General features: G+C 40.4%; 3 protein-coding genes across 9 annotated transcripts in view; all 3 read left to right on the top strand.

Moving 5' to 3' along the window:
- The first annotated feature begins 17,681 nt into the window (after positions 1–17,681).
- ddhd1a (DDHD domain containing 1a) lies at positions 17,682–37,089 on the top strand. 2 transcript variants are annotated; one of them, XM_058090959.1, is made up of 14 exons: positions 17,682–18,840; positions 22,030–22,206; positions 24,046–24,147; positions 25,806–25,934; positions 26,013–26,160; positions 30,072–30,181; positions 30,280–30,386; positions 30,459–30,721; positions 31,418–31,493; positions 31,596–31,745; positions 32,609–32,673; positions 32,765–32,937; positions 34,095–34,292; positions 34,383–37,089. In XM_058090959.1, the coding sequence occupies exons 1-14, from the start codon at positions 18,084–18,086 to the stop codon at positions 34,571–34,573; spliced, it is 2,646 nt and encodes an 881-aa protein (XP_057946942.1). In that variant the 5' UTR covers positions 17,682–18,083; the 3' UTR covers positions 34,574–37,089. The 2 variants fall into 2 exon arrangements, with proteins under 2 accessions (XP_057946942.1, XP_057946943.1); XM_058090960.1 differs by lacking the exon at positions 24,046–24,147 and having other exon boundaries at positions 34,383–37,088.
- Positions 37,090–45,279: 8,190 nt separating this feature from the next.
- Positions 45,280–94,968, top strand: fermt2 (FERM domain containing kindlin 2). Of its 5 annotated transcripts, none has more exons than XM_058090357.1 (17): positions 45,280–45,456; positions 46,530–46,687; positions 65,424–65,657; positions 75,778–75,906; positions 79,087–79,119; positions 81,420–81,645; positions 81,724–81,826; positions 83,260–83,367; positions 85,487–85,621; positions 85,946–85,995; positions 87,038–87,162; positions 87,229–87,335; positions 87,409–87,627; positions 90,475–90,495; positions 91,813–91,937; positions 92,012–92,153; positions 94,078–94,968. In XM_058090357.1, exons 2-17 carry the CDS (start codon positions 46,531–46,533, stop codon positions 94,249–94,251), a joined length of 2,088 nt encoding a protein of 695 aa, XP_057946340.1. In that variant the 5' UTR covers positions 45,280–45,456; position 46,530; the 3' UTR covers positions 94,252–94,968. The 5 variants fall into 5 exon arrangements, with proteins under 5 accessions (XP_057946340.1, XP_057946339.1, XP_057946341.1 ...); XM_058090356.1 differs by having other exon boundaries at positions 45,282–45,586; XM_058090358.1 differs by lacking the exon at positions 90,475–90,495 and having other exon boundaries at positions 45,287–45,586.
- An 11,522-nt stretch (positions 94,969–106,490) lies between these two features.
- stxbp6 (syntaxin binding protein 6 (amisyn)) overlaps positions 106,491–144,179 on the top strand; it is a 65,381-nt gene continuing 27,692 nt past the window's right edge. Inside the window, exons 1-2 of one of the 2 annotated variants that reach the window (XM_058090332.1) lie at positions 106,491–106,736; positions 117,388–117,599. In XM_058090332.1, coding sequence (XP_057946315.1) covers positions 117,446–117,599 — 154 coding nt within the window. In that variant the 5' untranslated portion in view covers positions 106,491–106,736; positions 117,388–117,445. The remainder of the gene's footprint in view (positions 106,737–117,387; positions 117,600–144,179) is intronic. The other variant, XM_058090331.1, reaches the window with a different exon arrangement.

The raw sequence follows: 144,179 nt of genomic DNA on the forward strand, positions 1-144,179 counted from the left end.
TTCACACACATCTGACGTCCATTAAGGATTAGCGAGGGGACTTGCGGTCCCATCTCTCAGTGCCTGTCCTATAAAAGAAAGGAAGGAAAAGGAGAAGATGAAAGAAAATGGACAAGAGTTGTTTTGACAACTAGAAATTTGGTTCACACGTTGGGTGTGATACATCCCCTTCCAGATGGGCAACCCCACGACATCTTACATTCACAACATGGGAATAAATCTGAAACAAGGCCAATTTACATTATGGGAATACAGTTCATCCCCATACATTTGGGATTCAGGGCCCCAAAATTCACAGATTTATAGTCAAAAAAGGCCCCTTTTTTTGCAAGAAACACATATCATTCACGCTAGCTAATACATATCAAATGTACAGCATACATACCAGTGTTTTGGTTTGGTTTTTTAAAGCCCACAAATTGTACATATTTATGTCTTTAAGGTTTTTTCATCAAGCATTGAGATTTTGCACTTTGTTTGACTGTCATTGAACACACCATAGTTGCCGTGACTCTGAGTTCATCTGTTCATTTTACATTATCGTTCATTCGTGGGGAGTATTTACACATTTTAGACTTTCCGATGCGTTTAATAAGTAGGTGAGGCTAATAGCGTAATCTATCGTTAATTGCAGTTAATTAACAACCAGGCGGCACGGTGGTCGAGTGGTTAGTGCGCAGACCTCACAGCTAGGAGACCAGGGTTCAATTCCACCCTCGGCCATCTCTGTGTGGAGTTTGCATGTTCTCCCCATGCATGCGTGGGTTTTCTCCGGGTACTCCGGTTTCCTCCCACATTCCAAAAACATGCTAGGTTAATTGGCCACTCCAAATTGTCCATAGGTATGAATGTGAGTGTGAATGGTTGTTTGTCTATATGTGCCCTGTGATTGGCTGGCCACCAGTCCAGGGTGTACCCCGCCTCTCGCCCGAAGACAGCTGGGATAGGCTCCAGCTGTTTATACATTACATGTACATGTACATGTACATGTACATTACTTCCTACGTTGGCCACATATGACAGTATACAGTATAGTATATACAGTAAGTATAAGTATATACAGTATAGTTCCGAATAGTCCAGTTCATAGATATAGTGACATCAGGACATCAGTCTTGGGATCATCATCAGCCAAAGCGAGGCTGTCCGTGGCAGGACCTCCTCAGATCTTGTCTGATTCTGTCAGAGCGAGTTCCAAACAGCGGCGACAACTGCTGGCCATTTCTAAAGCATCGGGACTCCAACAAACCACAGTGAGAGCTTTTGTCCACAAATGATGAATACCTTCCCAGGATTGGCCAACCAAAATAACATCCAAGAGGTCATAAAAGACCCCACAACAACATCCAAAGAACTGCAGGCCTCACTTGCCTCAGTTAAGGTCAGTGTTTAGGACAGGGGTCTCAAACTCAATTTACCTGGGGGCTACTGGAGCTAGGGTCTGGGCAAGACTGGGCCGCATCAGGTTTTCCAAAAAAAACAAACGCATTTATTAAAAACAGAAAAATATACAAACTTTTTCTACAATAAAAGCTCTGATAAAACATTCCACTGTTCTCAAATATCTTAATTTTTATTTTTCTACACAAAATAAGATGAAAAATAAATAAACAAATCAAGAATAAAGAAAATCATTTTCATTTCAAAATTATTATTTTTCAGATTAAAATGAACAAAGCATTATTAGAGCCCTGTAGACATGACAAAACACGACTATAGTCACATTTATACTCTTTTTATTTACAACATATTGCACAACTGCAGGGTCTTGAGACACATGCTAACTCGCAAACTAGAGAGCTAGCAACCTAAACGGTAGCCTTCAAGTTATTTCCTTTAAACTTAAATAGCCAAAAACTTACCACTTCCACACGGATAGGGAGGATAACTATTAACAGTTATTTAACCTTTAACATGAACATGAATCAAACGTAATAATTTTTTCTGGGTACATGATACCATACAGCATCCATATCAAACTTGCGCGGGCCGCACTAACATTAAACTTTCATATCAAGGCGGGGGCCTCAAATTAGTGTCCTGCGGGCCACATTTGGCCTGCGGGCCGCGGGTTTGAGACCCCTGGTTTAGGATACCATAAGAAAGACAACGGGCAAAAATGACACTTCTGAACAAAAAAGGCATTAAAGGGGAACTGCATTTTGGGGGGGGAATTTTGCCCATCATTATTTCTTTTTTCTTATCTGTGCATTATAGCACAAGAAAATTAATCAATTTGAGCTAGCTTACAATGTTGTCATTGGGGTACAACTATTTCAACACTTTTTGTCAACTGTTGCCTAGTAAACTTAGCTGCCATTACAGCCTCACAATAGCGTTTTATTCAGTGCCATTAAGTCTTCAATAATCGTTGAATTCATCGTCAACTGAAGTGTGATTGTGTTGATGGAATGAGGCGTTTGTCTAAACAGGCTAACACAGGCTAAAAGTGAGAGGAACATCAGCCTGCTGTCTTCACTACTTGTTTACTTGAGCATGTTAGCCCATTCGGACACCAACCCCTTCACACACACACAAACAGAGGGATAAGAGAAGACGGGTGGTGTGAACGAGTGGAAAGACACACCTCATTAATCTACGTGGCACTTAGCACTCCACAACTGCCTGCTTTCGTTTACTTTTAAGGCGAAAGTGAGTGTGACGCTCATTAAAGCGTGCAACGTCAGCCACAAGTCATCTTTCATGCCGCTTTGGACCTGAACCAATTGTCGTTTAACGTTTTCCCAGCAATGTCACATGTTTCACTGCGCTCTGGGCTCGACTAGTATATGACTTGCCCAAAGAAGAACAGGCTCTTGAAGGGCACGTGAACTTGGGCGGTGAGAAGACGAATTCAGGTAGTGACCGATGTAGAAAAGGTCAAGGCGTTTTTTCTTCATTATATTCATTCATTCATTCATTCATTTTCTACCGCTATTTCCTCACGAGGGTCGCGGGGGGTGCTGGAGCCTATCCCAGCTGCCTTCGGGCGAGAGCGGGGTACACCCTGGACTGGTCGTTTTCTCCGGGTACTCCGGTTTCCTCCCACATTCCAAAAACATGCTAGGTTAATTAGCGACTCCAAATTGTCCATAGGTATGAATGTGAGTGTGAATGGTTGTTTGTCTATATGTGCCCTGTGATTGGCTGGCCACCAGTCCAGGGTGTACACCGCCTCTCGCCCAAAGACAGCTGGGATAGGCTCCAGCACCCCCGCAACCCTCGTGAGGAAAAAGCGGTAGAAAATGAATGAATAAATGATATCTATATAATTTTTGTATATTAGATGATAGATATACATTTTGTTTGTTATGATAATAATAATAATAATGATAATATTAGAATAATTATAATAAAACATAAAAATATATAATATTAATATAATAATAAAAAGTCAATTTATAAAAATAAAAATAATCAATTATGATAAAATATTATTAATAAATATTATTAATAATACAAATGTAATTACAATAATTTTATAATAATATAAAGTATTATTAATAGTAATAATTTGTCATTAATTAGTAATTAATCATTATAATAATAGTATATTATATTATTATTATTATTAACAATAATAATAATGAAAAAGCGGTAGAAAATGAATGAATGAATGAATCTCCCTAGCCACAATTTTCATTTGGGCTTAATTGCTCAAAATGCCTCGGACTCGTTATATGACATACAGGTCTCAGTTTTGGGCCAAAATTTGTACTGGAAACCAAAATGGCCAATTTCCTGTTAGTTTTACAACACGGATACTTGAGATGTCGCCACCAAATTTGGTGATGTTGTGTGAAACTGGTGGCACCGGCTAATTTTTTCACGATTTCAAATGGGCACCACCAGGGGAGTTTTGGTTGTTCGTGTTCGGGAACACTGAAATATCACATTTTTTTCAAATTTTGGTGAGTTTTCGTGAATGTATTGTCACCAATATACTAGAAATACCATAAAGGCCAATTTTCGTTATGGAAAGGGACAATTTCCTGTTAGTTTTAGAACACCAATTCTTGAGACGTCGCCACCAAATTTGGTGATGTTGTGTGAAACTGGTGGCACTGGCTAATTTTTTCACAATTTCAAATGGCCGCTACCAGGGGAGTTTTGGTTGTTCGTTTTGGGGAACACTGAAATATCACATTTTTTTCAAATTTTTGAGTTTTTGTGAATGTACTGTCGCCAATATACGAGAAATACCATAACGACCAATTTCCTGTTAGTTTTACAACACAGGTTCTTGAGATGTTGCCACCAAATTTGATGATGTTGTGTGAAACTGGTGGCACTGGCTAATTTTTTCACAATGTCAAATGGGCGCTACCAGGGGAGTTTTGGTTGTTCGTGTTCGGGAACACTGAAATATCAAATCTTTTTCAAATTTTGGTGAATTTTCGTGAATGTACTGTCGCCAATATACTAGAAATACCATAACGGCCAATTTCCATTATGGAAACGGACAATTTCCTGTTAGTTTTAGAACACGGATACTTGAGATGTCGCCACCAAATTTGGTGATGTTGTGTGAAACTGGTGGCACGGGATAATTTTTTCACAATTTCAAATGGGCGCCACCAAGGGAGTTTTGGTTGTTTGTGTTCGGGAACACTGAAATATCCATTTTTTTTCAACCTTTGGTGAGTTTTCGTGAATGTACTGTTGTCAAAATACTAGAAATACCATAACGACCAATTTCCTGTTAGTTTTACAACACAGGTTCTTGAGATGTCGCCACCAAATTTGGTGATGTTGTGTGAAACTGGTGGCACTGGCAAATTTTTTCACAATGTCAAATGGGCGCTACCAGGGGAGTTTTGGTTTCTCGTGTTCGAGAACACTGAAATATCCCATTTTTTCGAATTTTGGTGAGTTTTTGTGAATGTACTGTCGCCAATATAGTAGAAATACGATAACAATGAAGCAATATCAACAAAATCAAAAAATCGATTCCCTTTTATTAAATTTAATTGCAAATTCAACACAGCAAAATATCTAAACAAAAGCTACTCTTGTTTGAATCCTTTCCCTGACTTTGGAAACAATATAACATCATATACCGTATTTTCTGGACTATAAGTTGCTCCGGAGTATAAGTCGCACAAGGCCAAAAATGCATAACTAGAAAAAATATATACATATTTTTTCGCACTGGAGTATAAGTCGCATTTTTTGCGGACAATTTATTTTACAAACTACTTGACAAAAACAGACATTACATCCTCTTGGAAGACAAGTTGTAACTATAAAATAATAAAGAACAGGCTGAATCGATGTAAGATATGCTAACACAATGCTTATTCAGCTACACAAAAAATAAACAAGAACAGAAAAGGTGTCCAGTGTTTATGTAAATAAAGAGTTATATATATAGACTTATAGTCCGGAAAATACAGTAATATCAATTATGTATCAATGTTACAAAATAAACATACAAAACAACAGAAACATATTGATGTCATCACACTAGTATCGATGCTATCCCATCCTTGGTATCGAATTCATCGATATTCTGATCAATCTGCCCACTCCTAATTCTAAAACACAAACAACCCACCCTCGACCAGGCTCCGGTCTGGTGGGCAGGGTGGGAGGGTCTGATGTGGGACTCTTGAATGACAATGGGTCTCCTAGCCCTGGAGGAGGTCGTTAACGGGGCGAACGGGACCTGACAACCGGCCGCACTGGCACCTGAGTACCAGACAACCCGGGGAGGGAAGTGGAGACGAGTGCCCCCCCCCCACCACAACCCCACCCACCTCCACTACGACTGCAGGGATACATGGAGGGACATCAAGCCAGACGGAGGTTGTGGGGTGGCTCCTGCACCCGGCCCCCCCACCTAGGCCATCTGCAATATGGATGATGGGTGGAGGTGGCTCTTTTTTTTGGGAGGGGGGGGTGTCGAAAAACACACATTACATCATGTATTTACTTATCCAGTGACAAGAAGGAGAGGGGGGTGAAAGGTGAAGGATTCAGGAGTAAATGAGTCATGACCAAAACCAAAGGGCTTGGAGGTGGGGGCGGGGCAAGGTTGCTTGAACACACACATCCAAAAAAAAAAAAAAAAACTCCACACATGTTACAAAGTAAAAGTCATCCAAAATTTCACTTGATTGTTACAAATTCCCAAGCTAATCGACTGAGATTTCCCAGACGCCTTGAACATAACACCCTAATGGTTCCCAGAATAGCCAGTAAGCACTTTACCATTATTTGCCATTAATGAAAACAATTAGAGGCTTTTTTTCATTGGTAGGCTGCCAACTACTGTTTGAAAGTATTTTCTTTCTCTGGGAATTGCTTCCTTTCGGTAACAATGCAGCAAACAAGACATCTGCCCAAAGTCTACGTCAGGGGTCTCAAACTCAATTTACCTGGGGGCCACTGGCGCTAGGGTCTGGGCAAGGCTGGGCCGCATCAGGTTTTCCAAAAAAAAAAAAAAACGCATTTATTAAAAACAGAAAAATATACAAACTTTTTCAGTGCTTTGGTTCCGATATTCTACAATAAAAGCTCTGATAAAACATTCCACTGTTCTCAAATATCATCATTTTTGTTTTTCTACACAAAATAAGATGAAAAATTAAGAATAAAGAAAATCAATCAATCAGCAATAAATAAATATAATAATAATAATAATAAAACGGCAAATAATACTTAAGAAACCACATATAGTTGGTGGGTAGACAAATTATTTTCAGATTAAAATGAACAAAGCATTATTAGAGCCCTGTAGACATGACAAAACACGACTATAGCCACATTTATACTCTTTTTATTTACAACATATTGCGCAACTGCAGGGTCTTGAGACACATGCTAACTCGCAAACTAGAGCGCTAGCGACCTAAACGGTAGCCTTCAAGTTATTTCCTTTAAACTTAAATAGCCAAAAACTTACCACTTCCACACGGATAGGGAGGACAACTGTTAACAGTTATTTAACCTTTAACATGAACATTAATCAAACGTAATAATTTTTTCTGGGTACATGATACCATACAGCATCCATAATATCAAACTTTCATATCAAGGCGGGGGCCTCAAACTAGTGTCCTGTGGGCCACATTTGGCCGCATCCGCATGTTTGAGACCCCTGGTCTACGTAATCATCGTGCTTTGAAACGTGCGCAAAGCGTCCCACCATAGAGGCGGAACCACAATTTGGCTACAAGATTGGCTGGATGTGGATACTTCGTGGGATTTTTGAGAGAAAAGTGAAGAAAATGAGAACAGTCACGATCAGCACAGCACTGTTTGTACTTGTAGTGCACTGTAGTGTTTGCTTTAGAAAGCTGCATTTCCATCTATTGGCCTGGCATGTGTATTACAGCATGTTCACTCATTGTATACAGGTACATTTGTGCAGAAAACATAAGACACAACTTGTGTCTTTGGAGGTTTTTGAAAACAACAGCATGAGAGACATTGGTGCACATTGGTCTTCTCTGTTTATTCACAAAGTTGTATCGCCAACCACTGGCCTGGCATGCATATTGCAGTTTTTGCGGGGTCTTCTTTTTGTTAAAGGCCCTTTATATTGAGTTGTGGACTCCTATTGGCCAGCTACACACAATAACCCGTTAACAGCTTTCCGGATCCTTCAGAATCGGCACCTATTCAAGCTTTATTTCCTTGGATTTCCAAAACGGGCCCACTCCGCTGTGACTCGTCACATTCCCAAGTGTTCCTGAAGACTTCCGGACTACTGCCGAACCTCATTTTTTTATTTTTCCGGTATAGGAGTTGATAATGAATGAATGAATCATCGGTCGTGGAAATGTGGTCACTACACATTTTTTATGGGACTAGCTGTGTTCCAGACATCGGTGAGCTTGTAATTTATTATTTATTATTATACATCTATGTATCTATCTATCTATCTATCTATCTATCTATCTATCTATCTATCTATCTATCTATCTATCTATCTATCTATCTATCTATCTATCTATCTATCTATCTATCTATCTAGCTAGCTATCCATCCATCCATCCATCCATCCATCTATCTATCTAATTTGCATGCATGCAGGTAAGATGCTCCCTGTATGCCCACTCTATAATCCTACACAGACAACGGCTTACTTAAACAAAATAAACACAGTGCTAAAATAGTGAAGTCTTTCAAAAGCGTGCAGCAGAGCGGGGAGGTCAAGTGTAAAAAAAAAGGAAGTGCCCAAAAAAGGAAGTGCCCAAAAAAGGAAGTCCGGCTCCCTGTGACATCAAGCTACATCAAGTAACAATTTCTTGTTTATTTTGTGTACCTAATCAGACTAAATTAGCACGGCAGCTGTCCGGAATTCCTCGGGAGCACTTAGGAAGCAGGAAGTCAATGGAAACTTTGCAAAAAGAGGTGCAGAGTCTGGAAAATCTGGAAAGTTTTCTGTGCGGGTTATCATGTGTCACTGCTCTATAGGAGTCCACATCGGCCTGACATGCCAAATACTGCGTTTTCGGTCACTTTACACAGATGTATTTCTACGTAAACGTGCAAAAGAAACAAGCTCATGGTTCAGTTATGTTTCAGAAAGATTTGAAAGGGAAGCGCAAAATTTCAGACCTCTCTATGTTTCTTTACAAAGTTATATCGCCAACAACTGGCCTGGCATGCATATTGCAGTCATTTCTTTTGTTATGGTCTGTTGTTGTTCTGTTAGATCAGGGGTGTCCAAACATGTTGAACATGTTTTTTCAACTTTATGCCTCTAGAATTCTAAAATTATATTTATTTAATTTAATAAATATAATTTTAATTTAATTTAATTTAATTTAATTTAATTTAATTTAATTTAATTTAATTTAATTTAATTTAATTTAATAAAATTATATTATGACTTTTCTACAGTTATTCTTCTCTTAATATTGGGACTTTAAAGGGGAACTGCACTATTTTTGTGCATTATAAGACGAGAATACAAGTTAATATGAGCAAGCTTACAATGCTGTCACTTAGACTATGGAGCCCTCTAAAAATTTTGCATGGTTTGATGTACACACTGATGATAACGTAATACGTAGTTGCAGTATCTTGCCGTATTTTGATGATTTAAAACACTACCGAAACTTCTTTCCTAGGGCGCATTGATACACATACTTATGCTAGTTCTGCCAACAACGACAGCATTATACTAGATACAGCGACAACACTTACGATGTCTGTTCTCCTTGGGATGACTGTGTCTTCCAGCACAAGACGTGTGCTCCAGTCCTCAGATGAAAAAATGCTAACGGCAAACGAGCATCTTGTTGAGCGTTTGTAGCGAAATCTGTGAATGAGGCTGAGAGACTAGCTGAATAGCTATGAGACTAGCGATTACAGATGTGTCGTGTTCGTCCGCGAGATAAAAATAGTTTTTCCTGTTAGCTGCTACAATAATGATAGTGCTGTAGCTTGGTTAATATACAAGTCAGTTATGTAAATGGAACACTGTTAGTGTTTTCTTTAGATTTTTTTGTGAGGGCTTTAGTGTCAAAATAGCTATTACCCGTGACGGCCGCTGCTAGCTAGTTCATATTAACTTGTTTTCTGGTGATAAAATGCACAGAAAAGGTATGTGTGCATGTTTCACATAAGGATTACTGTTTCTTCCCCATTTTTGCGGTTTTATTTAGTTCATTCATTCATTCATTTTCTACCGCATTTTCCTCACAAGGGGGTGCTGGAGCCTATCCCAGCTGTCTCCGGGCGAGAGGCGAATTGGAGTGGCCAATTAACCTAGCATGTTTTCGGAATGTGTGAGGAAACCGGAGTACCCGGAGAAAACCCACGCATGCACGGGGAGAACATGCAAACTCCACACAGAGATGGCCGAGGGTGGAATTGAACCCTGGTCTCCTAGCTGTGAGGTCTGCGGGCTAACCACTAGACCGCCGTCCCGCCCGTTTTATTTAGTTGTCTTGTTTATATATATATATATATATAATTTATATATTTTTTTGATGTATGTATTTTTTCAAATGTGCTGAAGGCCTATTTTTAAAAATGCCACTTTTCTTCATTTTTGCTTTTGCTTTGCATTATCTTTTATTTATCAATATTAATTAATCCATTATATAGATTTTTTTGGTACGTGCTAAGGGCTAAAAAAAAAAACAAACAGCACCATGAGCCACAAATGACACCTTGGCCGCAGTTTGGACACCCTGAAAAACATTTTACAACATTATGACTATTTTTCATGTAAGATTACATACATATTAAGTTCCTAAAGCCACCAAATTGGTTTGATTTGAACACAATTTTGAGGGCTTTTTGAGCGAAAGCAAGGATTCCTAGTGTCCTGTGTCTACTGGAGCAGCAGTAGTGTTCCCGAGCGGAGACATCAAGCACATTCCAAGAGTCCAAGGCCCAATTACGGGCAGATGAAGGGCAAGTTCTCCTTTGTTTAAGAACAAAGCCAAGAAGTGACAAAACTGGTCTTTAAAGGGGGGCTCTTCCAGCCTTGCTAGGCCTATAAGAACAGGACAGGACAGGACAGGAGGAGAGGAGGTGGGGTTAGAGGTGACCAGCTGGTTATAAATATCTATTGGTGGGTCACTTACTGGAAGGAAAATGTGGAGTTTGTTTGTCGTCCAATCATGCAGGTGGCGGGTCTGCTGCTTGCAAAACATTACAGTAGACAGGGGAGGAACCTGCTGTAGGGACTGTTTACATGAGGCTACTAAAAACACATCAAAACTGTGTATCATTTTGCAGGTGGAAAATGCATACTTGGGAAAAGTGACTCAAAGTGGAACTTCCTGTTCCTGTCTAAATATTACAAATAATGTGTATTACTGTGCCTTCTGTCATTTGTCACGTTCAATGTAGCCTAAAACCATCAAACCAACTAACAAAACAGATTAAAACTGTGATTTTTAGACAATTAGGTTGGGGAAAATGTGAAGATATTTGCTCAATTTTGCTAGCTAAAGATAAAAGCAAACACATATAGTCTCATAAATACAGACAAAAGATACTTATACACGCACCCACACAAAAAAGGGACTAATGTGACAACTGAACAGTAAAGGTGGAAGGAAAAGCAGAATGTTCCAGACGCCTTGATGCCCCTACAAAGGAAAGATGCCTTGATACCCCAGCGAACAAACGAAAGGAGAAACACCATGATAGCGGTTCAAGCAAGGGCAGTGGCGAAAGCTGATTGGTCCAGGACTCCAGCCTCAGGACTCCAGGAAGGGTGGTTTTTTTGCAGCTGCGCTGTAATAAGACCCGCTTACTTGTAGGCATACAGGGACTGCAGATAAGCCTGGATGTCTGTATTAGGTATTGTTGTGGTATCAGGAATAAACAATCTGGTTCTCATTCTATAATTTGGTTCTTTAAGACTCCCTTACCCTTGTTACGAGAATAAAGTCAAAATATTACAGCAATTAAGTCATGAAATTATGAGAAAACAAATTCAGAAAGGATAGATGAGATATACGGAAAATTTTAAAAATAGCAAAAATCGTGAAGAAGACTGAAGTTCATACTAATAATACACCTTTTCAATACACCTTTTCACCTACTTTTTTTTCTTGAAATATAACTTCTTAGCATATTATTTGAAATGTTTTTAAATTCAATGTTTTTAAACATTTTTAAATTATTTAAAATGTCCCTTGCCCCCTTTCATTTTTCACTACGCTGGAAAATGTTTGGACATTGCTCTAGTAAAGATTTGTATGTATACAAAGTAGGGCTTTCAAATAATTAAAATCTTTTATCTAATTAATCACAGTTGTCTAATTAATCGTGATTAATCCATCCATTCATTTTTTTGTTCAGCTAATAAAGGTCGAGGCCATCCTGGAGCCTATCCCAGCTGTCTTTGGCCATTTATAATTATATGTGAAATATGCCCAATTTTACTGTATTTTATCAATAAAATGATAACGGAACAAAATGATGTATGACAGGACGGGGTTGTTTGAACTGAAAATTTAACTCAAGATAAAAGATGCCTGAAAATGTATTAGTCTAACCCAGGGGTGCTCACACTTTTTCAGCATGCGAGCTACTTTTAAAATGACCGAGTCAAAATGATCTACCCACTACAAAAATGCAAAACATCTATTTATTTTCAAATGTATTGAGGATTATTTGTACGTACAATGTATGTTGATGTACCTTACATAACCAAATGAGCCAATATTGCAAAACACACATAATTAACTATTAACATTTTTTGTAATTACCTGAGTTTACTTTGATGACTTGCACTGAATTGAACCAGCCAGGGATGCATAGTCCGGACAGTAGCTGCTGATAGCCAGCCTCAAGCACACTTCCAAATGTTTATCAGTCATGGATAATATCCGTATCATAATATCCGTATAATATTCCATATCCGTATGGAAGTGATATGTTTTTGCCTTTTTACTTGGTCCAGCTCCTTCACTCATTTTAGTGACCATAAACTTTAGCGAGGGCTTAAAATCTGACGCAATTCGCCGACTAGCTTAGCACTTTGCATCGTTGTTTACGCATGAGCGGTGACCTAAAGGTCAAAATTCAGTTGTCATCTGACTGGTTGTCCTGTATGTCAATCAAGTAACGGGGATGGATGATAGGCTGACATCGTAAGTTCTGCTGCACTTAGAGACGTTGTTTGATTTGATTGGTCGCCCGAAGGGCAACATTCAGTTGTCATCTGACTGGTTGTCCTGTATGTCAATCAAGTAACGGGGATGGATGATAGGCTGACATCGTAAGTTCTGCTGCACTTAGAGACGTTGTTTGATTTGATTGGTCGCCCGAAGGGCAACATTCAGTTGTCATCTGAATGGCTGCCCTGTATATCAATCAAGTGACGGCATTGATGCTGGGATGATATTTTTTAATGTCACGCCGCGATCGACCAGTACCACCTCCGCGATCGACCGGTAGCTCGCGATCGACTTAATGAGCACCCCTGGTCTAACCTGAATCCCTTTAATAGTAGCCCCACATTTAAATCACACTGTGTTATTACATATCATGAAGAGTTGTGTTCAAAGACACAGAGTCATTTATGATGAATTTCTGGGATTTCCGAGCCGCTTATCCTCACTAGGGTCGTGTGGGTATGCTGGAGCCAATCCCAGCGGTCCTAGAGCAAGTACACCCTGGACTGGTGGCCAGCCAATCACAGGGCACATATAGACAAACAACCATTCACACTCACATTCATACCTATGGACAATTTGGAGTCGCAAATTGACCTAACATGTTTTTGGAGTACCGCAGTACCCGGAGAAAACCCACACACGTAGCTAGCACACAGAGAACATGCAAACTCAGAGATGCCGAAGCAAAGATTCGAACCCAAATCTTTCCGATCTCCTGACTGTGTGGCTGCATGCTAACCACCCGTCCACTGTGCGGCCCTAGAATAAAGTTATAAACCAAAATGAGACTCTGTGGGGACAGTATGTGTCCGTCTGCCGTCATAACAGAAGTGTGGCTTGACATGCATTGATTATGCAAAAAAAATATTATGTAATTGCCAAAGACGTATTTATATGTCTTTTAGGGTTTTTGTTTTCTTTTCAAGACGTGATAATGCAACTTCACGATTGAAAAGAGCAACTTTGGTGCAGTTTTAAGCCAAAAAAAACAGCCAGAAATGCATGCACACACACACACACACAATATTTTCAGCTGCTGGCCTGGTATGCTTATGATAAAGTTAGTCATTTTGATGTTGTTTTTATTGTCAGCAGCATTTTTGTAGCCCAAAAACTGGAGTTTTCGTTCTGTGATGTGCATAAAGCATCAGTTATTAATACAATGAGGATTATACTCACTCAGAGATACACTTTGAGACTAAAAGAAATCATTCAGGACGCAGGGGGTTAGTGATGTGTATTGTGCAAGTGGTGGTCGATGACTGCGGAGGAGGGGGGGGGGGGGGGGTGCCGCGTCTAAAGTTTAATTCCTACTCTGCAGTAAATTAGAACACAGCAGGGTAATGTCTGTTTATTCCAAAGACAGCTGCCTGGGCCCCCCCAGCCCACCCCCTCAACATTAAACACAAACCACCGCATCAAGGCCCCCCACTGGATCACCTGCACATGGAAACACACATGCGCACATATGTATTTGTTTAAAAATATACCTATGCAAGAAATGGGAGCAGAAACTTGTGGCTAAACAGGCCGTCATACTGTCGCTATTTGGTTGTATATGTACATATATATTATATGTATATTTTGTCCATGAGTAAATAGCATTAGTGATAATTGAACTTGGGGATATTATAAACTGCATATTGTTATGATAGTTACTCAAAACCAGTTCAGTGCCATTCTTTGTTTTTTAAAAAGGTATTTGCTGCCATCTGGTGGATGAATGTGTAAACCGGGGTATAGTATTATATATACATATACATACATACATACATATGTATATGTATATATATATATATATATATATATATATATATATATATATATATATATATATATATATATAATATATATATATATATTTTTTTTATTAACTCATTCGCTACCAAAAATTATTTATATGCTATTTTTTCAGCTTAAAGCTGCACCAAACATGATCTCTTCTATTGTGGAACTGTATCCCACCTATTTATGCCTCTGGTGCAAATATCATAAAAGACATATAAATATACATTTGGTTGAAAAATAGCATATAAATAAATTTTGGTAGTGAATGAGTTAATAAAAAAAATATATATATATATATGTATATATTTTTTTTTAAATAAAAAAATTATATATAGCATATAAATAATTTTTGGTAGCGAATGAGTTAAATTAAAAAAATATATGTATATATATATATTTTTTGTGTGTGTTATGTTAAGTACAAAAAATATATATAGCATATAAATAAATTTTGGTAGCGAATGAGTTAATTAAAAATATATATATATATTTTAAATTAATTAGTTAATTAAAAATATTAATTAAATATATTAATTAAATTTTTTTTTTTTTTTAAATTAACTCATTCGCGACCAAAATTTATTTATATGCTATATTTTTTTTTTTTGGTAGCGAATGAGTTAATTAAAATATATATATATATATATTTTTTTTTAATCAACTCATTAAATATATATATATATTTTTTTATTAACTCATTCGCTACCAAAATTTATGTATATGCTATATATATTTTTTTTAATAAAAAAAAGTATATATATTTTTTTTCTTTTTTTTATTAACTCATTCGCTACCAAAATTCATTTATATGCTATTTTTCAACTCAACTGCTCACTCCCAAATATATATTTATATGTCTTTTATGATTTTTGCACCAGAGGCATAAATAGGTGGGATACAGTTCCACAATAAAAGAGATCATGTTTGGTGCAGCTTTAAGCTGAAAAAACGGCAACATGATGGAAGAAGCGCATTTTAATTTTAAGAGCTTGGCATGAATCTTGCCAATAGAAATACATGCTCCGCATCCCGGTCCTCCTCACTGGTGAAGGCCCGACCACTAGGTTCTTGTGTGCTCCGGGATGAGGCCCCGGTATCCCACGTACGGGTGAGGTGCATTCTCTCCTCTTATAAGGTTCTTCCGAATCACTCTTGGTCTTGCCCCTCACCTATAGGACCTGTTTGCCTCGAGAGAACCAGGGGCGTATAGCCCCCTACAACATCGTTCCTAGGATCATTCGGGCATGTTAAGTACATAAGTACACAGTACACAGTATCAAATTTGCATCCTTTGATTTTTCAGTATTCGGTCATTCAAAGCATAATACCCTCTTTCACTGTAAGAACTGATGATATTTACACAGATGTTTGGAAATAATAATACGTTCATTTGCACATTTGTTAAAATTCAACAGTTCAGGGGTTGCCACAGCAAATCAATCTCCTCCATCCAACCCTGTCTTCTGCATCTGTCTCTCTCACACCAACTACTCTCATGTCCTCCTTCAGTACATCCATAAACCTCCTCTGTGGTCTTCCTCTACGCCTCCTACCTGGCAGCATCTCTCCTCTGGACGTGTCCCAACCAAGGCCTCTAACATGTAGTGTCCCTCTGATGTACTCCTTCCTGATCCTATCCATCCTGGTCACTCCCAATGAGAACCTCAGCATCCTCATCTCTGCTACCTCCAGTTCTGCTTCCTGTCTCTAGACCAAACAACATGACTGGTCTCACTACAGTTTTGTATACCTTTCCTTTCATTTTAGCTGAAACTCTTCTATCAAACATCACGCCTGACATTTTTCTCCACCCGTTCCATCCTGCCTGCACACGCTTCTTCACCTCCTTTTCACAATCTCTGTTGTTCTGAACTGTTGACCCCAAGTACTTAAAATTCTCCACCTTCTGTATCTTTTCTCCCTGTAACCTCACTCTTCCACTTGGGTCCCTCTCATTCTCACACATATACTTGTACACATACTATACATATATACGTCTTGCTGCGGTTATTCTTCATTCCTCTCCTTTCCATGGCAAACCTCTTCTAGCATCTCCTCCCCCTGTTCCCTACTCTCCCATAATTTAACTTTTCCCAAACGAAATTTTCCAAACATTTTATCATTGTATTTTTACACTTTTTTGTCAAGGGATCATCGCCAAAGACAGGGCCCCAAAAACCATATCCACACAAGAGAAAAATATATTTACTCATTACTGGCCTGAGCGTACATGAAGAGGAAAAACTACATTCCTTCTCACTGGGGCTGCTGAAAAAACTTGCCAGTGACCCTTATGGGGAGAAAAAACAAGCAAAATTTTTCACAGCAGCTACTTTCATTCATTCATTCATTCATTCATTTTCTACTTAAAAAGGATTTATCACTTCCTGGCATGCTAATGCAGCCAGCCCTTTGAACCTTGTGTGCAGGGAAAGGTTTGTTGTTGTTCAGTCATTTTGAATTGAAGTTAAAAGGTACAATCCGGAACTTTGAACAATGCCATTGAAATTGCTGTTTCCACTGCCAAGACAATGGATGAAGTCAGAGGTTTGAGAGAAATGTGGCAGTTCATGCTTGAAAAGCTTTGATGGATGTTGAAATGTTTTTTTATATACTATAAAAAACATGTAGTGGCTATTTGTCCTTCAAAAAATAAACGTAACTGACACTATAATCAAAAGGCCACTGATGCACCACGGGTTTTGTTTTACGCAGGCAAAAGAGTCATTGTCCAAACAATCTTGTTTCTTGTTTCTTCTTATTTCCTTTTATTACCAAACAAGCAAACAAACAAAAAAGGAACAAGGGCCTTTTCCTGTTGCCTCTCTTGCGCTGGTACAAAAACCATAGGCCCACCCCGGTGCATGCTGGTCCTGTGAGCACTGCCTACCCAAATGTATTGCAAGTGCCCGGGGTGTTATCCAATGAAATAAACCCACAAATTAACTACTAATTAACCCCAACAAAATATGATAAATAAACAAATAAATAACTAACAAGAAAATATTATCAAGTAATCCAAACAAAACAACAACAACAAAAAATAAATCAACAGATATTAGAAACCTAGGAACACACTAATAAATAGCTCCTACAAAACATATACTGCACTATAGCTTGTGACTTGAGAAATGATACTAACTGGAACTTATTGGAAAATGTATTAATGGATGTGGTACCAGTGCTGTACTAGTGCATTTTGTTTACAATTGGTGGGTGTTTGTCGCTACCTACCGGATAAATGATGCCTTCAGGCGTGTGCCTTCTACGTGCGCGCTATCGCGGCACGAGCGTGTCAACGTCAGCTGTCACAAGCCGTGAACGCGTGCACTCGTATCCACTTCTCTCGAGCTGCCTGTGTCGCTATGGAAGTACTGGATTTATCTCAAGAAACTCCTCAATGATACTTAAGAGTAACACAATTTACGACATATTTGGTATAAGCGACTTTTAAAATGTGTTCATGAAGGGTAATGGCGTTGGAGTTTCAAAAAGGGGTGCGAATGTGTTGTCCGGCTAGCCTTGGACTTCTACCGGCTTGGTTAGCATTGGGAAGCTAGCTAGCTAGCTAGCTGCTAGACTTTTCTAGAACACTTAATGGGACAACCGTGTATTAATTACAGAATGTAATGGCGTATTGTGGCACCCTTTTAATGGTTAAAGCAAACGGGCGCGGAGGGTAGGGCGCCAACAGATATGAGCAACATTAGCTCCACGTTTAGCCAGACTTTACACAGAGATGCTAATAACTGCCCCCAAGTGGGGGTGACAACGGCTGACAACAACAACATAAAGTGGGACTTGAGTGGCTGCGAGTACTGTCACGACATGAGCCCCATGGACGATGCCGTGCAGCCCGGGGTGTCGTCGGTCCAACCCGGACTGGAAGCACCCCACCTGGAACTGGAACTCAACGAGGACGGGATCCTGCTGGACTTCCCCCCAGCATCCTACATCGACGGCGGTGGCGGCGGCGGCGGCGGTGGTGGTGACACCGTGGAGTGCGGCGAAGGCGACGCGGCGGTGGTGGGCCCGCTGTTCGACAGGAGGAAGCGGTCTCGGTCGAACAGCTCCAAGCACCACTTCAGCGACGTGGTGGTGGAGCTCGGTCCGGAGGAAGTGCGGTGGTTCTACAAGGAGGACAAGAAAACATGGAAACCCTTTGTGGGACATGACTCTCTTAACATTGAGCTAATGTTTCGGAAATACTGGGAGCAGAACCCCGGTGCAGCGAGCACCCAGGCGTCGGATAGCGGTGATGCCCCGGTGGAAGAGAATGGAGTATCACCGGTGGAGACGAGGACCAGGAGCGTCTCTTTGGAGACATCCACCAACAGCATGGACCAGAGGGACTCTGACAGCATTGACATCAACGTGGAGCCTGTTTGTGTGCGGGGAGGACTTTATGAGGTGGATGTCAGAGAGCGGGAATGCTACCCTGTTTACTGGATGCGTAAGTATCCCCCAAAATTTGAGCTGTTATGCCTCATAAAGTATATTTCTATGCTCCCTTTACATGCCCAGTGAGGTAGTATACCTTAAAAGTGCAACAAATCAACACATTTTGCTATTCTGATCCTCTAACATGTCTTGTGACATAGAAAGTGTTAATTAATTTCTGTTAAAATACAAACAGTAGTAGTTAAAATATGCAGCAAGTAGGCCTTATAAAGTACCAAAAACATTGTGGCGCTTTCTAGACTTTTCCATTTCCAGTGATGTACGTAGAAAGTGTACACGTTTGTTTTAAGCTGCATAGTAGGCCTTATAAAGGCTCCAAAACATCACCATTGTGGCAATTTAATTCCATGTCCATTGACATAGAAGGTCATCACATTCGTGTTATAATAGTGATCCCTCATTTATCGTTGTTAACTGGTTCCAGACACAATCACGATCAGTGAATTTCCATAAAATATAATTCCTAAGATATGAATTTGCAGTTAGAGCACAGAGAACCCTGTTTATCACCTTATAAATACAGTTTTTAACATCATTTGAGTCCTCTATGCATGAAATAACAGCCCTATAGTCACCTTTGCACTCCTATTATCCAATATAGTAGCCTTAACAAAAGAAAGACCGATTGAAAGAAACATTTAAGATTACTACTCCTTGTGTGTGTTACCTAGGGGAATTTGAGTGGCGGGACAGATACGAAGTGAAACAACATGATTTATTATCACTGTAAAATTTGACCCCCACATTTAAGTATTTTTTTAAATGGCAAGAATATTGTGACCTTCAAACTCTCCATTTCAATTCAAAAAACAAATGAGTCAACCAATTATGTATTACTATTTTAGTGCTAATTTCCTCTGTCTTGTTCCATTTCATCATACTTTTTCTATACCCCAGAGCTGGTACCCTTTTGTGGTGGCATCACATAAATATTAAAAAAAAAAAACACCTCACAAGGTTCACTGCAAGTTTTGTTATATGTTTGAGGCATTTTTTTTTCACATATTCCTTCCAGTGTCCATTCAGAAGTTTACCGACAGACATGAGATGGCAATGTATACAAAATCTCATTGTTCTGATAGAGGTCTGTTAAGTGAAAGAGCAGTTGGATACACACAGTTATCTAATCTAACCATAATGGACCACCTTAACAAGCACTACTCCTGCATCTGTCGGTGCTGTGTTGTTACTGTCAACGCAAGCGTGTTTGTGGTTTTGTCCAAATAAGCTCTCCTGCCTCAAAAAGATGACGAAATGAGATGAGATTGAAAATGACGAAATAATGTATACATGCATTAATAATACCCTGCTCATTAATCACAGTAACCCACTAATTAATCTGTAAAAGTACTCACAGCTGGCCTCGCTCCATAATCCACCGAGACTTGGCCCTCCTGGATTTGTCTTGACTTCAACTTAGAATTGCAATCAGCCGCATACCGTATTTACTGCTGTTGTAGCTGGAGAGATTTAGTTACTCAACTGCAGAGAGTACCAGTCTATCAGCGGTACAGATAGACATTGTAGTCATGGATAATTTGATAACTTGACTGTTCTGAATCTGGTTGATTGTGTGAAATCGATCAGATTCATCCTGTTTTGAAGCAAAACTGAGCCACAATGGAGTACACTACTTGGCCACCGCCAGCAGAGGTGCTGTTGAATCACTCAACTAGATGACTGTTTTGCAAAGTCAAAGTTGTGAATATCTTATCCCTAAAACACAAGGTAATTGGTAGGCCTGTCACGAAACGATTAATCGAACGATAGACAAAAAAAAAGAGGTTGATCATTTTGATTAATAGACATGTGCGACATGTACGTGTGCCTGTTCCATTTCCTTGTCTTGCACAAGCAGGGTTCACCTTGTGTTTGCGTGCGTTGGTTATATATAGTCAAATGAAGGGAAAGAGTGAGCCTCCTGTCAGCTATTTAGCCTCTTACATGGAGGCACGGACGAGCTATGTATTCAAACGCTAATATGAAATAAAGCACAAAATTGATAGTACCTTAGCCGAATGCCACAGTTCCAGTGTGGATGTGCTGTGGGGCATTCGTCCCAGACGTTGGCGCTTGCTGGGGCGTTTGACCGGCAAAGTGAATGTACAGTGGCGGGCGGCACGTGCTTACAGATCGCGTCACTCGCTGCATTGCAGGGGGCAGGCGGTGCGAGTTTCCGGGCAGCGGTTCCTGAGCCAAGTGGAGGACGTGTGGAAGGACAAATAGCAACATTTTACGCTGCCACTCAGATGTGATTCAGCTCAAATACGACCCCTTATATTTGTTAACAGTACATAACTGTGCGGGTATAGATTTTTTTGGAGTGTTATTTTATTTTTTAATGTAGAGTCACTAGGAACACTTCCTGTTTCCTAGTGTGCTTTGCTGTACAGTGTTTGTAAATGTAAAAGCTGTTATTATTCTGTATTATACGTTGGTATTGTGTCTGTTTTTATCCACGTATAGCGTTGTTGTGTGTAATTCTTTTGATGCCATGAGTAGGGTTTGTATGTGCTGTGGTGACCTGTGATTCCTGAGCGTTAAAGTAGTCAATTTCTATGACTCACACAGGTACCCTACATTTGAGTACCATTTATTGGTTCAAATGGGACATGATACAAGAAACATTTATTGATAACCTTGAAAAAATGTCTCATTGGAGCTAGCGAGTGACCCTGGGGACACAGGTCATCGTTAGGATTGCAGGGTTTATTGTGTGTCTTTCTGTGTAAATATTCCATGTTACAATATGGGTACCTGTGGCCTATATACGTATGTAAAAGAATATACATAATATATATAATTAATGTAATCTTTATTATATAATTGTACATTACAAACACATAGTATAACACTAGTTCTTTGTAATGGTTGTGTGGTAATGTTAAGCAGTTTTACCCCCGAATGGTCTTTCTGTCAATTTCAGCTTTACAGATTCCAGGTCAGTTCTGCAGGCGTTATGTGCGGCGGTAACAACATTTACCCTCGTGCATGGCAATGTAATTGGCACTATTTGAGCTGTGGTGTTGCCTATTCCAGTAGAAGACACACACTGTTTAAAGAGGGGACGGTGTCCGTAAGAGCGGAGGCCACTTGTATAGGAAATTATAGACCCTGAAGTCCACATGTGGCATGTTAAATCAACTCATTTAACCCCGTTTTTGTCATTTGGCCTTAACAGCGCAAGACCGCATACCAGTGATGAGAGGCCAGTGGTTCATCGATGGCACTTGGCTTCCTTTGGAAGAGGACGAGAGCGACCTCATCGAACGCGAGCACCTGAGCCACTTCCGCGGGCAGCAGACACAAGACACCTTCGAGACCGATTTGGTTGTCCGTACCGTCGACAGCAAAGATGGTGAGCTTATTGCTTGAACAATAATGAAGTGTGTGCCTGTTTTAGAGAAATCCTTTTGTGTCGATACACTGGGATTGAAAGCAACAGGTGCTTCCATTCATTCTTGAGCATGCAGGTTTCGTTTCGCCATTGCCACAGTGTGAAGCAGGTGCCAGGCGTACATTGAGGCACGTCCCCCCTTAAATGGCCGCCCCTTGATGGCCAATAAGAAAGAGTGTCTTTGATTTAACACTCTCCTCCAAGGCTGCCTGTGTGGGAGTGTGAAGGATAGTTGCTAAGAAAAGGATTTCAAACAAAAAAAAAATGTGTGTGTGTGAAAAGACATACAACTGAAAGAGATTGCATTATGCTCCCAAGGCCAGAATAAACAAAATAGTACTGCACTACTAAATTCCTATAAGTTGGAAGTGTTTAATGTAGAAAGTAGCTTAATTTTACAAATGTATTACATAAAAAAGGGCAGTATTTGTGCTCATATTGCCACTCCTGTTCTGCAAGTGTCAGATTACATGCACGCACACGCACACGCACACAGAATGCTCACCCGCCTGTAAACACCCACACACAACATAGTGATCATAGTTTGATTATCTCCCTCTCCAAGCACGTGAAATGCAAGCACAAATTTTATGTTTTAAATATGCATTAATATTAACCAGTCCTTGAAGTGATTCAGTATTCTCAAGCACGAGGGTGTGTTACGGATGATAAATTGAATCATAAAGCCCGGAGATTGGATGTGGCAGCGCTGCAGCATTCATCACTTCTTACTATCTTCTCTTCATTCTCCTTTAGAAATGGTGGATGCAGAAGCAATCGATACAGGCATGATCACATAATATATCCAGGATACGTAGTAAACCCTTGTGCTTTTCATTTTTGTGACAACAAATTCACTAGCAATTCTTTGTTTGTGTGTATATATCCAGTGGGATCTCCTCTAAGGTGGAGCACTGTCTGCTACATGTTCCGATTTCAAAACATTTTTCCCCATGGGAACTAATGACAATAGAAATAATCTGTTCCATGGTGAAACTGTGGTCATCAATGAAGATATAAAACGCAGTGATTAGCCTTCGTTTGCGGTTCTTCCCATTGCATACCCTTGTCATACACATAAAGCCCTTACAGCCTTTAAAGCTAAATGGACTCCTGATGGCTTGTACGGTGAAATAACTTCCTGTGCACTCAGCAGGTCTACACCCTGTCAGGCTTTTTTCCCCTCCTACTTTTTAGCTGAGGGAGACACTGCTGACATTTACAAATCTAGTGGTCAGTGTTTTCGCATGGACGCCATCATCTAGTCACGTTTGATATTTGAAGTCTGCTAATTTGGCTAACAAATTGACTGGCCTTTTTAAATGTCACGTCCAGATATCTTTATGTGCCTCATTACAATTTAGCTGATGTTGAAAGTATCAGTAAATACAGGTACAACTTTAATGAGGAATGTGTAGCTGTGCTCATTTACATACTATATAACTGTTTTAATTTGTGTCCCTCTTAAACGCTTTACTACATATGAAGTGACTCTGTACTGAAACAATGTGAAGAATGGTGTGAAGCTAAATGCTATGAGAAGAATGAACCTTCTAGAAGTCTGTACATAAGAGTCACTACCCCTGTCATCATTAGGCACGTGTCAAGTAGTGCTGCACGTCAGACTGTCGACTTGGCAATGAGCAACATCTCAGTACTCATGAGATGCACGTGGGCGCTCAAGGGTTTGGACCTTGGCACATCAATCTCAAAGCGCCGCTACTTGACAGATGTGCCCGTTGAAGAGTGATGACCGGGGTAGCCTGTATGGCCCATTACTCACTTTTTCTTGGTTGTTAGTTCTCTCCCACCTGCCCCCTTTCTACCTCCCCTTTCTGTTCAAATGGAGTGGATATCAGACGAGTGCTAAAGCAACATGTCACAAGCGCAAACGCTGCCAAGGTACTGTAAAAGACTAGTTTTCTCTTTACCTGAACCCGCTAGCTTTTATCCTCTCTTATCTACCTGTAGATCCTTGGTCTCTGTGGGACTAGATTTCCCTTTCTTTTAAGGATTCAGACCTTTAAAAATGACTTAGTGCTAGAACTAGGCTCAGTTATCAGCTGTTGCTTTAACTGGGCTTAGTTGCTAGAACCTCCCCCTTTTGTGCTGTGATCTAGACTTTGGTGCTATTGCTGTTCTTTTGCTGCTCACTGGCTTAAGTCTAAAGTGACATCCCTTGCAGTATTAATGATGCACTGTCAGCATGAACAAAGCTCTTGGTTGCCATCGAACACAAAAGAATATCTGAATAGATGGGCCATTATGCCGTCTCGGAAATTCATCAGTGGCCTGCTTCTGGACGTACTGACCCTCATTAAATATGCTGAATAGCGAGGTCTCTGGGTTATGCCGTCACAATAGAGTAACTCTTCTTGTATAACTTGTACTTGTATAACCCTAGTACTTATACTACATTTTACTTAGGGTTCATCCCAGACTAAGACAAGACTATGAATTCTGTACAGACCTGTTTGAAAGCAAGTTAGATCAGTAGACATCTAGTAGACTCTTTCTCACAGCTTTCATCCCCCGTCTCTGTAGCCGATCATTGTGACTGTGGGCTACGATCCAACCAAAGAGACGTCCTTGTTAGCATGTCCTCTGATTCATTGTCCTGCAGTGTGACCAATGCTGCATTGCTTCATCGTGCTCGGAGAATGTGATTATTAGTTGTACAGACTTTGATTCATATCAGTCAACAGATACCTTCCTCCCTTGTGTTGCATGTGTTGGTGAATCTTCAAAGACGATAACCAAGCGCTAATAGTTTTTTTTTTTAACAGATGAACTTTAATGGTTCATGGTTGATTGCCACCCCTTCAACACTCCTTCCACAATGCATTGCCTTTCAGTGTGAAACCGTGAAGTCACTTGTATGCCTCCAATTGACATCTGACCAAGGAACTTGCATATATTTTTCATTGGCACTTTCTCCCGGTTTCCAATGCTGCAGGGCTGCATTGTGTCTTGTATCTCAATGGTATGTCTTGCTTTATGAATGCATGATTTATAGTAAAAAAAAGGAAGCTGCTGAAGGGTAATCCATTTCCTCAAGAGTGGTGTTTATGATTGTTGTTATTTCTTCTGCTAGTGAAAAGGTTATGAAAAGGTAGTATTGTTAAGACTTTGACATTTTCTGCAAGTCATCAGCATTTCCCCAAGTCCTTTCGCCTGTTCTTAAAGCATTTTAATCCTCAGATCGGTTCAGAGCTGTACAAAAGAGCCATAACTGCACATTGAACCAAGTCTTCCATCAATCTCATCTGGATAATGATCCCAAATGATCGTAATATCTAAGAGATGTATAGTGCAGGCACAGTTACAGCGCTTTGTTCTTGTCACTGCATTGCACATAAATATTAGTTAACTCATGTAAGCAGGACAACAAGCAAGAGCTTTAACCTTTTTCAAAACAAGTACTGTTTTGTGTTAACCTGTCCATCTTAAATAACTCTGATGTTGCCTGTATTCTCTCACAACTTCTCTTATGTTTTTTTTCCCGACTCTTTGTCGATGCATTACGTTTTCTCACTCTTGCTTTCCTCCCAATCCTGCAGCCATCCACAGCCTGAAGCTGACTCGGACACATGTGGACTGGCACAGCGTGGATGAAGTCTACCTCTACAGTGACGCTACCACCTCCAAAATCGCTCGCACTGTGACACAGAAACTTGGTTTCTCCAAAGGTCTGGGGGAAGAGGATGAGGATGTCTTTACTTCTTGAAAAGCTTGAAAAATAGTTTAAAATTCTCCGTTCTTCTTAGCCTCCAGTAGCGGAACTCGGCTTCATAGAGGTTACGTTGAGGAGGCCTCTCCAGAGGACAGACCCCCTCAGACGACACACATTGTCTTCGTGGTCCATGGCATCGGACAGAAGATGGACCAGGGGCGCATTATCAAAAATACTGGAATGTAAGTTTTGAGAGTTTACATTTTGTAGGAGTTTGCACATCATTTTGTGACATAGTCTGTCATAGACAATTGAATACATTTTATACGACGATGGAACTTACGTTCCAACTTTCTGGATTCCTGAAGTATAACACCTCATTGTGTACCAAACACATTTTGCTGCATCCAAAACATGTACTTTGACTAAATGTTCCACCTCATTAAACCTAAGCAGCATAGTCCACCCATCATGTTGCTAAAAGTGAATCAAAAAGGTAAATATGCAGGTGAGCTGACATCTGCATTGACACATTTTGATTTTAAAAGCTCTCGACATTCCATAATTACAATATTAAATAATTTGGAGAAATTAAAGTTTGTTCCTTTTGATACAATGTACTTGCATTACATGAATGGAAAAGGGCAGCATGGTGGTCGATTGGTTAGCGTGCAGACCTCACAGCTAGGAGACCAGGGTTCAATTCCACCCTCGGCCATCTCTGTGTGGAGTTTGCATGTTCTCCCCGTGCATGCGTTGGTTTTCTCCGGGTACTCCGGTTTCCTCCCACATTCCAAAAACATGCTAGGTTAATTGGCCACTCCAAATTGTCCATAGGTATGAATGTGAGTGTGAATGGTTGTTTGTCTATATGTGCCCTGTGATTGGCTGGCCACCAATCCAGGGTGTACCTGGATTGCCCAAAGACAGCTGGGATAGGCTCCAGCGACCCTCGTGAGGAAAAGCGGTAGAAAATGAATGAATGAATGGAAAAATGGAAAAATGGTCTCAAAATAACAAAAATATTGTTTATCGGCAATTTACAAGACAATTATTGTCCAGCTAAATTTCTTAATGTGACAGGCGTACAAAATCTGTTAGAGAATATGATATGATAAATTATATGTTTGATTCCAGCCATTTGTTTTTGCAGGTCGGGGCTTATCATAGTGACACACGGTTTACGTTTTGTTTCACTCCTTGGTTGTTGCTTGCAAAGGAAAGTGTGTCCAATCAAGACTGAAAACCGTTTTAAAGACAATCCATTCAGTCACATTATTATAATGCGAGAGTGAACAGATCGTGCCAAATATAAAATGATAGCGCAAAATCTTTTTGCGGCCGGCCGCCCACTTTTCCTCTTCATGAACGTTCCACAGCAGTGTTGGCAGAGAATTCAGACGAGAGGAGCCATGTGTGTGTCTGTGTCAAAAAGTTAGGGTCAGGCCATTAACAGCGGCTTAGGGTGGCTAAGCAGGTAAAGTAGACCAAGTCAAGCTGTAGAGCGCCTTAAGCTTCGCTAGCTACCTAGGGATTACGACCTACAAACACCCGCCCAGCCAAGAGGAAACATCAGCGTGGCACGTCTAGCCACCTCTTCTTCTGGACTACCTCCAGTATTTTGTATTTGGTGTTACGTCTAGCTCTGAGAGTACAGTTTTAAGTCTGTTTAAGGTTCACATATGTCAAGAATGTCACTTGTCTGCTAAGAACTATTCATGATCAAACATTGTTGTCTTTACAAGATAAGCAGTCCTGCTAACATCTACGTATTTTTCATACTCGGCATGCATACACCCACTACATAGTTGTGTATGTGTTTGTGTTTGGCAGTCTGATGTACAGTGATTGTGTATGGGAGGCATACTACAATACATAGTTGTGTATGTGTTTGTGTGTGGTAGTGTGATGTACATGATGATGTACAATCTTTGTCCCATGCACAGAGAGCAAGAAAATGGGGCATAATGCAATGAAATGAATGTTCAACTGGATGTTATCAAGGCACTATTGGAAGATAATGCTGCCTTAAAAATACCTATGGAAGAACATAGAACGTTATGCAATGATACTAAGGTTCTACAGTATTATATCAAGGCACTATTGGAAGATAATGCTGCCGTTAGAAAAAACTGGAAGAAAGTAGAGCGTGATGCAATGTTGCTAAGGTTCTACAGTATTATATCAAGGCACTATTGGAAGATAATGCTGCCTTAAAGAAACCTATGGAAGAACGTAGAGTGTTATGCAATGATACTAACGTTCTACAGTATTATATCAAGGCACTATTGGAAGATAATGCTGCCTTTAAAAAACCTATGGAAGAAAGCAGAGCGTTATGCAATGATATTGAGGTTCTACAGGATGCTATCTGGGCACTATTGCAAGATAATGCTGCCTTAAATAACCTATGGAAGAAAATAGAGCATTATGCAATGATATTGAGGTTCTACAGGATGCTACCTAGGCACTATTGCAAGATAATGCTGCCTTTAAAAACCTATGGAAGAAAATAGAGCGTTATGCAATGATACTATGGTTCTACAGTATTATATCAAGGCACTATTGGAAGATAATGCTACCTTTAAAAAAAAACCTATGGAAGAACATAGAGCGTTATGCAATGATACTATGGTTCTACAGTATTATATCAAGGCACTATTGGAAGATAATGCTGCCTTAAAAAAACCTATGGAAGAAAGCAGAGCGTTATGCAATGATACTGAGGTTCTGCAGGATGCTATCTGGGCACTATTGCAAGATAATGCTGCCTTAAATAACCTATGGAAGAAAATAGAGCGTTATGCAATGATATTGAGGTTCTACTGGATGCTACCTAGGCACTATTGCAAGATAATGCTGCCTTTAAAAACCTATGGAAGAAAATAGAGCGTTATGCAATGATACTAAGGTTCTACAGTATTATATCAAGGCACTATTGGAAGATAATGCTGCCTTAAAAAAAAACCTATGGAAGAAAGTAGAGTGTTATGCAATGATATTGAGGTTCTACAAGATGCTATCTAGGCACTATTGCAAGATAATGCTGCCTTAAAAAAACCTATGGAAGAAAGTAGAGCGTTATGCAATGATATTGAGGTTCTACAGGATGCTATCTAGACACTATTGCAAGATAATGCTGCCTTAAAAAAACCTATGGAAGAAAATAGAGTGTTATGCAATGATATTGAGGTTCTACAGGATGCTACCTCGGCACTATTGCAAGATAATGCTGCCTTTAAAAACCTATGGAAGAAAATTGAGCGTTATGCAATGATACTAAGGTTCTACAGTATTATATCAAGGCACTATTGGAAGATAATGCTGCCTTTAAAAACCTATGGAAGAAAATAGAGCGTTATGCAATGATACTAAGGTTCTACAGTATTATATCAAGGCACTATTGCAAGATAATGCTGCCTTTAAAAACCTATGGAAGAAAATAGAGCGTTATGCAATGATACTAAGGTTCTACAGTATTATATCAAGGCACTATTGGAAGATAATGCTACCTTAAAAAAAACCTATGGAAGAACGTAGAGCGTTATGCAATGATGCTATGGTTCTACAGTATTATATCAAGGCACTATTGGAAGATAATGCTGCCTTTAAAAACCTATGGAAGAAAATAGAGCGTTATGCAATGATACTAAGGTTCTACAGTATTATATCAAGGCACTATTGGAAGATAATGCTGCCTTAAAAAAAAAAACCTATGGAAGAAAGTAGAGCGTTATGCAATTATTTTGAGGTTCTACAGGATGCTATCTAGGCACTATTGCAAGATAATGCTGCCTTTAAAACTCTATGGAAGAAAATAGAGCGTTATGCAATGATACTAGGGTTCTACAGTATTATATCAAGGCACTATTGGAAGACAATGGTGCACACCACCCGCGAGGAAGAGAAAGAATCACTGAGCAAATAAATTAAAACTATAACTGATGAGATGGACAAGGGTGCACAAATGAAGCTTGTGACAAAGGAAGCTATCAATCTAAATGGTCAATGAGAGTTCTTGTTGCTTGCATGAATTGATGTCATCTCACACTGTAAGCCCTAACAAAGAGCTATAAAGGCAGGGGTGTCCAAAGTGCAGCCAAAGGGTCCGTGTGTGTACCTTGCCCTCTAAATACCCACTGCTGTTGTTCAGGTTGAGGGAGGGTGTCAGGAAGATGGAGGAGAAGCACTTTTCAGAGCACAACCATGAGCATGTGGAGTTTCTGCCCGTCGAGTGGCGTTCCAAACTGGCCCTGGATGGAGGTTTGAGATGTTCCCTTTTGTGCAGACATTTATTGGTGACAGTCCCTTTGTAGCAGGATAGCCTAAACCATGTACTTTTACTCTTTCTCCATGTGTAGATACGGTAGACTCCATCACACCAGACAAACTGAGAGGCCTGAGAGATCTTCTCAACAGCAGTGCCATGGACATCATGTATTACAACAGCCCGCTTTACCGAGATGAGGTGAGGGTGCTAACAAATACTTTTCTGTTTTTGTTTTTGTCCGAACATCTCACTCATCTTCCCTCAATCTAGATCACCAAGGGACTAACACAAGAGCTGAACAGACTGTACTCTCTCTTCTGCTCCCGCAACCCCGAGTTCGAGGACAGGGGAGGCAAAGTCTCCATCGTGTCCCACTCTCTTGGCTGCGTCATTACCTATGACATCATGACCGGCTGGGACCCGGTACGCTTCTGCCTGCAGGAGCACCACGCCGTGGAGGAGGAGCTGGACCTGCAGTGGATGTCCTACGAGGAGAGACATCTCCTAGAGCAACTGCGCTACACTAGGAATAGGTACGACTTCTTGTCTTTCTATATTTCAATTACGGGAGCAATGGAATGATTTCATTTTATTATGATTTGTTTTCAAAATTATAATTTTGATTCAACATGTTTAAATGTCAAATTAATGTAGTGGTGCTTCATTTGTTTAGTCGATTTATTTCCTAGAGTAACACTGTGAAATATGAATGGTATATTGTACTAATCTATTTTTACAATGGGTGTTAACTAATATACAGTACATGTGTACAAATTACTATTTCAATGTATTAATTCTGTTAAATTTGTGTTAATTTGTGATCAGGTCAACAGGATAATCAAACGATCAGCTTCGGATTTTATAAACATTTTAAACAACTAAACACATCCCGTCTAATAAATGATACTCTACAGTTGAGGCACACCCACATCTACGATTTGAGGAAATGCAGTAATCAAATATGAATCTTCGCAATTACATTGTGGCCTTTTAATGCTGAGTCATGTGGCAGGTTATGTTATTGCATTAGCAAGAAGCTGTATTACATCAGCACCATACACGGTTGCCTGTAGGAGCAGCTCACTTGCACCACCATCTGTCCAGTCTGTGTAATGGCAGTCTCCATTGGAATGAGATGAATACAATACTCAAGAGCCACAAAAGCCCGGTTTGTCTGTTGTGTTGTGGTGTTTTGTGTGTGTGTTTATGTCCCTTTCTGCTTGTGACAGATTACGTGAGCTGGAAAATCAGCTGTTAGCACTGGAAGCCTCTAAACCGTCAGCACCTCCAGCACTCAAATTTAAGGTGTGTGCTACAAAAAATGACTTACGTGTTTATTCTCAGTCTCTACTGAGTGAAAGTACAGTACATTTTAATGAGTTTTAATTCTCTTTTTCCATATTTTAGGTAGAGAACTTCTTCTGCATGGGTTCCCCTCTTGCGGTCTTTTTGGCGCTGAGAGGAATCCGGCCTGGTACCAGCTGCCACCAGGACCACATCCTTCCCACTTCCATCTGCAGCAGGCTCTTCAACGTCTTCCATCCTACAGACCCTGTGGTTAGTCAGCATTGATTTCCTTCATATGGATTTCATTCTGCGCCTACTGTATGCTCAAATCAGGGGTCTCAAACTCGCGGCCCACGGGCCAAATGCGGCCCGCGAGACGCTAGTTTTAGGCCCCCACCTTGATACCAAAGTTTAATGTTGAAATGACAGCTTAAAGCTGTGTGCACACCGGACACAATTAACATGATTTTGCCCCGCCCATACTGTTACCCTACCCTGTTACCCCGCCCTGTTTTGCTTTGGATTAGCAACGAAGCTAAAGGCTTATGACGCTGGGTACAAATAAATGCAGGAAATGATTTGGAATAAAAGGGAAAATACACGTCAAGATAAAGCATCTCATCAAACACGCTGCTCCCAGATGGAACTTGCTAATTGGGTCAAATGATTAAGTTTCATTAATGTTCATGTTAAAGGTTAAATAACTGTTAATACTGTACATTTGAATATGAAAAAAATATTTTCTCTACCAACTGTATATTTGCTGTTTTATTATTATTTTACTCATTTATTACTGATTGATTTTTTGTCTTTATTCTTAATTTGTTTATTATCTTATTTTGTGTATAGAAAAATAAAAATTAAGATATTTGAGAACAGTGGAATGTTTTATCCGATATTTTGGTGTGGAAAACCGGAACCAAAGTACTGAAAAAGTGTAGGGTATAGCAGAAGCAAAAGCATTGAGATATAGTTTTTTTATTGATTTTTTTTCTCCAGTTTTTAATAAATGCGTTTTTGGGTTTTTTTGAAAACCTGATGCGGCCCGGCTTCACCCAGAACCTAGCTCCGGTGACCCCCAGGTAAATTGAGTTTGAGACCCCTGCTCTAAATGATTGTTGCTCTTTTTCCAGGCCTATAGACTGGAACCCCTCATCCTCAAGCATTACAACAATATTGCACCTGTCCAAATACACTGGTAAAACTCACTGACTACATTGTAGTAAAATGTGGTGAATCAGTCATAAGTCATAGATACTAATAAACGTCTTGCATGTGTGCTCCATCAGGTGCAGCGCCACCAACCCTACCCCTTACGATGAGATGCGACTCACTTTCCTAAACCTTGTTAAAGAGCCCACATCTGACACAGAGAGCATCCCGAGCCCAAGCACTTCTCCTGTCCTGCCACGTAGACACTACGGAGAGTCCATCACCAGTTTAGGCAAGGCCAGCATATTAGGTAAGAAGACAGTATTGAGAGTCTCATCATCATCTCACTTTAATCACGCTATTTTTTATTATGATTATATCGACATAAGAGGCAGTTCACAATGTATTTTGTAGTACATGTACTATTTGTAGTATTTCTTGAGATTTGCTCTGAAGATAAAATAAGACCAGCTACTTGTTGGGGGGGGGGGGGTGCAATAATATTCATTCATTTACTACCACTGATCTTCATGAGAGTCGCGACGGTGCTGGAGCCTATCCCAGCTCACGATTACATTTAGTCCATATTTAAGTCATATGTAATCTGAATTAATCGCAGATAGAAGTTTTTATCTGTAACAAGTAGGATGTAAATTTCTTTGTGGTAAACTATTCGATACGCAACTGGATGCATGCGTTAAAATGTTTGTTTTTTTATTGTACTGGTTTAATTTGAATAACTTGAATTGGCTCATTGTTGTGTATTGTTTGAGATCCTTACTCAATGAAATACTGTGGCTTTTGAACGTATTTAAGTGTTTCAAAAATGTCTTTTAAAAACAGAAAGATTCAATACTGTCTACAAGCGATACTATTCGATGTGATTAGACGTTATTTCTATATTACAAAATATAAAAACTGCATTCTTACAGTATTTTCAAACATGTAAAAGAGCACATCATTACACCAACTATGCTGTAAAGTAGGGGTGCTGGAGCCTATCCCAGCTGTCTTCAGGCAAGAGGCGGGGTACACCTTGGACTGGTCTATATATATATATACTTGATAAATAAGCGATCACTATAATACATATATGTGTATATGTTTTGCTGATGTGTTAACCATCTGTCCTGGTGTGTAGTTACCAATGTGCTAATGCTAAAAAAAAAAAAATATATATATATATATATATATATTTTTTTTTTTTATTTATTTATTTATTTTTTTATAAAAATAAATGTTATATAAAATGTATATAAACATCGTCGTTTAGTCATATATTATATACATTTTATATAAATTTATATATAATTTTTTAAATAAAAATACAAATATATATATATATTTTTTTTTAAAGTAATTTTCTTATCATTGGAAGAATCTACGTAAACTCTATCGCCCAATCCTAGTACCAAGGCTCCTTCCCTTATTAACATGTTTTTTCTTGATCTATCTGTCTTGCTGTAGGAGCGGCGAGTATCGGGAAGGGCATCGGCGGCATCCTCTTCTCTCGTTTCTCCCGCTCCAACAGCCAACCCTCCGTCTCCATATCGCTGGAGGGCGGGGCTAACCCTGAAGATGAGGAGCAGAAGCGAACAGAGAGCCAATCGGCGTATGGCCTTTCCACCATGGCCCGGCCCACCTCGCCCACCACTGACACATCACGTGAGTCCTCCACGCAGTTGGGTCTTTTAAAGGCTTTCCCGTTGAGAATATGTCACAATTAACATAACGCAGCAATGTCTCTGTCCTCAGTGGATCTTGAACGCCGTGTCGACTTTGAGCTCCGGGAAGGTCTGGTGGAAAGTCGTTACTGGTCCGCCGTGACCTCGCACACGGGCTACTGGTGCTCACATGACATAGCGCTTTTCCTGTTGACCTTCATATACGGGCAGAGGAAGACGCCCTCTGACCCAGAAGAAGAAGATATCCCAGAGCCTGACTGAAAACCATTTTTGAGAAGATTTAGAAAATGTTATTTTTTATGCACAGATATTTTTCCTATGATCCAACTCTATGAACATTTGGGAATCATGACCTTGTAGTTTCATTCCAGGTTTTGTTAATTTAATGTTGTGTAGTTCAGTGCAGTATCTCACCTAAACTAAGAACCTTTAAACGACAGCAACCGTAGCTAGTATGACTACTAGTCCATTCACCAGAGAGTCTGGAGCCTTCATGACACTGCTGCCTGCTCCGCCATGAGTCCATGTTTGTTTTTGTTTTTTTTGTTTAGTTTAGTTTAGGTTTTATTTGCCTTTTCAAACCAGCCAAACATTGTGATTTAAACATTAGGGCATTTTAAGTACTGTATGAGGAATCTCCCTATGCATCAGACATTAGAAGAGATTGCAGCCTAAAGTTCAGAAGAACACTTTTCAGCATGGCCAGTTAGCAAATCATATACAGCATAGCATACAAACTCCCAGATCCCTTTTTTTTTTTTGTTCAGTATTTCAGCATCTTTGTCTTGAAATTCCACTGTAAGCGTCAGCTTTACAGACGCCACTTGGCAGGTTCTGCTGTTACCTGTTGAAGTGTAACCAACGTCGACTGGAGCAAAGGCCACTATTTAGTCGGGGTGTCCTGATACAGGTTTTTCCACTTCAGATACCGATATCGCAGCTTTAGTGCTATCAATATGTTACAATATCGGCACAAATTTTGCGTACCATATTTTCCAAACCATAAGCTGCATCAGTCAAAAATGTGTCTTACTCGAGTATAGGTTACATTGACCAGTATTAATAATGGAGTCAGCTATTTTGTGTCATGGCACCCTAAGAGAAGACTCTCAGAGGGTGGGGGGCAATAATTATACTCGGTTTATTTTTTCACTTTAATGCCTGGTACGACTAAAGGTACTTTTGTTTTTACAAATATAATGATGAAAACAAAAATAGCACATAAGACAGTCATTTAAAAATGTATATCTAGCCAAAGTTTTCTTGGTAATAACGAAAATCACTTCAAGTTCTTACATTGATAGCTATGACGTTGTACGGTGCTTTTAGGCATTCCATGTTCATTCTTCAGGTAACATACTCGTAATGGTACTTAGTGGACATGCAAATGTATCAAATAGCCATATATTCAATTACAAAACTTCATTTTGGTATTCACAAATGAATCAAAATAGACTGATTGTGTATTTAGTGGGTCGGTGACTGACACTGCAGCTACAATCTCCAAGCTAGACATAATTAGTAATATACCCCACTTCTCAATCCACACAGGTATCATATTTCATATTTAATTGTGGTTGCAATTATAGTTGAGGGGTATTAAAAAGGTACTTGAATTATTAAAAGGTAAACTCGAATTATTGCGACCATTTGGTGTCACCCCCCCCAAAAAATACCACCCCATTTTTTTATATTTTTGATCAGCCAAACCATGACAAAAAAAGTGCCACACAACATTTGGTAATTGGAGTAATTTTGGAGTGTGAAATGTTCGAAAATGAGTGATCATGTGATATTACTCAGAGAACATCACATTCTGTGCCAGAGCGGAGTGTGGAATGGTGATATCTAACATTTATAATGCAGGCCGATTTTTTGCTGATATTACACCGATATTAATATTGGATCAGGACAGCCCACCTATTTAGCATCAACCTCCTTATGCAATAAAACACTTTCAATTTTTAGATTTATGCCTTATCCTTAATATTTGGATAGGTTTTGAAAGATATATCATTTCCCCTGTGATTGTTTTCAGCATTTAATCATTGATTTTCCCTTCAGGAATTCCAATTAGTATTATACCAATGGCCTATATTCATAGTAGTGTCCTTTCACAAACCCATGCATGGGTGCAATGATGCTATTTGTATGTGGAAAAAGAAACCAGTGCCAACATACGCCATATTTGTGTAAATGAAATCCATTCTATCACACTAGCAATGCATGGAGATTAGAAATGACACTGTGCAGATCCTACTTTTTTTTTTTTATTTGATCGGCATGATAACCAAGAGCTGCTTCTTTACAGTGCTGCTTTCTCTTCCGCGCAATCAAGGGCTGATGCGTCCGTGAACAGACTTCATTGTTGTTTATTGGTGTCAAAAGTCACTTACTGTATGTCTTTGTAATGTGTCCTATTGACTGAAACCCACAGACTGCCTTCCAGACAAGCTCAAAAGATGGAAAGAGATCCAAGAAATGAAAGGAAAGGCAAGGGAGTGGCACCTCGCCATTGTTTCTTTTCCCCATTTGTTTTCTTTACATTTGCACAATTTAAATGGAGGCAGTTCAAAATCAAAAGCACAGCTGCATTTGACTTTTTTTTTTTAAAGGAAGATAGTATATTTTTCTTATTAAAGGCACTTTTGTAGGATCCCTTCTTAAACATGACCCAATCAAGTGAATGAGGTGTGCATTCAAGTGTCTACTTGCCTGTAATGGACCCTAACTTCCATCCAAAGCACTCTTACTGTATTTATTTACTTTCATTAAATGCTTTCCTTGTTTTGGACGACTCTGCAAATATTATTTGCATACATTTAAAGCAGCGGTGTCCAAAGTGCAGCCTGGGGGCTGTTTTTTTTTTTTTTTTTCGCGGCACATTCGAAAGCAGGCATGGGCAAACTTTTTGACTCAAGGGGTCAAAATTTAACAAAATTGATTGGGGGCCAGACTAGTGTATATTTTACAGGTAACAGTCCGCCTGGAATTATTGTATCTGTAAAAGTGTCACGCAATCTTGTATATGTGCTTGTGTCCCTTTTTTCAGGAGCACTTTGTAAACAGCAGACCACATAAATAACAAAATTGATAAAACAGCTACTTAAACCATCAAAAGGTTGGCTCAAGCCATGTTGCCAGGTTGTATGTTAAGTTGAAATGAAATACTTTGGAAAGAACGGGCGGGCCTTATTCAAACACTTGGCGGGCCGGATGTGGCCCCCGGGCCGTAGTTTGCCCACACCTGTTCTAAAGTCTAATTTCAATAAGAAAACTTTAAGAAAATGCAAAAATAAAAAAATCAGTCATTTTACAAGAATAACATCGAAGAGAAAACATTCAAGTAATGTCGTTGAAACATTATTTCATTATTGTGAAAGTCTTAATATTATGAGAAAACAATGTATGTTTGTATGAAGGTATAATTACAAGAAACCTTAAGAAGAAAATAGAAAAAAAATAGCACATGGGAAAAGTTGTAATTTTACGAGAATAAAGTCAAAATAAGAAGGAAAAAGTCAAATTCTGAAGAGGAAAATAAAATTACAATATGAGGAAAAATAATACAATTGTATTAGTATATAGTTGAAACATTAAAGAAAAACATTATTCTTTCAATGTCAATGTTTGAAAAAATATTTTTGGGAAAAAATATATTGTGAAAATAAAATTTACAAAGACTATTCAATAAGAAAATTTTAATATTTGGGATTTTTTTAAACTATCAATTAAACCCTTGCATTTTTTCATTTTGATCCTTGGTGGAAAAAAATAATTGTAGATTTTCGTACTCATGGAGCAAGAAACTGGTTCATTAATTTAATTAGAAAGAAATACTTTTACCAATTTCAGCCACACAAGCTTGGTGCATATGTGGCTTAAATTAAAATAAACATTACTTTTGAAATGATACAAGCCATATATATATATACAGCATTAAAGAGGAAATTCAGTGGTATCTTGGATAACGTCCACCCTGGTTAGCGTGGTTTTTGGTTAACATCCGAGATATTTGCCCGACGTGTTTAGCATCCAAAATACCATACTGTTTGTTTACACTGCTATCTTGGATCATGATGCTCCACAGTATCATGTGATACTTGCATGTGATTGCGCAATGCATAGTGATTTATGTCTTTTATATCAACTTTCCGGAGATAAAACAAAATACCTGGACTGCACAAAAGAGAGACGATGGACTGCAGCAAAACAAGGCTTAAAGAGTACACTTGAGAGTACACAGTATACAAGTACACAGTATACTGGTACATGCATGCACATCTCCTGGGGTACAAAGTGATGTTAAATGTTCAGTTGTCCATTTATTTGTCATTTCTAATTATTTTTTGCATCATTCTCTGCATGTCAAACTATATGTATACTATATATATATATATATATATGTATATATATATATACACATATATATACATACATATATATACATATATACATATATATACACACACATATATATACACATATATATATACATATATATGTATACTATATATATATATATTTATATATACATACATACAGTGCATCCGGAAAGTATTCACAGCGCTTCACTTTTTCCATATTTTGTCATGTTACAGCCTCATTCCAAATTGTATTAATTTAATCTCTTACCTCAAAATTCTACACAAAATACTCCATTATGACAATGTGAAAAAGTTTTTTTTTTGACTTTTTTTGAATTTATTAAAAATAGAAAACTAAGAAATCACATTTACACAAGTATTCACAGCCTTTGCCATGAAGCTCAAAATTGAGCTCAGGTGCATCTTTTTTCCACTGATCATCCTTGAGATCTTTCTACAGCTTAATTGGAGTCCACCTGCAGTAACTTCAGTTGATTGGACATGATTTGGAAAGGCACACACCTGTCTATATAAGGTCCCACAGTTGACTGTGCATGTCAGAGCACCAACACCAAGCATGAAGTCAAAAGAACTGTCTGTAGACCTGCGAGACAGGATGGAAGACGTTTGGAACCACCAGGACTCTTCCTAGAGCTGGCCGGCCTTCTAAACTGAGCGATCGGGGAAGAAGGACCTTAGTCAGGGAGGTGACCAAGGCCCCGATGGTCACTCTGTCAGAGCTCCAGCGTTCCTCTGTGGAGAGAGGAGAGCCTTCCAGAAGGACAACCATCTCTGCAGCAATCCACCAATCAGGCCTGTACGGTAGAGTGGCCAGACGAAAGCCACTCCTTAGTAAAAGGAACATGGCAGCCCGTCTGGAATTTGCCAAAAAGCACCTGAATGACTCTCAGACCATGAGAAACCAAATTCTCTGGTCTGATGAGACAAAGATTGAACTCTTTGGTGTGAATGCCAGGCGCCATGTTTGGAGGAAACCAGGCACTGCTCATCACCAGGCCAATACCATCCCTACAGTGAAGCATGGTGGTGGCAGCATCATGCTGTGGGGATGTTCTTCAGCAGCAGGAACTGGCAGACTAGTCAGGATAGAAGGAAAAATGAATGCAGCAATATATAGAGATATCCTGGATGAAAACCTGCTCCAGAGCGCTCTTGACCTCAGACTGGGGCGAAGGTTCATTTTTCAGCAGGACAACGACCCGAAGCACACAGCCAAGATCTCAAAAGATTGGCTTCAGAACCACTCCGTGAATGTCCTGGAGTGGCCCAGCCAGAGTCCAGACTTGAATCCGATGGAACATCTCTGGAGAGATCTGAAAATGGCTGTGCACAGACGTCTCCCATCCAACCTGATGGAGCTTGAGACTTATTGCAAAGAAGAATGGGCAAAACTGCCTAAAGATAGGTGTGCTAAACTTTGGGATCATATTCAAAAAGACTTGAGGCTGTAATTGCTGCCAAAGGTGGATCAACAAAGTATTAAGCAAAGGCTGTGAATACTTATGGAAATGTGATTTTTTTTTGTTTTCTATTTTTAATCAATTCAAAACATGTCAAAAAAACTTTTTTCACATTGTCATAATGGAGTATTTTGTGTAGAATTTTGAGGTAAGAGATTAATTTAATACAGTTTGGAATGAGGCTGTAACATGACAAAATGTAGAAAAAGTGAAGCGCTGTGAATACTTTCCGGATGCACTGTATATATATATGTGTGTGTGTGTATATATATGTATATATATGTATATATATATATATATATATGTATGTATATATGTATATGTATGTATATATGTATATATGTATGTATATATGTATATGTATGTACAGTGCATCCGGAAAGTATTCACAGCGCTTCACTTTTTCTACATTTTGTCATGTTACAGCTTCATTCCAAACTGTATTAAATTAATCTCTTACCTCAAAATTCTACACAAAATACTCCATTATGACAATGTGAAAAAAGGTTTTTTTTGACATGTTTTGAATTTATTAAAAATAGAAAACAAAAAAAAAATCACATTTCCATAAGTATTCACAGCCTTTGCTTAATACTTTGTTGATCCACCTTTGGCAGCAATTACAGCCTCAAGTCTTTTTGAATATGATCCCAAAGTTTAGCACACCTATCTTTAGGCAGTTTTGCCCATTCTTCTTTGCAATAAGTCTCAAGCTCCATCAGGTTGGATGGGAGACGTCTGTGCACAGCCATTTTCAGATCTCTCCAGAGATGTTCCATCGGATTCAAGTCTGGACTCTGGCTGGGCCACTCCAGGACATTCACGGAGTGGTTCTGAAGCCAATCTTTTGAGATCTTGGCTGTGTGCTTCGGGTCGTTGTCCTGCTGAAAAATGAACCTTCACCCCAGCCTGAGGTCAAGAGCGCTCTGGAGCAGGTTTTCATCCAGGATATCTCTATATATTGCTGCATTCATTTTTCCTTCTATCCTGACTAGTCTGCCAGTTCCTGCTGCTGAAGAACATCCCCACAGCATGATGCTGCCACCACCATGCTTCACTGTAGGGATGGTATTGGCCTGGTGATGAGCAGTGCCTGGTTTCCTCCAAACATGGCGCCTGGCATTCACACCAAAGAGTTCAATCTTTGTCTCATCAGACCAGAGAATTTGGTTTCTCATGGTCTGAGAGTCATTCAGGTGCTTTTTGGCAAATTCCAGACGGGCTGCCATGTTCCTTTTACTAAGGAGTGGCTTTCGTCTGGCCACTCTACCGTACAGGCCTGATTGGTGGATTGCTGCAGAGATGGCTGTCCTTCTGGAAGGCTCTCCTCTCTCCACAGAGGAACGCTGGAGCTCTGACAGAGTGACCATCGGGGCCTTGGTCACCTCCCTGACTAAGGTCCTTCTTCCCCGATCGCTCAGTTTAGAAGGCCGGCCAGCTCTAGGAAGAGTCCTGGTGGTTCCAAACGTCTTCCATCCTGTCTCGCAGGTCTACAGACAGTTCTTTTGACTTCATGCTTGGTGTTGGTGCTCTGACATGCACAGTCAACTGTGGGACCTTATATAGACAGGTGTGTGCCTTTCCAAATCATGTCCAATCAACTGAATTTACTGCAGGTGGACTCCAATTAAGCTGTAGAAAGATCTCAAGGATGATCAGTGGAAAAAAGATGCACCTGAGCTCAATTTTGAGCTTCATGGCAAAGGCTGTAAAAAACCAAAATGTGGAAAAAGTGAAGCGCTGTGAATACTTTCCGGATGCACTGTATATATATAGTATACGTATATACTATATAGTATATATACTATATGTATATGGTCTGTAAAATGTGTTTTATGTTAACATTTTACAAAATCTGCTTTGGTTAGAGTCCATTTTGGTTGGAGTCAGACCTTCTGGAATGGATTAATTATGTTAACCAAGGAGACCAGAGTTCAATCCCACTCTCGGCCATCTCTATGTGGAGTTTTCATGTTTTCCACGTGCATGCCTGGGTTTTCTCCGGGTTTCTACGGTTTTCTCCGGTTTCCTCCCACATTCCAAAAACACGCTAGGTTAATTGGCTACTGTGAGTGTGAGTGTGAATGGTTGTTTGTCTATATGTGCCCTGTGATTGGTTGGCGACTCGTCCAGGGTGTACCCCGCCTCTCGCCCAAAGACAGCTGGGATAGGCTCCAGCACCCCCGCGACCCTCGTGAGGAAAAGCGGTAGAAAATGAATGAATGAATGAATGTTAACCAAGGAGACCAGAGTTCAATCCCACTCTCGGCCATCTCTGTGTGGAGTTTTCATGTTCTCCCCGTGCATGCGTGGGTTTTCTCCGGGTTTCTACGGTTTTCTACGGTTTCCTCCCACATTCCAAAGACATGCTAGGTTAATTGGCTACTGTGAGTGTGAGTGTGAATGGTTGTTTGTCTATATGTGCCCTGTGATTGGTTGGCGACTCGTCCAGGGTGTACCCCGCCTCTCGCCCGAAGACAGTTGGGATAGGTTCCAGCACCTCCCGCAACCCTCATGAGGACAAGCGGTAGAAAATGAATGAATGAATGTTAACCAAGGCGCCACTGCAATTTGTGATGGTTATTGATGTTCTTGTTGCACATGTTGATGATTTTACTCGAAAACAATATGCATAAAGTCCAAAACCTGAAAAAAAATGTCTTCAAATACTGCTGGATGTAAGAATGAATGCTTATGCATATGCGTAGGATGGATTCTTTGCTCACTTCCAGCCTGACTTTTGAGGACAAAGGATCCATTTGTGCTCAATTCTGATATATGAGATTGTAAATTCTCCACCCCGCCACCCCCCCACCCATCCATCCCTGATGTGAGCAACAAAGCAGAATTATAGATCATGAATGGGCCTCCTTGTAATCGTGACTTTGAATGTAGTCTACTAACATCTGCAAGGGCCAGCAGGCTCTCCGAGGAGGCCAGCTCATAAAGAATTCATGACACCCTGCTGTTCTCTATTTGGCCAGGAGAGGTCAGTCAACTATAGTTAATAACATGAAAAAAGGGCTGCTGCTACCCCAATCTGTTGAAAGCATGTCCTCTCTCCTGTTTCCATTTACTGCCCCCTCTGCTAACATTGTTGGATCGAGTCAATGGAGACTTTGATTCTGCATCGGACTCCTCCAGGTCTGCTCCCCGTCACTCCCACTCGACTCAGCTTCACATCTGGCTGAGTCAAATGTTTACGCTGCAATTAAAACACGGCCTATAAAAGGCAACAAGGCAGCAGCCAGACACCGAGGAAGATGTTGGGGTAGTGGCGGTAGGGGTGGGGGTGGGGTGGGGGGTTCAGGGCTGCTCATAAATCGCTTTGATGCTGACTGCAGTACCAAAAAGGCCCAGCCAGACAGAGATATTCCGCTTTGGAGATGTTCATGATGCCAGAAAGGCTTGATGATTCATGGCGGCGGGGTGGACGATACAATGCAGCAAAGTAAGTTCTCGGTGTGTACTTGCCAGCAGTTGTACTCACTTTATATAAAGATTTAATACAAATGATGAAATACGGTGCAAGTTTAAACCCTGCACTTACATACACAGTATATAAACCCATTATAATAGGACTTTCTATCAAAGGAGCTTGTGGTTCCAACTTGTCACAGTAGATGTCATCGTAACTCTGCTTCTTATGCACCAGGTCTGACAGAGAATAAGAAGATGTAGCATGAGGGAGTAGCAACTTCTTCTGATCTTATTGGACACTTTTGGAGACAATACCATCAAAAAGAACACAAAAAAACTTAAATTGTATTTGTAAACATATTTACTTTTCATCTCTTTCTCACTTTTGTCTCGCACAGATTCCATAAAAATTACATCCAGGTGTATCATGACCAGTTATGCAAATTAGACGATACTTTGACAAAAATACATTTAAAAGAACTGAAAAATATTATTCTCATCACGCTAATATAGAGTTGATACTGACTTTTCGATATTTTGATTGATCTTACCACTTACGATTACTGTAATAATGTCGTTTAGATGTGATACACCTGTTATTGTGTATTTTGAAGTGTAACTTTATTGTACCGTTTACAATTACATAGATGTAATACAGTGAACACCCACAAATTTGCTGTTTTTTGGTCAAAAATGTATAGTTTCTCTAAGAAAATAGGTTATTGTTCATCATTCACACAAAATCGGTAGTAATTTAGAAATATGAAAAATAATATGTAATTAATAAACAAATAAATAAATACAATAATGCAGATGAAATGTACTGCATACATGTACCACTGCTAATAGGCACTGAAAATAGGCAGATTTTAAAAATCAGAAATTATATCATTCACCCTAAATTGGTAATAATTCATAAAGAACTGATAATACAGGTCAAATGTACAGCATGCATGTACCACTGTTAAAACAAAGCCCACATTTGTTTCTGTCAAGTTTTGAGATTTCGCACTTTGTTGGGTGCATCCTTGAATAATTGCTGTGTGAAGTGAAACTTGTGTTCTACTTCTCATGATAAAAAAATAAATGTGACTTTTTAAACTGTGTTTTATTCATTATCATTCATTAGTTGTTAAACATAAAATAAAAAAGTCACATTTTTATCATGAAATAATTAAATAATTATCAAATAATTTTATTTTGAGATTTTGCACTTTGTTGGGCCATCCTTGAATGCACCGTAATTGCTGTGAGAAGTGAAACTTGTGTTCTACTTCTCATGATAAAAAATAAATGTGACTTTTTAAACTGTGTTTTATTCATTATCATTCATTAGTTGTTAAACATAAAATAAAAAAGTCAAATTTTCATCATGAAATAATTAAATAATTATCAAATAATTTTATTTTGTATTAGTCATCATTCATTCCTGAATACAAATAAAATAAAAACTTAAGCCAAATTTGTATTACTGTTATTATCATTATAATTTTTTTTAAAACCGCTGAATCACATTCGGAATGGGGCAACCACTGTATCTGTTCTAGTGCAGTTTGAATGGAACTTTATTGCACTGCTTACAATACAATCACATGGACTTGAAACACCTGTTAAAGTGTAGTTTGAATGGAACTTTATTGGAATGTTTACGTTCACATACACTAGGTGTGATACACGAAGGGTGACCACCAGTAGGCGACCATGGCTTGGGAAGCTGCCTCCTGTCGGAAAGGGAAAATGGGATTGGAGCAGTGACGTGATTCTGTGCTGGAAAGAGAGAGGGGGAGCGAGGAAGAGGGAGGGAGGAAGAGGGGACGGCTGGACTCCATTAAGACGAAGCCTGCTGCAAAACTGCTTGGGATACTCCACTTCTTCGGCGAGTTGCTCTCTTTTTTTTTTACACCACACCTTCAAAATAAACAGTTTCCTACATGATATAAAGAAGATTTTTGCTTTTATTCGTGTCGTCGAAAGTTTAAGTGGATCTTTTGGTGTCGTTTGTGAAGGTGAGTGTTCGCGTTTATTTGAAAGGAAAACACTTTAAATAAAGTGCTAGCCGTGCTGCTCTCTTAGCAGCTAGCACGGAACTTATACAGTCTTTTTAAAGCCGTTTTGTTTGCTTTTAAAAACATACTTCGATTTTTTTACTTTAAAAGGAGTACGCATGAGGGGCAAGAACTGTGCTTACATAATGAGCCTGGTCTGGTTTGTGTGTCTCTCCCACTCTCTATGTGTGAGAGACCGTTATTTTCCAACAGGTGAAAGTAGACCTCTGCAGGTAACACAGCCCCAAATGTCCCCGCCGAGCTTGTTTTTTTTTTTTACCCGAGACACGACACCCCTTTTCCGGCCATGTTTTTGTCCAGTGAAGCCCGCCGACTCCGGTTCCCCCGGGCATTCTCAACACATACAAAGTGACAGCTTGACACATTTAATACGTTTTTCTTTTTTTTTCGTCGTATTCCTCATATTGTTCCATTTTTGTTGTTTTGTAATTTTTGTTGTTAGTTTTGTTAGTACCAACTTAACATTGAAAATATACTGTATATGGGTGACGTGTTATGCTAATACAGTGCTGTCTGATTGACAGCTTTCATAAACTAAAGTAACTAAATATCCATACTAGGGAGCTATTGCTAGTGTGTCTAGTATACTTTCATTTCATGTATATGGATGTCTGGTACAATGTAGGTCTGGTGTTGTCGGGTTCCACAAGCTGAAATTCCAGACCCAGAATGGGTCGCAGTGCCATATTTTATTGGGGTGCAAATTTCAGACTCTATGACAAGAACTAAAATGCTAGTCAAAGATCTGCTATATGACAGGAACTCTGCTGTTTTATACAGGGGTCAAGGTTCATCTGTGTAACAGGACTGATTTTAGATGGTAACCAAGATGCACTGTAGTGATCAGTCATTAGAGCCGGCATGTGTTTTTTTTTTTTCACAGAATGGCGCTGGATGGGATACGGATGCCCGACGGCTGCTACGCCGACGGGACGTGGGAGCTGAAGATGCACGTCACCGATCTACACAGGGACGTGTCGCTCAGGGTCACCGGGGAGATCCACATAGGCGGTGTCATGCTCAAGCTAGTGGAGAAACTAGGTGAGCATGCATGCCGTAAAAGCTGGCTTTTTTTTTTCTGCGTCAGGATTGGAATACAGGGAAGAACTTGACCCGGCTGTAGAGTTGGTCACAGAGGAAAGAGTATGCCGAGACCTCTCCAAAAGAGCAAGTCACAGTTGTGTGCAGAAAAAAATTTTCTGTGGAAAAAGGCACTACCTGTTTTAGTGGTACGGCTGTGATGTGATTTTTGCGGTTTCTGTGTGGGAAAGGGCATTTTATTTCTCCTAAATGTAAAAATTGAATATGTGGGGGGAAAAAAGGTGGATTAAATGTCAATTTTTAAGAAATAATTATGCGTGGTGGATGGATACACGTATCTCTGGTAGCGTATTGGTGAGGGGGCCGGCTCACATGTGGAAGCGGACCGTGTCCGGCCCCTGGGCCTTAGTTAGAACGTTCTAGTACTAGCATTAGTTCACAAAATGTATTGGTTTACAATAGCCTTTAACCTTGGTTCAATGCCATATATCTGCTGTCTCTACTCATGTCTACTTGCTTTTTATGCATTTTCATTAGTAAAACCAGGTACTAAGAGTATTCTAAGCATCCCGAGATTGATGATGCAATCCACTGCTGGTTACTCAATGGTCGAGCAGATTGTAACATTTAGGAGAGCTGACTAGAATGACACAAATGAATGAGAATGAGGCGTGGAAATATGGGGTAATAACTATAAAAGCAATCTTCTCTCGCTAAATGTACTGCAAAAAAGGTCAGTAAGGATAATTCACAATACCACCTACAGAGAACATACTAACTCCTTATTTCTAAAATCACAAATACTTCAACTTGCTGATATACTTGCTGATCTCAGGGAAGAACTGAATTTGAAACATTTCTATGCTAGGACTACGTTATGCTAGCCATAGCATTTCAGTATGTGGAATCAAACTATGGAATGGATTGAGTAAGGACCTCAAACAATGCACAACGATGAGCCAATTCAAGAAACAATACAAGCAGTTGATGTTTGCTAAATACAAGGATGAAGAGTCTTGAACCAGTCATGATGTGCTATATATATATATCACTATATTGACAGACAAACATTTTTCCTGGGGAAAAGGCACTGACTGTTTTAGTGGTACGTCTGTGATGTGATTTTTGCGGTTTCTGTGTGGGAAAGGGGATTTTATTTCTTTTAAATGTAAAAATTGAATATGTGTGGGGGGGTGGATTAAATGTCAATTTTTAAGAAATAATTATGCGTGGTGGATGGATACGCATATCTCTGGTAGCGTATTGGTGAGGGGGCCGGCTCAAATGTGGAAGCGGACCGGCCCCCGGGCCTTAGTTTGGGGCCCCTGTTTTATGGTTCTATATACATGCTGGAACCATGTACAGGTACAGTTATGATAACCAGAACTACTCACAGGCTGCGGGCAAGAATGTCGTGAAGCTAATGGATAGCCGGCTACGAGCTAGTCGGTGTGTTTTGGCGAAAGATCATGTCTCACATGAGGATTGTGGATGATGGGCAGAATGGTTCACTAAGATCTGTGCACTAAGAAAAGAACCACATTCACTGTTCTGCAACCTGACAAATTTGACCTACAACCCTGCATAAGAGTCCTCTGTTTCAGACACTTGAACACTGCCTTGTTTCACGAGGGCCACAGAGAAAAGATCTATTTTTTTTTTTTTGCTTTTGGGTGGGTGTGGAGTGGAGTGACAGTGCGTCGTGTGTCGATGGCCGCTCGGATGCTCGACATTCCTGCAGCGCTCTGGAACAGTTCCCGTTTTTAGCTCTCCTGTTCGAGCACCTCATAATTGAGGCCTTTGTTTGCTGTGTTCTTTTCTATTGCTGTGGAGCATCTGGGCTCGACAAGTGCAATGTTACATTCAGCGCTCCTCTCCAGACACGTCCTTATCCAGTGAAGGACTTTAGCTTGTGTAGAAAGATGGACCCCTCCAGGTTTCTTAGCATCCAAGCACTTGGTTCAGGTCTCAAGCTTTCATTTGTGACTGAAAGACTGAGTGCTTCCGACTCAGCTAGCAAACAAACTGCTTAATGGTGACTGACAACTACTGTTAAACATGAATTGTGGCATTACCCGTAGCATATATGTGGGTGCAGTAGCCCATAGATCAGGGGTCTCAAACTCGCGGCCCACGGGCCAAATGCGAGACGCTAGTTTGAGGCCCCCACCTTGATACCAAAGTTTAATGTTGAAATGACAGCTTAAAGCTGTGTGCACACCGGACACAATTAACATGATTTTGCCCCGCCCATACTGTTACCCTACCCTGTTACCCCGCCCTGTTTTGCTTTGGATTAGCAATGAAGCTAAAGGCTTATGACGCTGGGTACAAATAAATGCAGGAAATGATTTGGAATAAAAGGGAAAATACACGTCAAGATAAAGCATCTCATCAAACATGTTGTTAAAGTTACCACGCTGCTCCCAGATGGAACGGAGTACGATGCTAACTTGCTAATTGGGTCAAATGATTAAGTTTCATTAATGTTCATGTTAAAGGTTAAATAACTGTTAATACTGTACATTTGAATCTGAAAAAAATAATTTCTCTACCAACTGTATGTGGTTTCTTACATTTTTCTTATTTGCTGTTTTATTATTATTTTACTTATTTATTATTGATTGATTGATTTATTGTCTTTATTCTTAATTTGTTTTTTTTTATCTTATTTTGTGTATAGAACAAAAATATTAAGATATTTGAGAACAGTGGAATGTTTTATCAGATATTTTGGTGTGGAAAACCGGAACCAAAGTACTGAAAAAGTGTAGGGTATAGCAGAAGCAAAAGCATTGAAGATATTTTTTTAAATAAATGCATTTTTTTTTTTTTTTTTGAAAACCTGATGCGGCCCGGCTTCACCCAGAATCTAGCTCCGGTGGCCCCCAGGTAAATTGAGTTTGAGACCCCTGCCATAGATGAAACCTTCATCTTACTGTTTGCATTCTTGGGCCTTCTCCCGAGCAGTAAAATAAGATACAGTATCTCACATGGTTTTTGTTGTGACACAATGTGGTTCGCTTGGATTTGTTTGCTACTCTAGGGCCTAAATTTCAATTTACATTTTCAATTATTTACCTTTTGCATTGATTTTTGGTTGGTGAATAAAATGTCCAATTAAATGCACAAAGCCTTTCATTTATTTATGCAATTTTGGCAAGTATTTCAAAAACAGATGTAGCTCCGACAGCTTTTTTAATAGGAGGATGCCAGCCTCTGCACACATTGCTATAAAATTCTCAACAAATTGTAATACCTGTGTTTGTAGTTCAGTAAGACACGGTCACTGATCACTGAGTCACAATTCCAAATGCAAAGTTGTGAATGTTTGGTGACGGTTAAAATGAGCCGTATGCAAGAATAAATGTGCCTCCCGTGTGACCCAACACAGCACAGAAGTAATAGCATGCTCTGCAAAACTAAGCTAACCCAGTCGACTACCACTCACACTTCGTACGAGGCGACTTTCACAGTTTTCTTGACAACTTTCGCCGGTGTTACAGGGGGGTGTGTTTGACATGTTTACTTTGGGGAGGGCAGGGTTAGTGTTTGTGAGCTGATTCCACTAGGGAAATAATTCTCCACAACCTTTTTCCTCACAATGGCATTATTTCATTCACATTATGTCAATTTCTGCAAGGTTTTGCGTTTAACAGTAATTCAGTTTTTATTGGTCATTTCTGCGACTTTGTTCCACCGAAATCATAGAGCCCTGCGACTGATTCGGACTAGAGTAAGCATCAGATGCAAATTGTCATAATGTCACAAGCCTGTCATGGCCTGACTTGGCAAAGGTGGCAGTGGTATTAAATTGCACTGGTGAAAGTGTCTCATTGTGTCTCTTGTCAAAGAATGTGGGCTCGTTTTATGTCACTGCCACCTCCCTGCTACCCTCGGGCCACAGGTCATTTTGCATTTTAATCATTAACCTGTCCACAACATGGCTTTACCCCCCTCGTGGTCACCTCCTGCCGGCTAATGCTTACCACACAGGGTTTAAAAAAAATAGTAAAGCATCAAAGACTCTGGACTTTTTTTCAGGTCTTGATTAGAACGTTCTAGTACTAGCATTAGTTCACAAAATGTTTTGGTTTACAATAGCATTTAACCTTGGTTTAATGCCATATATCTGCTGTCTCTACTCGACTTACTTTTTATGCATTTTCATTAGTAAAACCAGGTACTAAGAGTATTCTAAGCATCCCGAGATTGATGATGCAATTACCTGCTGGTTACTCGAGCAGATTGTAACATTTGAGGAGAGCTGACTAGAATATAAAAGCAATCTTCACTCACTAAATGTACTGCAAAAAAGGTCAGTAAGGATAATTCATAATGCCGCCTACAGAGAACATGGTACTCACTCTTTATTTCTAAAATCACAAATACTTAAACTTGCTGATATAGTTCGTCTTCAAACAGCTAAAATAATGCATAAGGCTAAAAACAACCAATTAGCTAAAAATGTCATCCAATACTTCTCTACAAGAGAGGAGAAATATGATCTCAGGGAAGAAGTACATTTGAAACACTTCTATGCTAGGACTACGTTATGCTAGCCATAGCATTTCAGTATGTGGAATCAAACTATGGAATGGATTGAGTAAGGACCTCAAACAATGCACAACGATGAGCCAATTCAAGAAACAATACAAGCAGTTGATGTTTGCTAAATACAAGGATGAAGAGTCTTGAACCAGTCATGATGTGCTATATATATCACTATATTGACACGCACTATGGTACCCATTATGGCATTGGATGCTCATATCACCTCCTACTTCGGTACGAGGTGCATTATTAAAAAAAAAAAAAACAAAAAACCTTAAACTGTATTCTTGAAAGCAGGAAGTGAACAAATGTAACAGTTAGTGATTGTAAAAGTACCAGATGGAGGGATAGAATTTAATAAGCTTTGCTTCTTCCTACTCCTTTTGGACATGTGGAACTGTGAACTGATTATGTGATGCACTCAATTGTAATCTGATGCATGTTCAAATGACATAAAACCATTACCATTACAAATAAACACACACGCTATCATTCTCAGCTCTGTATGTTGCAGTATTCTACTCCACAGTCTCCACTTTGTTTCAGCACCCCACTTTCTTGCTGCCCTCTTGGATCATGTTAGTGTCCTTACCATCATTTGCCTCCATTGATGATGTCTGTTTGCTCATTCCTTCCGACTGACAGCCTGTATCCCGCATGTGATCTGAATTGTCGCTTATCATCTGTCACTTAGAATACTTGTACTATGAATATGTAGGATGCGTGACATGGATACCAGATTTCTGGCATCATGTATTTTATTTTTAAACATCATCGCATCACACAACATTTTAAACCATCAGACATGACACCGTGTTTGAATATTGCCCCATGTGTTGGACTGTACATGTTCACAATCTCCACAAGCGGATGTGTTGACAATATCAGCTGTCTTTTGCGTTTGTACTATTCACGCACGTGTGCTTGCACGTGCGCCCACTGATTACATGGCTGCATCCCCTGCGTCTGTCATTCAAATCTTCCTATGGAGCCTCACCATGGCAGACTCAGATGGCCTTCGATAATGGATTAAATAGACAAATGCCAGGAAGGCACTTAGCTATTGATCAACGCTGCTTCCCTCCACCCGCCCCCCTACACCACCCGTGAACCCTTGAGTAGAGGCTTATTTAAAGCCAGTTGATTGACTACCCTCTACTCGCAATGCTTTCATCTGTTCATCACTTTCTATCATTTGGCCCGTTCTTCGGTATTGTTTTCCGAAAGTGCTGCCTCTGCCTGTAAACGCTGCCATTGGGTGGGGAAACAAATGGCAAATATTGCACAAACAACATTTGTGGACAGGAGCCTTATTGGATTTATGGTAGTAACTTACTTGGAGTGGAGTGGACATTTATTGCTACTGTAGTTACAGTGGAGACCTGGGTTCGATTCTTTGCTTGGCATCTCTGTGTGGAGTTTGCATGTTTTCTGTGGGTTTTCTCTAGGTATTCCAAATAAATGCATGTTAGATTAATTGGCTACTCCAAATTGTCCATAGGTATGAATAATACTTTAGCTTGTGGTTTGGTCCGCAGAGGCAAAGATTTCAATCGCTGTTTTCCAAATTCAAAGCTGATGTGTGTGAATCCCGTTTTAGCTAAAGCACGAAGATGGTAGGTCTGCTTTCATGAATGACAAAAGAAAATGTCATTTGAGAAGCTGAAATTAAAAGAAAGAATACCAAAATAGTTGGCGATTAATTGCATAATCAATTAATCATCGATTCATTGTTGCAGCTTTCATGACTACCGCCATGTATTTTGTAGTTTGCTATACTCAGCTGAATTACATGGCATGCTAGTATTATGTAAATAAATCTACTTCTGCTACTGGAACTGCCCTTGGTCATATCAGCTGTGTGTATATTAGCTGCAACCCCAGTCTTACATCGGGTGGGCGATGTAGTGGGACACGTAGTAACAATGGAGGAGGGGTCAGAGAGAGGACGGCACACTGTGCTTACTTTGTGTCCCGTTTGTGACGTGATTCACGCTACTAGAATTCCATAAAAGTCTTTGCATGGAGCAGGAAATGACTTCCAGGGTCTGGCATGTCGTTCGCTTGTCGTTGCCGTCACTGCTGCATTCTCCGCTGCCTGCTTCACCCGCCCCCACCCTATCCTTGGAGTCGATCCTCCCTCCATTACTAGATCATCCTTTCTCTTTTTCCACCTTCTCTGGTATTAAATATTTTGTGGCGTTTGAATGCTTGGACTCTCTCCCCTTGGATAACATGTTATTAGACCTCCCAAAGCATAACCTTCATAAGTGGTGGAACATAGCACTGTAGTCTCGTTTATGCCTGTAGCGTTATGTGCAATGGCACGCATTGTATTACAATGTTTTCATTTGTTTTCCTGGCCAATGGGAAGCCTATTTTGGATGTAGTGGTAGGCGGTCGTGTAGCAATGTTTTGTGTCCGCATCGCCTATCTTGATTTTTAAATTCCATATTGCTATGATACCTAGGCTGTGGTACAGGCTCCATAAATAGAACTTGAGCAAACAAATGCTCTTGTGTGACTGACTGTTCATGCGGTTGTTACCAGAGGTACCAAGGGGGCTTTTAAACCTTTCTGATTTGGTCATGAACACTTTTGGTCATATGAGAGGTATGCATCGACACCCACGTGTGAAAACATTTGGTCCACTGTGTCAGGGACCTAAAAACAGAAAGTAGCTCTTGAATCAGGTTCTGACTGCCCGAAAAGGCAACATACTTGCAAGCTACTCTCGGTCAGGTTCTTCTCAGGGGCTGGAACTGTTTATTTTGTCCATCCACACGCCCTTTTAGTCTTCCTTTTCAGGACTCGCGTAGAGAGACATTTCTGCATTCTGTAGATTCAAGAGTCAACTCTTGAATTGTGTGTCCCTTCAGCAACGCCAAGATGGTGATTTTTCTTTTCTTTTTGGACAATGTGAGTGCAGGTTGTGTAAGGAAACAGATGTAATTTAGCACAGGATGCCAAGCTTCCTCTGGGCTTTTTATATACACACCTTCTCCCTTCTACACTTTGGCAAATCCTGCTCTTGTGTTGCAGTTTTAATTGCTTTATTTGAAAGCCAAGTCTGAAGCCTTTCAAACCTAGCATGAACCACTTTACATCACTAAAACCACAGTCTAGTTTCCCTCGTTTCCGTCCTGCTTGCTGGCTTTATGAATTGAAAAGTGTCTCGGGGATCATCCTGCTCCCTAATCTGCGTGACAGGAAGTAGTTAGCCTAAATAGCGGTCCTGCCCAGTTCAGCGCTTTCCTGTTCCAATTGCAAGGATGCTGCAGTCAGTGATTCTGCCGTTCTCTGCTCAAATGCTGACTATGAACGACTCCAGTTGATTCAAAGTTATTTTTCTGTGATCTTACATATTCCGCATAGAATCTCTTGTGCTGTCCTTTCCTTTGGCGTTTTAGGGTTTGGTGATGAAAGAGATCTCGTATAAGGACATTTTAGAGCCCCACATTGTTCTTGCACACCTGAGTTGCAATGCAGTAAACCGATATGATGTTTATTGTTAAACTTCATTCATTTCTTTCTTATTGCACACAATAAGAATGCCCAAGGCGTAACCTTTCACCGAACTGTGATTTAATAAGCTTCAGTAAGTTTTTTCTCACGGAATGTACACAGTGCATATCATTTCACTATGACTCCTTGCAGTGAATACAAATACAAATTATACAGTCATCCCTCACCACATTGCAGTCTGAACATCGTTATTCTTACCTATTCTTAAGTTTAGAATAAATAAAATGTCTAACTCGTTAGCTCGGTTGATTGCTACTGTTATTGATTATTCGGATAATTTGAATACCTCGATTATCTTTCTTTGTTTACCTGCTTCATTCACACCATTTAGACTTCCTCATACTATACCACCACTTACACGATGCACAATGTCCATTTAAGCAATAGACATTCGCCTTTTGTGGTCGGGGCTCGAACCAATTAACCATGATAAATGAGGGATGGCATGTTTATTTTTTTCACACATGTGTAACAAGGTACATGAAAAAAACATCATGGTCACCATGGCCCAATTTAACATATCTGAAAAGGAGCAGGAAGAAGCAGAGTTTAGAGATTATATTTAATCCTACCCCTTCCCCATGTCTATTACTGATAATTCATTCATTTCCATTTCCATATTTTTCCACTTCCTGTATGAAAAGGATGATGTTCAAATCACGAAGCACACAGTTACAATTTTCCCCTAAGCAAATTCTGGATTTCAAGAATGAGGTAAACTTGAGCGTTTATACTAGTATAGTTGTCCCATGTTTATCGAGGTTAATTGGTTCCAGACCGATAAGTGAATTTCCACACAGTAGGATTCAATATTAATAAACTGGATATTTTCATAGCTGGAGCATAGAAAACCTGTCTTTCTAAATACAGTTTTTACCATTATTTGAGCCCTGGAGACATGAAATAACACCCTTATAATCACTTTTACGCTCCTATTATTCAATTCCAATCTCCTGACTATGTGGCCAACATGCTAACCACTAGGTCACTGTGCAGCTACATATGACTTGTGTTTCAATATTTATCTTTTTACTAATAGGCAAATAATGGTCAAAACAAAACAGCAATCCTTTATTAATTATTTTTTGAAAAACCAGGATAGAGTGAGTGACGTCTGTATGTCTGTAAGCAGGGACATCCATCTTATGAACCATCAGTGGGATGTCCCAGTCGCAACCCCCCTGGGGGACCATCTGGCAGGATGCACTGATGGATAGCAGAGATTAATATTGCATCTCTCCTCCATTGATCTGAGTCCACGGGGTTTCTTGGTAATGTTATCAATTCCACAAGGGTCCTTAATTGTATAAAGCTGTGTCGGGGTGGATGGAAGCACTACCACTGCTTTGCCCTGTTTGGATGATGACACAAATGGACACAAACAATCCGTCTCTAAAGTTTACTGTAATAGCCATCTGGCCGCTAATGCATCAACGCTGTCATGGCTGCACTCGCTGTAAAGTTTTCATTTGGAGGCACTTATTGTCGAGCACTGAGAGCTTGGAATCAAATGTTTTAGGCACAGGCCTCGTATTCAACTGTTACTGGATTGTGTTACACCTTTTCCACTGTGACTGCTTTGGAACTGGTTCAGAATAGGTTTTCAGCGCTTTGGTTTTGGGGTGCTGAGGGTGCTGAGCCGGTGCTGTAGTTTTTGGTTCAAATCCGGCTCCAAAAGCTTGCTGGGCTGAGTCCTAAACCATTGAATCGCATAATGAGGTGAGGGGGAGGTGTTACCCCAAGTAAATACCCACCTGTTACCTCCGATTCAACTTCTTTAACCCATTTTTGGTAAATATGAGAGCCAAGTGTGTTTGTACTGTATACCAGGGGTCTCAAACACGTGGCCCGCGCGGCAAATGTGGCCCGCAGGACACTAGTTTCAGGCCCCCGCCTTGATGTGAAAGTTTAACGTTAGTGCGGCCCGCGCAAGTTTGATATGGATGCTGTATGGTATCATGTACCCAGAAAAAATTATTACGTTTGATTAATGTTCATGTTAAAGGTTAAATAACTGTTAATAGTTATCCTCCCTATCCGTGTGGAAGTGGTTAGTTTTTGGCTATTTAAGTTTAAAGGCAATAACTTGAAGGCTACCGTTTAGGTCGCTAGCTCTCTAGTTTGCGAGTTAGCATGTGTCTCAAGACCCTGCAGTTGCGCAATATGTTGTAAATAAAAAGAGTATAAATGTGACTATAGTCGTGTTTTGTCATGTCTACAGGGCTCTAATAATGCTTTGTTCATTTTAATCTGAAAAAAAATAATTTGTCTACCCACCAACTATATGTGGTTTCTTAAGTTTTTATTATTTGCCGTTTTATTATTATTATTATATTTATTCATTAGTGATTGATTGATTTTCTTTATTCTTGATTTGTTTATTTATTTTTCATCTCATTTTGTGCAGAAAAATAAAAATTAAGATATTTGAGAAAAGTGGAATGTTTTATCAGAGCTTTTATTGTTGAAAATTGGAACCAAAGCACTGAAAAAGTTTGTATATTTTTCTGTTTTTAATAAATGTGTTTTTTTTTTGGAAAACCTGATACGGCCCAGCCTTGCCCAGACCCTAGCTCCAGTGGGCCCCCAGGTTTGAGACCCCTGCTGTATACAAACTACAAAAATCCAACTATCGAAATCACTGTAGTCACTGCTTTATGGTAACATTCAAGAACAAATACTGTAGTCTGACATAACATTTATCCTATAACATAAATATTACACAAAATATAGCTGTATTTTTTTGTTTGTCAAAATCTGACGAAAGATGAGTAATGTCATTGCTTTTCATCCAGACGTTTGACAAAATAAACATTATTTAAATTGCACGACCCACGCTGCTTTTCCTTATGTGATTTCCTGATCAGAGGTGTAGCCCCTGTGATGTAATGACCCGCCTCCCCTGGACAATTGAAAGTGAATCTGGTGTAGAGCCTGTTCACGGCCAACATTGGGTCAGCGCCAGTTCTGAACTAAATCTACACCAGTTTACTGCAGTAGGAAAGGGGTATGCGTGTAGTCACTTTAGACCAGGGGTCTCAAACTCAATTTACCTGGGGGCCACTGGAGCTAGGGTCTGGGAGCTGGGCCGCATCAGGTTTCCCCCCCCCAAAAAACGCATTAAAACAGAAAAATATACAAACTTTTTCAGTGCTTTGGTTCCAATTTTCTACAATAAAAGCTCTGATAAAACATTCCACTGTTCTCAAATATCTTAATTTTTATTTTTCTGCACAAAATAAGATGAAAAATAAATAAACAAATCAAGAATAAAGAAAATCAATCAGTAATAAATAAATATAATAATATAAAATATATATAATATAAATATAGTGCGGGCCGCACTAACATTAAACTTTCATATCAAGGCGGGGGCCTCAAACTAGTGTCCTGTGGGCCACATTTGGCCCGTGGGCCGCGTGTTTGAGACCCCTGCTTTAGAATGACTGACTTACGTCCATGGGGAACCACTAGTAACAATATAATCAATGCTTAATTAACATAATGTCCCTAGGCACTTTCTACTCTAACCATGACCTTCTGAGATCTTACTGACACACATCACAAGCCTAATTAACTTGCTTTTATCGTTTCTGGTTCTATTCCCAATGGAAGCAGCATTTTCTGGCACCCTATAGTTAGTTATACATGGTGCAGGCCGTGAACGGAGATCACTTTGGCTTTAATGGTATTGGGTCTGGAATAAGAAATATGACTCACAACCAGTTTCACTGCTTTCAGCCCAGCTTTCGTATCACTTCCATCAGCCACGCTTATCCTGTCGTGTGTTTGCATTTGTGAAACACAGATACTGTCTTCACCTGAGCTGCTGTATCCATGTTGATGATCTGGTGTTGATCCTATCTTGCAGTGGAGACCTAAAGGCTGTTGACATTAGGTTTTCAATGTGGCCTAACACTGCCGTGTTATGCTGGTTCCTTGTTACGAACTCTATGCCTCAATTAAGCCGACAAACCTGCAGATATGAGTGTCTGTGTTGTGTATGAAAACAAGCCTCCAGTCTCGCACAACTACCACTGTCGCGTCAAGCTAAAGTCACCATAGAAACCACACCCATTGTCAAGGTTTTATCAGCTCAAAATGCTGAAAGTTTGAACTTGGCTTTTATGCTTCACCACCCTCCAAAGCCACTGGATCTTTTTTTAAAAAAAAAAAACAAAAACAAAAAAAACCATAATGTAAATATTATATTGTGTGTGTTTGTTTGTGTGTGCAAGCACTAAGTTGCTGGAAACTTTTGTCTAGTCTTATCTGTCGATGTCACAAGGCCTGTGTTTTGCTTCGGGACTCAGGTGACTGTCAATGAAATAGCGATTACACTGAGTTTGTTTCACTTTCGGCTTTCCCCTGTCAGGGGTCACCACATTGTCATCGCATTAATACTTTTGACCGGATGCCCTTCCTGACGCAACCCTGGCTGAAAATCGAACCCTCTGCTATGATAGACAGAGGCAAAAACAAAACATTCATGTTATAATGATTGGAGGCCACAAGATCTTTCATTGCATACAAATGTAAAGGTGACTATATGGGTGTTATTTCATGTCTAGAAGGCTTGAATAATGATAACATATTCCATTTTATATTGAATCCTACTTTGGGGAAATTAACTTATTGCGCTGGAGTCTGGAACCAATTACTAGTGACGAGCTGGATGCCGGATACGAGTTTGGAATGAGTACATTTCGTCATTATCCGTGTTCATGTTTAAAGAAAATGCTCATTATGTATTCACTTTTCACGCTTTGTGATTGGCCAGCCATTGGCAAGTTAAAAACGGCTTGTGTTGGGTTGGTCACACTGCCGCCATTTTATTAGGTCTTCTTCAGCTCGCCTCTATTGCGGTTTGTATCTAATGTTACTCGGTAAAATTGTCTCGTAACGTACGTGGGCTTGTGTGACGTCAGTCACGTATGCATCAAGGGCAGCATGAGTGCTATTTCCCATCCATCCGTCCATCCATTTTTTTCTGCCACTTATCCTCACCAGGGTCGTGAGGGTATGCTAGAGCCCATCCCAGCTGACTTTGGGCAAGAGGTGGGATGCACACTGAACTGGCACTATTTTCCTTGAAATGTATTTTTGTCTTCTTCCATGAAGTCATCATAAAACAGGTGTAATACTTACAATATAAGAATTGTGTTGTTAACTTTTCAGTTGGAGGTACACAGACAGCGGTAACAGTAGCCGATCGACTGGCCACAACATTAGGTACACCTGTGCAGTGGCTGCATCGAACACTCTGCCTGTATGGCTCTGGTCAAATATCACAGAGGCTGCTTTGTTTGGAATGAGTGTTGGGGGTGGAAAAAGCCAAAGAAAAAGCATTCATTTCCCGAATGACTCGTCTTATTGATCCCCCTCTGTCCGGTTGTCCTCATTTCTCCTTTTTCTCTTTGTCCTTTCCAATATGTTCTTCATTGCCTGTGCCCCTTCCAGCAGTCCATCCTCTTGTCCCCTCCCCCAAGCTTCCACAAACAACAGCATCTTTCAACGTAAACGCCATAGACACTCTGACTTGGATAGAATGCAAAGCGGAACCAAAGGGGCTGGTAATGGGACACCTAAATCAATCCATATCGTTTTAATAATCGGTGCATCTGAGTGAGGTCGCTGTACAAAGCAGAAGAAGCAATCGTGGTTGAGAGCAGCAACAATGGTGATGGTGTTGAATAAAAATAAATCGCTTTACCAGAATTTATGGATTAATTTAGCTTGTTAAAGCGTGTGCACACACACACAAACACACACCTAATGTAGTTAATGGATGAATAAGAACACCAAGCTCTTTAGCAAGTGCTTGCGCATTCAATCTTTGTATCATCTTTCACGTCCTGCAGAGGTCATAAAGCAACGCCTTGCCATTCTGCTTCCCCGTCTCTCGTCTTGTACTAGGTCCTCCTTGTACACACACACACACACACACACACACACTCTCATCACGATGGGATTGCGGGCCCACATTTAATGCACCCAATTACTTAGGCTGCCGCATTACGTCAGGCTTGGCAGGCTGTATTTTTAGCCGGGATATGCCCGCTCTCCCTCCCATTTTGTGTGGATTAAGTTACCTACTCGTTGTCGAAAGAGCCTGTCCAGTAAGGCTTGATGGGAAGGTAGGAGGTAAGAAGGTTTTGTCCAGTTAGCTTTTTGGTGGGTTAGGGGACCAGTCAGAAGTGAGCACATAAAGCAGGGGTCTCAAACACGCGGCCCGCGGGCCAAATGTGGCCCGCAGGACACTAGTTTGAGGCCCACGCCTTGATATGAAAGTTTAATGATAGTGCGGCCCGCGCAAGTTTGATATGGATGCCGTATGGTATCATGTACCCAGAAAAAATTATTACGTTGGATTAATGTTCATGTTAAAGGTTAAATAACTGTTAATAGTTATCCTCCCTATCCGTGTGGAAGTGGTAAGTTTTTGGCTATTTAAGTTGAAAGGAAATAACTTGAAGGCTACCGTTTAGGTCGCTAGCTCTCTAGTTTGCGAGTTAGCATGTGTCTCAAGACCCTGCAGTTGCGCAATATGTTGTAAATAAAAAGAGTATAAATGTGACTATAGTCGTGTTTTGTCATGTCTACAGGGCTCTAATAATGCTTTGTTCATTTTAATCTGAAAATAATAATTTGTCTACCCACCAACTATATTTGGTTTCTTAAGTTTTTATTATTTGCTGTTTTATTATTATTATTGTATTTATTTATTACTGATTGATTTTCTTTATTCTTGTTTATTTATTTTTCATCTTATTTTGTGTAGAAAAATAAAAATTAAGATATTTGAGAACAGTGGAATGTTTTATCAGAGCTTTTATTGTAGAAAATTGGAACCAAAGCAAAGTTTATTAATTTTTCTGTTTTTAATAAATGCGTTTTTTTTTTTTTGGAAAACCTGATGCGGCCTAGTCTTGCCCAGACCCTAGCTCGAGTGGCCCCCAAGTAAATTGAGTTTGAGACCTCTGACATAAAGGATAAGTGAGATGTGCAGCCATGTCTCCACAGTCAGCATTGTGGTTTACGTAGACTTACTATACTTACTATGAGAACATTTCTATAGAATTTGGTCTGTGGTGAGGAGTGAGTGCATGCTCAGATGCCAGAAATCACATAGTTGTTCAAGAAAAAAAAAATGCATGAAAAAATAAGTTTTCCTTCTGACCTCCAGTTATAGTCGTGCTACAAAAGCCGTTTCTCCGATGCTACCTCGCAAGTTGGAGATGTGCACAGCTGAGGAATCAGGAAGTGGCGATGACAGTTAGACCCCATGCCGCTAGAGTAATGCACACAAGGCCCCTTAAAAGAAAGCTTTGGAATGTTTTCACTCTGCTACCAAGTGTTTGCGCCGTAAACTGTGTGGAACCAACAGCTTCACAAATAAGCCCCCCCCCTCCACCCCCGCGCCAAGATCCCCATCAATGCAGTTGACACAGGCGCAAGGGGGCCCCCCCGCAATGACATCCACATTGAAAGGTTGGTGGCCACACTCTTGTTGAACTTTCTTGCCAGTCCTAATCACCGGTGTAATCTCTTCCTCGGCCTGGCATCACAGCGGTCTTGTTTCCTGATCCTGAGCAGAACAATCTGTCGGTTCACCAAGCTCTAATCCCTTTTCATTCATCCTTTAGATGGGATCTCAAGGAGGGTGTCAACAGTTCATATGGATGCCCCCTTTTTTGTAAGGATTTAGGTTACCATGGCACCAAGGAGATCGCCATTGAGTCACTTCCAAGAGGACTTTGTCATATTTTCCTTTCAGAACGAGCAATGAGTCAGTCGTTGCTATTTACCGTGGAAAACAACATGCAGTGCTGTGCAGTGAGGTTTCCCGTTTGTTCTTTTCCTGCAGTCACGTAGATGCAGTGCCACATTTCATCCAATGTGTTCAGCCTTGAATGATAATGAACTACTCTTGTCTGATTCTCATTGGGCTTGAGCTCCATGGAACCATGCATTTAAATAGGGTTCTTGGGGTGCTTCCTGGATGATATTGCAATAAGTGGGACCGTTATGAGATGCAAGAAAACATTTAAGGGTGCTTTCAGACAGATATTCCTGTTGAATGAGTTTGTTTCCCCTCCTGAAGACGGTCAACTCTGTTGCGGACCAAAAATTTCCGAACTAACCCTTTATGTGAGAAAGTGACCTTGATGGCATCAACCTGGCGAATGGTCGAATGTGGTCCCAAAGAATTGCACAAAACTTTTAGTAGGTATGAAGTAGTCTGCTTGATTGCCCATATAATTACTTTTAGGTTTTTAATTTGTTACTTCTGTTTCACTCACTAATACAGTAAGTCTTCCTGTTGTAAGTTTGTTTTGCTTTTGATTCCTTCTGCCATTGCAACACATTTTACCTTCAAGAGCCCTTAAAGCACACTTGCTGGCGCAGCTACAGTATCGCACACAAACTGATTAAAGGATGATTTAATAAACTGATGTCTGAGTCTGAGCAGTGACTCAGTGAGCGAGGAGAAAAACCTGCAGGGATCGGCTGGACAGTGTCTAAAAGAAGACGTGGGTGGAGGAAATGAGACACCACTCTGCCATTAAACAAAACAAAAAAAATGCTGGAGTAATGACATCACAACTAGAAGCAAAGTACATTAAAACTCAAAGCCTTGGTTGACATCTGAAACAGAACTTTAGCGCATCATGCTGCTGGTATCGAAACCAGAGTGAGGTGATTGGCCAAACAGCTGCTTTGAGTTGCCTCCAAATCCCATAGGTACTCGTACAATGAGAGCAGTGCTATGCTGTCATTACAGCCTGGAAGCAATGTGGGGTTTTGGGTGGCTTGTCTCTGCTCTCCAGGGATCAGAGTGTGACTTTGCAACAAAGAGGCAGGTATGAACCCGATAGCCCCTCTGTGTCGCACAAGCTGACACATACCCACTGTTCTCCTCCCTGACACTTTGACTTTACAAATATTCTTCAGAAGACCCCCACATGTGATCTTCTGCCCTGGGGGGACACACATTTGGTTGACATTTTGCACCCTGATGTCTGTAGACTGTAGACCTTAGCATATATCACCATATTTTTGGGATGTATCACAGTATAACAATATAAAATCATATAAAATTTTAATTCGGCTGAGTCTTGTAATGGTAATGGTTTTATTTCATTTGAACATGCATCAGATTACAATTGAGTGCATCCCATAATCAGTTCACAGTTCCACATGTCCAAAAGGAGTAGGAAGAAGCAAAGCTTATTAAATCCTACCCCTCCATCTGGTACTTTTACAACCAGTAACTGTTACATTTGTTCACTTCCTGCTTTCCATAATACAGTTTAGGGTTTTTTTATTTTTATTTTTTTTTTGAATAATGCACCTTGTAATGGGTACCATAGTGCGTGTCAATATAGTGATATATATAGCACATCATGACTGGTTCAAGACTCTTCATCCTTGTATTTAGCAAACATCAACTGCTTGTATTGTTTCTTGAATTGGCTCATCGTTGTGCATTGTTTGAGGTCCTTACTCAATCCATTCCATAGTTTGATTCCACATACTGAAATGCTATGGCTAGCATAACGTAGTCCTAGCATATAAGTGTTTCAAATGTAGTTCTTCCCTGAGATCATATTTCTCCTATCTTGTAGAGAAGTATTGGATGACATTTTTCGGTAATTGGTTATTTTTAGCCTTATGCATTATATTAGCTGTTTGAAGATGATCTATATCAGCAAGTTTAAGTATTTGTGATTTTAGAAATAAGGAGTAAATATGTTCTCTGTAGGCGGCATTTTGAATTATCCTTACTGACCTTTTTTGCAGTACATTTAGCGAGTGAAGATTGCTTTTATAGTTATTAGCCCATATTTCCACACAATAAGTATGATAGGGTAGAACCAGAGAGCAATAATACAGTTTAAGGTTTTTTTTTTTTTAATAATGCACCTCGTACCGAAATACGAGGTGATATGAGCATCCAATGACATAATGGGTACCATAGTAAGTGTCAATATAGTGATATATATAGCACATCATGACTGGTTCAAGACTCTTCATCCTTGTATTTAGCAAACATCAACTGCTTGTATTGTTTCTTGGAGTCACTCTTGTTTTGTGTACACATACAAGGGGCAAACGGCGTTCTTATTTCGCGAAAGTGTGTTCCGTGTGCGTGGAGAACATTTTATTTATCCTAAAAAGGGGTGGTTTCAGAAATAAATTTGCTTCTCGTATTATTTCACTCACAACCTGCACGTCGTCATCTGCCACTGTATTAAAGGACCTGAGTTGCACAACCAAACATGTTTGCAAACCAAGCTAACCCCTGCTAGCTTCTATTCACGCTCTGTAAGAGGAGATTCAGCCAACTTTTGCCGCCGTTTATCGCCATTTCAACCTGTTTAGGTCAGGAGGGGATTATTTTGTGTTTATAATAATTTTGTGCCAGGATTACATCCACACAAACGTTCCTTCTCACGATGAGAATCTTATATAGCTGCCGTGGCCCACAGTCATGCACTCGGCTTGTTTACGTTTATAAGTCATTTTCTTATTATTGGAAGAATATATACCGGTACACGGATATATAAAAAAATATCACTCAACCTTACTTTAAAGGAATTACTCCTGCTGTGATTGCTATGTTCTCATTCTAATATCATGTTCTTATCTCCAGATGTAAAGAAGGACTGGTCGGACCATGCTCTGTGGTGGGAGAAGAAGAAGACATGGCTGCTGAAAACCCACTGGACACTGGACAAGTACGGCATCCAAGCCGACGCCCGCCTCCTCTTCACACCACAGCACAAGCTCCTGCGCCTCCAGCTGCCTAACATGAAGCACATGAAGGTCAAGGTCAACTTCTCTGACCGCGTCTTCAAGGCCGTCTCCGACATCTGCAAGACGTTCAGTAAGTGGAATCATGGTAGAATCCCTCTTCTTAGATCCTTCTCCTTTTTTTAATTTATTGGCAATCCGTTATGTTTACCCAACATCCTTACTCAGCGCCTCCGACTGGTAGTGCACTGTTTTCTCAGGAGTCACGTCCTTGGAACCGGGGCTCCATCTCGTCTTGCTCTCATGTTTAGTAAACACAAACTATCAGTTTGGCTCCGATTTAAAACAAGCAAGTAGAAATCATACAAAAGACACACCATCTATCAAGGTGGACTGACCTGCATGGCAACGCTTCCTGATTTGTGGTTCATTTTCAGTTTACTCACTATTGTGCAGGGAGGTGTAGTATTATTATTATTATTATTATTATTATTATTATTATTATTATTGCTAATATGACATCATACAACATCTATGTTACGTGCTTGTCCTGGTGCATGTCCAATCATACTGTTTGGCTAGAATTTGTAGTTTATGGTGTTTTTTTTTTTTGTTATTTATGTTATTTATGTTAGGTAATAGTGGCTACTATTGGGAGGAAGGATTGCATTAATTATATGACATCTATGTTGCACGTTTGTGCATCAGAAAGCAAAGCGTGGGCTTTGCATTTGCGGTTTACTCGGGAGTTGTTCTAATTATTTAATCTACGCAGAGTTTGCATTAGTAACTGGTGGGAGGAGCAATTGCATTAGAAAGGCCATGGCTGCATTTTGCGTTCGGAATGATCAAAATCAGCAGTACTTCCAAGGGTCATGGGCACAAATTCTATTGATATCCGTCATCCTGAGCACTGCTATCCCTTCTGACGCCTCTGAGTCAAAGTTCACATACCCTTAACCTGCTAACGCCCACTTTTCTTTGGACTCAAGTCACTGTCTCCAGTGGGCTTTTCCCCTTATAAATCTGTCCATCATTCAGGGTCACGACACACCTGTTGTGTCCATGTCATTGGGCCAGGTTCACCAGGCAGGATCATGTGGCAGGCTTTCTATTTTTACTGACCTCTCCAGGTAGCACTCAATTTGGCAAATTGGCAGGACTGGAGCATATTATTTTCTGATAGCATGAAAAGAGACATTTTTGCAGCTATCCAGAGGGGTTGTTTTACGGGAGGCACTGGCAAGGACAGAGGGAGAGAAACGAGCCTGTAGCTTCATTCCCAATCAGTGTGTCTACTTGTTTCAGGAATAGCTCTATTTTAGCTTAGAAATTTCAGACAAATTTCTTTTGGCAGACCTGTTGCATACCAAATTGTTGTGAGATTTGGCTGTGTGTTATTGGTTCAGTGCCAAATTCAGGGGTGAATGTGCCTTTTTTGTTTTTTTTCAGTTGGCACCAAGCTCCTTTTCTACAATGTAAACCAAAAGTAACGTCACTTCCAGCTTTTTTTTTTTATATTCTAGCTATATTATTGTTATCACCAGCCAACGTCTTTTAACAGGACTTCCATTCATGAGAGTAGGAATACGGAAAAAACACTCCCAGTTTTAGAAGAGCTCCCATGTTCATCACAGCCTGTTACTCGCTATGCTTTAATGTGTGAAATTGCTCAGTTCCACCCCTGGTTTGACCTTTTTCCATTTGGTAGCTTTACATCCCATGCTGCATTAGGAAGTGGCCCATGAGTAGCAAGACAATACCACCAGATGAAGCCATCTTTGGAATTTTAAATTCATCCATACTATAACTGTAATGTTTGGTTTAACATGAGTTTCAACAATACAGCTCTCCACATAAACCACAGATCCGTCACTAATTACAATTGTGTCCTCGCCCATTTGTCCATTAAGAGTCATTTAGACGTCAGCTTCTCCTCTCTAGACGTCCTGGACTGACTTCAGTCACTCCACAACGCCAGCCCCCCCGCTCAATACTCAACCCTTTGCCAGCAGGAGGTTGTTTACCTCTTCCTGCGAGTAAGCGACCACACGAAATGTAGTCTTCACAAGTGACTAACACATGACTAGACCTGGGAGCCCAAAAGTGCCACAAAAGGAGACTTTTCCTCCCACAACCCCAACACTTAAGAGTCAACAAGAGTCAGGTTGCTCTACTTAAACACCTCATGCAACAACTTCGCTGTTTGCATTGCCTATAAAAGCTGCCTTTAGTCTGCATTGCTTTTGAAATGGAAGAAGGTCCTCCTATTTCATGTTTTCTGAGGTAGTATCAGAGGCAGAATGTCATGTATGTGTAAGGGTACTTTGTAATACTAGGACCTGGCCTTGGATGTTTAAAACCTGGCGAAATTAATGGTATCGCACGTCATTAGCGCACACACTGCAGCAACTACTCCTGTAAACACACAGAAATGCGTGTGCACCTCACTCTCCAGACGCTTCGTGTTCATATTAACAGGTCGCATTTGTTTGGAAATGTGAAGGACTACATAAGAAATTGTGCATCATACTCCATGTTTGTCAACGTTGCCCTACTGTCGGCGCTGTGTTTGCACAATCACTGTGTCAAAGAGGTCTGACAAGTCGAAGGAATGTACCACTAATGCAGGGGTCCCAAATTTGTGCATTTGGAGCCTGCAGCACCGTTGTGTTGTGGCCCCGTACTTGACATCAGAGTTTAGTCTAAGTGCCACTAACACACCCTGGGAGATGGTCGAAAGCACTGTAGCTTGCTTCAAGGAAGAGGCTGTCATGAGTAGACTCTTGTACTACTCATGAGAACATTAAACAGCAACTACATTTACTGGAGACATGTAACATTATTCATTTTGTAAATAGAATGCTCAAGCACATGTTTAGAGTTAATGTTGAACGAGGGTGAACGAAAATAAATTTCTGGGGATCACAATATATGAAAATATGAGCTGGAAACCTCATATTACAAATATACAACATAAGGTGGCCAGAAATATTTCAGTATTGAACAAAGCAAAATTTGTTTTCAATCAGAAATCACTCCACACTTTTTATTGTTCTCTGGTTCTACCATATTTTACTTATTGTGTGGAAATATGGGCTAATAACTATAAAAGCAATCTTCACTCGCTAAATGTACTGCAAAAAAGGTCAGTAAGGATAATTCATAATGCCGCCTACAGAGAACATACTAACTCCTCATTTCTAAAATCACAAATACTTCAACTTGCTGATATAGCTAACAGCTAAAATAATGCATAGGGCTAAAATAGGCTAAAAACAACCAATTACCTAAAAATGTCATCCAATACTTCTCTACAAGATAGGAGAAATATGATCTCAGGGAAGAACTACATTTGAAACACTTCTATGCTAGGACTACGTTATGCTAGCCATAGCATTTCAGTATGTGGAATCAAACTATGGAATGGATTGAGTAAGGACCTCAAACAATGCACAACGATGAGCCAATTCAAGAAACAATACAAGCAGTTGATGTTTGCTAAATACAAGGATGAAGAGTCTTGAACCAGTCATGATGTGCTATATATATCACTATATTGACACGCACTATGGTACCCATTATGGCATTGGATGCTCATATCACCTCGTACTTCGGTGCAAGGTGCATTATTATAAATAAATAAATAACCCTAACCTGTATTATGGAAAGCAGGAAGTGAACAAATGTAACAGTTACTGATTGTAAAAGTACCAGATGGAGGGGTAGGATTTAATAAGCTTTGCTTCTTCCTACTCCTTTTGGACATGTGGAACTGTGAACTGATTATGTGATGCACTCAATTGTAATCTGATATAAATCCATGAATAAAACCATTACCATTACCAATGTTGTTATCCTCCACGAGTAGTAGTCATCTACCTGTTTCCTTGTGATGGTTATAGCGTTATTTCTTTTACTGTATGACACAGTGAGTCAGACTCATACATTGAGTAACCAATGTGATGTTAAACGATGATATCAGCAGTATAACCACTAGCGTGCTAACTAGTAGGCGGTGATAGCTGTTGACTCCATTGCAAGTGTTTTGGTACAACTTTTGATGCATAATGTATTTCTCCAGACATTGTAACTAGAATCATACAATGTTTGCTTTGGATGTTAGGTAAAAAAATATTGCAATCAAGTATTTCATTGCTTCGGTGGTTTAGCACATTTACGGTCTGCCAAGTGATGTCTTGGCAGACTACTGTTGTCATAACAATGTGCTTTTTCTTTCTCGAGTGCAGTTTTAACAAGCATTATCAGCCTTTTTGCTCGTCCTTTTCACTTCTTTCTTGATGCGGGGGATTCAATGCTTCTTTAAATAACATTTTAAGGACATTCTGTGGCTGTTTGAGGTTTCTTCCTTGGAGGGATTTTTTTATCGCCACTTGTCAACGTGGTGATGCCCTTATGTTTTGGAGGATTTCTATCAGGATGATAGGAGTTTTATTTTATAACTCTCTTGTTGTTTCTTGTGGCTTTTGACCTATCCTCCATAAAAAAAATAGATGTGAGTACCTGTGAGGTACATAAGGAAACTACCATCAGAAGAACTCACCCCTCTTTTTAGTCCGTTTAGGGTCTGTCTGTCTATTTCTTTGTGAATTCAGAATGTGACTGTCTACGCCATTGTTGTGTGCTGCAGTGAACCATGTCTTCCAAAGGAGCACATCATCTTCCAGCACTGCTTTGTTGGCTCTCAGTCAAGCCCTCAGCTCTGCTTATTCCCGCAAGACTCCTGGATGGATGGTTGAGTCTTATTCAGGTGTCACTTCTGCTAATGGACCATATTTTTTTTGTAAGCTACACTCAGGCTCCAAGTATGTGGCAAACTTTTTCTCACCAGATCGTGAAAGATTCTGAGCATATAATTCAAATTCTTGACCAAGTATAACAGCAATGAATGTGCCTGTTATATGATCTGTATCGATCCTGTTCCAGGTATATTGTGGTTTTGTTGGTATTTTGTTTGTCGGTCTGAGTTTTCCTAGATTACACAATTTATTGTCAGACATCGATAGAATATGTGACTTTTCCCCTTTGGTGGACTGCTGATTTGGATTAATCTGAACACAAAATGCACCATGGCCTTTCTAAAGGCATCGTTTCAACAGTGTTAGTGAAGATGTGAATGAAAACTTGTTGTCAGAAAAAGGAGGTAACCCCTATTGATGTTAAAGAGGACCTGTTTTTCTTATAAATACCTATAAATGTATTCTCGTATTAAACGATGTCAAAATTTCAGATAATGAGGTTTGCGCATTTGGCACTGAGCCCTAAAAGAAGTTTGGGATGGTTCAAAACGCAGGTGTTAAAACCGTTCCTTTGCGACGTCATAGAGGGGCAGACTTCCGTATATATAAACTCTCTGTCCTCCCCCAAGCTCTGCTGTTTACTTGCTAACAATGCTAGCACCACATTTGTTTAAAATTTCCAAAAACTCCACCATCAGGCAGTAGTGGTTGGAGGTCCTGATTCCCTACCAGCAAAAGAAATGTGTTTTAATCGGTTAACCGCATTTCACACTTGACTGTTTTGTGTACATGGGCCGCTATGCATCTGGACTAGCTGATAAACTTGCTGAAGCCCTACGCCTTTCCAACATGACTTGGTTGTGTGGAAGACTCGGAAGTCTAAGTAGTAAGTAACAAAGCACTTGTTTGTGTAGCATTACAGCATAGGGGAAGCTAATAGCACTAACCCAGTTTTTTACACACTGGTTGTCCCGCTATAGTTGGAACACACCATCCGGTCACCCTTCTTGAAAAGGGGGACCACCACCCCAGTCTGTCAATCCAAAGGTACTGTTCCTGACTTCCACGCAATGTTGAAGAGATGTGCCAGCCAAGACAGTCCCTCAACATCCAGAGCCTTGAGGAATTCTGGGCGGAACTCGTTTACCCCCGGAGCTTTGCCACTGAGGAGCGTTTTAACCGCCCCAGATACCTCAGCCTTAGTGTCCTCCTGGTGGAGCTGGAGGAGGTGGCCGGGGACCGGGAAGTCTGGGCTTCCCTACTAAGACTGCTGCCCCCGCGACCCGGACACGGATAAGCAGAGGAAAATGGAAAATGGATGGTTGTCCGGCAAAACACATTCCATGTTGTGGAAAACCGCTAAAATGCTAATGCTACCTACCATTGAGAGACGTCTTGAAGTAACCTTTTCTTGAGAAACTTCGGACTGTATAGTCTCCCCTTCCGTATCGGATTCGGGATCCAACGCATAAGGCTGTATGTTAAAACCGGACATTTTTAAAAGATAAATCGCTGTATCAACTCTCATAAAGTTGGGTGCAGAAACCGGAAGTCTTTATATGCACTCGGCAGTGGGTGAAATCACCGTTTATTATCAGCAACAGTTAGCGGCGCAAACCGGATGTGTTTCTGTGCACTCGGCAGTGTAACCAACGACAGCAGAGTGGGCGTGCCTGGAGGCAGGCCATGGGTGAAATTAAAACACATCGGTTTTGCAGGATGCACAAAATCCAAAGAAATTCAGCTGAATATGTGCAGATTCTGGAAGAAGTAGAACACTTTCTGTGCTGGTTGTGGTGTGTAGCTGCTCTATAGTCTACAACTCAATACAAAGGGCTGAAAATGAGCTTAATAGGTCCCCTTTTATAACTAAAAACACTGGATGCACGATTCTGTAGGATATTTATACAACACTGATACGAATCACTTCTTGCTTCTCAAGACCAACAACTAATAAAACCGATAATATTATCTATTTTTAAAATTCATAATTAACTGTAGTTTGTGCACACCTAGAGGTGAGAACGACTCAAAGTAGGATTTGACAAACTGTACCTGTAGATAGATTTTTCCTACCCAATATCATGACTATCACAGTGGAACCTCGGTTAGGGTCTGCCCCGGTTAGCGTGTTTTTCAGTTAATGTAGAAAATTTACACCAAATTGTGTCCTTGTTTACGTACATTTGCATACAAAACAACACTTGTCATGCTACCAATACACTGCACGAGTCCTCCACTGTTCTAAATTCATTTCTATCAGAAAAATGCATTAGCTACTAAAGAAGCTAGCTTGCTACCGAAATGCCAACCGGAAGTGGAAGTCAACCATAGACAATGCCATCAGCCCTCGACTCTCAAAAATGTCAACAAACACGTTTTTATAGTTTTAAATGTCTATAAATTATAATTGAAAAGAATAAACAAACATTTAAAGATTACTTTTACCTTCACTGAAAACTCATTGTTGATGTGAATGTTCCCAAAGACACAATGTGGCAATAAGCTATTTTGTCATGACTTATGCCTCATGCATATTTTTCCACAAAAACAACTTCAGGACCCTCTGATTTGTGATAAAGGAAAATAAGACTGTATGACAATTATTCCTTAATAGTAAATTCATAAATGCCACGTGGCTTACACGCACATAGTCTGTGCAAATGTGTGTGTGTGTGTTTTGGACCCCTAGCTTGGTGGGACAGAAGCTCGGCAGCACGCCTGCAACTGACATGGCTGTATAAGGGCACAGGGATTGTGCTTTAACGCTACAGCGAAGGCAGAATGGAAGGAGGGAGCGAGAGCGAGAGCGAGAGTGAGAGTGAGGGAGCTCCCATCTGGTAGATTTTAATACTCCTGGAATGCTTTTGCTTTAGTTACACAAAGCAAACAAGCCTTCCTACTAACTAAGATGTTCTCTCTCTGCTCATGCTTCCTTAAGCAACTTCTTCAATCACATTACCATAATAGTAAATGAAGGGAGAAAAGTAATTTGCGTGATTCTCAAATGTCAGTTTGGGTCTTAATTCAAGTAGAATTAAATCCATGTGAGCATCCAGATGTGCTTCCCAATTTGCCACATGTACTCTGGTCCCAACACATTCAAAGACCCCCCCCCCCACCTTCGCCCTCACTATCACCATCGCTGCTGCAGAGTGAAAAAAAGAAGCTACTCTGTTTTAGTCATTATATCACATTGTGAACATGACTCTTCTTCAAATACACACACACACACAGTTATGATATGTTTAAAGTTCTACTACTGTTCAGCAGCAACCTAATAGCACTTGTGTGTGTGTGTGTGTGTGTGTGTGTTAGCGGACTGGAGGGGGGGGGGGTTTAGGTTGTGTCTGGCCTGTCTCAGTTGAGGATTACAACTTGAAGCAAGATTTGTGGGTTGCCCGAGAAAGGGGATTTAGGGTTTTTTTTTTTCCACTGCTCATTTGCACAGCTGTCTGCATTTCTTACCTTATCTACGCTCATTGTCACTATTGTATGTACATTAACATTCTTTTCTTCCATTTCTACTGTACAATTTTAATATGATTCCCAGCTAAATGTTTTGAAGACATGTTGCTAATGTTACCAAAAGTGAGTCCATATTTAATGTAACACAGTAGACTTTACACAGATTCCTACAAAACAGAAACAAAGTCCAGGGCCTTGGTAATGCACAACTTCTGTAACATTTACTAGTCCATTCCTAATCGAGATAAGCTTTCTTTTCACCACCTAGTTTCACTAGAAAGTTGGTTACTTCTTGAACATAATTAATAATTCCAAACATTTTGTGTGATATTCTTCTGAAGCATTGTGCTTATTTTGTTAGAAAATACGTAGTCTATACAGGGCTCTACAAAAAACAAAAATGACTTGCCCATGGGGAATCCTTAAGGTGAGAACTACTTGCCCGAACTTGCCCCATGTAAAATGAAAAGACTGCCATAATGATATCATCTAATTTTTGTGGCATCACATGAGAATCTCAAATAAAGATGAAATGATTATCATTTCTTGTGGTTGTTTTCCTACATAGATCATGACGTTGCATGGAAATCTGGATTGTCAAGAGACTTCTAGGCACTTTGCCTTTTAGAAGTTGTGCACCACAATGAAACATTATTGAATAGACACATTTGTGTACTAGTAAAGTGTTTTTAATCCAGAAAAAAATGCTCAATGGTCAAACAATAATTTGTGAAGCAAAGGTGAGAAAAATCCACAGAGAAATGGAAGCGCTAGATTTTGTAGCTTGTGCAAAATCAGCACTTGGTATTGGATCTAATGGGTGGTGTTTCATTGTGACCACTTCAAATTGTCACAGCAATGTGATTCACTCACCTGTGCCATCATTTGATTTGCTGCCGCTAATAAAATACTTGTTTAGGAGGCACTGGTTCATCACTTTTTGCTGTTTTCCTTCACAAGTTGTTGAAGAATTAGACCATGCTGGCAGGGACGCCATGATAGATGTTTTCCTAGTCAAACCATCGCTGATTGGTTGATCGCCAACAATAACGGGTGTGGGTAAAACGCGGACTGTGGAGTATGGACCGCGGTCTAAATAGACGATTCTGATTGGTCCATTTCAAGATTTGCAAGGAATGGTTTGCAAATTACCACCGGAATTACGCAGTCCGTGTTTTACCAACACCCATCAAGAACCGCTTTAAAAAAAACTCTTGGCAGTATGGCATGCCAAAGTGCACTTGCCCGACGGGAATATCACTGATTGGATTTACTTGCCCCAATTTTGTTTTAACTTGCCCCGGGCCATCGGCACATCGTTATTGTTGAGCCCTGCTATGGCAGTGGTTCTTAATAATTTTGTGTCATAACCCTACTTGGGTTCTACCATTGGGTACTGGGGTATTGGGTATTACCATTCCTGACCATACATTTGTACAAACCACTGTCCGAGTTGCTGGCATCAGAATTGTTCAAGCATGAATAAAGACACTAATAGACATGCCAACCTTTAAGACATCTTATTAGTAGTCGCCCCTCTGCCTCCCAAAGTTGTAGAGTTAATTTCAGATGCTGATTTTCAGTGAGCTTTTCCAGGTTTTCTGAAAAGTTCTGCGGTTTTATAGGGTGTGTGTGGGTGTGTGTTATGCAGAATATAAGGGCACACACTGTAAAAAAAATTAATTATAATTATAAAATACAAACAATTGCGGTGCTGAAGATGACGACTTGAGTGGTTTTTCAGTTTTCAGGAGAAGGACGAAGACGGTGAATGACTTTTCTAACAGGCTACTGTTTAACTAGCTGTGTTCCCTGCAGTCTTTGACACTCTGTAGGAAAAAGCATTTATGTAATTCAAAGTTAAAATCTTTCTGGTAAGGCCTATATTTATACAAATCTTTTTTTTTTCCCCTTTTTAAATTTAATGGGTATTGCTTACATACCAGTGTGCATTAAGGTCCTGAAATTACGTCCATTTCAAGTATTGACAACCAATGACATTTGTGACTCCCTTTCTCGTTCCAGATATCCGCCACCCAGAGGAGTTATCTCTACTCCGCAAGCCACGCGATCCTAAAAAGAAGAAAAAAAAGTTAGAGGAGGCAGAAGAAGCCGATCTGGAGCTAGAGGGTCCATTGCTAACCCCTGGATCAGGTAAGGCACCATGAAAAATTGGTTAATTGAAATATTGGTGCATTTTAATCAAAAGACTAATACAATTTGCTCACAGCGGAGCTTGTGATGGTTGCCATGGTGGTTCTGTGTTCATTCTATGTGTCAAATTTTGAACTTGTCTTCGAAAACCGCTAAGATACACCTTGCAACCAGAGAACCACAATTCTGGTTGTTAGCCTGAAGCCCTGTGTGGCCTCTGCAGACCTGGCTCTCAATTCCTTGGCAGGGAGCATGAAGGATGGTTGGGATTCCACACATAGTTGGTCACGCTGCCATTTTAACCAGGCCGCGCAACCCCCACCTTCCTCCCTCTTCCTTTCCTTCAGCCAGCGAGTGCTGAGTTACGACCAAGTGGGCAGGGAGGAGCAGACGACAACAGGCTGCATTGCTTTCACAGTTAGCATGCACAACAACAGCGGGATGACAAAACTTTCCCTCCATCAACATAGCAAAAGATCATGTATTTCATGTGCAATCACCTCCAAAAACATGATTTAAGGCACCAACACCCAAACGGTCGGGCGCCATTCTGTGATGGATATATAGACATGTTATTTTTTCCCTCACACTCTTTAATGGTGCCAAGGACCGCTTACAGCAAGAATGTGAAGAATCCCCTATCAGATCACATGCTATAGCTGGAGAGTGTATTGCATGGCCAAATTGCTAGGCGTTATTCCGTCCCATGTGTGCAAGGGGCCTGGCCTTTTTGCTTGGATCTCCTGATTAGAATCACAAGGCCTCCCCGAGGAGAGGAAGCGATGCAATCACAACACCAGCCAACTCCAACTATTCCCTTCTTACTCTAATGTAGGGCATACTGTATATCACAGGGATGGGCATTTCCTTTTTAGCTGTTGCTAGAGTTGCTAGAATCACTCTCTGATTGTTCTGACCTCCTGTTTCCATCACCATGTCGCGTTGAAATTAATCAACGTCACATAGCTCACATCATTTTGGTCCTCTTTAGACAACAAACTACTGGAATATAATATGCTGTAATTACAACAGAGACGTTTATTTACCTAAACCGCAAAGATGACAGGGATACATTATTTTTTTATAACAATTATTATTTGATTTGATTTAACAGTCATTTCTAATAAATAATAGTTTTTTACTCTAATAAAACTGAGTGCATCAGAAAGTGTAAAGGAAAGCGTAGCTCTTTTTGACCACATGGTACATTTTATACATGTATATCTCACAACACAGCAGCAACAGAACCAGTGTTGTAATAGCAGGAAGGAGCAAACTGCTGAGCTAGCATTAACAGCGAGTTTCACATCAACAGATGAATAGCGCACGTAGAGGTAGATGAATACTACTCATGATACTTCAAATGCAGGTACTGCCATCTTGGGCCTTAATAAAAAAAAAAAAAAACTACATCAAGAGGTTGCCTATAGCCACAGCTTTTAATGCCAATTTTGTCTTGACGACAAAATGCTGTAATTACAACCATGGCATTTATTTGTATATTGTATGGTGTGTATGCGTTATTAAACAGTTTAATTGACTTTTTTTATAGTAGTGGAAAGCAAAACAAAGCTCTTTTTGACCACATGGCTCATTTTTAGTATATTGCATAACGGAGCGCCAACCAATGTTGTAATAGCGGTAACTGCTCAGCTAGCATTAACAGCATCATCAACTCTGTATTGAATTAATCAGAACATTTGCAGTAGTTGAATGGGTTCATTTTGTCGTCTTATTGAATATTTAGTTTCTTATATTCAGACATGATTTTGTTATATTTCGACTATCCAAACACAGTCTAGTTCTACCATATCTTACTTATTGTGTGGAAATATGGGGTAATAACTATTAATCTTCACTCACTCACTGCAAAAAAGGTCAGTAAGGATAATTCATAATGCCGCCTACAGAGAGTATACTAACTCCTTATTTCTAAAATCACAAATACTTAAACTTGCTGCTAAACTTGCTATAGTTAATCTTCAAACAGCGAAAATAATGCTAAGGCTAAAAACAACCAATTAGCTAAAAATGTCAGCCAATACTTCTCTACAAGAGAGGAGAAATATGATCTCAGGGAAGAACTACATTTGAAACACTTCTATGCTAGAACTACGTTAAAAAGCCATAGCATTTCAGTATGTGGAATCAAACTATGGAATGGATTGAGTAAGGACCTCAAACAATGCACAACGATGAGCCAATTCAAGAAACAATACAAGCAGTTGATGTTTGCTAAATACAATACAATGACGTGCTATATATATCACTATATTGACACTTACTATGGTACCCATTATGTCATTGGATGGTCATATCACCTCGTACTTCAGTACGAGGTATATTATTTAAAAAAAAACAAAAAACCTTAAACTGTGTTATGGAAAGCAGGAAGTGAACAAATGTAACAGTTACTGATTGTAAAAGTACCAGACGGAGGGGTAGGATTTAATAAGCTTTGCTTCTTCCTACTCCTTTTGGACATGTGGAACTGTGAACTGATTATGGGATGCACTCAATTGTAATCTGATGCATGTTCAAATGAAATAAAACCATTACCATTACCATTGTACTGTTAAACATACACTGTAGCATTTACGCTGGTGGAATCAATGACAGCTCTTGTATAGGGTTTCCCAATAAAATTCATTCCAAAGAGCTTTATGCTTGAAAAGATTTAATGATATGGTGGTACAGACAGACAGACATACATACTATGCACAAATCAGATAGTGTCACAAATAATGTGGCTGGTATGTGGCTAGGCTGAGATCATATAATAAGTATATGACCAATTGTTTCCACAAGGAGACTACCCAAAACCTCACCCTTTATCTCTCTGTCTCATTTTTAGAAAACCTCACGTACACAAGCGCCAAGAACATTAAAAAAAAGCAGCCTGAGAATGCATTGCTGTGCTCATATATTTTGTCAGACACTTGGGACTGTCACTTTAAACGGCATGGCTGGGTCAAGTTGTCCGGCACCTCGCCTGTTTTGACTCTTCAGTGGGTGGACTTCCCATGCCAACACCTTAAAATGACGAAGATCTTCTCATACTTGTTTTCCTTTCACCTCCTTCCATCCTTTAAAAAAAGTCTCCCCAATAATCCCATTGATTGTCTGTTCCCATCCCTCTACTTTCCTTCTATTTTCCCTTCCTTTCTCTTTTCACCCTAGCCTCTGAGATCATACACATCGGACCTGTCAAAGGTAAGCTTTTCCCTACTATTCCTTTTTTTTTTGTCTTCTTCTGCAATGCTTCTTCACCATTGCCTCCCCCCCTCCCCCCACTGCTGGTTTGTTGAGGTCACCTGACATCCGTAACCATCTGGCTATACCAAGGCAAATACAAATGACATGATAAAAGATTACAACAGTAATAGTAAAGTCGCTCAGGGGTGTCCAAATTTTTTTTCCAGAGAAGGCCACACTGAAAAATGAAAGGAAGCAAGGGACAATTTGATATTTTGTAAAGCAACATATATTGTATATTTTGAGGAAAAAAAAACACACCTCAGCTTTGTGATGTCGGTTTAAAAAAAAATTGATTTTTTTTCCCCCATTTTCCAAATATTTCTACTTTCCTCTTAAATAATCAATGTAAATTTGTGTTGATATAATAATATTCCGGGGCGGCACGGCGGTCTAGTGGTTAGCGCGCAGACCTCACAGCTACGAGACCAGGGTTCAATTCCACTCTTGGCCATCTCTGTGTGGAGTTTGCATGTTCTCCCCGTGCATGCGTGGGTTTTCTCCGGGTTCTCAGGTTTCCTCCCACATTCCAAAAACATGCAAGGTTAATTGGCGACTCCAAATTGTCCATACGTATGAATGTGAGTGTGAATGGTTGTTTGTCTATATGTGCCCTGTGATTGGCTGGCCACCAGTCCAGGGTGTACCCCGCTTCACGCCCGAAGACAGCTGGGATAGGCTCCAGCACCCCCCGCGACCCTCGTGAGGATAAGCGGTAGAAAATGAATGAATGAATAATAATATTCCTATATTATATCTTTTCACCCCACCCTAATATTCTAAAAACAAAAGTTTTTGTTCTTTGTTTTACAAGTTTTTGTAAAATAAAATTTTTCTTTAATATTTCAACTCTGTACTACTAAAATTACATTATTTTCCCTTATAAAATAAAAAGTTTATCCTCATTAGAACATGACTTTTTTCCCCTCAGTATTCAGATTTTCTTCTCATTAAATTACACCTGTTTTGTTTAAAAAAAAAAAATATTGAATTATCCAACTATTTCAACTTCTTGGTATTCTTCTTGTAATCATGACTTTATTCCCTTATTTTCCTCATAATAATGCAACGTTATTCTCATAAATGTACACTTTTTTCTACTTTTTACACTTTTGTCTGTTAATATTTTGACTTTGAGTTTTTTTCCCTTTTCACCATTTTAGATATTTTCAGAACTACAGGTCAATATAAAACCAGCCGTGGGCTGCAAATGGGACCCAGGCTGCACTTTGGACACCCCTATAGTAGCTCAAAGTTTTCTCACTATTTTTAGATGACTAGTTATACTAGATGAAGTATTCAGTCCAGAATCACATTTTGACCAAGTGACAAAATCGTCTGACTATGGTGTCATATAAGAAATAACACTCTAACCTTCATACAATTTAACATGCAACGTGTGCTGCAAAGCATGCTGGGAGTCTGGAAGCTATTGCTTGCCCAATTAAAGGGCCGCTTCTGTTAAGCAAGCTAAAGTGCCTCTCATCATCTCCTCAGGGTGTGCAGGGCACACGTACACTAAACGTTAATGTTAGGGTCCACAAAGGCAGGTTTGAGACCCCTACTTTAAGTATTGTAGAAGTTTATATCCGGTCTTGGTGGTCTAGAAGCCGTCCACGGATATGTGGGAGTTTGCTGCATGTTAGCATTCTCTGTGACTTTTCCCTCATATCAGCAAGTCTGTAAACAGGATGGAGGAGTTGTGTTGCCAGCTTGTACGCTACTCTGTTAAGATATTTTGGATTCCTCAAGAGACCCCTCATGGGAGACTGGGAGGTCTCTTCCTGACCCGCTGAACCCGGCATTAGAGAAAATCCGGCAAGGAGCGCATGAATAACACCTCCTTTCCTCCCAGAAAGAAGGATGGATCTTGCACCCCCTGTTCTCATGACCCCTGTTGTTGCGCCCTCACGAACCAAGTCCACTTCCTGGTTTGAGATGGGATTTAACTCTTGTCGCTTTTTTGACCTTGGGCCTACAAGAGGAGAACGGGATGGAGGGGATTGCAAATATTTGATATTTCCTGTGTGCAGTGCATTCCTGTAGGTTTGAACTTGTGAGTAAACGGGTATCCCTGATTATCTTGTGCATCATCTGCTTGCATGCTGGTCCACATCAGCTCCTCCAGGAGGTCACTCATCTGCAATGTGTGGGCTGGTTCATCACATGCTGCTAATAAGTGTGATCACCTGGATGCTTCAAATAGCTTCGTCCTTAAGCCGCTCTTCCTGGTCTAACTGATGACTTTGCGCCTACAGGAAGCATCTACTCCAGCCCGGGATTGTACAGCAAGACAATGACGCCCACGTACGACTCCAGGGACGGCAGCCCGCTGTCGCCCACGTCCGCCTGGTTTGGGGACAGCCCGCTCTCGGAGGGCAATCCCGGCATCCTCGCCGTCAGCCAGCCCATCTCCTCCCCGGATATCCTGGTCAAACTCTACAAGCCGCAGTCCTTGCTGGACAAAGCCAAGATCAACCAAGGGTGAGAGTTCGTACAGCTTAGTGTTACGGTGACTGTCAGTCTGGTGGTTTGAAAGGAATATGTTCTCCATGTGTGCAGGTGGTTGGACTCCTCCAGGTCTCTGATGGAGCAGGATGTGAAGGAGAATGAGGTGTTGCTGCTAAGGTTTAAATACCACAGTTTCTTTGACCTCAATCCAAAGGTAATTATCACAGGCATTTTTGACACTACGTAGTATTGGGGATGTCCGATCATATCAGCCCAATATTATCGATAAAAATTTCGGTATAGATTTTTTTTTGCCAATATTGATAGGATATCTATAAGAAAGCAGTGTATATCACCTGTGTACAGTATTTTTTAGTACAGTGGAACCACTGAGATATGTTTAGATTTAGAATAAATGTGTCCCATATAAAGCCTACAAATGTAAAAATTTAACCACAGTTTAAAGAAAACAAAAGCATCTAGCTTGAGTTCAATAATAAGTGATGCCATTCATAGTGACTTTGAATAGGAATCTTTTGAGGCTACTCCTGCCTTTTTAGAATAGCCAAAAATTCAAAGAAAAAGAAAAACACACACTTAGAATGAATCAGCAATGCCTTATGTGCAACTTTAGAGGCATTTTTTTCTCAAAATACTTCCAGGGTATTCATTTGAATTGGTTCTACTGTATAATGGTGTTCAGGGCTCTACATTAAAAACCAAAATGACTTGCCCATGGGGAATCCTTAAGGTGAGAACTACTTGCCCGAACTTGCCCCATGTAAAATGAAAAGACTGCCATAATGATATCATCTAATTTTTTGTGGCATCACATGAGAATCTCAAATAAATAAAATAATATAATAAATAATACCTTACACATGGTAGTCGTAGTAAGCAGTGATATTTAGAAGTTGTGCACCACAATGAAACATTATTGAATAGACACATTTGTGTACTAGTAAAGTGTTTTTAATCCAGAAAAAAATGCTCAATGGTCAAACAATAATTTGGGAAAAATCCACAGAGAAATGGAAGCGCTAGATTTTGTAGCTTGTGCAAAATCAGCACTTGGTATTGGATCTAATGGGTGGTGTTTCATTGTGACCACTTCAAATTGTCACAGCAATGTGATTCACTCACCTGTGCCATCATTTGATTTGCTGCCGCTAATAAAATACTTGTTTAGGAGGCACTGGTTCATCACTTTTTGCTGTTTCCTTCAGAATTAGACGATGTTGGCAGCGACGCCATGATGGATGTTTTCATAGTCAAACGATCGCTGATTGGTTGATCGCCAACAAGAACGGGTGTGGGTAAAACGCGGACTGTGGATTACGGACCGCGGTCTAAATAAACGATTCTGATTGGTCCATTTCAAGATTTGCAAGGATTGCTTTGCAAATTACCACCGGAATTACGCAGTCCGTGTTTTACCAACACCCAACAAGAACCGCTTTAAAAAAAACTCTTGGCAGTATGGCATGCTAAAGTGCACTTGCCCGACGGGAATATCACTGATTAGATTTACTTGCCCGAATTTTGTTTTAACTTGCCCCGGGCCATCGGTACATCGTTATTGTCGAGCCCTGGTGTTTTTGCACTGCCGGTTTCCCCCTTGGTCATACTGTTCTCAATCCATTCCAGTATGATGCCATCCGGGTGAACCAGCTCTACGAACAAGCCAAGTGGGCCATCTTGCTGGAGGAGATTGAGTGTACGGAGGAGGAAATGATGATGTTTGCTGCCCTGCAGGTAAAGATTTGGCTCTGAATGTGACGGTGTCTTCTTCAGCATTTAAAAATGTTGAGACATAAGTCTTCCATCGGGGGATTGCGTACATCGGCCTCCGGACCGCACACAATATTTGTTTAAACATGACACCTGTAATATTTATCATGGTCATTTTTTCATGTAAATTGAGGGATCAAAAGCAGTATCGGCCACAAATATCGGCCCAAGCAAAATCGGCCATCGGCTAAGGGTGATGGAAAAAAATCGGTATCAGCATTGACCCCAAAAAAAGCATATCGGTCGATCCTGAACGAGGACACGATGATCCCGCATTTATGTGTGATTTATGTTCTGTTTATGTTCTGAACTTTCAGTGTTGTGTTGTATTGATTAATTAATTCATTATTATGAGGTATAGTGGAATGACATACAGATTGCCCCCTCTTTGTCCTGGGGTGGTGCCCTCACTATTTCGGACCCTCATAAACTGCGGGTGCCGGGACCTGAGGACGCCACCCTGTCCTCGCCCCAAGGGTTAATTATAGAGCATCTTCGGGCCACGGGATGCTGCGCTTTGGCCCCAGACCACACACACCCTCAGCGGGACAGACATGATCTGCCCGCTCAGGCGTCGAGGTGTTTCTACGCTTTAGTTAAGCTGTTATAATTAACCGGTTTCCCGTTACTCCGCACCACCGAGAGAATCCAAGTTGGGTGTGTTTAGACTGCTTCGCTTTCTGTTAGCGCTTAAGCAGATACTATTTTTTCATGGGGGTGGTGGGGGGGGGCATCATGAGCTCATGCTATTGGCTAAGGTTTCATGAGTCTGACTGAAGGCTGAGTGGATACAAGAGTCTAAATAAAGAGCCCAGATCACCCACATTGACTTTGTCACCTGCTACTGTTGGCATGTCATCACCTGGGCGGCACACTGACATGATCAGGTGTCAGAAAATTATTTCAAACCCAACACTAGAGTGTTGACTCATGGAGACAACAAGGAACAAAAAGACAACAGCAAGACAACACTCTCCAAAAACAAAGTCTAGATCAGGGGTCTCAAACTCAATTTACCGGGGGCCACTGGAGCTAGGGTCTGGGCAAGGCTTTTTCCAAAAAAACAAACAAAAAAAACGCATTTATTAAAAACAGAAAAATATACAAACTTTTTCAGTGCTTTGGTTCCGATTTTCTACAATAAAAGCGCTGATAAAACATTCCACTGTTCTCAAATATCTTAATTTTTATTTTTCTGCACAAAATAAGATGAAAAATAAACAAATCAAAAATAAAGAAAATCAATCAATCAGTAATAAATAAATATGATAAGAATAATAAAACGGCAAACAATAAAAACTTAAGAAACCACATATAGTTGGTGGGTAGAGAAATTATTTTTTTTCTGATTAAAATGAACAAAGCATTATTAGAGCCCTGTAGACATGACAAAACACGACTATAGTCACATTTATACTCTTTTTATTTACAACATATTGCGCAACTGCAGGGTCTTGAGACATGCTAACTCGCAAACTAGAGAGCTAGCGACCTAAACGGTAGCCTTCAAGTTATTTCCTTTAAACTTAAATAGCCAATAACTTACCACTTCCACACGGATAGGGAGGATAACTATTAACAGTTATTTAACCTTTAACATGAACATTAATCAAACGTAATAATTTTTCCTGGGTACATGATACCATACAGCATCCATAACATTAAACTTTCATATCAGGGCGGGGGCCTCAAACTAGTGTCCTGCGGGCCACATTTGGCCCGCGGGCCGCCTGTTTGAGACCCCTGGTCTAGATGAACTCCCTAGCTGGAGTTATGTCCCTCTGTCTGGAATAAACTCAAAAGCCTGAATAGACTGAAAAAATCTGTAAAACATAAGCAAAACCATGCAGTATGCCACTACGACTCTTTGTGTCAAATGGGTCAGAATTTGTACATGCTGATGTTTTAAGAAGCAGACATTAGGAATCCCCTTTGTCAGCGTGTTGTTATGACTCATGTTTTTAATGCAAACCACAAATATTGCCCTCTCGCTTGACTTATAACACAATCTTTGTATCTTTCCTTACCCCTTCCCAGTAAAAAGCTGACTTGCATTGAGGTTGTCCTCCTCCTCTTCCCATAGTACCACATCAACAAGCTGTCCATCATGTCATCCGACAACCACATGAACAACAGCGAGAAGGAGGTTGACGAGGTAGACGCTGCCCTATCGGACCTGGAGATCACATTGGAGGGAGGGAAGACGTCCAACACGCTGGTAGGAGCACACCAACAATAGAACCTACAAAGTGGAATGAACCATCCACCAAGTGTTAAACACTAAGCGATAGACCAGTTGATATCCAAGTTGTTGCACTTTATCAATTATAGTATAAAAGCCAACCATTGCCACATAAGACTTTGTGTTCCTCTGTGGGGGTTCCACTGTAAATCACATTCTCCCAGCTGAAACCATTCTGTGGTGGATCATGAGGTCCGATCATGAGGTCATTGTTTCACTGTGTTTCACTTTTTAGTTGTTGGGATTTACTAGGCTTTGGCTCTAACCACAACGGTGGGATTTTCCTTTCCTTCCTCGCAGGGTGACATCACGTCTATTCCCGAGCTAGCGGACTACGTCAAAGTCTTCAAGTGAGTCCACCATGTGTTCATTCACCAAACATTTACCAAGTGTGTGTGAGTGAGTGAAGGAAGCAGGAAACAGCCTGAAATGACTTGACAAAACAACAGCGGCCTGCTTCGGCTTGTTTGCCAAAGGCGTTGGGTTTGACTTTGAAGTCGGGACCGTTAAAATGAAGGAGTCTCGTAAGATTGTTGGGGTTGATATGAAAAGGCATTTCCTCTTTGGTTGGTTTGTCATTACTAACCGATACGCGGGATCGTTAAGGCTGGATACATACTAAGTGAGTACAGTTAACCCCATTGGATGCTCCCATGTGGCCTTGAATGGGATGTACTCGCATCAGAATCATCATCTCTCTGGGAGAACACTTGGACCAACCAATGTAATGGTAATGGTTTCATTTCATTTGAACATGCATCAGATTACAATTGAGTGCATCCCATCATCAGTTCACAGTTCCACATGTCCAAAAGGAGTAGGAAGAAGCAAAGCTTATTAAATCCTACCCCTCCATCTGGTACTTTTACAATCAGTAACTGTTACATTTGTTCACTTCCTGCTTTCCATAATACAGTCTAAGTTTTTTTTGTTTTTTTTAATTTTTTTAAATTAAAAAAAAATAATTAATTAATTTTAATGAATTTTAATTTTAAAAATTGACAAAAAAAATTATTTTTTTTATTTGTTTATTTTTTTTTATTTATTATTTTTTTAAAATAATGTGCCGAAGTAGGAGGTGACATGACCATCCAATGACATAATGGGTACCATAGTAAGTGTCAATATAGTGATATATATAGCACATCATGACTGGTTTAAGACTCTTCATCCTTGTATTTAGCAAACATCAACTGCTTGTATTGTTTCTTGAATTGGCTCATCGTTGTGCTAATGTGTGTGTGTCAGCAATATAACCTGAATAATAATTCTGTTAAACACACCTAATCTGAATAAATAGATACTGAAAACGAATAGGGACCAGTAGCGTAAAAATCCAGGCTAAGAATGAAACCATATCCAGTGTGTGTCATATACATGATGTGTTTCCAGGCCCAAGAAGCTAACCCTGAAGGGCTATAAGCAGTATTGGTGCACATTTAAAGACATCACCATATCCTGCTACAAGAGTAAAGAGGAGGCACACGGCACACCCGCTCACCAGATGAATCTCAGAGGTAGGCGATTTATTGTACACGAACGCTGCATGGATCCTCTGTGTAACGTTTGACCTCCGACTGTAGGCTGCGAGGTGACCCCGGATGTGAACATATCGGGTCAGAAATTCAACATCAAGCTGCTAATCCCCGTGGCCGACGGCATGAATGAGATCTGGTTGCGGTGCGACACGGTAAGGGCTGCCGTCACAGCGGAGAATGATCGGCTAGTGGATTTGGGTTGGAAACCTGGTCTTTCACTTTCAGGAGAAGCAGTACGCCCACTGGATGGCCGCGTGTCGCTTGGCCTCCAAGGGGAAGACCATGGCGGACAGTTCTTACAACCTGGAGGTGCAGAACATCCTCTCCTTCCTGAAAATGCAGCACATGAACCCCGACCCTCAGTTCATCGAGCCCATCACCACGGACATCAACCCGGAGTGCCTGGTGTCCCCACGCTATTTGAAGAAGTACAAGAACAAGCAGGTACCAGCAGTGACTAGCGTGTGCTCTCTTAGCGACACAAGAAGGGTGCTGTCTGCCTCGCGGCTCTTCTGTCGGAGCTTCTTGTTTACTTGTTTGACTCCAGCCGGGGGCGTAGCACAGAGCAGTGCCTGATGCTTCCCAGATGGACGCCTCCTGGCATCAGCGTTTTCTTTTCACTCTTCTTTACTCCACATCACCCATCATCCACAATGTCCTGCAGGACAGATTTTTAGAAAACACTAGGAGCAACGAGTTCTTCTTCAATGTAGTTGGTGGCCACTTTTTCATACTGCTAAGTAGTCTTGCAAAGTTGCTAACCAGATGGATGTGTTTCATCAAAGCCAGAGTGTGTTTTTTTTTTTAATTATTAATTATTATTTTTTATACAATACACCCACAGGAAATAAAAACACACCCGGGGTAAATCAAAACCAAACATAGATCATAAAATGTGGTCTAAATGTACATTGCATTGCATATATTACAGGAGTTCATGTGTTTAACATGACAGCTGCATTTATTGTGGTTGATGGTTTTTCATGACTTTCCGCAAAGGATTCCTTATTTATGAACCCAATATTTAAGTTTGAGCATAGAAAACCTGTTTCTGATCTTCTAAATAAGGTTTTTATTTCTCTTTTTTTTTCTTAACCAATATAATTAACATGTTAGCGATGGAGTAATAAGACCGTAGATATTAGCATCTAGAGCAGGGGTCTCAAACTCAATTTACTTGGGGGCCACTGGAGCTAGGGTCTGGGTGAGACTGGGCCACATCAGGTTTTCCAAAAACAAAAAAACAAAAAACAAAAAACGCATTTATTAAAAACAGAAAAATATACAAACTTTTTCAGTGCTTTGGTTCCGATTTTCTACAATAAAAGCGCTGATAAAACATTCCACTGTTCTCAAATATCTTAATTTTTATTTTTCTGCACAAAATAAGATGAAAAATAAATAAACAAATCAAGAATAAAGAAAATCAATCAGTAATAAATAAACATAATAATAATAATAATAATAAAACAGCAAATAATAAAAACTTAAGAAACCACATATAGTTGGTGGGTAGACAAATGATTTTTTTCAGATTAAAATGAACAAAGCATTATTAGAGCCCTGTAGACATGACAAAACACGACTATAGTCACATTTATACTCTTTTTATTTACAACATATTGCGCAACTGCAGGGTCTTGGGACACATGCTAACTCGCAAACTAGAGAGCTAGCGACCTAAACGGTAGCCTTAAGTTATTTCCTTTAAACTTAAATAGCCAATAACTTACCACTTCCACACGGATAGGGAGGATAACTATTAACAGTTATTTAACCTTTAACATGAACATTAATCAAACGTAATAATTTTTTCTGGGTACATGATACCATACAGCATCCATATCAAACTTGCGCGGGCCGCACTAACATTAATCTTTCATATCAAGGCGGGGGCCTCAAACTAGTGTCCTGCGGGCCACATTTGGCCCGCGGGCCACGTGTTTGAGAACCCTGATCTAGAGAGTTCCTTCTTAATTCCCATTTCTGTACAGTACTTGGGCCCAAAATATGTAAAAAAATGCTGAATTTTTTTTACATTTTTTAGGCACAGAAAAGGCACATATTTTACCATGGCGCAGTGATGATTTATTAATATCTATGCTACTGCAAAGAAAATCTTGTTTTGTAAAGATGAATGAAAAAAACAGGAAATTACATTGGCGCTAGATTTGTATGCAAGCATCAGCTCTGTGTGTGTGTGTTGGAACAGCTGAGTACACGTTGCTGTGTTAGTTTGCAAAGGGGGGGTTGCATCTTCATAGTGCTCAATCTGGTTTCATTTAAGTATTAGTATAAAAGTGGAACGTGGTGGGGGGGGGTTTAGGCGGATGTACCATGACTCACACAATGACTCAGTGTCCTATAACAGCTGACTACATATTGCGGTGAGGAACACCGAGAAAGTTGTAAAGTCAAATATACCGTACACTGTATGTACGTGTGTAAAAAAAATCATGACAAAAAGTGCTATACTCGTTATGCAGTCGCTGAAGTCGTGTGCAGGAAACGGGCTAGGAATGCTGCGCGGGAAAACGACTCTGGGAAAAGCAATGTCAGCAATGACCCCCGTCTCTCTCCCTCTCCCCCAAAAGACTTCCTGTGACCAAAGAGAGATTCCCAGTGGACACACTGGTAGGAATTCTCAGGGTCATAGAGTGCACATTTTACCGAAGAGAAACCAAATGCTGATCATAAAAAGCACAACAACAAACTTCCTGGGCGTGTAGTTTAGAACAATTGCTTGTCTGTGGTCACAGTGCGGTGTGCCTGCTCGCTGCTGTGTATATGTCGCCCTCTTGTGGACATATAAGGAATTACATGGGCGGCACAAGACTCCCGTGCATTGTTATATTGGTGAGGACAAGAAAGAAAACATAAATACAAAACAAATACAGTCATAAATTGTATTGATTCTGTAATTGACTGTGTGTGTTTCTTTAACCCATTCAATACCAAAGACGTATTTATATATTTTTTTATGTTTTGCACAGGAGGCAAAAAAAGTTTGTCACTGTAGTTTCCTGAAATGTACCTAAAGTTCTACTGCTGCTGACTAAAGAACAGACAAATCTGTCAAAATAGTCTAAAAGACATTTAATCTTGAAAAACAACTGTGATTGAAAGAGTTAATTTTGGTCAATAAATATTCTTAAAGCCCATTCATCATACATGAACTCACACCACACTCTTTCTATTACATCCCTTCTTGATATCCGTTTTATTTCCTGTATCCAACCTATTTGTTATCCTCCCCCCCCTTTTTCCCCCCCTCTGTGTCCCCGTTTCCAGCAAGGCTTTATCAGGGATTTGGTAAGTTTTACACCAGTGTGTGTCCACCGGGTGCATGTTTGATAAACTGATCATGCAGGTTCCTACTTTAGTTTTTTTTTTTAAACAGTAGATAGTTTCACTGTTGGTAGTTTTGGTCGCTAACATGTGGTCATGGGGATCTTACGTGCACAAAATGTAGCCGTGGGTGAATTAGTCGGGAACGGTCATTCTAACTTGGCAGTGGAACCTCCGTAGATGGGCGCCAGTTTGTAGTTCAAAGTCAAACACTGCTAAATCGAAAGGATTTTAACATGTGATGATAACCATAGAACAGGATGCGGCTGTGTAATACAACAATGAAATATCATAGAATGATTTAAAAAAAAAAAAAAAAGCATGTGCTCAGCTACACGGCGGTCTAGTGGTTAGCGCTCAGACCTCACAGCTAGGAGACCAGGGTTCAATTCCACCCTCGGCCATCTCTGTGTGGAGTTTGCATGTTCTCCCCGTGCATGCGTGGGTTTTCTCCGGGTACTCCGGTTTCCTCCCACATTCCAAAAACATGCTAGGTTAATTAGCCACTCCAAATTGTCCATAGGTATGAATGTGAGTGTGAATGGTTGTTTGTCTATATGTGCCCTGTGATTGGCTGGCCACCAGTCCAGGGTGTACCCCGCCTCTCGCCCAAAGACAGCTGGGATAGGCTCCAGCATCCTCGCGACCCTTGTGAGGAAAAGCGGTAGAAAATGAATGAATGAATGAATGTGCTCAGCTACCTCACATGGTAAATGACGAGTAATTTTACTTTAGTTTTATTTAGTCATTGTTTTTGCTAGGAATGTAAAAATCGTACTTGTACAGTTAAATTAATTTTTACTAAATGATTGGCTTCCAATGGCGAAAACTTGAAAATTAACGGTCGTCACTGTGGAGGTTCTACTGTATTTATTTTAACGCATGTAACATGTTAGCTTTGTAGTGTGATGACTAGCTAGAATCCATCACCTATTTTAAACCACATCTTTCACGCATGAGATCATCCACTTAATTGTGCCACAATGTCTTCTTCCATATGGATTTGGCTTTTAGCTGACCACTGAGGAATGGAAAGTTGGAAGAAATAACAACAAAGAAACAGGAAGTACCTTCAGCCTGGAAGGATCCATGGCCTGCCTCATGATTGAGTTGTATGAAGATGTTGTATGCACGCCCTATAGCATGGGTTGGAGTTGGAGTTCTTTGGCCCATGAAGGTCTCCACTGTCATATCTGTCTTGTGACAGCTCGTCATCTTGGTGGTGGAAATGGTCTCAAAAATAAAGCATTTCAAGGCTGCCACTTTGTGTGTTGGTTTCAGATATCAGCCCGAATCCTTGAAGCCCACCAGAACGTGGCCCAGATGAGTCTCATTGAGGCCAAGATGCGCTTCATCCAGGCGTGGCAGTCCTTGCCCGAGTTTGGAATCACTCACTTCCTGGCCAAGTACGAGGAGTCGCTGTCCGCTACCTTGCCTTTTTCATGACGATGTCCCACAATGCTAACTTTCACATCTTCAGGTTCCAGGGTGGGAAACGTGAGGAGCTGATCGGCATCACCTACAACCGTCTTATCCGCATGGACGCCAGCACTGGAGACGCCATCAAGACCTGGCGCTTCAGCAACATGAAGCAGTGGAACGTCAACTGGGAGATCAAGATGGTAGGACCGGAGCAAACCATTGCTTGTACCCATTGTCTCTTCAAAACAGAACCATGAAGAAGCGCCATAAGCACACATGCTAACGACAATGGACTCCTCTATTTACTATCATTTCAAACAAGAGGAGACTGAGGGCAGCATGAAAATGGATAAATACTGTAGCGTCCTTTTGGAATTCAACCTATAATATCAAGGAGAAAATGGTCCATTGGGACCAAAAACAGGTACTATGAGATACTATTTCTAGTACCTTGTCGGTCTGGGTTCCAGATTGCTAAAGCAATTGAGTTCTGCTTGCTCACTGGTGACATATGCGGTCAAGAAATGATGATAACAGAGGCACATGCTAACATTAACTTAGCATGTTGCTGTGCCACACTGTCATCTCGCTGCCCGCAGTGTCCTCCTGGATAAAAATGTCTCCTTAGAAGTAAATACCGGAGACCCGCGTATACTTCTGTTGGCATGTAGCCTTCTGACTTATACCACATGCTAACATAAGCTTACCTTTTTGTTGCAGCCCGTAGTCTCCTCTAAGATAAAATGTCTCCTTAGAGGTAAATACCGGAGACCCGCGTTCACCTCTGTTGGCGTGTAGCCTTCTGACTTATACCACATGCTAACATAAGCTTACCTTTTTGTTGCAGCCCTTAGTCTCTTCTCAGATAAAATGTCTCCTTAGAAGTAAATACCGGAGACCCTTATTAGCCGCTGTTGGCATGTAGCCTTCTGACTTATACCACATGCTAACATAAGCTTACCTTTTTGTTGCAGCCCGTAGTCTCTTCTCAGATAAAATGTCTCCTTAGAAGTAAATACCGGAGGCCCTTATTAGCCGTCTTTGGCATGTAACCTTCTCACTTATACCACATGCTAACATAAGCTTACCTTTTAGTTGCAGCCCGTAGTCTCCTCTAAGATAAAATGTCTCCTTAGAAGTAAATACCGGAGACCCTTATTAGCCGCTGTTGGCATGTAGCCTTCTGACTTATACCACATGCTAACATAAGCTTACCTTTTTGTTGCAGCCCGTAGTCTCTTCTCAGATAAAATGTCTCCTTAGAAGTAAATACCGGAGGCCCTTATTAGCCGCTGTTGGCATGTAGCCTTCTCACTTATACCACATGCTAACACAAGCTTACCTTTTTGTTGCAGCCCGTAGTCTCCTCTAAGATAAAATGTCTCCTTAGAAGTAAATACCGGAGACCCGCGTTCACCTCTGTTGGCATGTAGCCTTCTGACTTATACCACATGCTAACATAAGCTTACCTTTTTGTTGCAGCCCGTAGTCTCCTCTCAGATAAAATGTCTTCTTAGAAGTAAATAACGGAGACCCTTATTAGCCGCTGTTGGCATGTAGCCTTCTGACTTATACCACATGCTAACATAAGCTTACCTTTTTGTTTTAGCCCGTAATCTCTTCTCAGAAAAATGTCTTCTTAGAAGTAAATACAGGAGACCCTTATTAGCCTTCTGATGATCCCACGCGCGAGCTTACCTTGCTGCCGTGCCTTTGTTGCATCTATTTTCTTGCAGCCCTCAGTCACCTCTAGGATACAATCTCTCCTTGGAAGTAAATACAGGAAAGCGGCATGGCTCCTTCTGACCGATCCCTTGGGCTAGCATAAGCTTACCTAGTTGCCGTGACTAGGTTTGTTGCAACTATTTTCCCCTCAGTTTCCTCTTGGATAAAATGTGTCTTCTGATATGGAGAAGTAAATGCGGGTGTGGTTTTCCTGTGATTTTTCTCACAGTAACATAAAGTGGAAAAGCGCTCCTGCTGGTCCTTGGAAAAATAACAAAATAATAATAAAATAATAATAATCCCCCGAGTCAGTAATACAGAGTTGTATCACAAAGTGATGAAAGTTCCCAACATGAGCCGCTCCTTTAAAGCCCCCAATGTTGGTTTCTACGTCTTTAGGTGACGGTGGAGTTTGCGGACGAGCCCAGCTTGTCGTTCATCTGTGCCGAGGTGGACTGCAAAGTGGTGCACGAGTTCATCGGAGGCTACATCTTCCTCTCCACGCGAGCCAAGGACCAGAACGAGACTCTAGACGAGGAGATGTTCTATAAGCTGACCAGCGGCTGGGTGTGATCGAGTGGCGGCGGAGGCGGTGGGCGTGGCCTTTTTTTTTTTTTTTTTTTTTTGTAATAGGTCTACTCTGTGTTTTCGTTTTAAAGTCCACTTGCAGCTTTTGTCCCATTTAGTTGGCTTACGAGGTCACTAAACACTAAACCCTCCCGTGCTCCATTTTAGCCACCTTCTAAGCACTTGGACTGTGTAGCCTTGATGATGAGCCCGTTTCTTCTTCTGATGTTTTATCGGGAGGACAAACTTCCATCACATGACCTCAGCGGCCTTCGGCAATTCCGGGTACGTTCAGCTTTTGAATATCTGACAAAGCAGGATGAAGGCTTACTACTTTTTTTATGCTTTTATTTGACGTTAAAGCGTATTTCGGAGGACATTTTGAATTTGCATCTCTTTGCATGCACGCCATCATTGGTTAAAAAGTAAATAATCTCATATTATCTCTTAGTTTGTTGCCAACCTGCCTCTCACACCACATAGTATTATTATTATTATTGTTATTATTATTATTATTATTATTAAACACCAGCAAAAGGCCACGAGAAAATGAATTATGCAAGCTTTTTCCCACAGTATGAAGGAGCAGGAAATGAAGTATTATTTTTTGTAACTAATGTAAAAACACAGGTTTTATAGAATTGTACAGTCTTTCTCTGCTTTTTTTGTGTAGCGGGTAAATACTTTTTTTTTTTGGTCATCCTATCAGAATTGAAGGGGAAATCATCATGTTGAAGATAGATGGAGAGTGTTAGATATATACCATATCGGCTTCAAACTTTTGCCTTTCTCCTGCCATTTATTTGCCTTTTTAACAAATGTCACCTTTTTGTCAGCTTGTCACATCTGAAGTGTTTTATTATTATTATTATTATTATTATTATTATTATTATTATTATTATTTAGATATGGAGACACTCACAAACGTGAAGACTCCGAAGTCCAAATCAGCAAAAAACAAAACCAAGAGACAGAAATGTAAAAAAAAAAGTTTTGTTTTTTTTTTTTTTACATTTTTCCCTCTGTATTTTTTGTTTTTATTTGCCTGCTCCTTGTGTCAGGGTTGACAGTGCATGTCCTGTTGCTCGTTTTTGTTTTTGACTGTAAAAAATGCATTTATTTTAAAAAATAAAAGTAATTTGTATTTAAATTTTTGGACATTGTCATTTTTTTTAATTGTTTGCACTACCTGCGTTTGTCCACCAGAGGGCAATGCGCTATAGCGTGTCGACTTCAACCGCCCTTCCACTAAAGCAGGGAAGCAGGGGTCTCAAACTCAATTTACTTGGGGGCCACTGGAGCTAAAAAAAAAATAAAAACGCATTTATTAAAAACAGAAAAATATACAAATTTTTTCAGTGCTTTGGTTCCGATTTTCTACATTAAAAGCTCTGATAAAACATTCCACTGTTCTTCACAAAATAAGATGAAAAATAAATAAACAAATCAAGAATAAAGAAAATCAGTAATAGATAAATATAATAATAATAATAAAACGGCAAATAATAACTTAAGAAACCACATATAGTTGGTGGGTAGACAAATGATTTTTTTCAGATTAAAATGAACAAAGCATTATTAGAGCCCTGTAGACATGACAAAACACGACTATAGTCACATTTATACTCTTTTTATTTACAACATATTGCGCAACTGCAGGGTCTTGAGACACATGCTAACTCGCAAACTAGAGAGCTAGCGACCTAAACGGTAGCCTTCAAGTTATTTCCTTTAAACTTAAATAGCCAAAAACTTACCACTTCCACACGGATAGGGAGGATAACTATTAACAGTTATTTAACCTTTAACATGAACATGAATCAAACGTAATAATTTTTTCTGGGTACATGATACCATACAGCATCCATATCAAACTTGCGCGGGCCACACTAACATTAAACTTTCATATCAAGACGGGGGCCTCAAACTAGTGTCCTGCAGGCCACATTTGGCCCGTGGGCCGCGTGTTTGAGACCCCTGCACTAAAGGCTGTCCCTCCTTTCTTCCGATTCCCTGTAACTGGTGTCCCAACACCAATTAAACACCTCCCTGAGCGGACAAAGAGACACTCTTGTCTATTTGCAGGTTTTTTTGGTCAAAGACTCTTGGTTCCTCCACCATTCTACACACTTTAATGTCAGGTCTATGAAAGTGATCTGGTCACCATGACTACTATACCTGCAGATCATTTTCACTGAAATAGGAATTATTTGTTCTTGCTATTTGGGTATGAGATGAAGTTGAAGGGGAGGATTTAAAAACATTTCATCTAACACAACTGTGGTAATTTAATTTTAATTTTAAATTTTTGATTTGTTAATAGAACCATATTTTTATTTAGAAGCTTCTTCTGCACTGAACAGGACGTTTTAATGCAGTGTAACTATTGGCAGTCCTTATGTTGCTTTTGCTGTTTCACACCGCTTAGCGATAATGATGAAGTTATTAAAAACACGCGTCAACATAAACAAACCCATTCTTCATGGAAATGACCCCTTAGGCTGTCACATTTTATGTCAATGTTTGGCCAAGCGGATCATTTTTAGTCATAAGAACATGATGACATGGACGGCTTGCAGACAACCAGGTGTACCTTGATAATTATAATAATAATAATAATAATAATAATAATAATAATACATTTTATTTGTATAGCGCTTTTCAAGATACTCAAAGACACTTTACAAAAGAATGAAGTTGAATAGAGCAAGTAAACAGAATAAAATACAACATTCATTGGTTAGTACACAGTTAAAAAAAAGCGGGGCGGGGCACAGCAGTCAGATATAAAAGGTTAGACATTAAAAACAGATGCGGTACGTATAAAGAAATACCAAAGAGATAATAAAAAATGTACCTTTCTTATGACTTTGAGGCAGATTTGTTTTTTCGCTAATTAATTTTTGTGCATAAATGTGCCATGTTTGGGACTTTTGGGAGCGTAAAGATGAGGTGGTAGAGACTATCCTGTTATTGCCACTTCAAAAAAAGTAAAATGACAGAGCATCCTAAATTGGATTGGATGTTTACTATTAAATATGAAAGTTTTTTTTACTTGGGCAAAATTCAGAGTCGTTACAATGTTAGCAGTGATTGATGGAAAGCATGTGATGGACGGATGATATCTCTGCTTTTAATCTCTTTTCAAGTCACTTTCTTAGCATCCATTAGGAAATATTTTCCTTCTGACCCTCCAAGAAAAAAAAGCCACAGATCAAAACTCCAAAAGGACATCAGCGCAGAAAGGAGCAAAAGACTTTTTTTGTGTTCCAGGGTAGAATGAAAGGTCACACGGGTAATGGATGATCCCTTTTAAGAAAATAAAGAGACCTTTAGACAAGCACTGAGCCAAGAGAAACACATGGATCATCCTTTTCAACGTCTGCCATGATATTTTTCTTAATGTAACGTCTGACGTGAATTTAAAATTAAAACGGCTTGTACTCTTGTTGTCATGTCAAATTGGGAATGGAGACGATTATTACTGTTCCAAAATTAGCATATAAAAGCCACAACCACTGGACCATTCAAAGGTCAAAAACATGGAAGGGGCCTGAGCAGATCTTGGTCCTTGACAGGAACCGACAGAAACAGGAAGTACTGTATTGGTATTATTCATTTAGCAACAGAATATCTGCTCTGTATCTGGGAATCTGGAAGGTGGAGTGAAACTGCTTGGTTTTGTTAGTATTTTGCATTTACCCATTATAACCAATTTTGGCATAAAAACGAGATATCAGTTCATATTGGAATATTTCCTGCTGATGATAATCAGCAATAGTAGACATGCCGATTGATAAACTGACTGACCATGACGACGGGCGCTATCTGGTGGACAACAACAACAACAACAGCAGTAGTCGCTGCAGGTACACACAGTCTTCTTTACCCGGCTCACCACCAGGACTTCGCACTTCCCGAAGGTCCATGTGGATCTCCACAGGCTGAGAGGATGTTTATGTTTTCCAGGATTTAAAGAGGAGGAAAAAACAGAGACGAAGCCAAGGGAGACTACAGAGTGCCAGGTAGGCCTCTGATAGCAGCCTCCTTTGGGACTGCCAAGTGATAGGAAAGTCGGGCAATTAACCTCTCAACCCCAGAAGTTCTTCAGTGGGTCCTTCATCACACAAACATGTTGTGTCAACAAACTTCCTGATTATCTTTGGAGAAGTTTACCCAAGGATATTATTCTGCAGACATGCAACATATCATCCACTAAGTGGTTCCTGAAGTCCAATTTGAAAACAACTGAGAACTTTGTCTAAGTCCAAACCTAGTCCATAGTCATAATACAATATACTGATATTATGGACATGTATTGGATTTCATGACATGCTACTCTTGCTCTGTTCAATTTACTTACTACCAAATACGAGAGATCGTTTAAATCGTTTTCTGACTATGTAAAAAAAAATGGAAATGACTGAAATTCCCCCCCGTACCGACCTGTGTACACCGACATGAGCGATGTGTCCCAATCACCATAACAACCAAGGTGCTTTTAGTGTTGGCGTCTGTCAGTTTTCATTCATAGTCAGTATCCTACTTAGTACTTATGCTGACTTTTCAGTGTAAAGACACGTAGCAACCTGTGAACAGTAAACAAAAAGTTTTTTATTTTATGATCTATTTTAGCAAAAAATACGTAGTTTGCACTTGGTGCTTGATTTGCCGACTTCTGATGGTATTTCGTATGCGCATCGGCCTTGGTGTTGGCGACCCGAGTATCTATTTTAGTTGAAAATCTATCACTATCATTCAGAAATCTATCTATCTATCTAGCTATTTTCAGATAGTCATTACATGCATATTTAACCCTTAGATGCATAAGTGGGTCAAAAATGACCTGGTCAAGTTGTTTTCTTGAAATATTTTCGTAATGACATTTTTTTATCATTTCATATTCCAGGTATTCCTCAAAAAACATGTTTTTGATATCATGACATTCATATTTTTAGCTTACCTTTTATACATGTTAAGAAAATTTTGAGTGGTTAGCGCGCAGACCTCACAGCTAGGAGACCAGGGTTCAATTCCACCCTCAGGCATCTCTGTGTGGAGTTTGCATGTTCTCCCCGTGCATGTGTGGGTTTTCTCCGGGTACTCCGGTTTCCTCCCACATTCCAAAAACATGCTAGGTTAATTGGCCACTCCAAATTGTCCATAGTTATGAATGTGAGTGTGAATGGTTGTTTGTCTATATGTGCCCTGTGATTGGCTGACGACCGATCCAGGGTGTACCCAGCCTCTCGCCCGAAGACAGCTGGGATAGACTCCAGCACCCCCGCGACCCTCGTGAGGCAAAGGCGGTAGAAAATGAATGAATGAATGAATCATACAAGTGACTATTCCTAACCAAAATGGCAAAATTGGCATAAAAACGCATTGATTCTAGTATGGGTCACTTATGGAAGAGTGTAGGGTCCAGTCACTCGTGCATCGAAGGCAGGGGTCTCAAACACACGGCCCGCGGGCCAAATGTGGCCCACAGGACACTAGTTGAAAGTTTAATGTTAGTGTTTAATGTTAATGTTTAATGTTAGTGCGGCCCACGCAAGTTTGATATGGATGCTGTAATGTACCATGTACCCAGAAAAAAATATTACGTTTGATTCATGTTCATGTTAAAGGTTAAATAACTGTTAATAGTTATCCTCCCTATCCGTGTGGAAGTGGTAAGTTTTTGGCTATTTAAGTTGAAAGGAAATAACTTGGAGGCTACCGTTTAGGTCGCTAGCTCTCTAGTTTGCGAGTTAGCATGTGTCTCAAGACCCTGCAGTTGCGCAATATGTTGTAAATAAAAAGAGTATAAATGTGACTATAGTCGTGTTTTGTCATGTCTACAGGGCTCTAATAATGCTTTGTTCATTTTAATCTGAAAAAAATAATTTGTCTACCCACCAACTATATGTGGTTTCTTAAGTTTTTATTATTTGCCGTTTTATTATTATTATTATATTTATTTATTACTGATTGATTGATTTTCTTTATTCTTGATTTGTTTATTTATTTTTCATCTTATTTTGTGCAGAAAAATAAAAAGTAAGATATTTGAGAACAGTGGAATGTTTTATCAGAGCTTTTATTGTAGAAAATCGGAACCAAAGCACTGAAAAAGTTTGTATTTTTTTCTGTTTGTAATAAATGTGTTTGTTTTTTTTTGGAAAACCTGATGCAGCCCAGCCTTGCCCAGACCCTAGCTCCAGTGGCCCCCAGGTAAATTGAGTTTGAGACCCCTGATCTAAGGGTTAATCATTTACCCTTAGAATGATATTAAACTGCAAGCTTATTGCCTCATTGATTGTTTTATCCATTTCCTATATTGTTTGTTTCTTTCAGCTAGTCGCCACAGCCGATATTTTTGACCCGCCTACTTAGCCCTGTATATTCCGGATGCCCTTTCTAACGAATACCGATGATGTTTACTAGTGTAGATTGGCGTCTGCTCCAAAGTCCAGAACGCTAACCACTACACCACGGAGAGCGTCTTATGCATTTTTTATGCATTTGCATCAATCATCATTTTTAAGGTTGAAAGTAACATCTGAGACAACAGGTGGTCTCCGCCATAGAATCACATGTCGATGACCACGAGGTGTCTTTGGCTACTCGCCCGTTACGTCATAAAAACACCATCCCTGTTTCAGTTCCTGCATCACAGCCCAACCTGAAATGAGCAACAAAAATGTCTGCTGTCGGCCAATCACTCCGCGGCCTCTTATTGAGCCTGGCGGCGTCCGTACGAACCTGGACTCGGCGGAGCATAGCACCTCTTTCATCAGCGTAAATCACCAGTCAGCGTTTTCCCTCCTGAGACCCAGCTGCCTGAATTCCCAAAGTCACTGTCAGGAAACAGCCAGTGGCCTCTTAACCCCCCCTACGTGTGCATCCCTTCAGCCCGTGCCGGTTCACCCCGCTAGGAAAAAGTGACTCATTATACACATAGCAGGTTTACTCATGTAGGAGGTTTCACTTCTGCCTTTCCGCTGTTTCCACAACCTTCTTGTTGCTGTCTCTTTCCCGGTGGACCTCGCAGCAATAAAACACTCCCCGCCGCATCCACGTTTACCAAGCTTGTTTAAATCAAAGTAGATCTTCTCGAAGTAAGCATAACATCCTGGTCCCTGAGGAGGTTTTTTTTTTATTTTTTTTCCAGGGAACTGTTTCCACATGCTGAAGCAGATGGCTGAGCAGCTTGCTGTAGTGTGGATTCAAAAGCTAGCCAGACAAATTGTAACTTGAGTCCATGGAAGCTTCAAGGAATGGAAACAGGGATTATTCATACTTGATTATTAAGTCTTGCCAGCTGCGTGTGTTTGCCCCACATGGATTCATTAACAATTGGAAAGTAAAGCCATAGCTTTTCAGTATGTGGAATCAAACGATGGAATGGATTGAGTAAGGACCTCAAACAATGCACAACGATGAGCCAATTCAAGAAACAATACAAGCAGTTGATGTTTGCTAAATACAAGGATGAAGAGTCTTGAACCAGTCATGATGTGCTATATATATCACTATATTGACACTTACTATGGTACCCATTATGGCATTGGATGCTCATATTTATAGGTTATCACATGGTTTGTCTGGTATCAGGCCAGGTATCATGCGTCAGTATCAGCCCGAGACCGAAGGCACTGGACATGGTTAAACTCTATATTTTATCAGTATCACTGCCCTGGGCTTTGACACAGTATCATTTCGGCCTTTTCCCGTATCATTCATGGGCGGTTTATAGGGTACAGGGCCAATTAATACTGTAGTATGTGATAACACCTTGTACTTCGGTAAGAGGTACATTATTAAAAATAAACAAATAACAAACCTTAAACTGTATTATAGAAAGCAGGAAGAGAACAAATGTAACAGTTAGTGATTGTAAAAGTACCAGATGGAGGGGTAGGATTTAATAAGCTTTGCTTCTTCCTACTCCTTTTGGACATGTGGAACTGTGAACTGATTATGGGATGCACTCAATTGTAATCTGATGCATGTTCAAATGTAAAACCATTACCATTACCATTACCATTACCATTTCCATTACCATTTCCATTTCCATTTCCATTTGTCACTGATGAAAGCTAAACTTAGGAGTGTGTTTTGACCGGATCGCCATCCCTGTCATCTGAACCAGACAATTTGGTAGGTGGGATTCAGTCGGACAAAGTAGTTATTCAGATGCTTTGCTCCAAAAATTCAAGCAAACCAAAACTGAGAGACATTACTGTCTTTTCTTACTAGTCAGATGTAGACTACCTTTTAATTGCCTTTAAATAGATGCACTTCATTGGAGATCTTGTACAAATTTCCCTGTTGGTCATGTTTGACGACATGCTAACAACACAAATGCAAAACCCAAAAGGTGCTCGACAAGTCAGCGCTTTCGCCATTTGTACTTCCTGCAATTATGTCACCGCTAAGGCACACCTAGCACAGCGACGGTTCTGAGACCACCACTCAGCCGAAACCCCATATCTGAGAAACCAATCTTCAGTTGAATTTCAAATGGTCTGTGAAAATATGAAGTATTCGCAACCGAACTGAACTATGTACTGACAATGACAAAATCCCTGTGGTACTAACACAGATCCAGGTAAACCTCATTTTGATAGGGCAATCCTGTTCTGTAGCATGCTAGCACTTTGTTACCCAAAACGGAACTGTTGTTTCTTTATAAAGCATTTGATCAACAACCTCAGCAGAGGCAGTGGTGTCTATCCAAAAGCTAACAAGGGACGCCAAAACTAACAAGAAATGATTTCATTATTTTGCAAAGGGCTTCGATGAGCGGCCAAATACAGCCAGCAGGACAGACACAAAGACACACACAGTTGTAGACACTCACACAGCGCTATAGCGATAGTGTTGACCAAAGCAAGCAGTGGAAATAAACACAGACATCTCCCATACTCTTAGTTGGGAGATGCTGGCAATTGTTCAGGGATTCGAAGAAGCGTAACGACCCCTTTCATGGCGACCTTGGCAAATGAGCTGGTTCCCGTTCAACCGAGTATTGGGTGGGAAACTTACCGTGTCAGAGTTATTGAAGGTTAGTGACTGCGTAATTAAATCGTAAAATATTATGTTTGGCACCATTATAGGCTCCGGGAGCGGTGTGGCTTTATGACCGCCACACATTGTCTTGTAAGCCCAGTATCACGTGCAGGACATTTAACATGAACGGCCTAACCCACACAGATACGCAACAAGAAAATACAGCCTACAATAGCAGCAGCAAAGACAAGAAGGCAGCGGTAAAAGGACAACGGGCGCTGGTGACATCCTTCATCATGCCGCTAGCTCTGTGGCAGCTGAAACGATCAAAAAGGGAGGGGCCTGTGGGAGTCCAATTATTTTCTGGCCTGAGTTTATGAGCCTTCTGAGAGCTGTATTTTCTCATAAATGTGGCTGTTATGAGTTGAGAAACCTTTTCAGGTAGCATCATGGTGTCCAAAGCACCCTAAGCTTTCATTTTTACAGCCACCTTGAGGGTTGTTCGTTGCACTATTCACTTAATGATGGTAGTCCATCTATTCTTTTAAAAATAGATTCAATGAATTGTATTAATTGTCAGTCACACGGGATATTTTTCAAAGCTGAATAAGTAATGTTCTTGAACAGATTCTACAACAATACATAGAGTTCTTGCATGTTTTTTTTTTTAATCTCGCTGAGCAAACAGTGCCCCTAGAGCACGTGTCGAAGTCAATGTAAAAATGTATCTGCCATATAATGTAATTGTTTGTTTTATGGACTGAGCACCACCTGTCCCCTAAACAATTAGATTACTAGAGCAGAGGCAACAAAAGACCTCGTCTCTATTCATCATAAAGGCAGAGTGATAACTGTTATTGTTTTCCAATTAAACCTCCAAATTGATGCCCCGTCTTTGGGGGGAACAACAAATAGCCATAACTAGGATTTCGATTTATCTTAATGAATGAATCCAGATATAACATTTCTTGGTTGCACGGCGGACGAGCGGTTAGCACACAGGCCTCACAGCTAGGAGACCCGAGTTCAATTCCACCCTCGGCCATCTCTGTGTGGAGTTTGCATGTTCTCCCCGTGCATGCGTGGGTTTTCTCCGGGTACTCCGGTTTCCTCCCACATTCCAAAAACATGCTAGGTTAATTGGTGACTCCAAATTGTCCATAGGTATGAATGTGAGTGTGAATGGTTGTTTGTCTATATATGCCCTGTGATTGGTCTCGCGACCAGTCCAGGGTGTACTCCGCCTCTTGCCCAAAGACAGCTGGGATAGGCTCCAGCACCCCCGCAACCCTCGTGAGGATAAGCGGTAGAAAATGAATGAATAACATTTCTTTTCAATCTGAGGCAAGAAAATTTTATAAAGTTCTTCATAAAGAAGGACAACATATCCAATGTCATACATGGCAAGAGACAACACATTTCCTTACCAATACACAATCTGGATCAGATCAAGATGAAAACTGGTTTGGTTTGGAAGCTTCAGCCATTGCATAGGCAGAGGAAATAGTTTAATAAATTATTATTCATTCATTCAAATTTAGATTGAGTGGGAATTCTAATGTAATTCAAATTACATTACATTTACCACTCGTATGTAGCCGAACATGCTACCTGTTACTTTCTATTCACATTGGTGTCAAATCTGGATCCAATCCAAAATATTTTGACCATTCACATGCACATTTAATTAAACTGGAGAAAAACAAAACAAAACAAATAACATTCGACAACAACATACGTGTCTGAACATGTTAAATATAAATTTCCATGTTATATTTTTAATTTAGTTTGGTTTGACATAACAGCTTCTGACCTCGCACACCAATGACTAGACAACAGAGGTGTGGATTAAGTGACGTGACTCGGGCCCGAATTACAACTTTGATGACTTTGGACTCAACTTGACAGTATCATCAAAAACTGTAAACTTTACTTGAACTTTGGCATCCTTGACTTGGACTTTAGTCCGATGACTTGAAAATACATGAGATTTTCAGTGAATGTGTTTAGTAAACTATTCGAAGTAGTCAACAAACATGCCCACTATTATATCGTTTTTCGCAAGAGCAAATTCATTCAATCATTCATTTTCTACCGCTTTTTCCTCACGAGGGTCGCGGGGGGTGCTGCAGCCTATTCCAGCTGTCTTCGGGCGAGAGGCGGGGTACACCCTGGACTGGTCGCCAGCCAATCACAGGGCACATATAGACAAACAACCATTCACACTCAAATTCATACCTATGGACAATTTGGAGTCGCCAATTAACCTAGCATGTTTTTGGAATGTGGGAGGAACTCCACAAACTCCACACAGAGATGGCCGAGGGTGGAATTGAACCCTGGTCTCCTAGCTGTGAGGTCTGCGCGCTAACCACTCGACTGCCGCAAGAGCAAATTTTCCCACAAAATCTGCCTCTTTGAATGCATCTATTAGCGTCCAGTCAGTTTTAAGAACAAACAACGGTGTGACTTACATTAATGTGAGTGCCAGATTGCTGCTAGAAAGTTATGCGCACACGCATCCAAAGTTCATTGGTTCAAATAAACGTCTTCAGAAGTTTATTTGTTCTTGTACTTGTACTTTGATGATACAGTATAATCAATGCAGACAAAGCTACCTGTAACAAGTGCATGAAGGTGGTTTTGCTGTGATAATTATGACAATTTATTGCTTGGTTATCATTTTATTTTTTATTATTTAAATTAAGTATTTCAATTACTGTCCAACTTGCATGCCATACAATTCCATTAAAATACATTGCTTTTGGACAAAATCAGTATATTTTCCTCTCTTTGAAGTAACAACATAGTACTGGTATCAAATGAAAAAAAAAAAAAACATTACCCAACTGTGCAATTCCACATTCACAGCCTTGCACATATTTTTTTGTGACATAGCTACACGAAGTCAGCTACTATTACGGGTTTACGGGGCATTTAATGTATGTTAGAAAGATAAATCATACAATTCATGTGGAAAAACACACCTTCTTTTGCACTTATATGACATTTGAATGTGTCTTTAGTTAGTATATTGGCTAAAACAATCGTCATACTTATTTGTAAGTCAATGTCAGTCGAAATGAATGGAATATTCAAACTAGATGGCTCAACCGACTTGGCAATCGTGTCTTTAAAGCTTTAAAACACATTTAATTGTTTTCGATATGCAAACGTGTGTAGTGGAATTCCAAAATATGGCTGGTGACGTAACGACTGTGTGTGTGTGTGTGGATATATATCTGTGTGCGTGTGTGTGTGTGAGAACCTGCTACTGGCTGCTTCATCCACAGCCGCAGTCAGTCAGTCAGTCAGTCAGGCGGTCGGTTCCACTGGTGAGTGGAAAAAGTCTCCTTTACAACACGAAACTCTGGAAAACAAAAAGTGCGGACATGTTAGATTAATCGACAAGCTAGCTTTTAGCGGAGAGGTGCGCGAGGCGAGGATTTGTGGGCTGCACGTGGAACGAAGCGTCGTTTTCAACACATAAACTGGTAAGTAAATACCACCAATGAATGTGTCTTTGCGCGTATGTGGTAGTAAACGAGTTCTGATAAGTGTTTTTGCAGTCTTTTTTTCAGTATATTGTTAGGAAAGACAGCTGTTGTTTCCTCCTCGCCACTTTTGTATTGGAACAAGTGTGCGCGTGCAGGTAGACTAGTGCGCACGAGACCACTGTTTTGCTAACCAACTAATTGTACACCTTTCAAACTACGAATTGAACAATATCTAACGCATTTTATATGTAATTATATTGCGTGAATATTCTTAACATGACACCTGACATAGTTTACCTCTAAGTCGCCCCCAGCCTTGCACAGAGTTGGTATGATCCTGCTGATTAACATAACATGCATGTTTAGTATGCTAGCTGTGTTAATGTAACATATTTAAGGCTGAAACTGACATTCAGGTCAAATGTTTTATATGAATGTTTAAATATGCAAGAGAAATATCACTCAGTTAGTTGTAGCTGTGTATGTATTTGAAAAATGAGTGTATATGGAAGTGTTAAAGGGGACCTGTTATGCTTTTTCCACTTTTCTGGATAATGAGGTTTGCGCATTTGGAAGTGAGCCCTGAAGGGAGTTTGTGATGGTTCAAAAAGCTTGATTTCAAAAGGCGTGGTAAAATCGCCCCTTGTGATGTCACAGAAGGGCGGATTTCCTTATTTGTTTTTTAGTTAGGGAGCACTTTGAGCGTGTGACCGATCACAGCGGAGTTGGCGGGCCGGTGGAATAAATTAAAACAGACCGTTTTGGTGGTAAGCACAAATCAAGGAAATATAGGTGGAATAGGTGCAGATTCTGCAAAATCTAAAACGTTTTCTGTTATTGTGTGTAGATGCTCTATAGGAGACAATACAAAGGGTCGAAAAATGAACATAATTGGTTCACTTTAAGGCTTGTTTAAGTCTTAATAATGCATATATATTTGTTGATATTATCACTAAAAATGTTCTACAAGGTAGGCTAAAATATTCGGGTGACTTCCCCGAACCCTTGGTTATTTTGTATTGGGCTAATTGTCACTTTCTCAATGGCTTGATTCATGCTTGTTTCACTAAATTCAAGTTGGATATGTTTTAGTCATTATCTTGTGTACAGTCCATGTTGATATTTCATACATACATACATTCGTTTTGTACATATGAAGTTGAAGGACTTTTCCTATTTGGAATTTCTAAAGTCTGACCTCCTAAGTATCAAGTAGTTTCAAGTAACCAGAAAAAATACATCCCCCACGCAAGTGATAATTCTGCAAGCTGACATCGAGCAACTTTTCCTAGCTGGATAACATTGTACTTTTCTGGAATGTATGTTTTCATTTGTTTGTCGGTAAGATTAGGTAAAAACTACCTACTAGGATCTCCTTTCATTTTCCTTAATTGCTCAGTAAATATTGCATGACTCCTAACAACAAGGATATGCAAGCTGATTATGCCTTTTATTGTATTTAATTTGGTGCTGATCCAAACTAGCTTCAACTAGCTTCAACACTTACTCTAAACGTGTGTATCAGTAGACCAGTAACTGCATCTGCATGTACTGCAGGTCTGCGAAAGGCCGACTTCTTTGGTTGTTATTAGCCTTGAGGCTTCTAATCTTAACCATGTTCCATGCTTACGACGCTGACTATAGTAACCCACTTATGATAAAATATTGCCTCTTCCCCCTGGCAGCAGTTCAGGGGCAGGGCTTAATTTGCTCTGCTACGCCATAAAAGATAAGCTTACACCGTATCTTGCTCCATATTTCTTCCGTCCAATTGCATTGAACATAATGTCAACCACAGAGCTGGCTTTGCAGTTGTGTTTACCACCTTAACTTATCCCCTCCCCCCCACAGAAAAAAAAATGATTTTAGGTTTTATTTTTTTGCTTTTGAATTCCTCACTTATTGGTCTGTTGTCTTACCAAATGTATTGCCATGGGTTACAGTTTCAACAAATATTGAGCTCAGTTTGGTGGCTGGCATCAAGATTATTGATTCATGGCAAGGTAACGCCTTGCTGGCATTATGTAACATTTGCTAGTTGCCAAGTCACCCTAGAAAACTGACCACTGTCCATATTTTCTTTAATATTTATAAGTTTTATAAAACAGTTGCAAGTTCTGCTGTCAAACATGCTTAAGCATAATAGACTTGAGATTGAGAAACATGGTTGTAAACTTTATAAGGATGTGCAAATTTGGTTTTCTGACCAATGCAGATCATTAGATACCGTTCTATCTTTAACATTGGACATGATGTATAAATGGAAATTACGCGGATTAGACCAGATTTTTTTTTGCAATCAGGACTAGATGCATCTCTTTAAGCGGTCTCAGTTACTATGCATCTGGATTCAAAAGATCATCATCATTATTACATCATTTTAGTGTGCAAAGAACTACAGAGTCAACTGCTGATGACGCCATAGATGGCGGGACAACGACAGTAACAACATGCTAAGGGATGTTTTGTGGGGAAAAAAAACCCCAAGACATCAGGTATACAGTTGGACTCGCACAGTGTACTAGTAAAACTACAAGACGCTCTGCATATTGTATGCTAACTGGAAAATGTATACAAACCGAGGCAACATTTTGACCTAGGTTAAACTGAAAATTATGCTAACCCAGGTTCTTTATATGTCAAAATCCTTGTCTGTTAATTGTGTTTTCTTGTAGATTAAGCTTTAGAATGACCAGCAGATCAGAAATGACAACCCTAAAGGCAGAAACACAACAGACATCTTTAATGTTTGTTTCCCTTTCTTCATACAAAGGTTTTATTGGTGAATATCCTTTCCCCGTCTGGAAAAAAATGGCAGGTAGTACTTTGCAGGCGAAGTTACAACAGAAACCCATTTGTTTGCCTTGCTGGGCTGAAGTTTATACTGTTTCCAGTGACGTCACACACCGCAAACAGTGTGGTTTTGGCTCAAGGTCGTGCTGCTTCTTCTTTTTTTCCCCCCCAAGATCCCTGGATGCTTGGCAGTCTCAAACACTAAACAAACGAGAAAGAAGTGTGGTGTCACCGTGTCAACAAAGTGAACCATGCAAAATGAAGGGTACTAGTTTAACCGATCAAGCCTGATGATTTCTGCTGTTTTCAAAAGAAAAGCTTTTGGAGCTATTTTGCACTGGATTGAATCCTTTCCCAGTTTGGATAAGCAATCCTACTTTTGCGCTTGTTTTTCCATTTTCTACCAATGAAATTGAGATGTCTTTTCTGCCAAACAACAAAAAAAGCTTAATGTTTTTCCAGCCTCAAAGTGGAGCAACTGCACAGTGAGATTCCCCAAGTGATGATTTGGAATTATGCACTGTAAAGCTGCTAAAAGTATTGTCAGCCTCTCGCATTGATGCAGTCTCTTGTATAATACCAGCGAGAGTTCTTTCTCGGCATGAATTGGAATGTGTAGGTGCACAAAAGAAGGTTTCATGCAGCTATTTCCCCACTCATAAAATGTGGCTGCTACGAAGACTGTAGTGTGATGCAACATTGGAACAGGATGGACACCACAGACATGTACTGTAGATCCAACCGTGACATTATGGGATGTACTGTAGTGTATATATTCCCCCATGTGTGCATGTGGCCATGTTGGCTCTATGACATATCCCACAGAAGCCCTCAAAAGATGCTTGGGATGTAAAATCCAAAGCAGTGAGTCATTATGAAAGAGATTCATCAGACATCTTTTTACCACAGTTTATACATTTCACATATATAAACAGCTCACTACTGTATTTTTAAGTTCATGTGCCACACAGAATTGCCACAGGAGCGTCTGTCCTGTGTGTCAGCCCTACTATCAATCAAACGGGCTGCCTTGCATTAGAGTCTGGTTTAATGTAGCTTGGCCTATGTTTGGTGTTTGTTGAAGCCCCTTTTACACAGAGATCCTGTTGAAAAACAGTTGTTTCTGTCTGCCAAATATTTCATACCTAACACAAAACTCGGGCACTGTCAACATCAGGCATCAAGTTATGCAGGTACATACAGCCGCAATATCCAACTTCGCCTGGTACTGTGTTAAAGGCACAAGCAGGTAAATGCTGCATCTACTTTAATGTAGAAAAGAGGAACATACTGTGCATTCCCTTGTACACAGACGCCGTCCTACAATTAGGGAAGGGGTAGGTCCGAGCCAATATTGGATAGCAGCATAATTCACATTTATCGTAAATTGTCCATACCAAAGATTTCCAGTCCATGCATCTGGTAATGGTAATGGTAATTGTTTTATTTCATTTGAACATGCATCAGATTACAATTGAGTGCATCACATAATCAGTTCACAGTTCCACATGTCCAAAAGGAGTAGGAAGAAGCAAAGCTTATTAAATCCTACCCCTCCATCTGGTACTTTTACAATCACTAACTGTTACATTTGTTCACTTCCTGCTTTCCATAATACAGTTTAAGGTTTGTTTGTTTTTTTTAATAATGCACCTCGTACCGAAGTAGGAGGTGATATGAGCATCCAATGCCATAATGGGTACCATAGTAAGTGTCAATATAGTGATATATATAGCACATCATGACTGGTTCAAGACTCTTCATCCTTGTATTTAGCAAACATCAACTGCTTGTATTGTTTCTTGAATTGGCTCGTCGTTGTGCATTGTTTGAGGTCCTTACTCAATCCATTCCATAGTTTGATTCCACATACTGAAATGCGATGGCTAGCATAACGTAGTCCTAGCATAGAAGTGTTTCAAATGTACTTCTTCCCTGAGATCATATTTCTCCTCTCTTGTAGAGAAGTATTGGATGACATTTTTAGGTAATTGGTTGTTTTCAGCCTTATGTATTATTTTAGCTGTTTGAAGATGAACTATATCAGCAAGTTTAAGTATTTGTGATTTTAGAAATAAGGAGTTAGTATGTTTTCTGTAGGCGGCATTATGAATTATCCTTACTGACCTTTTTTGCAGTACATTTAGCGAGTGAAGATTGCTTTTATAGTTATTACCCCATCTGTACTTTAATGTTGTCAGAAAAACGTAGCATCAAGAATATCAGCAAAAGTAGCCAAAAGCACATCAGTGAACATAGCTGTCTCCACATATGCACTGCAGCCGCCATCCTCAGCGCTCCGCCAAATGCATTCAAGGCCACACACAAAAAAAGGAAAGAGAGCCCTGGTATTGGAATTGTATCGGTATCGATAGATGTCCAAATTCAAATATCAGGATTGGGTCGGAAGTGGAAAAATGTGGATTGGTGCATCCCTAGTTAGTTAGACACACCAGGAGTCCCGAAAAGTCCAGACTTTTACAGGATATGTGAAAGAGGCTAAAGCTTTCTCCGTTCCAAAAATCAGTGGATTAGTTTGTAAACTTTGTGGGGTTGGGTCCCATGCTAAAAAAGATTTTCACAATGCACCCGTTTGGCGCTCTCAGAAATGCCAGCTGTTGCTTTTTATCCTGGTGCATAAAAACGTGTCTGCACAGCCAAGTGAAGTCAACTTTGAAAAAAACAAGGTCTCTGGAGAAGAATCGAGCACAACCAGCACTGAGCCATCGCCCAGCTCGGCAGTTAACGAAGTGCTTTTCTCCTTGGAAATGGGGTGATAATCAGCCGTGAAATTTATGTACGTTGCTTCACTGCCGTTGCAGCAACACGGCTCCTTCTTCCAGTGCGCTTACATAAGACAGCTCCCAGTCAAAGCATAAGCTAGGCATCAGAGCTGGCTACATCTCCCTGCCCGGAGGCTCCTTGTCTGCTCCTTCCTCCCACTTTGGTCTTCTTCCCTCACCATCCACTCATGCTTCAGTGGGTCACCTGAGGGGGGGTGGGGATATACACTGATCTTTGCCTGGTGACAGCTTGCGGGTAGATGTGGGCTGCCTCCCTTCTCAGCTGGAGGACTGTGGATAGGAAGGAGAGATTAGGGCTTCCACTGAGAACATCTCTGCAGGGCTGAAAGTGAGTTTTACTTATACCTTCACCAAAGTAGTAATGGTGTCGTAGCCATTTGTTTGGTTGGAAAACTGCTTTGTCATTTTTCCACAAAACGTTGTGGAGGAACCACCCTCTAGGTGTTGCCATGTGGAAAGCCTCTCAGTTTGGATCTCCTTGTCTTACCATTAACTTTGGACGCCATCAGGACGCTCTCGTGCAAATTCCAAAAGTGCAATTTTGTGGCTTTGAAGGCATTTTTTGTTCTAAAAAGCCTTCTCTCCCATGCCTGTTTAATGGTTATTGGGCTACACTGGGGCAGCATCGATAACAACCTTCATTTAGACTGAGGACCATCCCACGTCTTGACGGACAGCCAATTGGATCCTCCGGCTCAGGGTCTACCACTTCATAACCCTGCTCCATAATAACCCCTAGGATGTGCTAAGAAATTGAAATTGACTGTTTTACTCTGTCCAACCTGTGTTCAAAGAAAGAAAGCTTTTTTTTTTGCTTTTGCCATCAAGAGATCACGACAGTGTGAATACATGATAGACATTGACTTTGAATCCACATTTTTGCCAAGATTTTGGCTTTTACGTTAGAACCGTAGCGCTTCAGCAAGTTTGTCGGCTAGTCCAGCTGCATGCAGGGCCATGTTCACGAAACCAGTGTGAAATGATTAAAATGCATTTCGTTTGCTGGTAGGGAATCAGGAAGTCCAACCACTTGTGCCTGATTGTGACGTCTTTAGGAATTGTAAACAAATGTGGTTTTCCCTTACGGGTCACTGCTATTGCCATTGCAACTTATTTGGCTTACAGCAATTGCACATGTAAGGAAGTCCGCTCCTCTGTGACATCACAAAGGGACAGTTTTACCACGCCTTCTGAAACCAAGCATTTTGAGCCATCCTAAACTTGTTTCAGGGCTCACTTTCAAACCTCTTTGGCATCGTTTAATACGAGAATATATAACATTCTAGCTACATGTATAGGTTGGAAAACTGGAAAAAGCACAATTTATGTTTTTATTGTGTTACCTTGATTTCGACTGTTATTTATTTTTAAAAAATGGTCTCTTTTTATTTAAGAGTTGCTAAACTTGATGCCAACTAGTAGAATAGGCACTGTGTATAATGTTATAATGCTATTAAATCATCCATCCATCCATTTTCTACTGCTTATCCTTGCGGGGGTGCTGGAGCCTATCCCAGCTGTCTTCGGGCAAGAGGCGGGGTACACCCTGGACTGGTTGCCAGCCAATCACAGGGCACATATAGACAAACAACCATTCACACTCACATTCATACCTATGGACAATTTGGAGTGGCCAATTAACCTAGCATGTTTTTGGAATGTGGGATGAATCCGGAGTACCTGGAGAAAACCCACGCATTCATGGGGAGAACATGCAAACTCTACACAGAAATGGCCGAGATGAACTCGGGTCACCTTGCTGTGAGGTCTGCGTGCTAACCACTCGACCACCATGCAGCCCGCTATTAAATCAATGAACAGAAATATGAATGGGTCCTATAATGGTCTTTATTGCCATATTGAGCTGTAGTGTGAATCATTCAAAATACGGGTCAATGTTTTGGCAATATTTAATATTGATGCAAGTTTTCTGTCCTTTTACACATGTTTTTTTTTTTTTGCACAGCTTGGTTTGCACCCAAAGCAAGTATTTTAAATTTTTTTGTCTGTTTATTAATTCTTTGAATTTTTGTTTCTGTTTAATTGTTAGATTTTGTCCCACTTACCCCTTTTCCAAAACATTTACAATATACAATTTCATTTAAATGTAATGTCTGTTTTCCAGCTTCATTCACATTGCTCTTTAGCCAAGCAAAAATGTATATATTTTTTCCGATTACTTGATTAATGGACAAAAATTTCACTGGAATACTCAATTACTCAAATATAAAAAATACATGCAGCCCTATTATAAACGAGGAATGCCTGTACTGTATATAGTAGATATTTGTAAGCTTGCTAAACTCAGGCATTTGTGTGTATATATAATATACCATTTCTGGTGCTGAACTGATGTTTGGGTTGGTCACTGGTCCAGACACAGTCTCAAGTTCTTGTTAAATTATTAAATAATTAAAAATTTAAAATTACAACATTTTTAACTATAATGATGAAAATTGTAATATTAATGATGATTATAATGATGGTAATAATGATAAAGATTATAACAATAATGATAATAATAATAATAATATTACAATGATAATAATAACAGGGGAAACAAGACAGTGGCATGAACAGCATTATATCCTGCAAAAAGGGGTAGGCATTTATAAGCTTTTGCTTCAGCCTACTCCTTTTGGGCTTGGGATCAGATAGTTGAATACAAATGTAAATAATGGAAAGTTATATTTTCATTGATGTAAGAAATGCACTGTAATGTTTCACACATTTGCCCAAATAAAGGGGAAAAAAAAAAAGAACCAAACAGGGATGGTTCAACCTTGGCTTGGTTTTGCCATCGTCTAAATCTTCACTGTTGTTCTAAAGCTAATGTGCTTTGTATGTAAATGAGGAAGAATAAAGATTGCACACTCCATGTGTGTAGGTTGGCTGACTAAGAATCTATTTGTACAGTTCTATGCTCCTCAACAATGAGAATGTAAATCTTAAACGGTCGCTAGCTATAGGCTTCCAGAAGCTTGGAAACATATTGGTTCCATTTCCAGGCTGAGCATGCACGATACAGCGGAGTTGTCACTGGTACAGATCGCTATCGCTTTGCAACGTATGCTAAACGGGCCTCGTGTTATTGCATTTTTCATTTCCGAGCCAAATACGAGCTGTTCGAATTCAACATATGACATTTCTCCCAGAAATGCTCTTTAGTCGGGCGCCAGACCTTTTTATGTTCCACCGAGTTCCCTTTGGGCTGACGTAATCCCTACACAACAATGACCTCCAGCCAACAATGGCCTCCTTCCCAGTCCCACTTACATTATCAAGTGGACAAGTTTGTGGATTATTTACTGCTGAACTGTACCCTGTTTTTGTGTCTCGTTTTTTGCTCCCCTTGGCCTCAGCATATTACCTTTTTTGAAAGCTTGCAGCAAGTGACAAAAGTTGGTAGTTTTAAGGTCTGTTGTTTATTAGCTGACTTTTGGACTTTTTCTCGCCATACAGTAGTTCATCCACTGGTTATGATTCACAAATTGATTCCTCGGCTGGAGTTTGTTTGCGTGCGTCTCTCCAGTGTGCTTCTCATCAAATGCAGTTTTCCTGAGAACATTTGGACCTTATTAAACCACTTCTTCGATGCACAGGCATCCACTTAGAGTGAGTGAACTCGAGGGCCACTCGGCACTCTGACTTGAAGTATCTCCATTCAGCCCCAAACAAACAATGTCACTCGTGGGTTAACTGGTAAAAGCAGTGTGGGTGTTTTGTGTATTTGTCAGACATATAAATCACTATACCGATATCCCGCAAAAAAAGCAACTCCAATTTTAGCTGACAGTTCAATGCAAAAAGATTCGATTTTAAACACTGGTTAGTTGGGACATATGGCAAGGTAGCACTGTATATGACGATAAAAACAATACCTGTACTGCTCCAGTCTCTGGCAGGCGTGATAACTCGGCGTCAGTAGATACAAATAAATTTGGTCTTTGTGCAAGAGCCATCTGCCAGGGCTTTGAAACTAACTTTACCAATCTAAATACTTTTTTCTTTCTCCATTTCTGATCAATAATTGTTCCAGCTTGTGGCTACAGAATTACTGTGCTTCAATCAAACTACAGTGTGGGCGCACATTAATCGCACGTCAAAAAAAAAAAAAATCCAGCCGTCAAAGGAAACCCCTGTTAACTTTGACAGCCCGACAATTTTTATTTATTGTGTGTAATTAATGATGAATTATCGTCTCAGACGCATGGTGCGGCAGTGGTTGGCATGTAGGCCACAGTCGGGAGATCGGGAAGATGTGGGTTCGATTCCGGGTGGGTGTACCCTGCCTCTCGCCCCAAGTCAGCTGGGATAGGCTTTTCAGTATACCCCCGCGAGCCGAGTGAGGCTAAGCGGTATAGAAAATGGATGGAAGAATGCATGGATTATCGTCCCAGGCCTAGTGCCCACAAGACTTTTTTTTTTTTTTTTTTTTCTCTGAATGAGAAATCTTGTCATGTTTTAATCTTGCCAGATCTTGTGACACTCCTAATTTATAAATATGTGTTTTGCTTTTATTGTTGTTTGCTCACTTTTAGTTTCTCCCACAGCATCCATTAAAATGGACACTTGAAGCATGACGCCATCACACCCCCTTGTACTTTGAACTTTCACTTTGTGTTCTGTTTTGGTTTCTACTATACAAGGTTGCAGTTGTCATTTCTAACCGGCAGGAGCAAAGATTTAATTATGACTCTGCGCACTGTGACTGTGCTGTGAGCTTTGGCTTTGCATTGCTATGAATTTTTCATTTCTTTTTTATTATACCAATTTTAATTGGCAAGAGCATTGATTTCAGTACATGACACATCTACGTTGCCCTGCGGGGATCAGAACCGCCTCTTCCAAGCATGCCTGGTCCAAGGAAGTAATGCTTTAAGTACAGATCAGAGCAGTCACACTCGTCTAAAGAAAAGAAGCAAAAGACGGTGGTACTTGAAATATGTTTGCGGTGTCTAACTCCAGAAAAGGAGCTTCATCCATCATCATTCATCATGTGCCCATCCTCTCTCTCTCTCTCTCTCTCTCACTCTCTTCTGCCCACTCAGTTAAGAACGTACCTCGTTGCCGCCTCTCGGAACCAGCCGGTCCTGCTTGTTGCCCGAGATGAGTGCCAAAGCAGCCATCCACAAGGAGGTCTTTGTACCCCACGACGAGAAGATGCTGGCAGCCGTGCAGGTGAAGCGGAAGACCAAGAAGAAGATCCCGTTCCTGGCAACCGGTGGCCAGGGGGACTACTTGACCTTCATCTGCCTCTCAGGTAACTAACCCGGTACCATATTTCAAAACGTCTGACTGAATTCCCACCTCGATGTTCCCTATGATGAGCATGTTTCCTCTGCTGCTCTAAATCAGTTAACGGCTGAGCTGCAGGTCAATCCTGATTACATTTACTCAGAAATTGAATAATTGTTTCTCCACAAACGAGGGTTTAATTTCTGTTTCATTGCCTATTAACTGAATTAGTCACGCGTGGCGGCGTAATACAAGAGTCCGCCAATCTGCGCAGGGAAGCGACAGATCAATGAAATGTGAAGTCTAAATGGAAATCAGGCGTCAGGAGTTCGCATCACAGCATTCGGCGGTTTGGTGTTTAATTACCACTTGTTGGATTTAGTTCTCATTACTGCAACAGAAAGGCCAGAAGGCCATGCAATTAAGAGTTGACATAAATTCATCTCATAATTACTAAACCGGCTGCACGGCGATAGAGTGGTTAGCGCACAGGCCTCACAGCTAGGAGACCTGAGTTTAATTCCATCCTTGGCCATCCCTGTGTGGAGTTTGCATGTTCTCCCTGTGCAATTTCCAATTTCCTCCCACATTCCAAAAACATGATAGGTTAATTGGTGACTCCAAATTGTCCATAGCCCGAAGACAGCTGGGATAGGCTCCAGCACCCCAGCGACCCTCTTGAGAATAAGCAGTAGAAAATGAATGAATGAATAAATACTAAACAGCTATTGTAGGAGTGTCAATAAAAAAATATAAAAAACTTTTGTCGTTTTCATGACAGGCAGTGTAATACATTGTTAAGCATTGGAATTGAAGTGGTTTTCTGGTATTTAATCAAAGTGAAGAATCTCAATCATATATTATAGTATACGTATATATTTTTTTTATGTTGCCATTGATGGCGACATCACAGCTCCTGAAGCAGATCACTCCAGAATAGGAACATTCAGTCTGCTTGATCTGCACAACGTAATTGAATGTCTGCCTTGACATTTGAGGATAACGAGTGCTAAAACACAATGCCAAATTGACATTGACTTTTTAACGACTTTACATCTACAAAGGGCACTTCCTAGAATTTTTGATAGCGCTGTATCCAAGAAACAGTCCTTTTGAGTGAGTGGAGAAGAAGCTCATGGCTATCTTTTCATATTATGAATGTCCCTGGCTATATATTTATAAGAGTATATACCAGGGGTTGGCAACCTTTACTATGAAAAGAGCCATTTCACCCACTTGCCCACTAAAGAAAAATAGCCTGGAGCCGCAAAACGTTGTATGTTTAAAACAACATTGGAGGGAAAAAAAAAGACGAGTTGGAGTACTCTTGCTAGTACTGGAGATAAACTTTTGTTTTTAAATGAGCTCTAATTTATTTTTTAGAATCGTCAAATAACTCATTAATAATAATTAATAACTCAAATAACTCAAAGTATTACTCATTTCCCTTCATGTTAACCTGTCAGAGAGAACTGGATAGCATCCTGTCTGCTCATTCAGTCACCAGTCAGAACTCAGTCAGGATGCATTCATGGTCTCACACAAAGTTGGATTTTTGTAAACTCATAACAAAGACGTGCATTTTCACCACACGGGTGCTAAAAAATATTCAAGCATTGCAAAGGGAGCCGCAACAAAGAGGCTGGAGAGCCACATGCGGCTCTGGAGCCGCGGGTTGCTGACCCCTGGTATATACAGTAATAAGTCCTACCGGCTGCCATTCAAATGTGAACGATGGCCTTGCAATAACTGGAATCGACAACGTTTCTTGAGATTTGCGGTCCAGATCTTTGCGATCTTTTTGCTTCCGCTGGAGTGTATCAAGTTTTTGGTTGCAGAGAGATTACTTCATCCCAGTCAGCCTATGACCAACCTGCGTTGGAGATTTTTGTCTTTTCTCTGTACTGTTCACATTGTTAGTCTGACAAGAGTGTACGTTTCAAAACATGCACCCCTACTGTCTGGGCCATTATTAACATTTACACCACAGGGCGGCGCTGCTGTTAAACCCCAAATTTTGGTACGCACTTTCAGGAGATTGAGAAATAAATGTAAAATAGCCTGATAGCCTGCTTTTCATGTAGGGTTTTAGTTAACTCATTTACTACCAAAGACGTATTTGTCATTTACGTTTTTTTTTGTGCAGGAGGCAAAAAGAGGTGATGATGCATCTGCACAATAGAAGAGATCATGTTTAGTGCAGTTTTAAGCCGTAAAAACGACCACCAGGTGGCAGAAGTGCATTTTATAAAAGCTCGACATGCATCTTTCCGATGTAATCAAGCACTCCACAGCAAGCAGGAAGTTGAAATTGAAGGCGTGTCGCAAGGTTATGCATTGAAGGTAAATTCAATATGTGCACGTGCGTACACACAATTTAATCCCAAATGTGAAAACTGTAAATAGGTTATGGTGATATATTTGTAAAATATATTTGTCTAATCTTTTGGTAGGTACCATGTTTATATGTAGAACACTATTATACTACAATATTCTGTGTGCCTTGAAATTCGGTCAAAATAGTCAAAAATAGCCCTTAGAGGGGTGTTTTGAAAAATGTCTGGGTTGGAATTAGTTAAAAATGTGAAAACACTAGAAAGAAAAACATTCTGAAATACACAGTGTTTGGTTTTAGTAACTCTTGGCCATTTTGATTTTGTAAAAATAGCTCTCACAAGTAGAATGTTGAAGGCTATTGGTATCATATAGACCAGGGGTGCTCATTAAGTCGATCGCGATCTACCGGTCGATCGCGGAGGTGGTACTGGTCGATCGCTGGTCGATCGCGGCGTGACATTAAAAAAATATCATCCCAGCATCAATGCCGTCACTTGATTGATATACAGGGCAGCCATTCAGATGACAACTGAATGTTGCCCTTCGGGCGACCAATCAAATCAAACAACGTCTCTAAGTGCAGCAGAACTTACGATGTCAGCCTATCATCCATCCCCGTTACTTGATTGACATACAGGACAACCAGTCAGATGACAACTGAATTTTGACCTTTAGGTCACCGCTCATGCGTAAACAACGATGCAAAGTGCTAAGCTAGTCGGCGAATTGCGTTAGATTTTAAGCCCTCGCTAAAGTTTATGGTCACTAAAATGAGTGAAGGAGCTGGACCAAGTAAAAAGGCAAAAACATATCACTTCCATACGGACATGGAATATTATACGGATATTATGATACGGATATTATCCATGACTGATAAACATTTGGAAGTGTGCTTGAGGCTGGCTATCAGCAGCTACTGTCCGGACTATGCATCCCTGGCTGGTTCAATTCAGTGCAAGTCATCAAAGTAAACTCAGGTAATTACAAAAAATGTTAATAGTTAATTATGTGTGTTTTGCAATATTGGCTCATTTGGTTATGTAAGGTACATCAACATACATTGTACGTACAAATAATCCTCAATACATTTGAAAATGTTTTGCATTTTTGTAGTGGGTAGATCATTTTGACTCGGTCATTTTAAAAGTATCTCGCATGCTGAAAAAGTGTGAGCACCCCTGGTATAGACAATAGCATGTAGTGTTTTTCCTGCATTACCACTTGTGATGACTGTGTATACATGTTTGCATAATGTCCGTTCACTATATTTAGCCTCGGCTGCCTTTCAATACAACAGTCAAAGGAGTCTCATCACATTGTTCTGGAGGTCTGCCCATGAATAGTGATTGAAGACTGTACTGTTAGAGAAATTCAAAGCTATGTGGATGTGGAGCCATTCACTTCATGTGTAAGTCCTTAAGGTCATTGCATGTGCAAAGAGTGACCATTCAGTCTGCGTACATTCAAGATGCATGACTGTGGAATGCCTATGTGCATGCACTGTACAGTACAGTATGTAACGCTGGGAATGGGGGTTGGGATTCTGTCAGACTTTCAGTAGCACAAAGTGGAGACCCTCGGGCCATACAGTGGCTGTGTCATGCAATGCATGGTATGCCACAGCTGGAAGCCAACAGTGGGAGGAGGCAGACACAAGCATGGACGTGGTGCCAGGATAAAAGACCCGACTGTCACTGAAGCGCTTCTCCAAAATGTTATCCATCCATCCATTGTCTATCCAGCGTATCCTCATTACGGTATGCTGGAGCCTATCCCAGCTGTCTTTGGGTGATGGGCAGGATACACCCCGCACTGGTCGCCAGCCAATCACAGGGCACATAGTATAGACCAGGGGTGCTCACACTTTTTCAGCATGCGAGCTACTTTTAAAATGACCGAGTCAAAATGATCTACCCACTACAAAAATGCAAAACATCTATTTATTTTCAAATGTATTGAGGATTATTTGTACGTACAATGTATGTTGATGTACCTTACATAACCAAATGAGCCAATATTGCAAAACACACATAATTAACTATTAACATTTTTTGTAATTACCTGAGTTTACTTTGATGACTTGCACTGAATTGAACCAGCCAGGGATGCATAGTCCGGACAGTAGCTGCTGATAGCCAGCCTCAAGCACACTTCCAAATGTTTATCAGTCATGGATAATATCCGTATCATAATATCCGTATAATATTCCATATCCGTATGGAAGTGATATGTTTTTTGCCTTTTTACTTGGTCCAGTTTTTGCCTTTTTACTTGGTCCAGCTCCTTCACTCATTTTAGTGACCATAAACTTTAGCGAGGGCTTAAAATCTGACGCAATTCGCCGACTAGCTTAGCACTTTGCATCGTTGTTTACGCATGAGCGGTGACCTAAAGGTCAAAATTCAGGTGTCATCAGACTGGTTGTCCTGTATGTCAATCAAGTAACAGGGATGGATGATAGGCTGACATCGTAAGTTCTGCTGCACTTAGAGACGTTGTTTGACTTGATTGGTCACCCGAAGGGCAACATTCAGTTGTCATCTGAATGGCTGCCCTGTATACCAAGTGACGGCATTGACGCTGGGATGATATTTTTTTAATGTCACGCCGCGATCGACCAGTACCACCTCCGCGATCGACCGGTAGATCGCGATCGACTTAATGAGCACCCCTTGTATAGACAAACAACCATTCACACCTATGGACAATTTGGATTCGCCAATGAACCTAACCTTGGGATGTGGGAGTAAACCCAAGTATCCCGAGGTTATCTTGTTTTTAAAAGTAGACTTTCAGCCTGAAACCAGTTTACTGGCATGCAGACTACAAAACAATACCTTTACAGTCACACATCTGCTCAAAACATTATTTTAGTCATCCAAGTTTGTTGACACTAACACTGATGCCTTTCATCTTCATTGTATTCCTCCATTCAGGAAGTTGTGGTCTGTAGTGGAAGTACGTGTTTTCAGGGCGGTTCTGGCATCAAATGAAGTTGCTCCTTAAAAAACATGGCAGAAAAAACATGTTTTCACAGATTGTTTTGCAATAGGGAATCTGGTTCTTTTAAAAAGTTTAAATTATCATAGACTAGAGATCTAGTTTTTATTGACTTATGACTCTGGCAGGTTGGAAGTGGTGAAATGGTAAAATGATGTTTGTCTTGCTCCCTCTTGGAGAGCAGGGCTCCTTGTTAAAAAAGAAAATCACACATGGCTTCAAGAGAAATGTTACCGCTTCTGTTGTTTGGCCTCACCGTGACCTCTTATTTCATCATATTGTCAAAAAGTCTTGTACTGGTTTTAGTCTCTTACCAAGTAAGGTGCAAAATCAAAACCGAGAGTCTTGCTAGCATGTGCTGTGACAATATCACTAAGTAGGTTTCGTCGTAACGCCCCTAACAACAACATCGCAGGAGTTTTGCTGGATCGAAGCCAGTGAGCTCAACGTGGTCCAAGTCAGTTAGCGAAGGTTCACTTTGATCACTGGGCTCCATGCGGTGCCTTTATGGCTGGACCTCGAGGCTGAAATGCTCGGCCGCCTGCAGAATGTTTGGCAACAGAGATGAGAGAGCCCAAGATAAGACTCGGCCAACGTTTCACTGGCATCACAGACCTTTTAGTCTAGCGTGATTCTCACAGGATCTTACTGGTCCTAAGAGGAAATCGTTCCTACTTCTTTGGCCTAAGGCAGTGGTTCCCACACTTTCGCCTTGTACCCGCTATTGCTGCACACTTCACAAAACATAACCCTTTTTTAATCTAAATTTACTTGAAATATTGAACATGATTAAGATATTCTGGTTAAAATATTTCCATTTTGCATAACCAAATTTTTTGTGGGTAAGTATTCAGTCGACATATTTTTAAATTCAGCCAAATTGAATCCTTCCTTTTGTATAGGTTGAACTTGAGCTCCATAATTGTACACTTTGTCATTGTGTGGTTGTCACGATGGGATGCATGTGGGCATCCATGTAGGATTATTTTTCGGCGAGTATTCAAGGTTATGCAGGTTGGCATGTTGGAAGGTGGTTTTGTTTGCATGTTAATTTCATGTTTAATTTGTCTCATACTTTTCCACACTCTTGATAACTCCATGCGCCCTATTTCATTCATTCATTCATTCATTCATTTTCTACCGCTTATCCTCACGAGGGTCGCGGGGGTGCTGGAGCCTATCCCAGCTGTCTTCGGGCGAGAGGCAGGGTACACCCTGGACTGGTCGCCAGCCAAACAACCATTCACACTCACATTCATACCTATGGACAATTTGGAGTCGGCAATTAACCTAGCATGTTTTTGGAATGTGGGAGGAAACCGGAGTACCCAGAGAAAACCCACGCATGCACGGGGAGAACATGCAAACTCCACACAGAGATGGCCGAGGGTGGAATTGAACCCTGGTCTCCTAGCTGTGAGGTCTGCGCGCTAACCACTCTCCACCGTGCGCGCCCTATTTCTTTGGTTTAAAATCACTAAGGGTATCCCGATCCGATATGGATATTCGATATCTGTCCAATATGAAAAAAACACAGGTATTTGATTATATTGCTCGGCATGTGAAATCTCTGATGTAATCACTTCAATCCGTCATTTTTTGTGCTCAATGACCACCCCATCAGTGGTGAATAATGTTGGGTTTAAACAATTTGTTTTACCATTAGGCACATTACAAAACAAAGTATGTATGATTCATTCTCCTATCCTATCAGATTGATTTATGTATTGGCCAGCATACAAAGCTGCAACATCGGTATTTTATTGGAAGGGAAATGTTTCAGGATACACCTAAGATTTCAATCAGGATGCTAGTGTGACCCGTATCTCTAATTTGCCAAAAATTGGAATTGTCACTTAAACTGTCTAGTGCAGGGGTGGGCAAACTATGGGCCACATCCGGCCCGCCAAGTGTTTGAATGAAAGTATTTTATTCACACTTAATATACAACCTGGCACCATGGCTGGAGCCAACCTTTTGATGGTTTAAGTAGCTGGTTAACAAATTTTGTTATTTATGTGGTCTGCTGTTTACAAAGTGCTCCTGAAAAAGGGCCACAAGCACATATAGCAGATTGCGCGACACTTTTGCAGATACAATAACTCGAGGTGGACTGTTACGTGTAAAATACGTAAATGTTGTTAAAGCAATGCGGCCCGTGAAAAGCTTGCCTAGTGTAAAAACATGCATGTTTGGTACTCGACTCCAAATTGTCCATAGGTATGAATGTGAGTGTGAATGGTTGTTTGTCTATACATATGTGCCCTGTGATTGGCTGGCCACCAGTCCAGGGTGTACCCCGCCTCTCACCCAAAGTCAGTTGGGATAGACGCCAGCATACCCCGTGACCCTAATGAGGAACATCTTTATTCACATTTATCCATATTCACATTGAACTGTGTGAAAAATGTCAAGACAAATCCGACTTATAGGGTAGAGTTTTGGGGTTTTGCCAGAAAATAACACAGGCAACACAGTAGGGGTGCATGTTTTGACAAATTTTCACCCTTTTGTGTGCAGCAGTTCAGGAGGAAAAGAGTCCTACTTTTTTGGGAATGTAGATTTGTGCTGCTTCCTCACTAGAACTGTTCACCTACTGTTCATTTACAATCTAAGAATCTCATTCAGGAGTTGAGCCTGGTGTCACAGGGTTACAATATGAATACAGTCTTGCACTCACAGCTCTAGCCAACTTCTGCATTTCCGTACATACCACACTTTTTTCATCACCAGCTACTTGCCCCACGGCTATTGATTGCCTCACGAGATGGATGGGCGAGCGGCTTGTATAACTTGCCGGTAAATTAAGCTCGCTGGGCTCAGATCAGTTATATGCCTTGTTTGTTTGCTTTTCAAAGACCTTAGTCTGACTTTCTTGCTTTCCATATATGAGGTAAATATTGTGAAGTTGTGTGGGTGCTCTCGCCATGGCTACCTTAGACCTTCCCAACTGGAGACAAAATAGCTCATAATAAATACATATTTATAGTTTATGATGTGTTTGTGGCCTCTCGGTGCTTAGTGAGTGCCACTATGCTGCTTAGTTTTCACTGTCCATTTTATTGGAGGAAATCCTTATTCTTTGTAATCCTAAATAACGGAGGTAGTTCCAATTCATGGAGTTCCACTTTCCAGACATTGGTGATATGGAATTGTCTTCAGCAGGGGTCTCAAACTCAATTTACCTGGGGGCCACTAGAGCTAGGGTCTGGGCAAAGCTGGGCCGCATCAGGTTTCCCCCCCCAAAAAAAGCACATTTATTAAAAACAGAAAAATATACAAACTTTTTCAGTGCTTTGGTTCCGATTTTCTACAATAAAAGCTCTGATAAAACATTCCACTGTTCTCAAATATCTTAATTTTTATTTTTCTGCACAAAATAAGATGAAAAATAAACAAATCAAGAATAAAGAAAATCAGTAATAGATAAATATAATAATAATAAAACGGCAAATAATAAAAACTTAAGAAACCACATATAGTTGGTGGGTAGACAAATGATTTTTTTCAGATTAAAATGAACAAAGCATTATTAGAGCCCTGTAGACATGACAAAACACGACTATAGTAACATTTATACTTTTATTTACAACGTATTGCGCAACTGCAGGGTCTTGAGACACATGCTAACTCGCAAACTAGAGAGCTCGCGACCTAAACGGTAGCCTTCAAGTTATTTCCTTTAAACTTAAATAGCCAAAAACTTACCACTTCCACACGGATAGGGAGGATAACTATTAAGTTATTTAACCCTTAACATGAACATTAATCAAACGTAATGATTTTTTCTGGGTACATGATACCATACAGCATCCATATCAAACCGCACTAACATTAAACTTTCATATCAAGGCGGGGGCCTCAAACTAGTGTCCTGCGGGCCACATTTGGCCCGCGGGCCGCGTGTTTGAGACCCCTGGTCCTCAGTGATGACAAGCCCCACACCTACCGGAAGATCAAAACAAGAGTCAATAGCAACAGCAGACTAAACCGTTTGGCATAGGCAGTGAACATTTGGCACCTTTTACATGGGCGTAACACAGTGTTAGCTGCTCATCCCACAAATGGATATTCCTTACAAATAGGGCAACATTTAAAGGCTAAATAAACAGGCTTTCAAATGGTCAAACAGATGAGGCAAAAGATAACAGACAGGACTATGCATACAAATATTCTACAGTGCGTCCAACTGTTGAAAGAAAGGTCTCAGGGAGTTTGGCCCAATGCTTGTTAATGAGGTTTAGCCAGACGTGGGTGTGTGGGCGGCCCGTGTTCGGAAGAATGCTGCCTTCTGTGGGCTTCTTACAGGGCCCGTGTATCGGCTGTGACTGATGCCGGGCTCCAAGTATTTGCAGAGTGCACAGACAAACAGCCCACTCACATGGGACTAATACCACATTCCGCGTTGGTGTGTGTGTGTGTGTGTGTGTGTGCTGTGCATGCATGTGTGCGTCGAAGTGTGTGTTTGCATACCTCTCCCTATCAGAGCGCCACAGCAGTCTTCATCCAGACTAATTAGCCTCTTGCTGCAGTTCAGCTCTCTTTTTTTTGCCAGATACTTTCCCCAAACAAGCTTTGCTTCCCACTTTCTTCCCCACCCATCATGAAAAACTCCTTTTCGGCCCCCATGCTCAAATCTCATCTTGGCTAGGTCTTTTTGGGCTTGGGAAAGGCCTCTGTGATTGATTGACCAGAGCTGAGCCCAGGAGAGGAGGGCTTAGACAGAACGAAGATAAACCTGAGGGGGAGACAAAGTTTCAAGTGATAGACTTACAGCAGGTGGACTGGGACAGATGAAAAATCAGGTGCAATGCAGGTGGACTGAAATACTGTATATATACAATATGTGTGGGTGGGGGGTGTTGTCATGCAGTCTTAAATCCACATCCGAGTATACAGAAGGTTTGTGTGTTTGCAATCCGTTTTTGAGCTGTCATCTTCAGGTTGTTTATACGAAACTCTGCATCGTGCGCATTCATCAGCTACTCCCAGGTCCAACTTGGCTTCACAGCGCAGCCCATAATTTTACACTGCTATCCCACAATGCAAGGACTTGTGTAGCAAGCACTCTATCCAACACCAGTGATGTGTGGTGGCAGTTGTCAGCCAATAGCCTGTAAGATTTTAATTACTTTCATATGTTGACACGCAGGTTTGTTTGAGATGCTTTCCTATAAAAACAAAAGCAATCACGTCTGCCGTGCAGAACCTAACTGCTAAAGCATTATATGGAAACTATCTTGCGGGGGTAGCACGATCAAAAGCTTTACTACGGCATTTGAAGAACAAAATTCTTGGAGTATGATGAGTTTTGGAGGCTCATAACGGCTCATGTCAAACGGCAGCTAATGCAGCTTATGTGTGTGACAATCAGACTTCTAGGCTAATAACCCCCAAAAATAATTGAATTCATTGGATGAGAACAGCCTCTCTCGGTGGTGGAAGACGCCGGGTTTGCCAAAGTTTCTTTAAAGAAGGTGTCTCATCCTCTGGAAATTGAAAATGTTTTTGTCTAAATTAACCCTTTTAAGCACCAAAGTTGCAAAATTGCGTCAGCAACATTGCCAAATTTAACAAGCCATTTCAGCAAACACGGTGCCAATAGCAAATACTTTACACCGGGAGATGGCGGACATCTGAAACTTTAAACTACATTTGTGGGTGTGGTTTTATACCATGTGTAGGTGTTAATACACTTTCAACTACCGTGTACTAGTGGCAGCGAGTCCGTCGTTATAGTTTACAAATAGCATATGCAGTACTTTTGCCGATGCTTTGCTTAAACATGTTTGGGGATGCAGAAGGGGATGTGGTGGGTTTTCAAACATATCTAATGGTGAGGGGATTAACGGGAATTTAAAAAAAGCTAATTAATTGGTTAGATCTGTGCAGACAGCCCCAACACACACTTGTGATTAATTCACGTGATCGGAATCAGACGGCGATCATTACATCGCAATCATGCCTCAATTACTTGAGGTAGCGATTACTCCACATGTCATCCAATTCTACACCATGGACAGACTTCTTAACATTCAATTAAAACATTGATTATTCCCATTCCTACCCCTGATGAACTGGTGGTCATCTCTGCAGTTGAGTAAATACACGGTTCTGTCAACTCTATGAGGAAATACTGCATGCTGGAAAATGATTTACCTGTTTTCCAGTTGAGGAAAACAAATGGAGAAGTGAGAAATATTACAATGTCCTGAAAACAGTGCAGTTATTCTGGAAATGCTTTGTCAATTCAGATCTTCTGGGTAACTTTAAGGCCCAGCGCCCCATGTGATGCCACGACTCAGATTTGCATTTCCGCTCAGAGCAGTTCTGCAACCCACTGCTTCCAATGTACTGTTTTCAGAACCCTGTTGGAGACAAAGCTAGCAACTAGATTTTCTATTTTAGAGAACAGTTTGTTTTTTGTTTTAACCCAAGAAAACACGCCACAAATATCTCAGTTCTCAGTTCTCCCAACATCAGTTCCACTGCATCCCCCTGCAATAGTAGCGTAAGCCTCCACTCCCAATAGATGAATGCAAAAACAAACTTTGGGTTTTCATCACTCGGCACACCATCGATTATATTTAGATTAAAGGAGTGTGCAACAGATGTTTTAATCCATGAAACGGATAACCTTGCTATGAAAAATAGTTCTTTGTAGTGGATGTGTGAAGAACGTTCCCACCTGGTGTTGTCTCGCAGTCCACACACGTGATTCCAGCAGAGCTGCGAGGCGTGGTCGCTGGTCTTTTGTGTTGACACTGAACAGGTTTTTGGCCTCCTTGCTGGGATGAACTCTTGAACCAAACGTCTTCACATGTTGTGCAAAGTGTTGATGGTACCCGGTGGCAGGATTCAGGGAGCGTTGAGGAACAGCAATTATTTGAAGGAGATGACCACACCGCCACATGTTTTTGATAATGTGTACTCTGACCATATGTATTGACTCATGAACAGCGAAGGCTATGACAACACAATTCCCTATGTACCTGAGTAAAAGTCATCTTCATGGTATGCTCTTTTTGTTTCAACAATTCCATATCCAAATTCTTCCACTTGTCTGCAAAGTGTGACTAGACCCAAGAATGTCAAGTTTAGTGGTTCAATAGGTGAAGAAACAAATGCTGCCTTTATAACTTGGCCTCTAAACCGTTATTTATAGACTTGTTTCTCAACACACTTTCTTTTATCCATTAATCCAGTTGTTTCTGTTTTAGATGCACTCAACCACTGACTTTGGATTATCAGAAAATACCATCACTGCAGTGAAGCCCTGCTATACAGGATGCTCGCAAGCTGGTTGTCCTTTTTACAAGCCTATTTCCCATTAAGTTGATATACTGCACTCTAAATGACTTTGGTTTTTCTTATATGTGTCTGCTGACTTGTTTTAATGTCCTTTTCTATCTTTGGTCTTTTTGTAGACATTTCCATATACAAAAATGTCTTGCGTATATGTCCCCAGCTGCTTATTTTGAACAGTAGCAACAGAAACTGTTAAATTGTAAGCGATAGGGATGAAGTCCAATACACGGGAACATCTTAATAGTTTGCATGATTCATGTAATTTAATTGTTCTGTGTCGGTTCTACAGTGCTATTATAATGTAAATTGAAAGTAACAGGGAGTTTGAGAATCTGCACTAAAACATTTTGAGATTTCCGATATTGTCCAACTCTCAATTTCCGATTCCGACATCAACCGATACCGGTATGTGTAACATCACAACATTTTTTTTTTAAGTAAAGGTATTGTGAAACGGTGTTTCTCAATTATTTTCTGTCATTCCCCTCCCTAAGGGACAGACGTTTTTTTGCGCCCCCCCCCAATTTGAAATCCTGTTGAAAAAGTGATATTGGAACTTGGAGAGCATACAAGAGTGGAATTGAATGTTGAGTACTATGAATCTGTACATGTTGGTAGGTCAGCATTAAAATGAAAGCCTCTTGGATAATTAATTAATTAATTAATTATCGGTTGCCGATTATCGGACAGCCCTACAAAAAATAAAATATACAGTTTGTCTCTCACTAGATCACAGATCGCTCCCACACTTTATCACAGGTTTTCATTCATTCATTCATTCATTCATTTTCTACCGCTTTTCCTCACGAGGGTCGCGGGGGTGCTGGAGTCTATCCCAGCTGTCTTCGGGCGAGAGGTGGGGTACACCCTGGACTGGTGGCCAGCCAATCACAGGGCACATATAGACAAACAACCATTCACACTCACATTCATACCTATGGACAATTTGGAGTCACCAATTAACCTAGCATGTTTTTGGAATGTGGGAGGAAACCGGAGTACCCGGAGAAAACCCAAGGGGAGAACATGCAAACTCCACACAGAGATACCCTGGTCTCCTAGCTGTGAGGTCTGCGCGCTAACCACTCGACCGCCGTGCAGCCACCACAGGTTTTCAATCATTAACAAATTCATAAGTGATCACTGTTTCATGGTTGACTGTAGCTTAGTATTTGTCAGAAAATCTGCATATTTAAGCAAATTGTTTGTTTTTTTTCCCCCACCAATAAAGCATGTTCAAGAAATACCAGAATTGGCATCGACTCCAAAAATTCATATCTGCTTGCCCCTATTGACCAAAAAAAATTATATAGAGGTGGTGTTTTTAAAATGCTATTTGTTACTCTAGTATGACCATTACAAAGTGTGATGCAAAAATAAAATATCTTTTTTAAGAATAACCTGAAAATGAAAGACCTTTGGTTTACATCTTCAGCCAAACACCCGTTGATCATACTCTTGTACAAATATCACAAATTACCTTTACAGCTAGAAATGACATACAAGTTTGGCAGCATCCCTCTCACGTTAATCTACAGGTGCAGCCTGTAAATCTGTTCCATCCCACTCCCTGGCTGCTTCTTATTTGTCCTGAAAGATTTATCTGACTTATTAGAGCACACAATACCTGCTCAGCTGTAGGGATTGATGGTGGATAGTTAAACTGGAAGAACACATCTCATGAGTACTAATCTTTAAAAGTAATTAGTACAATAATGGTCCACAATGTTTCCAACAAAGCAAGGACCAACATCTGTTTTGGGCACCTGAAGTGTCAGGCGAATGGGAGCTCAAAAAGCAAAGGAAAACACTTGTCAGTACCAGAATGTCTCAACCTTGAGGTATTACGGTGTAAACATCTGAATTTGCAACACTTCACACTTCATCAGACATTCATCATCATTCAGTAGAGAGATGCTTCAATTGCCCCCCGTGTTGAGTCCCGCCCTCTGTGATTTACAATCCCCTTAATGACAGGAAAAAGCATCCAATACCTGATGCTGCATAAATAAAATACCTGTTCTACATCATATATATGCATGGCAGCTTTATCCTGAAAATGACTATAGTACAAATATGCTTCTTTAAAGAAAATAAGACAAAGGGGTAAGGATTTCATCAAGTGTAACCAAGTCAGTTCCGTGTCTTGATTCCATGGCCAGAACCCTTGCCGAGCTTGATGTTTCTTATATCATTTAAGGCCGCTGCTTGTATCGATTGTTGAAGTCAGGCTCTCGGATTTGCTGAGCCTGTACTTTGGGAGTTAACTCTATCTGTCTCTGTAAAGGTGAAGAAGGCTTTAACAACTGCCTTATAAATTCTGCCGAGAGCTCAAACAGATATATAGTACAGAATTGTTTGTTCTTCTAGCATGTATAAACTCTATAAGAAGACATTAATGCATATTTTTTTGTGATAGCTTTATTTATAGCTAGGTTTGGTTAAAAAAAAAAATCATGTTGTAACTCTTGACAACAGCTGCACTCGTGTGAAAAACATGCACACCAAACTGTATTGTCAATCCTGTTTACCTGACAAATACACCACATGGCGGTGCTGTCGCTACGCGATCCATACCGGAAACACGATCGGTTCTCCGCATCTGCAGAACGGGTCTACATTCGGTCGGCCCATTTTCTCAGCAATCACGTGTTCGTCAAGCTGATTTGTACTACACATTTGTAATCTACTCATCTGGTCATCTATTTTATGGCAGTAAACGTCAGACAACACGATATGTCACCCCCCAAAAACTCTGAGAAAGGACCCGCAACAAGGATAGCCTCATGCGGCTCTCCTGGAGCCACGGGTTGCTGACCCCTGCTATAGTCAAATGGGATGCTGAGGTTACCTGCATTTAAACCAGTATGAGATGGGGAGAGATAATTGTATTCATTTATCATTATTTACTTACATTCATCGTTGTGGGCCAGTAAAACTGTATTGTCCGTACAACATTTGGGGTACTCAGATCTGTGGTATAAATCCAGCTTTTGATGCAAATCAGTGTGAACTGATCCATGGTGATAACGTGTTTGCTTGCCCTGCTTGTTGCAGCAGTCAGACCAGCCCATTAGATGCAGAACTGCTTCTAATGCAAATAGACAGCACGAATCCACTGCGCTTGAATAATTGGACCTTATAGGCAGACACACATATACGGTACATACTCTTGCGCTTCATCACTCTTTCTTTACATTTATCAGATAAAGCCAGCCTCCTGTGGAGATTAGAGTAAATGGGCTCTGTGGACTAGGCCTCTCTTTCTTATGCCAGCAACAAATCTTGCATCAGTGGCAAAGCAAAGCCAGACTCCCATCAGTTTATCAGGAAGAAACATCACCCGGCTAAGCCAGCTTAGACTCTGGAGTGTTTAAGGGAAAACAAACATACTGGTAAAAGTTTCAACTGGCAAATATCAACTCGGTGAAGTATTTCACAGGTAGCTGGTTCTGCATTTCTGTCACAATTTTCAAGTATTCACTGCATTTGTTAGAATTCCCCCCAAAACAGGGGTGCTCATTAAGTCAATCGCGAGCTACCGGTCGATCGCGGAGGTGGTACTGGTCGATCGCGGCGTGACATTAAAAAATATCATCCCAGCATCAATGCCGTCACTTGATTGATATACAGGGCAGCCATTCAGATGACAACTGAATGTTGCCCTTCGGGCGACCAATCAAATCAAACAACGTCTCTAAGTGCAGCAGAACTTACGATGTCAGCCTATCATCCATCCCCGTTACTTGATTGACATACAGAACAACCAATCAGATGACAACTGAATTTTGACCTTTAGGTCACCGCTCATGCGTAAACAACGATGCAAAGTGCTAAGCTAGTCGGCGAATTGCGAGATTTTAAAGCCCTCGCTAAAGTTTATGGTCACTAAAATGAGTGAAGGAGCTGGACCAAGTAAAAAGGCAAAAACATATCACTTCCATACGGACATGGAATATTATACGGATATTATGATACGGATATTATCCATGACTGATAAACATTTGGAAGTGTGCTTGAGGCTGGCTATCAGCAGCTACTGTCCGGACTATGCATCCCTGGCTGGTTCAATTCAGTGCAAGTCATCAAAGTAAACTCAGGTAATTACAAAAAATTTTAATAGTTAATTATGTGTGTTTGGCAATATTGGCTCATTTGGTTATGTAAGGTACATCAACATACATTGTACGTACAAATAATCCTCAATACATTTGAAAATAAATAGATGTTTTGCATTTTTGTAGTGGGTAGGTCATTTTGACTCGGTCATTTTAAAAGTAGCTCGCATGCTGAAAAAGTGTGAGCACCCCTGATCTACACAATTGCTGATTTATTATTTGCCACTTGGGCAAATGGCTTGTAACATTTCAGTTGTTCTCATTAGCATCCCTCAATAATCGTTAACCATCATACAAGCAGATCAATAGGAAAGTGAGGTATGTCTTCTTTCAACACACAACATATTTGTTTTGCTGTGTACAAATCAGGACCTCTCAAACCAATTAGGCCGAGACTTTGTCCCCCTCCTGCCCTCTGCTTATGTGCCCTGGGACCTGATCAAGTATCGAGATAAATGGCTCCGTTTTGAGTAGCAAAGCAAAGTGGGGGCTAATGGGCCCTCTTTGTTAACCCGCCTTTGCCTCTCCTGCTTGATTGATTCACTTTGGAATAAGAGAAAATCGAGGCCATTAACTTTTGAGCAATATGCTGATGTTTTTGTTTTTTTTTAACTATTGATTTTTGTTTTCTTAAAAGTTATGGGAGTGGTTTCATTTTGGTAGTTTTTTGATCAGGGACACCATAATTAATTTCTGTATCATGCGGATCACCCAGCCCGAGTATAGCATGTGTGTGAGTGGCATGCATATTAATTGTCGTAATGAAGGTCATCCGGAGGAGCAGCTGGAGTCCCTTTCTGTATCTACAACACTCACCATGGCTAAGTAGCAGCCTGCCGCGTATCTCGCCAGGGTGACCAGAAACACCATATGTTCCCTCGCTGACACTTGGAACATTTTCAGGGCTGCCGTAGCGAGTTGGGAGCCTTTTCACGACATGCGATGTACACTGAGGTCTAAGATCCAAACTGAGAGGACTAGCCAAATAAACCAACTTTGGTCAATGAGTCTTGATTTCATTGTTAATGCTCTAAGTCAGTTGTAGGTGCCAATCCTTAGATTTTTACAAGTGGTGTCAGGATGAGCCTCTTTCTCCATTTTCATGGTCAAAGTACAAATGTTCAACCTCTCAAATCTAGATTGAGGATACTTCTTATCATGATCATTGCACACATTCTTCAACATGGTAAACTTGGGTTTGTGTTTTGTGTCACGATACTGCTTCTTTGGAATTTGCTATTGTTTTCAAAAGTGGAATAATTTTCGGTATGATCTAAATGGGGAACATTTGTGAGAAACAAGGGAGATGAAGTGTGACTTTGCATGACATTGCAAATTGTGATGTACGTAGCTATAATGCCAGATAAACTTTATCTTCAGTGCCATATTTTGATTCACTTTGAGGGTACTACTTGGAATCCTGGTTGATGCTACTTCTTATAGTTCCGTGACAACATGCCCAACCTATTTGACGTTGGAGCCAATCAGGATTTAAAGGGGAACTATTCTGCTTTTTCCATCTTTCTGACTTATAAATGTAGTTAGAATGTTGTAATCTTGTGTCGATGCCAAAGTTACATTTCAGATAATGAGGTTTGCGCATTTGGAAGTGAGACCTGAAAGAAGTTTGTATGTATCAAAACACTCTGTTGCCAAGGGTGTTGTAAAACTGGAGGTTTGTGATGTCACACATAGGTGGGCTGCCTTATATGGGTGTGTGCTGCCCTCCCCAAGCTCCCAGGGAGTGTTTCTTCGGGTGTAAGGAAAAGCTACATTAGTTTACAATTAGTTTACAAATTAGTTTATAATGACGCAAAAAAGGCATAAGGCACAAGTGGTTGGAGTTCTTAATTTCTTACCAGCAAAAGAAAAAGATTTTATGTGCAATGACCACAGTACACGTTACAAATGCTGTAGAAAATGCGAAAATGCTAAAGCTACTTACTTATTGAGCGGTGTCTTGAAATAACCTATTTTCTTGAGAAACTTCGCACTGTCAAGTATCTGATTCCGGATCCAACACATATTGTATGTTAAAAGTGGGCTTTCTAAAAAGATGAATGGCAGTTTATTATAAAACTTCTATATCGTTTATTAACTCCTATAAAGTTGGGTTCAGCAGCTAGCGACACAACTCTACATTAAAAACAAAAATGACTTGCCCATGGGGAATCCTTAAGGTGAGAACTACTTGCCCCATGTAAAATGAAAAGACTGCCATAATGATATCATCTAATTTTTGTGGCATTACATGAGAATCTCAAAGATGAAATGATTATCATTTCTCGTGGTTGTTTTCCTACATAGATCATGATGTTGCATGGAAATCTGGATTGTCAAGAGACTTCTAGGCACTTTGCCTTTTAAAAGTTGTGCACCACAATGAAACATTATTGAATAGACGCATTTGTGTGCTAGTAAAGTGTTTTTAATCCAGCAAAAAATAATAATTTGTGAAGCAAAGGTGAGAAAAATACACATAGAAATGGAACCACTAGATTTTGTAGCTTGTGCAAAATCAGCACTTGGTATTGGATCTAATGGGTGGTGTTTCATTGTGACCACTTCAAATTGTCACAGCAATGTGATTCACTCACCTGTGCCATCATTTGATTTGCTGCCGCTAATAAAATACTTGTTTAGGAGGCACTGGTTCATCACTTTTTGCTGTTTTCCTTCACAAGTTGTTGAAGAATTAGACCATGTTGGCAGGGACGCCATGATGGATGTTTTCCTAGTCAAACCATCGCTGATTGGTTGATCGCGAACAAGAACGGGTGTGGGTAAAACGCGGACTGGGGACCGCGGTCTAAATAAACAATTCTGATTGGTCCATTTCAAGATTTGCAAGGATTGGTTTGCAAATTACCACCGGAATTACGCAGTCCGTGTTTTACCAACACTCAACAAGAACCGCTTTAAAAAAAGTAAGTGCACTTGCCCGACGGGAATATCACTGACTGGATTTACTTGCCCCAATTTTGTTTTAACTTTCCCCGGGCCATCGGTACATCGTTATTGTCGAGCCCTGACCGGTAGTCCTCCTAAGCAACAGACTGTTTTCACGGGAAGCGCAAAATCCAAAGAAATACAGCTGGAATAGGTGCAGATAGTGGAAGATCTACAAAGCTTCCTATGCTGGTTATGATGTATAGCTGCTCTTTAGGAGTCCACGACTCAATACAAAGGACCAAAAATGAGCATAATAGTCCCCTGTAAAGGTTAGACAGGATCTAGATTGGCATCATGGCATATCGCTCTCCTCAGGCAGCTATGTAGCCCAACAGTCTGGTGACAGCACACTGCTGGGTCTCCCCTGGTGTGCTGCTGTGACTTCCTGTGTCAGGCGGTGGGTGGGCTGTGCTTTTGGTATTTTATACTAAGGCCATGGATCATGACCCCTGCAAAGCTCCCTAAGAGACCTGCACACACACACACACACACACAAGAGGAGACACTTGTAGAAAGTTACCTTGTATTTTCCTTCGTTTGTTGCTCAGCAGATGGAAATGCACACATCTTTAGTGTGTGTTGAAGGTAATGATTGAGACTCTCATTTTAAGTTTTTCTTTCTCCCCGAACTTGTTCTTCCTGTCACACAAAAAGAAAGGAAGAATGATATCATAGATTATTATCGCTCGCACAACTCCCAGCTGCTTTCCTGCATGATGCACGGAGACGAGGCCAGATGGGGAAAAGCACTAACGACGGTGAACAAATGAAACTTTTCCCGTGTGTGTGTGAGTGTGTCAGATCCATTTTGGCAGAGGAGCAATTTACGCCTTCTAATGATACCATTTTGTTGAATGTGTGTAAGAGGGTGACATGCCGGCTGGGGACATATTCTCTGCTGTTGTTCTCTATGTTTTGGAGCAATAAACTTCCACAGTAATTGCCTCTTTTGATTCATTAGCTGCTGGCTGTATCTCAGTATTAGACAGATTACAGGACCAACCCCAGGACAGTGCCTCTTGCATGGACTTCATCTTTGTATTCATCTCAAGGATGTTTCTTTTTACCCGCTATTAACTTTTCACGGTGTTATGAGTTACAGCTTTTTTCACCCCAACACATCATCTACACACACACAATTAACATATTTGACCTGAACTTACTCTGACATATTACTGTGCTGTTCCCTTTGTACAGGCGTGTAACCAGATAACAATCATGAACCCTAAGTCATAAATATCAACTACGCCGCATTTTCCATCCTTTTTTGCCTCCTCTACTAGGAAGAAAGCAAAAGGTAATACACACTCTACCAAAGACCATTCATTGCACTGACGAGTAGGCAAACCTAATGTCCCCAAAAATATGCTTTGAACTTTGCTGTTGTTTGTAAGCATGTAGTCAAAAAGTGGGAGAAAGTAATTCGACTTTGATCTGAGCAAACAGGCCAATCAAACAAATCACTTATTAAATGTATCTTTGGTTTTGCATGTGTACAGTTAGTATTCCAAAGAATACTTCCATTGTACTGGGTTGTTTTGGTACCTCTTGGAGGACAAATGGATCCCATCAAAGGACTTGTATCAGAGACAGTGACCTATACATTTGCAAGTACCTTTATAAATAATCAAAATACTCATCTTTGCATCGTTCCTGATATGTCCCTCTGGTTCCCATCAAACACCCCTGTGGAGGAAATAAACCTTTAAATAAAAAATGTATAATCTAATAACTCCTCTCCCCTAAGGGGCAAATTTAATGGCGCTTTCTCTTTTGCAATAGGGCGTGTTTCATTAAATAACAATGAGCTGGCACTGCCAGGTGTCTTGTCTAACCTTGAAGGGAATTGGGGGGGATACTTCCTGAGGAGTTTGCCGGTCGTCAGAGACAACGATTGATGGATGTTTTTCGCCATCCACTGCTATTCGGTGACATTCAACATCCATCACAAGCCTCCAAAAGTTTTGAGTCCAAACCTGTTCACGTTGTTCTTTGGAAGGCAGATGCTTAAGAAGAATGCATGAAATAAGACAGCTGCTTCATAGGTGTGTCCTGCTACATTACACTTGATACATCTACTGTATATAAAATTACTCATAACAAGATTTGACTTTGTTATAAAAAAAAAACTCTTTCCTGCATTGTACCACAATGAATCCGTTCCATGAGGTCCTACTCAAACCAATCTTCTGACCTTCTTTATCAACATATTGGAGTTTCCATCGTTCTTTGGCTTTATTTTCATGATCAATGAGAAAAGCAGAAACTTGCAGTGTAGTAAAAACTACAGAGTCATCATAGCTAGGCAATGGAGCTAGGGTACAATGACGTCCAGTTCTAGTTTCCACGCTAACACACATTGTACAACACATTGTACGCTAACCGGGAAATGTAAATACTAACAAACATTTGTGAGCATGGTTTTATGCCATGTGTAGGAGTTTATAAACTTTCAACTACCGTCTACTTGCGCCACCGTCACAGTTCACAAGCAGCATATACTTTCGCAGATGCTTTGCTTAACCATGTTGGGGGAGGCAGGACGGGACATGGTGGGTTGTCAAAACAGCTAAATGTAACAATTTATTAGTGTCCCAACTGTTTCTTTTGTGTAAGTCATGGAGCAAAAGTTGCTTGTCTATGTAGCATTATAGAGTATGCATTCGGGAAGCTGGGTTGCCAATAGCCGTTTCTCCCAAAAATTAGTGGCTCTACCTGAGTTTTTTAAACACTGGTAGTGCCTTAATGACATTACAGATGCTGTAGAAACGCTAACGCTAAAATGCTAAAGCTACTTACCATTGAGAGATGTCTTGAAGTAACCTCTTGAGGTACTTCGGACTGTCCAGTCTCTACTTCTGGATCAGATTTGGGATCCAGCGCATATGGCTGTATGTTAAAAGCAGACGTTTTAAAAACATAAATCACTGTTTACTAAAAAATCAAATATCGTTGGTCAACTCCAATCAAGTTGGGTTTGCAGCTAGCAGCACAGCAAGTCCTTCTAAGCACTCGGGAGTGTGACCAACCACAGCGGAGTGGGCGTGGCCGGAGGTGGGCCGCGCTTGGAATACATGAAAACAGCCAATTTTCGCGGGAAGCACGGAATCCAAAGAAATACAGCTGGAATAGGTGCAGATTCTGGAAGTACTAGAAAGCGTTCTGCGCTGGTTATTGTGTGTAGCTGCTCTATAGGAGTCAACAACTCATTACAAAGGGCTGAAAAATTAGCACACCTGTAATAGGTCCCCTCTAACACTATCACACTGAATAGGAAAATAGCTTTTTCATCATTCATCATTGGACATGCCATGGCTGACTCCATGCAGTTTGAAGGTTCTGTAATGTCATGTTTCATCATTGTTTAGTGTCATTACTGACTCCTTGTGACCACAATACAACATACAGCTTGTCAGTGGTTAGCGCGCAGGCCACACAGCTCGGAGACCCAAGTTCGATTCCACCCTCTGGTATCTATGTGTGGAGTTTGCATGTTCGCACCGGGTACTCCGGTTTCCTCCCACATTCCAAAAACATGCTAGGTGAATTGGTCCATAGGTATGAATTTGAGTGTGAATGGTTGTTTGTCTATATGTGCCCTGTGATTGGCTGGCGACCAGTCCAGGGTGTACCCCGCCTCTCACCCGAAGACAGCTAAGATAGGCTCCAGCACGCCCCCAAACCTCGTGAGGATAAGCGGTAGAAAATGAATGAATGAATGAATGAATGAATATGCCATAGTTAACCAAACCAGACCAAATTTACACACCAACCTTTCTTACAGGTGTCCTCAATTGCACAATCCAAAATCCCTGTCACTCCTTTCCTATTAGACACAGCTACAACCTCCCTGGGCCTTGTTTAAAGGAGAACAGATGTGCAAAGGAAATGAGCACTCGAAACAGGCCCGGACTGTAATGTTTTGATACTGTACTTCATATGCTTTCACTTTTGCAGGGGGGCCTCAAGGTAGTGCTTCGATTATCGTGAGTTATAACGCTTAATTGAAATTTGTGACATAATGTAGTGAAATAATCCAGCTTTTCACGGCTCATGATCACATTTATGATTCATCCAAGTCACCTGCTCAGTGTAATGCAGGTCTACACATATTTTTCTTCTAAGTATTCAGTTTAGATTGTACCGAAAGTGTTGAGGAATGTACTGTACTTTGCTTTGACTGTTTTGAAATACTGCTGTTTATTCCGTGCTTACTATGTGATAACAACCAGACAGTACATTTCCATGTGTTCTTGCATGAAACACGCTCCAGATTTATAACACACAGCACACACATGGCGTGTTCGCTGCACAATACTGCAACTTCTTCCATCTTTACGGGGTTTTATACTAGCGCCTTTCATTTGTTCAGGTGCCAACACAGTAAACAAGCAGTGATTTCGGCAGGACGGCGACCCTAAATTTCATATTGGTGATGTAATCAAACAGATGACATAGCTGACTCATTGTACAAGTGTTTGGTTTAGCTTGGTTAGCATGTTGTCTAACATGCTTTAGTGCTTTTTTTCACTTTTTTTTTGGTCATTAATTCGTTCCAGAAGATCCAACTCGAACCGAAACGGCGGTTGACCAAATCAAGTAAAGCCATAAGAAATAACGTGAATCCAGTTCATATGTCCAGAACACCAGAAATGTTAACAAAAACAATTTCTTGTAGAAAACAATTTGAAATGCACCTACATATAAATAAGGGATGAATTAACATTCAAGGTTGAAGATGTGATTCTTGACATGACAGTGAGATCAACACTTACTTCCTGTTTTGCCACGAGTTATTCCTTAAATTCAATATTGTTCTTCAATCAACAACCCAAAACAGAGCCAAACAAATTTGCAAGTGACAGCAAGAAACGCTATTGAATGAAATAAATAACTCATGACAAAACAGGAAAGTCTTGTGGAAGAGGAAGGTAATGATCTCACTGCCACATTATATCTTTGGGAACAGTCATGTCTTCAGTGAAGGTAAAAGTAACCCTTTAATGTTAATTTGTCCACTTCATTAATCATTTATATGCGTTTAGAATTGTTTCATGCATGTAAAACTAAAAATGTGTGTAAAACTTTAAAGCCTGCTATTAAAAGACCTACAAAACCAACGTTATATGGTGTTATGTACTACACGCGGTCACCATATATGTAAGATAATATGTAATACTGCAAAAGTGTGAATGATAAGAATTATCTGCCTCTTTTCTAGCTGTTTTTATATCTTCAGAACGCATGGAAAAGAGAATTACGTGTTCATGTCTCACATAAGAATTGTAGTAGGGCTGGGGGATATATCGGTATTTTTGAAATATCGATATTTCTTTGGAAAAACGAGCATATCGTTCATCGATATAGACTGAATTTGATGCGGAGGTCTCATGTTTCAAGATGGGGTCTCCTGTGGCATTGCTATTGTTTAATAGTGCTTTAGTTATTGCGTCCTTATTGTTTTTTGTGCCATACTGACCTCTTAAACAAGTGTGCAGCTATGCATGTTCACCCTGCTACGTTTGTAGTTTCCCTGCTTGCTCTATTGTTTACACTCGGGAGCAGCTGTACTTTGAGCACCCCTTTGCTATGCCGATCAATCGGATATCCCCACGGAGATATGGAGGAGGAGAGGCTGCATAGCTCAAGTGAACGGCGAAAAAGACAATATAAAGGTTGTTGTATAAAGACGGTATCAACCATGTTTACTGTCTGTCGTCATGGAAAACGTGAGATGGAAGCGATAACAGCGCTAACCCTGCTGCAATAGATACTACAATGAGTGGAGCATGATTCCACGTAAGATTGAACGTTAAATTAGGTTTTTCTATCTTTATGTAAAGATAATATACCATTTAATTTCAGCTGCTATTTTTCTATAAGATTGGTTAAATATATCGGAATATGAGTTTTGAGCCATATCGCCCAGCCCTATATAGTCGGCAAGATTTACTGTATATCAACACGGTCATTTAATGTGCCTTACAAGAATGTGAAACAAAGAGCAAACCCTAAAAACAATAAACCATATAAAATATAAAGTACAAAGTCAGATGTTTAAAGAGCTCAGTGGCGCTTCCAAGAAGCAATAACAATGTCTCAATAACGGTGTTATTGAATGCCACTCATAGGGAGGCAACGTTGTGAACAAGTGCTTTCATCCCGCAGCACACATCACAGAGGGAAAGAATTCCCAGAGTCAGAGGTTCGGAGTAATTAAATATTTGCCTGTATCCTGGAGCTCAGTCTCCAGAGGAATGCATTCTGTGACTGAATAGCTGGATTTTGAGTGGCCTGAATACTCCAAACTCAGAGGGGGCAATAATGTGCATTTATAGCACTTGCCACAGGCATTATGTCCCCCATCAAGAACAATTGAAAACATAAATAAAACTACTGTTTTCAGCCTCTTCCCTGGCTTGCTATTTTTCTACAAAACTCCCAATGGTATTGTTCAGGTCTGATTAAATGTACTTTCACATTTGACATTTTGTTTCATGAAAAATCAACCCCTCCCATTTTTTATCACTGCTTAGACTCACGGTTTGGGATGACTTTTGCACTCCATGCTGCTGCTGAATTAATCAACTTCTAGAGTTCTACACCACAGCGTGCATGTCCATAGGGAGATGTCACTGTAATCAGTAGGGCGTTTGCACTGCACACCTCACTCGACAACCAAAAAGGCTGCACAGATGCTATTTTCAAACATGCTGTATGTCCCTTGTTGCCAAAGCTAATGCGGATACAGGGTGGTTGTTAACTTTGTTTACAATGTTAACATTATGTCCATTGGGGTAAATGAAGATCTGCACAGATTAGTTTATGCAATCAATCTCTAGCTGTGTTGGGTTTGCCAAAAATATCAGTTATTTACAGCTCCTTGTACT

Source organism: Doryrhamphus excisus, chromosome 13 (genome assembly GCF_030265055.1).
Source record: "Doryrhamphus excisus isolate RoL2022-K1 chromosome 13, RoL_Dexc_1.0, whole genome shotgun sequence".
Lineage (NCBI taxonomy): Eukaryota > Metazoa > Chordata > Actinopteri > Syngnathiformes > Syngnathidae > Doryrhamphus > Doryrhamphus excisus.

Bases quoted from the DNA above. Each gene is read 5' to 3' on its own strand.
- ddhd1a (XM_058090959.1), top strand. From the start codon at position 18,084: ATGAGCAACATTAGCTCCACGTTTAGCCAGACTTTACACAGAGATGCT. The intron at 30,182-30,279 runs GTTTGAGATGTT...CTCCATGTGTAG, and splicing joins CAAACTGGCCCTGGATGGAG to ATACGGTAGACTCCATCACA. The intron at 34,293-34,382 runs GTGAGTCCTCCA...CTCTGTCCTCAG, and splicing joins GCCCACCACTGACACATCAC to TGGATCTTGAACGCCGTGTC.
- fermt2 (XM_058090357.1), top strand. From the start codon at position 46,531: ATGGCGCTGGATGGGATACGGATGCCCGACGGCTGCTACGCCGACGGG. The intron at 87,336-87,408 runs GTAAGGGCTGCC...TTTCACTTTCAG, and splicing joins TCTGGTTGCGGTGCGACACG to GAGAAGCAGTACGCCCACTG. The intron at 92,154-94,077 runs GTAGGACCGGAG...CTACGTCTTTAG, and splicing joins TCAACTGGGAGATCAAGATG to GTGACGGTGGAGTTTGCGGA.